We start from the raw sequence: 144179 nt of genomic DNA on the forward strand, positions 1-144179 counted from the left end.
AGACATGTTGGATGTGGTCCTGTAGGCCCTTCACCTGCAAAGCACAGCACTTGGCTTAAAAAATCCTTTATTCCACACATGAGTTTACTAGTTATCTTGGGACAAACTTCTATAGAGTTGCTGAGCTTAAAAAGTTATATATTCAAAAAAAAATAAGGAATGTACCAACTTTGCTGTATTTTTATGTGATAGGTATTTTTAACATCCATCTAGTTGTATTTTTTTAAAGAGAAGCCAAAATATACCCTTTGAAGGTAAAGAAGATGTAAAATTACAAGTAAAACTAACTTTTCAACATAGAAAACATAAAAGTGATTGGGAATATTCTCTGTTTTGTGATTTTTATCTCTGAAAATTACACACACACACACACACACACACACACACACACACACCCTAACTATAAATTTTTTCAAACTTGCCCTCTCAAAGAACTTGGGAGTAGAATTTTCAACCTGTGTCAAAATAAAAAATGGGTCAGGGACCGGGGTGCAGAACCTGGGTGGCTCAGTTGGTTAAGCATCTGATTTTTGGTTTTGGCTCAGGTCATGATCTCATAATTCATGAGATTGAGCCCCACATTAAGCTCCATACTGACAGCATGAAGCCTGCTTGGGATCCTCTCTCGCTCTGTCTCTGTCCCTCCCCTTGCTTACATGCTCTTTCTCTCTCTCTTTCTCAAAAAATAAATAAATAAAACTTAAAAAAGAGTATATAAAAAATAAAAGATCGAAGCTTTTGGGGTACCTGGGTGGCTCAGTTGGTTGGGTGTCCAACTCTTGATTCTGGCTCAGGTCATAATCTATTGGTTTGTGAGACTGAGCCCCTCCTTGGTCTCTGCACTGACAGTGAAGAGCCTGAGAAGAGCCTCTCTCTCTCCCTCTCTCTTTCTCTGCTCCCTTTCCCTCTCTCATGTACATATGTGTGCATGTGTGTGCACTCTCTCAAAATACATAAATAAGCATTAAAAAATAAAAGATGGAAGCTTTTCATTTTTTTTCAAGAACAACTCAGTATTATAAGGTTTACATATTGAATTTCAAAAGCAATTACAAGCCTTTGTATAGTTGGTGGACAAGTTTGTAAAATGTGGTTCATAATATGAACCAATGAACAAATTTTTCTATTTGATTCTTCATTTTCATCATGAGGCATATTTTCAGGTACATAGCCATCAAGATCAAGTATCACAATACTTTGGGCTTAGAACCATATGTTCATTTTGAAGTAATTTAACAAGTTAGATGAATTTTTTCAAAACTTATTATTCAAAATAATAAACCATTTTTAATCATATAGTTTTACCTTCATATGTATTTATGTAATTTATGCCTGGGTGCCTGTGTGGCTCAGTAGTTAAGCATCTTACACTTGATTTCGGCTCAGGTCATCATCTCACAGTTTCATGGGTTCAAGCCCCATGTTGGGCTCTGCACTGACCCTACAGAGCCTGCTTGGGACTCTCTCTCTCTCTCTCTCTCTCTTTCTCTGCCCCTCCCTGGCTCATGCTCTGTCTCTCTCAGAATAAATAAACTCAAAAAATTGTATATAATTTATGCACTGTTTCTAACACATTTTTAGTATCAAGAATATTTAATATACTTATCTTTTAATTCTTTTAAAGTATCTATTTTGAAGTATATATAATATATAAAATACTAAAGTGAGATAATTTTATAGCACATAAATAATTCTAATATACAAATTATTTAAAATTTATAAATCGATAGGTGTAAGAATATGTATATAAGTTTTAAGGTTATCATGTGTATGAATTTTGAGTGGGCATGGAAATAATATTTCATAAATAGGCCTATATAAATAAACATTTGGATTCTGTTGCTTTGGAGAACATGAGTCCTTTATTTTCTACAAAGGACCTTGAATTGACTTGGATAAATCATAATCTTTGATAAATGACAAGTTCTATCCATTGGTCCGTGAGTAACCTCCTCCCTTTAAGTTTTTAAGATAGATAGTTATATATTAAAATACATAATATTTACCTATGAACCCACTATCCCAAACAGAAAACCAAGGACCTAAACAGTTACCTGCATTGAATCACATCACTTCTACCAATATATCCTCTGGCTCTCCACAGTCACAGGGCTCACATCTTAAATCCTGTGTTCATCGTGCTTTTGTTTTTAAATGTAATTATTTATGTATTTATTTTTATTTTTTTAAAGTTTATTTATTTTTGACAGAGAGAGAGAGAGAGAGAGAGAGAGAGAGAGAGAGAGAGAGAATGAGTGGGGGAGGGGCAGAGAGAGAGAGACACAGAATCTGAAGCAGGCTCCAGGCTCTGAGCTGTCAGCACAGAGCCCGATGCAGGGCTCAAACTCATGGGCTGCGAGATCATGACCTGGGCCGAAGTCAGACGCTCAACTGAATGAGCCACCCAGGCACCTCTAAATGTGATTTTTTAAATTATATTTTCACTTCAGTATTCAGAAGCTTACTTATCTGTTTATAACTTTAGAAGAAAAGTATCACACTTATGGGTTATTTTGGGATTTACTTTTCTCCCTTAACACTGTACTACTAAGTCTACATCATTGCATGCTGTTGTAGTTTATTGGTTTTGACTGCTAGAAATTATTATATTGTTTGACATGCCATATTTTTTCATCCACTCACACTAACAGGCATTTATGCAACTTCAGGTTTTTGCTATTGTGATCAGAGGCTCTAAAAACATTTGTGTACCTGCTTTCTGAATAAGTAAGCATTTCTCTAGAATATACAAGGCTGGATCACAGGATATATGAAAAATTCATTTTATGAGATGTTTACCAAAATGTTTTCCATGGTAGTTTTCCCACAAGTGATTTCATACAGGCTTTCTGTGTTTGGGGCAAATTACTCTGGTAGTGATGTTGGGGGTGATATGAAGTGAGGAGAGACAATTTGGGAGCCTCTGATGGGACCAAGCCTCATATCATTTCAGTTGTCTTATATGCTTCTTAGAAACTTGTGCTATTTTTATTAATTATAAAATATATTTCAAAAACCATATTGAGTTTCAAAAACATTTCAAGAAAAGTCCTTTTGTCATCACATCCAATAAGACCACAAACACCCCCCCCCCCCCCCCAAAAACAAAAACAGTTTCTGGAGACACCACTCTACTGAAGTGAGGCAAAACAAAGGATGACATAGCCTTATGATCTCTGTTCCCGTCTCCACACTTCCTCCTCAAGGCATATACAGCCACACCTATATGAGCATAGATGCCTTAATATTTAACATTTCTCCAATGATCCACTTCCATATGGATATTGCATGGCAACATGTAGAAGAATTTCCAAATGTTCTCTGTTCCCAAACTTGCCTTGCAATAATCCTGTAGAAAATGAGCTGTGACTTTTCCACCACCACTGCTTGGTTCTCTTTTGTACAGGCTTTAAATTCTGGAGATATCCTTGAGCTCAAATCCAATCCGTCTGCAAATCTGTTGGTTCTTCCTTCAAAATAGGTCTCACATCATGTCACTCCATAGCTCTCCATTGTGATCACACTGATCCAAATCAACTCCTGTCTTCTATACTCCTGCTTCTATTTTGTGTTCTAAAGACTCTTCTCAAACAGGCCAGTAATCCTCCAAAAGCATGAGTCTGATCATACCACTTCTCACTTCCCTCAATGGGGTTTTATCTCATTCAGCATAAAATTTTAACCCCTTACTATAACTTATAGAGACCCTACCTGGTATAGCCTTTAGCTCTGATTGCATTTCATGTCACTTATCCCTGGCTTCCTTCTCTCCTGCCACATTAGTGTCCTTGCTTTTTCTCGAATAGGTCAACAATAATTCTGCCTTAGCACAGGTGATTTGTCCTTTTATTTTGAATATTCTTTCTCCATATATTGACAGTGTTCTTCTTTCACATATGAACATAAATCCCTCAAGTTAAGGATGTTTCTGTTCAAATGTTACCTCCTTTCTGAGGTACTTTACCTTACCATCCTTTCAGAAATAAATCTCTTCATTCTCTAGCACATCACTTCATTTTTATTCCCATCAAAGAACCTACTATTCCCAGATAGGTATCATAAATTCATTTATCTGTCAATTGCCATTTGCCCTACTAGAGTGTAAAATCCCTGGGGGGGGGATGAATTTTTCTGCCCCATTTATCACTGTACCCCCAGCATACATTACCATGTCAAACAAAAGGTGTGGCATTCATCAGAAGTATCTTGAGTGAATAGAGTCTGGCTCATCTAGAAACTTCCACAATTTCCAAATAAATGTACCCTGTGTTCTCTTTCTTAAATATTTTAATAAATGATTCAACAACGTTAAATTTTTGCTAAATACTTAATTTTTTAATATCTGTTTTTAATGTTAGGCTTCTACATATAAGTTCTATGCATAATTTCATTTTTAGAGAGTATTCTGCTGAGAAGAAAAATTTTAAAACCACTCATATATAATCTTCTTAACACAAGTAGGATTGTACTATATTCCTATTTTATGGATGATATTAGACTTCAGAAGGTTTAAGTAATTTGTTCAGAGTCACATGGATCTTAAGTGCTATGATATGGCTCAGATGGGAGCCATTCCTGCTTCACTGTAAAGCTTGTGATCTTACCAATTATCCTGGTATCTTTAGGTCCTCAAAGTATCGAAATGACTGCATTGAATATAAGATGTGATGACTCAGGACCAAAAAATAAATTAAGTATGTTAATAAACAGAGATGATATAATCACTATTTTCTGTGAGTTCCTTGAAGAGCTGTCGTTAATTTGTCTGTTGCGGTGGAGGGTCATGCGATGTGCATTGGTGAATGTCCTGTGATAGGCTGTTGTACATCAACCAACATCATGTAGGATAGACCAGGAATGAGTATAGAGTGGTCAGTGGGTATGTGGAATCCTCTTCTGAAATGGCAGCACTATGGATACATTGTGCTGCATTCCAAATCAAGAACAAATTCCAAATCAAGTGCCCGGGAGAATGGGATATCCATGTCCATCTTCTGGAGACATTCTACCCGCACCCAGTGATGTTGGCTACTCATCACTCAAACCTACTCTATGGCAGAAAAGATGGGGGAAGGGAAGAATGATACATGATAAGAGGAGCTCTGTCATATTAAACTAGGTGTTGCCATATGTTACCTTAAACAATAAATGTGGGGAGACTTGTAGTCAGTGAAAAACAGTAGCAAAAACAAATACCCATAAAACAAAATTCAAATCCCTTAATGTAAAAGTCATGTATAAAATTAAACTGTAGGCAACAGATAAAAGCCAACAATACTACTGTGTATTATTACAAACTACTTAACTGCAGGAAAATAAAATCAGGGAAAAAAAATTTGAGAAAGTGCAATTAAGACTAACTTTGAACAAATGGAATTTTATTTCTTTGTTCTAATTAAAAACAAACAAATAAAAAATAGACAGCTGCTGAGATTACTTGGCTTCGATTAAAAACAATATTTGGGGCTCTTCTCACTCATGTACACCTGACATATTTACCTTACAAGGGAACCTGACCAAATGTGGAGAGTTGGCTTCCTTCTGGAGAGGCTCAGCAAAATGCACTAATAATTAAGACACCAATGCAAATTAGTAAACCTCTTGAAACTCAGCCAAGACTTGAATAAGAGATAAAATGCAATTAAAAAATAAAACTATGAAACTTTATTGTGAAATATAAATGTTTTAACTCCCATTAAGAGTCTTAAGAATAAAAAGAAGTCTCCAAAGAAGCTGTTCTGAAATTCTTTTGAGATTCCTAAAGTATTATTTCTGTTTTTCATATATATATATGTATATATATATTATTGATATATTGATATATATATATATATTTGTGTGTATATATATACATATAAATTCATATATATATGTATATATATATGAATTTTCCTTCTGTGTGATAGGATATGAGAGCTTTACACAACTTAAATTATAGTAGTGAGTGTCCCAATATAATCTTGCAGGAATAGGTTGATAGTAAGGACTTGGTCCTCCCTGAATTGTGCCAGACTGGGAACTTAAGATTAGACCCACTTGCAGGTGAATGACTATGTTGGCAGAAACATCCAGCAACAGGCAGTTAAAGGAAATGAAGTAAAGCAGATTAAGTACAATATCTGAAGATATTGTAGCAATATGTTCTTAGCGATAGCTTTTGGTCTAATAGGCATACCAGTAAGACGGCACAAATGGGCACTTAATATAAGTGGTCACTGTCAAGTATATATGGTGGTGGTAGTCTAATCCTTGACAGAATCATCCTAGAGATTCAATATAGCAGTCACCATATGGCATTAGAGAAATGGTTTAACCTATGAAGAGAAGAGATGTGGGCCAGGATAAGCCCTAGTATTAACCGGGAATCAGAAATAGAACGGGGAATAACCCTATTAAATATTTAGCAGTAGGTATGCTATAATGGTTCAATAATTAACTCTGGGAGGTTTTAGTCATGAAGAGATAAATATCAATAGAAAAATAAAGTCCAAACAGGGGTCTCTCTATATATGGAAATTTAGCATCTAATATAGGAGGTATCACAAATCAGTGCTACAATGAGAATATTCCTGAAATGGGGTTGGGACTATCAAGCCATTAGGGAGGGTCACAGTTTCAGTGACTAGAAGAGCCTCGACTTCCAGTAAAGCCCAGAGTGTAGCCAGCTACAACTGCTAATGGCATACAGCATGGGGTTGAGGTGGGAAGAGTCTTGTATCTGAAGCCTATGGTAAATGCATGGCAACCATGGGTCATCTAGAGATTCCAGGACATACGAAAAGAAATTGGTATGTCTTCTAAAGTGAAGGAGCTTATAGGAGGCAACAATGGGAATGCATACTGTATTGCAATTTGGACAGATTCTAGAGCCTTCTGTTGGAGGAGCCCCCTTCGAGGTAGTACAATTTGCAAATAACATACTAAACAGATTTGTAAAGTCCATTTTAAAATTTTTGAATTTTACTTACAACCCCCCAAAAGTTGAAAAGACGTTGATCTTGTTTTAACAATATGGAAGCTGAAAGAGTTGATAGCTGTACCTTAACATTACCAGGAATTGAGTGGCCCTGGTTTACCAAGTAATTTTCCAAAATTAAACTGAGGTGGCAGAACCTTTCACTCTGTTATGGGGCAATAGCTTATCCACCCCTCCCCCCTTTTTTGTAAGATCCTTATTTGTATGTTCTGAATCAGTGTGTCAAATGGATATCCTCAGAGGAGGCTATCATTAGTGTGATGTCATACTTGTGCTCCTAAAGAAAGCTGCATGTGGGTTCAGATCTTATCTGGAAAGACTGTATCTGATGGCAGAGCTGATGAGGTACCTCATGGGAAGGGGCACTGTATCACATTGAAAGGTAAATTGCTTGAGATGCTGTTGAAATTGGCATTGAACAGAACATTTTGGCGAAATCTACAGCCGCAAAATATTTACCCATTGCTGTTTGGATGAACTGAATCATTATAATAATATCGATGGGACCACAGCATTAAGGTTGCAATAATCCACCATTCATTCTTTTCAAGTTTAAGAACAGACCAAATTGGTAGTTAAATGGAAAAATAGTGGAGATAATCATCCCTTCACCAAATAGTTATTGTATAAATGGGTTTCAATCAAGAAAATCTGCTTTGATTTATATTGATCTATGTCAACTATTTTACTTGAGGAAGGGGGGTTGGTCTTCCAGTTATGTGGTCAAGCTAATGCCTAAACTCCAAAATCTTCATTTAATTTTAAAAATTTTTTTTTTTTCAACGTTTATTTATTTTTGGGACAGAGAGAGACAGAGCATGAACGGGGGAGGGGCAGAGAGAGAGGGAGACACAGAATCAGAAACAGGCTCCAGGCTCCGAGCCATCAGCCCAGAGCCTGACGCGGGGCTCGAACTCACGGACCGCGAGATCGTGACCTGGCTGAAGTCGGACGCTTAACCGACTGCGCCACCCAGGCGCCCCTAATTTTAAAATTTTTAATGTTTATTTATTTTTGAGACAGAAGCAGAGCATGAGTGGGGGAGGGGCAGAGAGAGAGGGAGACACAGAATCCGAAACAGGCTCCAGGCTCTGAGCTGTCAACAAAGGGCCCGACGCCGGGCTGGAACTCACAAACCGTGAGATCATGACCTGAGCCAAAGTAGGTCGCTCAAACAACTGAGCCACCCAGGTGCCCCTTCATTTAATTTTAAATTAAAATATATCTTATTACTCATTGGGTCAGAGCCACCATGCTTACTCTGAGATATTTTAGGGTACTGGGTTCTATGACCATGGGAAATTTAGGCAAGGCAATCGTTCTGATGGTTAAGGTAAAGCATAACTATTTGTCCTTTATTTTATATTCAGTAACTCCCCTAAGATGTCTTGTTTAAATTTAGTGGGATACCCAGGTGTAACTCTAATTCGAGCTCCACTATTGATTAAGGCCATGAATGTTTGCCAATTGATGCATTTTTTAGGAAATGTTAAAGTTAATTCAAATTCTACAATGTGGAGGCATAAAAACCAATGATAATTTTTTATCTTTTTGGTGTATAAAAATTTTTGGTAAATTTTGGGATTTCTAATTAGGTCAATTATGAACATTTGTTTCAGCTTTTTTTTCTTAATCTGTATCCAGGTTTCCTTCCTTCCTTCTTTTTTGTGGTTACTAGATATATTTGGGGGGATCCTTTCTACCCTGATCATATTTATTGGATTATTCCTCCAGAGAGTCTCAAATCAGTTTCATCAGAGTTAGAGCCTCCCCCCAACACAACTGGTGATTAACCCCTTGGCTCTGCCCGAGGCATATCATACATATTTCCCCAGAGTTCTGGGGATGGGGATTTTTTGTGTGTGTTAGAAGCATAGGCAACAGCAGCAACAACAGCAAACAATAGAGTCCTAGTGAATCATCTGCTTTGAGGAGTGTAGACCTCAGCATGTTACATAGTAACAACTTTTTCTCTAAGCAAGTGGGTCTACATATGGTGCAGGTTATGAGACTTGCCTCTGAGTCCTGTATCTAACAGAGGCCAATGCTGGGTTGAGACATGCAACCAAGGGTCATAGGGTGAAAGTCATCCTAGTGAACCTAGCATCTGTCACGGCTTATGCTGGAATCAAAATACAGAGTCATTCAGCTGAGACACACAATTCAGGGGCATTTTAAGGAGGGCTTCATTCCCATAGTACTGTGTAACAGAGGCTTTGTAGAACTCAGTAAATGCAGCACAAAGCCACCCAGCTCAAAGCACACATTTACCAGCAGGCAGCAATACAGCTCAAAGAGCATGCTAGCTAGCAAGCAGCAGCTCAAAATTATTGCTCACCTGCAGGCAGCAGAGCTGATTAGTAAACCAAAGCAAAAGAAAGATCCCTGCTTGTGGTGGTCATTGGCTAGACATCCTGCCCACAGCACCAAAGTTCTAAACATTCCACAATAAGAAGATAGAGCCCCACCCCAAATTTGGTTTGTATGCCAGGACCAATGACACTACACACCAAGAGGTTATGAAAAGACTTTTTACTTACAGAAGGGACTCCTCGAGAGTGTAGGAAGGCATAAACAGGTTCTAGCTGACTTGAGCAAGGCAGAAGGAAAGGATTGGGCTTTTATAGTGGCTAGCACATGTGCATTGGCTGGGATTTAATCAGGTTTGAATTTTTCACAGGCACCAAAGGAGGGGAAATGAGCAAACTTTCTCCATATCCTATCCAGATATGGAAATGGGAAGAAAGGATAAGGCTTAAAAGCCATAATCATACATCAAAAAAAAGGGGGGGGGGAAGACCCTTAATTATACACCTTTTAATAAATTTTGAATTTACCTTGTGAAATATTATACATCCAAAACTAAATAAAACCTCACCCCATCCTCTTTCCAACTGCAAAGCAATAAAGAATCACTATAGATGCTTGAAGCCATTATTTTCTATTTATAATTCCCTTTATATCTCAATTATTTCCCTATGAATTATTTCCCTAGGAGTCTCTTCTCTTTTTAAAAATAGAATTCGGAGGAACATAAACAGAATCATTCATAGCAGGAGGAAATCTTAGAGATTGTTTCTTGCAGTACGTTTTCTGAAACAGGTGTTGGAACTAAATCCAGAGATTTAGCTCAAATGCCCCAAACGGGAATTTGAATTAATCTTGTCATAAATAATTATTTTGTTTGTTAGTTCATTTGTTTTGGGAATATCTGGAATTAGTCTTTGACATATGCATCCCCATGAAGGCATAACCTTCTTTTAACCCCTCCTTGCTTTCCTAACATGGGCTTCTTTCTCTAATACTCTTTTCTTCTGGGAAAGAAGTACTTCTGTGAATTTCAGTTCATTTGGATAGAGCTTTGATTCCTTATCTAAATCTTGATAGCAAAATAAGAGCTTAACTTCTGTCTCTATCAAGTCATGCGTGGCTGGGACCTGCTCCAAAGATACCACAGACACTACCTCACACCGCACTTCAATGATCACTGTTGTTGGGAGATGTTTATTGTCTATAACCTGTGTTGGCTTAGACAGCGAGACTCATTTTGCCACACCTCTTTGATGCTAGTTCTGTACCCCAGATTAAGTACTGCTTTTCTCATTGGTTTCATCTAGATTGTCAACATTCCTCAGAGTCAAAGCCTATCTGAATTATAACAAATCTTAGTAAGTGATTTTCTCCAATTTATCCTTCTTTGGCAAGAGAGGTAATTTAGATATAGAGAAGTACCTGAGAAAAAGGGAACACAAACTAGAGAATATATGACCTCTTATCTTCTCTGTCTCTAATGATATAACTGAATAATGCTCAACCCTAATTATTCTATATTTTTAGAAAAAGCTAGTTCAATGTAGTATAATTTTTGAGTACCTATGATACACACAAACTTCCATGTAAAGATGGTCTTTTAGCTCCCTTTCCCCATCACTTTCTACAGTGCATGTAGCTGCACCACAGTGAATGGTGTGAAACAGCCAAAAAATTAGTATAGTGGGTTAAAAGGTGGTCCTGACCAGTAACAACTTGTTTATCCCCTAGTTTTATATGCTCAATGGTTCTCACATCTAGTGTGTATAGGAACCAGTTGGGAAGCTTGAAAGAAAACAGGTTTCTATGCCTCTAAGAGATTCCTATTCAGTAGGTGGAAATGGGGACTATGCATTTGCATTTCTAACAAGCTCAAGGTTAATCCTGTTGCTGTGGTTCCAAGGACTGCTTTTTGAATATCCCTTTGTTATATACTAGTATTTCTTCATTGTGTTCTTGGATCACTCACATCCAAATCACCTGTAATGCTCCACACCAGACTCAAATGCTCCCAAATCAGACTATTTGGGAGAGGAGGCCAGAAATTTAATTATAACATATGAGATGATTTCTACCTATCTGTACTCTATGATAATTCTAAAACAGTGGTTCTTAAACTTTGCTGTACATTATATTCACCTAGGTATCTTTAACTATTTCTGATGATTTGCTCCCACTTACAGATTCTCTGATTTAATTGGTATGAGGTACAATCAGGGCATCAGGAGTTACAAAATCTCCCCAGGTGATACTAATGTACAGCACAATTGGGAACCACTGTTCTAAACAATATTTAAATCAATGTCTGAGAAAATTAGAACTTTGCTAAAGGGACTTGTTAGTTATAATAGCAAGTTAAGAAATATAGCAAGTTAAGAAATTCTTCTCAGGATTCAGGTTTGGAATGAGTTAAGTCTATTCCATGCCTAAAATTGCCTTGTTTATTCAGTTTAAAAAAAAAAAGTTCTCTTCATGGAGTCCAAAAGCCTTGTTCTTAAAAGAAATACATATTTAATGCTGGCATTTAATGAAGTCAGCCTTTTGTACAGAACTTTATTACACTTCGTTTTAATTGGAATTTTAGTTGATCTTGTGCCTTTCTGACACAAATCTAAAAGTCACCAGGGACAATTACAACATTGTCATGATAGCCCCAGGATTTTATATTAATTCTCTTAATTTACTGATAGGGACATTCAAATCGTCCACTGATTCAGAGCATTGCCAAAAGGGTAAAATGCTAGGTGATATATTTTTTAAAGTGTGTGTGTGTGTGTGTGTGTGTGTGTGTGTGTGTGTGGTGAGAGAGTAATACTTAGATTTGGGGAGGAATTTTCTGTCTCCAAACATTAAGAAACATTTAAACCAGTTACCGAAGTATATGCCAAATCTTTTTGTGTGGAATTCCTTTTAAATTATTATTTCATTTAACTATCTTTTAAAGAGAGATTTTCATGTTTTCTGTTTGGAAGTAGAATGGAACAAATAACTTTTGGATCCAGGTGATTCTAAAAATTCCATATTTCTGTAAATGCTACCTTCTCCCTTTTGGGTATACCAAAGTTCTTTTTACCTCTTTCTACATTCACCCAAGCAGTTGCATTGCTTTTAGAAATGCTGCTTATTTCTATGTTTCAGTAATTCCTTATACTTCAGAGTTCAGAAATTTTTGCTCATATAGATGTAGGATAATATTGATAGATAAGGAAACATACAGATACATTTTTCTCTGTTTCTTTGTCTTTAGTTGCTTAATGATTTAAAGTGATATAATGGAATCCTAATGATTGTCACAAACTATATCTAGCATCTTAGAGAAAAACTAATTTCTGAACTAAAATCAGGAAAATCAAGAGACATAATGTGTAGCATTAAAATAGCTAAGGAAATATAGATTCTCATTATAAATTGCCTTTTGGTGGTAGGCTCATGCAAAATCTTCCACTTTTCTAATAAGATAGTTTTGAACACACAGGAAAAGGAACCAGCTCTTAAAATTGGAAAGAAAAAGACTGAAAGAGAAATTTAACAATGCACTCTTCAAAAATTTTTTTACTAACTATAATGAGAATATATTTGCAGTAAGAGAAATCTACCTTGTTAAAAAACAAGGACTGGTCCTATATATGGCACAAACATAAGAGAAGGGCTTAGGAAATAACTAATGAGTGGTCTTATGTGGAATCTATGAGTCATTATACGTAGCAGAAGGGAGAAATATGAGAGTGGAAAAGTTTGAAGATGAAATACATAATATTTGAATGAAAACCCACTAAAAGGAGTAAATACAAGATTGAAAGTAAAAGGGAAAAAAAGTCATTATTTAGCTTGAGCAAATCTCCTAGAACTCAGAAAAAAAGGTTTAAAAAAGAGATTAATATGAAGAGCAAAAACTGATGTGTGAAAAATGACCATCACCTAAAATAGGCAAATTAGATAACTCTAGGAGGCTTGTCCTCTCACAGAAACTTGGATTAATCAAGGAAAAATGATTGTAGTCAACTCAGAACTCAGGAAAACAGTCACACAAAGGTTTAATGTAACCCACTGAATGCTGAATAAAGAAAAAACTGAAAATGGTAGGGAAACTTTGTGGCTTTTTTATTTGCCTGACCCTACCCCTTCCCTGGTTCAGTGGGTTGTTTTGATGACTATTGCCCACAATCCCTGTGTGGACCTCTGGTCCCTCCTTCCAGAGAGAGGAGAACAGACCTTATTTATAAAAAAAAGAAATTGTGTTTGTGTGTTCTAACTGCCTGAAGGGGGCTACCTCAAGAGAGCTGAGACAAGTGCATGCTTCTTTGTTTTTCCTCAAATTACAGACATGACTCCTGGCAGAAAAGCAGAAGACACTCTTCCAAAATATTGTAAGTCAAACACCCAACCCACAACCACCTGGGGGAAAAGGATTATAATTGAGGCAAACAGTAGAGTGTCTAATACCTGGGAGAAAGTGTTGGGGTGGAGTCTTTGGTAAATTAGGACATTCAAAGGGTTCATGTACACAGGAGGATTTAGAAAGTCACATGCATGCCTGTGGCAGGATGTGTGCTTTAAAAAAAATCCTGAGAAGACCCCAAACCTTCACTCCTAGTGATCCTGATCCTTAGACTCAGTGCAAACAAGAAGGGAAGATTAAGAGAGAGTTACAAACTGCCTGGCCAAGTTGAAGAGTGCTCTAGTCCAGTGCCGATGTGTGAAGAATTGGGAAGCTCTTTGTCTTTCTCTCTCTCTAAACACTAGCCGAGCATAACCTAAGGGAAAAGAGACTACAGAGACTATACATGGCAAAGTATAGAGATTTAACAAAACAAGTTTAGAAAAATTATGAAACAACAAAGAGCTACAACCCACAGCAAGCAACAAAAACAAACCCTGAGTGGGGCGGGGGGGGGGGGAGCAAGAATCTGATTTTCAGAGTTACTACATTATAATACGCAAAATGTCCAATTTTCAACAATAATAAAATACAAAGCATATATAAAAATAAGAAAGCATGGACTAGTTACAGTAGAAATCAACAAAACTTGTTCCTGAGGAAGTCTAGACACTGCAATTTTTAGATACCTTAAATCTACTATCTTAAATATGCTCAAAGAACTAAAGAAAACCACAAGAATGGTGTATGAACAAATAAAGAATATCAATAAAATGTCCATTTATAAAAAGGACCCAAGGGGTGCCTGGGTGGCGCAGTCGGTTAAGCGTCCGACTTCAGCCAGGTCACGATCTCGCGGTCCGTGAGTTCGAGCCCCGCGTCAGGCTCTGGGCTGATGGCTCGGAGCCTGGAGCCTGTTTCCGATTCTGTGTCTCCCTCTCTCTCTGCCCCTCCCCCGTTCATGCTCTGTCTCTCTCTGTCTCAAAAATAAATAAACGTAAAAAAATAATAATTAAAAAAAAAAGAAATAAAACTTCCTGATATTGACAAACAAAAAACAAAAAACAAAACATGACTGTTCACATTCAGGAAACTCAGTGTATTCCAAGAAGGATAAACTCAGAGAGCCACATGCAAACACATTATAATTAAATTGTTGAAGGCTAAAGACAAAGTGAATTTTGAAATCAGCAAAAGAGAAGTGATAATTATGTAGAAATGATCCTCAATTAAATTAACAGCAATATTCTAGAAATCAAGGAGGCTAGAAAGGAAAAGGATAGTATTTTTTAAATGCTAAGTGAAAACACTGTCAACCAAAAAGTCCATGTCTGGCAAAACTCTGCTTATTTTAAAAGTTAGGGAGTGGCATCTGTGTAGCTCAGTTGGTTAAGTGACCTATTTTGGCTCAGACTCAGGTCATGACCTCCTGGCTTGTGAGTTCGACACCTCTGCTGAGGGCTTGGAGCCTGCTTCAGATTCTGTGTCTCGCTCTCTCTCTGCCCCTCCCCTGTTCATGCTCTGTCTCTCTCTCTCAAAAATAAATAATAAAAACATTTAAAAATTAAAAAAAAAGTAGGGGAGAAATTAAGACATTCTCAGATACACAAAAGTTGAAGGAGCTGGTCACTAGCAGACATACCTTATGAAACATGCTGAAGGGAATTTACAAGCTGAGATGAAATGTCACAAGATAGCAATCTGAAGGCATGCAAAACAAACCACTCATAAAATGAACTACATAGGTCAATTAAAAACAGTGTTATTGTATTTTTTTATTTATAACTCCTTTTTATCATATGTGATAAAAGACAAATACATAAAACAATTATATATCTATACTAATAGGCATATAATGTATAAATATGTAATTTGTGACAATAACAACATCAAGGGAGAAATAATAGAGCTGTATAAAAGCAGGGTTTTTGCATGTTATTAAAACAGTTAATATAAATTCAAACCAGATTTTTATAAATTTAAGATGTTATCTTTGATCATCATGATAATGACTATGAATATATCTAAAAATGTACATTAAAGAATTAGAAGCGAATCAAAATAGCACACTAAAAACAATCAGTTAAACACAGAAGATTACAGTAGTGGAAGAAATGAGGAACAAAAAATCTATGAGACAGAAAATATATAGCAAAGGGCAGGAGTATGTCCTTACTTAATCAAAAAAATACTTTAAAAGTAAATGGAATAAACTCTTCAAACAAAGGGCAAAAATAGAATGAATTTAAAAACATAATTCGGCTATACACTTTCTACAAGGAACTCATGTTAGATCAAAAGACAAAATGGGTTGAGAGTAAAAAAAAGTGGAAAATGATATTTCATGCAAATAGTAACCAAAAAGGAACTGGGGTGGTTATGCTAACATTGCTCAAAGCAGGTTTTAAGTCAAAAGCTATATTACTAGAGACAAAAGAGGATTCCTGTTTTCTGGTTCATCATGTAAGGTGCTTAGAAGTTACCACTCTGCCTTTAAAAAAAAAATAAAAAGCTGAACAAATTGAAAAATCAACAACTCTTCTAAGATCCATCAGAGAAGTGAGCTCCCAAGACAAACCTCTGCCTCCAAAGTTGGAGAGATAGGTGAATACAGAGTTTCAAAAGTTACTGGAACAGAAACCCTGAGCAGAAACCTCTGGAAGAACCAGTACTGGGGTAGTAAAACCTGAACTGTAACTGATTAATTGTTAGAGGCTCAGAGTGGACAAAACTAAGTTATTAAAATGCAAGGGGAACCCAGTCATAAAGAGACTCTTACACTTTTGTGAGTTTTATGTCCGGAAGCTCACTCAACCAGGTTTTCACAAAGAATATTAGAAAAAATCCCCTTGGGCTTCCAGCAGGAGTGGGGGAGAAGGAGCCATTTTGAAATGTGCTTGAGTATTCTAATCTTACAAAAGATTGCCTCAGAGAGCCTAAACTATTTTTTACCAGAGCCTTAACTATTTGGCTTTTATCAGAGCCTAGCTGACCTGGAAAAAGGGAAATGCTCAACTCCAACCACTCTAGCCATTCTGCCCTACCTACAGCGGGGGGAAAAAACTGAGAGGCACTTCTGAAGTTTATAGTATAGATGCATAGTTTCTCTAAATGACTAAGACCTAACCATAGGACTACAGAACAATACCTCACCTTATGATCACATTACTAACATTACTAAATGCCTGTTTACTGCAGTTAATTTTACCTGGTGCCTGATGTCTGGCTATCAAGAAAAAATTTGTAAACCACACTCAGAAGTAAAAAGCACAGTTTTAAGAGACAGAACAAGCATCAGAACCAGTCTCAACCATGGTAGGGATGTTAGAATTAGACTGGGGACTTGAAACAACTATCATTAATAAGTTAAGGACTCTAATTAATAAAGGAGACAACGTACACATGCAACATTATCCAGGATATATCATATATCAACAAAAAAGTATCTATGGTTAAAAAGATTGAAATCATACAAAGTATCTTCTCTGAGCACAAAGGAATGAAGCTGGAAATCAATAACAGAAATAAAACTGTAAAATTCACCAATATGTGGAAATTAACACATTTTAAAACTATCAACAGGTCAAAGAAAAAATCCTAAGTGAAACTGGAAATACTTTGAAACAAACAAACAAACAAAAAACCCCCACAACATATCAAAACAATGGGATGCAGTGAAAGCAGTATGCATAGGGAAATTAATGCCTACATTAAAAAAGGAAAAAGTTCTTAAATCAATAACTAACTTAACATTTAAAGAACTAGAAAAAAAGGAAACTAAACCAAAGCTAGCAAAAGGAAGGAAATAAAAATTAGACCAGACATTTATGAAATAGAAAAACAGGGATAATTAATGAAATCAGTTTGGTTCTTTTAAAATGTCAAGAGAATTGAAAAACCTTTAGCTGATAGCTAAAGATTAAAATCAAAATGCAGAAGACACAAATAACTACAATCAGAAATAGAAGTGGAGACATTACTATTGATCTTATAGAAATAGAAATAGACATTACTATTGATCTTATAGGATTATAAGAGAATGTTATGAATGATTGCATAACAATAAATTAGATAATCTAGATGAAATAGATAAATTCTTAGGAGCACACAAATTACCTAAAATAGCCAAATTAAAAAAAAGAAAAGAAAATCTCAACAGACCTATTTCAAGTAAAGGGATTAAATCAGTAATTACAACAGAGAAAAGTCCAGGACCAGATGGCTTCAACAATGAATTCTACCCAACTTTTAAAGAAGGATTAATCCTTCTAAACCTTTTCCAAATAATCAAAGGGGAAACACTTTCTGACACATTCTGTTAGACCAGAAGTACCCTGATACCTAAGACTCCTCCACAAGAAAAAAAAAACAAAAACCAAAAACCAAAAAACATTGTTAAAGACCAAAATCCTTTAAAAATATAGATGTGTCCTAGGAATGCAGGGGTCATTCAACATAAACCAATCAGTGTAGTACCTCACCTAGATCATAGAATAAAGAAAAAAAATCCACATAACCATCTCTCTTAACTCAAAAAGCATTTGACAAAATCTAACACCCTCTTATGATTAAACACTCAGAAAATTGTTAATAAATGGCAACTTCAACATTAAAAAAGGCTTTTATTAAAAACCCATAGCTACCATCATTGTCAATGGTGAAATACTAAAACTTTTCTCCTAAGATTGGGAACAAGGTAAGGATGTACTTTTTTTTTCTTTTCTCTTTCTTTTCTTTCTTTCTTTCTTTCTTTCTTTCTTTCTTTCTTTCTTTTTTTCTTTCTTTCTTTTTTACCACTGCTATTCAATATTTTATCAGAAATACTAGCAAGAGCAATTAGGTAAGAAAAATAAATAAAAAGCATGCAAACTGGAAAGAATTAGCAAAACTTTCTCTATTTGAAGATGGTATAATTCTATATACAAAAAATCCGTAAGAATCCACAAGAAAGCTACTAGAGCTAATGAACAAATTCAGCAAAAATTCAGTATACAACATCAACACACAAAAATCAGTTGTGTTTGTATACATCAGCAATATACAATCCTAAAGGGAAATTAAGAAAATTATTCTACTGAAAATAACATACAAAGAGAAAAAAATACTTAAATGTAACTTAACTGAGAAGGTAAAAACATGTATATTAGAACTTAAAAATATTGCTAAAAAAATTAAAGAAGACCTAAATAAATGAAAAGATAGCCCATGCTCATGGATTGGAAGACTTTATATTGTTAAAATATCAATACTACTCCAAAGAAATCTACAGAATCAATGAAACTCCTATCAATATTCCAATGGCCCTTTTTATAGAAATGGAAAAATCAATCTTCAAATTCATATGGAATTGCCAAAACTATATTGAAACACACACACACACACACACACACACACACACAAACTTTACTTTCTAATTTCAAAATATACTAAAAAGATACATTAAAAAAGAGGGTGTCACTAGTATAAGGTTAAACATATATAGACTAATGGAATGGAAATAAGAGTCTATAAATAAAATGATACATCTATAGTCAATTGATATTCAACAAGGGTGCCAAGACAATTCAACAAGGAAAGCATAATCTCCTTAACACATGGTGCTGGGATGACTACATATCCATCTACCAAAAAAAAAAAAAGTTTTATCCCTACTTCACAAAATATAAAAATATGAAATCTAAATGGATCACTGACATAAATTTAAAGACTAAAACCACAATTGTCTAAAAGAAAACATAGGAGTAAATCTTCATCACTTTGGATTTGGCAATGAATTTTTAAATGTAACATCAAAAATATTGGTAATGAGAAAAAATAGAGAAATTGGACTTCACCAAAATTGAAATTTTTGTATATCAGGGATACCATTAAGAAAGTAAAAAAGAGTATGTATGGAATGGGAAAAAAATATTTACAAATCATGTACCGATAATTGTGTACCATTAAGCATATATAAGGAACACTTGGAATTCAACAAAAAATACAAACAAGGTTATTTAAAAATGAGGAAAGGAATTCAATAGATATTTCTCTAAAGAAGATATACAAATGGCCAATATGTACATGAAAAGATGCTCAACATCATTATTCCCTAGGGAAAAGCAAATCAAAACCACAATGAGACACCATTTCACACTCACTGGGACTGCTACATTAATAATGATTTTTTTTAAGTGGGAATTAAAATATTACCAAGAGTGTGGCAAAACTGGAACACGTGTACATTGCTGGCAGGAATATAAAATCATGTAGCCATGGAGGAAAATATTTTGTCAGCTCCTCAAAAATTAAATATAGAATAATCATATGACCCAGCAATTCTACTGCTAGGTATTTACTCAAAAGATTTAGACAGGCACTCAAACAAATACCTCTATCTGAATGTTCATAGCAGCATTATTCACAATCAAAAGATGAAAACACTCAAAATTTCAAGTGATGAATGGAAGAGAAATTATGTTATATACATACAAATAAAAGTTAGCCTTAAAACAGAAATGAAATATTGATACATGTTACAACTTGGATGAACTTCAAGAAAATTATGCTAAGCGAAAGAAATCCGGCACAAAAGATCACATATTATATGATTCCATTTATATGAAATATTCAAACAGGTAAATCCATAAGGAAAACAGATTGGTGGTTGCTAGGGACTAGGGAAATGGAGTGGGAAATAGCTGCTTAATGTGTATGAGGTTTTCTTTGGGATGATTAAAATATTTTGGAACTAGATAGAGATGATGATTTCACAATATTGTGAATATACTAAATGCCATTGAATTGTTCACTTGAAAATTGTTAATTTTATGTTATGTGTATTTTACCTCAATAAAAAAATTAAAGAGTGATGTGGCAGATAAATCTAGTGGAAATAATATACTAATACAATAAAAATTTCAGAATGGAAGGAAAATGAAAAGAAGATACAATTATCAAATTAATAATATAAAGTAATATTCCCTGTGCTAAATGCTCACTATGCGCCAGCCAATATTAACTTACATGTATCTTGGTTAAATTCTATAATAGAAAGGATAAGGGTTAAATCATAAAAGCACTAAATGCCAGAAGTCATGCAGCAATGTAAAGAGGTGTTAAAAGGGATGGTAGATAAAGATAATGACTCAAGAATTTCAGGTTCATTTGAATTATCATTGCTATAGGAGGACAAACTCATTCATTCAACTACCTTCCCTTTCCACTTCCCTCGCCTCCCTTTCCCCTTCACTCCCCTCCCTTTCCTTTCCCCTCCTCTCAGCTTCCCACCCCTTATCCTCTCCTCCCTTCCCCTTACCTTCCTTTTATGCTGTAATACTTGCTTCCCCCAAAAACAACCCTTCCTCTCACTCCTCATTCCCTTCCTTGTTGTTCTCAAGTACAATGACCACTCCTATCTAAGGGCCTTTTGGGTTTTTTGGTTTTTGTTTTAAAGTTCTCCCTTGTATTTGTATATGCTCATCCTCTGTTTCATTCATGTCTGTCAATTTACCCTTATCAAGGAAATTTGACCTTTCTACCTAAAATAGCACTCTCGTCCTTTTTCCCCTTCTTCATCCTGTTAGAATTTTCTTTATAGCACTTATTGACATCCAACACATTATAAACTTGTTTTTAATTGTCTCTCTTCCCTGGATATATTTTTCTTGAGGTAAGGACTTTGTTTGGTTAACTGCTGTATTCTTGTAACTAACACATAATGAATGTTAAATATATATTTCATTTAATTAACGAATACATTGAACATAGGTGTAAACCAACAAGTATTTCTTGAGTGACTAATGGAGATATTCAGCTACCCATAGTAAAACGTATTCAAGAAAAAGGAACAGTCCAAAGAAATAAAGAAAATTATAATTTAGCCTTGAAGCTGATTCATTTAGCCTGGCTAGAGAAAAACTTCATCTTCATACATCTTGTGAAATAAGACTTTAAATAAGTCGTTGGGGCCAAATTATATGTTGAATGTCATACTAGAAATGCAGTGTATCATGTTGGCAGGAGGAAGTAAGGAGAAAATGAAGTGAAAACATGGTAGAAATATGAAGGGCTTGGATTCCCCCCCAAACCTATGTTCATCACCAAAGTTTAACTCTAGAATTCACAAACTTACTCAGTAACAAAAACTGGGGATATAATGGATAAGATCCTAGACCCCGGGTTAGAAATGAGGCTGAAATTGATGATAGATTCCTACAGACACAGTTATAACTGGAACAAAAGCACTCTTGAGTTCACAAATTGTGGGACGTGGGTGAGGAGTTACATCAGAGAACTGAGCTGTTATGAACTAGGAAAAGTCAGGGCACAGAAAACAGGGCAGTGAGCAATAGAGAGGCAAATGTGTGTCAGCAAGACCAAGGTAACCTGAGATGAAACTCTATTTACTGTCTCAGAAAGCCAGATACCATTAGTGCAATCACTTTATAGCAATGAAAGAAAACATAGGTTAAAGAAGAAACAGGGAAACAAAAACCTAAAGAAATAATCTAGTTAGATTGAAAAGCACCTGATCCGGCAGATACTTGAAATGCCATTAGCTATGACCTTTTAGAATCAGCTAGAGAGTATTTGATGTTAGAGTCTAGCTTAAATTCTGCTCAACACATTGTTAGCTTGGATGTGAGGGTCACTTCTATTTAGTGTGTTATTATCTCAGGTCACAGAATTAAATCGACTGTAATGCTTAATTCATGACACACTCTGATCATGGTCTTTTATTTATGTTTTTTTATTTGTTCAGTTAATCTGTTATTGGAACTCATTACTCAAAACAAAAGTTTAGAACTTTATAGTAATCTTTATTTATGTAACTATATGATACTCCTTCAGCAATTTATCCTCCCCATCCTTCTCCACTTATCCAAGAGAATGATCACTCTCAAATCCATGTTTATCTTTCCCTTACATTTCTTTGTATAAGTTTCTCATTGCATATATAGGTATCCCTAAATTTATTCACTTTTTTTAAACCTTATAAAAAGGATATTAGGGTATATGTAATATTTTCAAATTTATCTTTTTTGTATGATATTGTTAATATTTATCCATATTGTCATGTGCATCTATGGCTTATTTGTTCTTAGTTCTGTATAATATTCCATTGTGTGAATATAGTGCAGTTTATGTATCCACTCTTCCGTTAAGAGGTGTTCAGATTGTTTTTCTCACTTTTTAAATGTTTGCTCTTAGGAACAGTGTTGTTATAAATATTCTTGTATGTGCCACCTATTAAACCTGCCATTTATTTATTCATAATATTCGTATTTGTGGGGTGTCTACTTAAATGCAGGCACCATGAAAGATGCTAGAGGCAAAAATGGAGAGGGAAAAAAAGTTTTTGGCCTGTCATGGGACCTACAATGGAGAGAGGATTCTCTCTGATCATAAATGTTAGGTGAACAAATAAGTTTATTTAACTTCACTCATATGTGAACCTGAAGAAACAAAACAGATGAACATAGGGAGAAAAAGAGAGAGAGGCAAACCAGGAAACAGACTTTTAACTCTAGAGAACAAACTGATGGTTACCAGAGGGGAAGTGGATGGGGAAATGGGTGAAATGTGTGATGGGGATTAAGTAGGGCCCTTGTGATGAGCGCTGGGTATTGTATGGAAGGGTTGAATATAGTAATATTGTATACCTGAAACTATGTTGTATGTTAACTAACTGGAATTTAAATAACTTTTGTTTTAAAAAATAATTGAAAATGAATTCTCATTGACAATTATTTCCTGTTTTCAAAATTTTAGACATAAAAATTTTTGTGGGTGGGTTCTCCTTAACTAATCTCCCAATACATTTGCATAAACATCCAGACTATGACCTTGTAAAGCTTATTGGTGTCTAAAGTTTATACTTTTAAAATGTATTCCTTTCAAGGCTGAAAAAGATAATGTAGACATTTTTTTCTCTTTCAAGCCATGTGGTAGATTTAAAAATTTTTATTACAGGCTGTCAGCAAATCAATGGACAGTTAAGCACACTGATCACAACTGATAGACTGGAAGCAGTGATGCTGTCCCTGTGGGATTTCTTTTAAGTAATAGGAATAACTTGCTAAGAATACATACATCCTCAAGGACAGACTAGGTAGCTGATCTGGGACTTCTTTTTTCCAACATACAAGAAAAGTATTTCCTTGTAAACTTACTATTCCAAATGCTACCATGCAAAATCTTGACTGGTCTTTGTTCTTTTCCTTTCCTGTCTGGAGAGAAAGAGTATGAGGGTATCTGGGGAAGCTGCAGTCAGCCTTTTAAGGTCATTAGGTGACCCAGAGCTGGTCCAAGGAATAACTATGACCGTTGGTGAACACTTATCTAACTTCAGCAGGGAGAACCAATCAGTTCTTCTTTTCTGCTCCCATAATATTTGCCACATTTCTCTTACTGAATTACATCATACAGATTTACACAAAAGTATCATAGAATTGTACATCTTGTGTTTCCATGTGTTAGTTGTCCTGACTGTACTTAGACCTTCCCAATGACAGAATCCATGACCTGATCGTCTTTTTATCTAGCTTACTGCTTAGTACTCTTCAAATGCCTATTTTAGGTCTGACACTGGGCTAGGTTTTGGTGGATTAAGTCTGTGGACTTGACTTTGATGTAGTTAGATTGCCATTTCTTATATTTTTATCATAAATCCCTTCTTCTTATAGATGGGCTCTCATTACCCTAACTGTTAAGAACTTGCTTGATGACAGTGCTTTCTAGACCAAAGTTAAAGGAAAACTACCCCTTGGAGGCATAAATGCCCTTCTTTGTCTGTATAAGATTGTTCAAACCTTAACAGAAATGGCCTTTTTAAAAAATGAGAACTGTAAATCTTCAATGACTAAAACATCTCAAACTACTCATGGTTGGAAAAATCTCTCTAAATGAAAAAAGAAAAAAAATCCACCTCTGTTTATGGAACACTTCTATGCTTACAAAGCATCCATTAAGTCAAGAGCATAGGGAAATTCCCATTCCTGAGAAGAAAAATTCAGTTTCACAATTGGCAACAGACCAACTCTTGGCTAGAAAACAGGTCTTCTCACTTGAAATTCAAGACAGCTTTTAGGATAGAATTTTACCCTAGTGAATTTTGACTAATTTGCTAATTATTAGTAGTAAATTATAATTAATATTAATTAGTATATTAGTCAAACTATTCTCTTCCCCAAGAAAATGCGTTCCTTTGTCCTTAAGCCTAAGTTCTGCATACTGAGGCAACAGAGAGAGAACTGTGCTGTCATGTGTTCAACATACTTGTTATCTATGTGGAAGACAGTTTAGACTTAAAAACCATACAAATTACTGAGCAGACAAAACATTCTGAGATCCAAGAACAGATCAAGTGATTTCACATTATTTTGTGAATTTTAATAACATTTTATATAATAAAGTACTACCAAGATGGTATTTGATGGCAAGGGCTATATTGTAAAACAACTGAAGGCAGAATGAGCTGGACAAAGTCGAGGCACAGTTAGTCCAGGAGAGCTAAGAACCAGTTTACTTGTTATTTCCAACAGGAAGTGTGCTTGCAGCCCAGTTCTCCTGGAGTTTTTTCAACATCACTATCAGATACAATTAAAAGTAGCTGGGGAGGGGCGCCTGGGTGGCGCAGTTGGTTAAGCGTCCGACTTCAGCCAGGTCACGATCTCGCGGTCCGTGAGTTCGAGCCCCGCATCGGGCTCTGGGCTGATGGCTCGGAGCCTGGAGCCTGTTTCCAATTCTGTGTCTCCCTCTCTCTCTGCCCCTCCCCCGTTCATGCTCTGTCTCTCTCTGTCCCAAAAATAAATAAACGTTGAAAAAAAAAAAAAAGTAGCTGGGGAAACCATTAAGGTGAAATCGACTAATTCAAAAAGTGACATGCTAGGACCACTTAGTATAGCTGACCAAAGGACTTTGTGCATATTTAGCTATATCGTACACGTACACACACACTCACAGAACAACACATAGAGATAGATCTCACATGTGGTATCCAAGTGTGTCAAAATGAATTTATGTGAGCTTCAAGGATTGATTCTTCTTCCTACTATCCTGATATGGCTGGTTCCAAAAGTTCTATTATTAGGTCACTTTGATGCTTCCAGGTTCTGATCACATCTAATGACAGAATGTATTGTTACTTAAGATTGGAAAAGTCTTCATCCAAATTGGGAAGAATGGTAAATGGAGACTTTAAACAAAATGTTACAAAACCAAATAAGCAGACAACTGTGGAATAATAATTGTACTAAGACTCCTTATAGATGAACACCTTTCAGAAAAGCATTGGAATTTCATTGATACAGCCTTGCCCTTATCCATTTAAACATGAAAATAAAATATGGCGTGTTATAATGCAGTTCTCTAACTTTTATTTATTGTAATTGTGTTGTTATGTATTACATATTTTTTAATATGCAAAAACTTTTTTTTTAAATCAACTAGCTATATTTATGGAAACCCAATGTGTACAACAGGTAAAAATGGTGCTCCTTTGACTAAAGCTGGGGGCAGGCAAGAAACAAGACCCACCTACTTGGTCCCTTATCCAATCATGATAGTGTTGCATAACCCTTTACAAGTATATTTTCAAGGAGCTTATTTGCAGCCATGTTTGTAATTAGCAAAATTTTAGGGGGGAAAAAGCCCTTAGTTACTAAATTGTTAAAGAAGTATTATATATCACATAGAATGCTATATCGTCATCACAATAAGTTAGTATAAATCTAACATGGAAAGATATTCATAATATATCATTCAACCACAAAATCCAAGTCCAACCCTAAACATTTACACATGGTATGAATATACTGATTACATTAAAAATTTTTTACACACATGTACAACATAAATTCATGTATGTTCAAAGAAATGAATATCATGATGTATGTGTGTTTGTTCTGGACTATGGGAGAATTAATATTAATACTGCCCATTCTTCTTTGAGAGAAAAGTAGAAGGAAGGATCCCTGCATAAAACTTTGATTATATTTCATAAAATATGTCATATTAAATTAGCAAATTATTAAAGCTTCTTGGGCAGAGGTTTGATTTGGGTGGGGGTGGGGGTCCTCTGTTTGGTAAAGCACTGAATGAATGACATTATTTTCTCACCATATGCAAAAGCAGCTCTGGGCAGAGGCAGTGATCATTTCCCACTGGAGGAAATGGCAGATGGATTTTTTATAGTAATTATATTTATTAATCAATTCTAAGTGATTTCTTCCACAGTAGTCCTCCTTTGTTAAGCTAAATCTTTGAAAGTCTTATCATGCAACTGCTTTATGTCAGTGGCACTTAGAATAAAGAAATCAGGATAAGCCTATAAAGGACAAAGCACCCCAGAAAAAGAACAATAGCCATTAAGGCTGCTACACTGCATAATTCCAAAGGTGCAATTTATTGCAACCTGCCATTTGCAGAGAAATAATACAATTCTAAGATTGAAAATTCATTGGAAGAAGGAAACTGGAGCAAAAGATAACTAGAAGAAATGAAGACTTCATAATTTTCAGATGTGTAAGGGGGGGAATCCTTGTATGTTTGAGCATATATTACCTTATATTGAGCATATATTACCTTAATAATTAAATATACAGAGAAACAACTTACATTATAAATATAAGGGTTATGTTATACTTAAAATTCAATGTAATTTTGCACTTTTGCGTCATGGTTGGTATGTAACCATTTAATGTTCCCAAATGAGGTAAACTAGTGGCCGTTGCTCTGTTGCTCAGCCCAGAGAAATGTATGATCTAGTTTCTCCCTCTTACTCCTTCACCTCAACACCTTCCTTAACGGTGGGGCTCATCAGCAACATTGCAACTCTACCCTAACACCTCAGCTAGTTCTCTATCCCCTCATATCTGAGTACTGCTGGGAGAAAGCATCAACCAAGCCGATCTGTGTGGCTACGAATTCATGCGACTTGAACTTTGACCATTCAAAGTCTCCTATCCAGCCTTCCACATCTCTCAGAGGGCCGTGATGCCTACCGGATGGGCAATAGGACTTTACTAGAAATGATCTAACCACTTTTCTATACTTCCACCTATTCTGTTTCTTTTTTCCTTTTGTCTTCAACTCAAGAAAAATACTTCCACACATGTGCCCACAACCCCATTTTATTCACTTCCAATTTTTTTGAGATTAGAAACTAAACATTTCAGGTATTTGAACTCCCCTGTACACTCCTCTCAATCCTATTTCCCCTTGCTATTCCCAAAGTTAACAATTATCTATTTGAACTCATAGAGTCCCCATTAACTCGTGTTAAAATGAATGTCATCTTCTCGTGGCTACACGACAACTTCCTTGTGGTTTGCTCTAGTTTCTTTTGTATCTCTTGTTCCCCTGCCCCATCCCCAGGATTATTTCCTACATCATATAACTCTCATCTTTAAACAATACAAAACACATATTCCCTCTAGCTGCTTCCATAATTTATTTCTCTTTACCACAACACTCCTTGAGAAAACAAAACAAAGCAAAAAACTCACTATATTCTTGCCTTTCTTGATCTATTTTTTCCCACCATTCCACATAAATTAATCTTATCCAAGATACCAATCATGCGCACAATACCAAATCAAACGTTCGTTGTTTATACCTCATTCACTTGACTGACCGGCATTAGATTCTGTTGATCATTCTCTTTATGAAACACTTGGCCTGGATTTCTGAACATTGCAAATTCCTTCCTAGCTTGATGTATGTAGATTCTGCTAGATTTTCAATGTAGATGATTTTATTGCTTGAAAATATTGACAGTTTTATTTCTTCCCTCCTAAAGCTCATACCTCATATTTCCCCTTGAATTATTATAATCTAAAGGAAATTTGAACCATACAGTGATTTTAAAAAAAGCACCCCAAGTTTTGTTTCTGATATATGGCAAATGTACTGTTCTTCACTGAATAGATTTGGGGTTTTGTTACTTGGCATTTATTAAGTTAAAAGGATTTTTTATGTAACTCATGGTTTTTGAGAGTTTGAAAAAAAATGCTGGACTTCAGACAATACATTTTTTGCATCTGTTGAGACTACCACATATATATATATTTTTTTTTTTCTAAAAAAAACTTGTATAAAATTGAGATTATATGTATTGCTTGAGCATTTGCTAGATCCTACCCGTGAAATCACCCGGGCCTATAGGAAGGTCGATAATGTATTATGACATTATTTTCTTTACTGCTTATTGGTTTTGCTTGAGCCAAATCTCTGTTCTCTTTAGAGTAAAATTCCTTGATATAATTGTCCCATCCTGACTCAACGTAGAGACAAAGAAATTTTATTCGTCAGAATACTTTTGTTTTGTTTTGTTATTGTCCCTCTTATTCAGACTTTCACTGAGACAGAGCTTTTGGAGAGTTCCGACTTGATGCAAGATTCTCGATTCCACCACACCTTCTTCTATCGGTTCAATGACTTCTCTGCTGTCCCTGTGGCAACCATTGTAATCTGCACTGCTGTTAGTAGTACTGTAGTTCTGGCTCTGTTGTGCTTACCACTCGAGATTTCAGAGTTGCAGCTTTGTTTTAGGCCTCCATGAATTCTTCTTGACTTCTTTTGCAAGCTCAGCTGTACGTGTAAAATAATGTTGTTGTATTTGCATTTCCAACTGCTTTATAGCAGGAGTGATTTCATTCCAAAATATCTGATTGCAAAATATAGAAGTCCCATTTACTGTGACTTCTCTAAAAATAATTTCTTTTAATAATAGCAAGATGTTGCAAAGCAATGACCTCCTTCTAACATCCTATTTATTTTCATTTGGAATTTTTCTTGAAATTAGGAAATATATATTTTAAAGAAAAATAACCTGTGTACCTAGACCAATGAACATATGTCACTTGTTCGCCCAGAAGCCTTCTATGCCTGTCGACCATCATAGCCTGATCCAAACCGCTCCTTCCATCAGGTGACCACCCTTTTAACTCTTGAGTGAATAATTCCCTGCCATTTCTTTATAGTTGTACCACCTGTGGATGTATTCCTAAATAATGCATTGTTTACTTTTGCCTAGCTTTTAACTTAATGTTTTGTCTAACTGTGCTTGTTCTTGATTTTTTAAAATTACCAAGATGTTTAATTTCTTTCTTAAAAATGTTTATTTATTTTGAGAGAAAGAGCACATGGTCATTCAGAGGGAAGGGCAGAGAGAGAGGGATAGAATATCAAGCAGGCTCCCCACACTGTCAGCACAGAGCCCGATGTGGGTCTCGATCTCAGGAACTGAGATCATGATCTCAGCTGAAATCAAGAGTAGGACGCTTAACTGACTGAGCCACCCAGGTCCCCCTAAGATGTTTAATTTCATGTTGACCTGTGCAGTTATGATTTTTATGTGAGGTGTCATATATCATTTTTATCAATTCATTAAGATGTTATGATTATATATACAGTTTTACATTATTAAAAATGTTAATATAAGCTTTCTAAACATATCTTCTTGCACAAGATTTGTTCTAGATACTGACATACCTGTGAGTTGACATGCTGGATCACAGGACTTGTGCATATTCAGCTTTGCTAGAAAGCCCAAAATGTTTCTAAAAGGATTTTATCAATCTACACTCCTGTCAGCAGGGTATGAGAGTTATTAATTTGCTAAGTATCTCAGTCAACATTTAATTTTATCAGTCATTGAATTTTTTTTTGTTTTTTGTTTTGTATTTTAACTTGCATTGCCCTGACTACTAGTGAGTTTTACCATCTTTTCATGTTTATCCCTTATTCATGTTTTCTCTTCTATAGTTAAATGCTCACATTTTCTTTTCCATGAATCATGCTTTTTGTTGTTGATGAAGATAGAAATTCTATATATATCAGATACTAAGTCTTTATTAGCTATAGATGTTGCAATTTTTTTTTCTTTTTGTCAGAGTGTGGTGTGTCTTCACTTTATTTATGGCATCTTTTAATGAACAAAAGTACTTTTTTAAAATTGAGGTGTAACCAACATATAACATTATATTAATTTCAGGTATACAAAATAATGATTCGATATTTGTAATGCTGAGAAATGATCATCACAATAAATTCAGTTACCATCCATCTTAGGATGGATTTACTCTGTTAGCGACTTTCAAACATGCAAGAGAGTATTACTAACTATAGTCACCATGCTGTATGTTATATCTCCATGACTTATTTATTTTATCACTGGAAGTTTATACCTCTTGACTCTCTTCATACATTTCACCCATCCCACACCTCCCTCTCCTCTGGCAACCACCAATCTCTTCTCTGTTATCTATGAGCTGGCTTTTCTGTTTGTTTTGTTTTGTTTGAATCAATAAATAAGTGTTCTTAATTTTAATATAATTGAATTTATTTTTCATTATAGTTTTCATTCTTTTGGAGTCTGGTCATGTCATCCTTAATCAGAGATTAAAAGTACTCTCAAATACCATTAGTGAGGTACTGATTATTACGTTCAATTAGTTTTTCAATACTTTTGTTGGTGAACATTACTTTTGTTAATATAACTTTTGATACATTTGGTTATCCCTTTTTTCTTAAAAATACTACTCCTTTTACTTAAGTGAGTACCTTTTGGCTTTCCCTCTTCTGTAGATCTTTGTCTATTAAGGGGGTCATATTTTATCACATGTCATACAAATGTTGTTTTGTCCATTGTCTGTTCTTATTCATTGTTCCTCTCATATCCTATAGTACTTCTGAGTAACTTCCCTCACTCACATGATTTCACTTACCACCTCCCAACCAAATCACCTCCTATGGGTTCTTGGGCTCATATATCCAACCTCAACCAGATATTTCCACTTGGATATCATCACTATTTTTCTTCCCTACCTATGTTAGAACAAATTAGTTAGAGATCAAAACGTTAGCTTTATTATAGAATAGCTGATTAATGAACGTGGCTTCACACCCAGAGTGAAGGGGCAGGCTGACACTCTCCTCTCAATTAGGCAGACAACTCTGCCGAGTCAGAGGCACAGTGGGGTGAATGGTTCTCCTCCACAGTGTCAAAACTTCTCCCTCTAAGCTAAACCACTCACCAGAGGAGCATATCATAAGACACTTTATTAGAAGGCATGCATATCCAAAAGATAACCTCAGAACAGATGTTTTCCCTCAGAATCATCAATAGATAACTCCCATTTACATTCAGTGGAAAGTTGTGAGTAAAGGATGAAGAAAGAGGCAAGGGGAATTTATTTAGAGAAAGTCCTAGATCCAAGAAAAATATTTATCTCCTAACAAAACCTTTCAAATTTTTCAGTGGGTACCTGTCACCTACAGAATTTTATTTAATTTTCCAGACATCACCTTCTTCTACCCACATCCTCTGGCCTCCACCATGTCTAGCATCAACTCTTGCTATATATTCTTTTGCATTTCAGTCTAGCAGCACTTACCTACCCACAGTTTCTAGCATTCTTTGTGCTGTCTTGACTTTGTTCTAGGTATCCTAACTGTCCATGCTGGAGTATCCCTAAATTGATCATACAGATATCAGTTATTGATCTAACTCCCATATGTATTCTTTAAGTCTGAGCTTGAGTACCTGAAAGCTTTTGGTTTCCTCCACTCCAGCTGCCTTAAATGACCCTTGTGCAATACTATGTTCCATTTTCTAAGATTAAATTTCCTTGGTTGTGTTCTAATGACCTATTTACGTGTATGTCTCTCCCATGAGGCTGTAAATTCTTCGGAGTAGTTATCCCCAGATACCAAGAACACTGCAGACATTCAGAATGTTTGATAAGAGGAACTCACCTTCCCTTAAACTTTTGACCTGTTTGTCTAATCTGAGTTGCTTTCCACTTGGATTTGACAATAGGTTTGACTTCGTAGCTTTGATCCCTTTCATTTTTTCTTTTTTAGATATGAGTCTACACTGAATATTTCCTGGTCTAGGTCAACTCCCACCTGATTACCTGTAGGGCTGCATCCCAAATACACCTACACCTGGGCCTGCACTGGACCCATGAGATATGAAACCTCCCTTATGTCTCCTCCCTCCTCATCTGCTCCAGAGCTTTCAGAGTAGAACTCTACATAGGATTTTTTTTTTTATTTTTTTTTTAACGTTTATTTATTTTTGGGACAGAGAGAGACAGAGCATGAACGGGGGAGGGGCAGAGAGAGAGGGAGACACACAGAATCGGAAGCAGGCTCCAGGCTCTGAGCCATCACAGAGCCTGACGCGGGGCTCGAACTCACGGACCGCGAGATCGTGACCTGGCTGAAGTCGGACGCTTAACCGACTGAGCCACCCAGGCGCACCTCTACATAGGATTTTAAAAATGAAAACTGTCCCTGATGCCTATGTTAAGGAGTGGGAGGCACAGTTCTTTCAGCAAACATTTAAAAAATGTTACATTCAGTATTCTTTTCTATTTTTTACAGTGTGATCAGGTGATCATGCCAGCCTAGCAACAGAAAACTGAACACAGGAGCAGTGTTCAGAATTATAATCAAATAAAAATTTTCAAATTAATCTGGCACATACTTATATTACACATAACCATTATTGTGCATATGCTAGTATGCACTAGCATATTACTATATGCTAGTAATAGTAAATAGTCCTCACAAATAACTCAGCAAATATTACTTCCTCATAGTGAAACTAAGTATTATTATTTGTTCATTCTCCAATACCTAGAAGCAGCAATATATGTTGACAATCCCCTGATCTTATGTATGTGCACTTTAATTTTTTTCTTTTGCACATAACTATACTTATTTTTAGTGAAATCTAGGATCTAATTATTTTCCCTCTATATCCTAGAATTCTATGGCTTTTAAGGCTAATGATGCCCTTCTTACCTGATAATTCTGTAGTGGAAGAGACCTCTCCTCGCTTTATACCCTTTGGAACAAGATCCTATAAATAGCTAATTTATCAAATGGCCACCTGGAAATCACCAAATGAGAATGCGAAAGTATCTTTTCAGCCAAAAGTGGTGCATAGAGTGACTATGTCAAATATGGTTCATTGATTGTAAGCAACAAACACTAACTTCATTTAAGACATAGTGTCTGTGAACTTACATGGGCCCTTGGAATTACATTGAGTGTTATAGCTGAAGTTGTTTTAGATGAGTAAATTAAGTAAAGCCTTTACAAGCTGTTGGTTTTCTTCCTCAGTCATTTATGATATGTTAACTTCAGCTAGGGATCTCTATGGATCAACCTATTTCCAAAAATATGTTTACATGATCATATCAGTACTTAAACAGTTACATTCCATCATCAGCTAGGACTATAATGCTGATAAGGTCCATTTTGCTTCTAAGTTTAATTGCTTCCATTTCCATTCCACAGTCTTAAACTTCCCTCAGTTCTACTGAGAAGAGTATTCAATTTTAACTATAAACCTTCCTACCAATAATTTTGGTCAATAGAAAATAGCTATAAGTTGTGTTCTAAACATTTTGGTGTTTGCCATATAAATTTATTCCTGATGATAAGAAAAATAAGAGTCTTGTGAAACACTATCAGATAACACAGTGAAGTAAAGTATAGGAAGGCAGGAAACACAATATTCCTATTTCACAAACATTTACAAATCTTTGCCTACATTATGCCAATTTTTCTCTGACCTCATAAGTCATTTTTGTAGGTTAGCTATAAACTGAAGTTTCATTGGCCAATCTAGCAAACTGTTAAAAAAATAATAAAGCAGCCAATGCATCAACACCTTATTTAATATGGAATGTGCTATAAGTGTAGATATCTCAACAAATTGACCCTGATTAAAAATAATGACCTTACTTCCTTAATTAAGCATCCACTAAATCAATCCATTATTTTTAATAATATAAATTAATAAACTACGTATTTCTTCTTGGATATAACTTTGATTCTGCTTTTCACTCTGTACACAATTTTGAATGCAAATTCCTGTTTCCAAGTGAACAGTAATGAAAAGAGGGTCATGACCTCCTCAAGCAAGGCAGCTCTTTTGGACAACATTTCAGAAGTCCTCTGGGCCCTCCAAGAAATTCTGATTACAATTATTAGGTTATAACTTAAAAAAAATCAGGATCTTGACTTTCATGTAAGAGATTTGACAATGTTGTGCATTCAACTAGAGTTGTAATTCATTAACCCACAGAATGACTCTGTGACCTTGGTTTTTGGGAGTTCCAGCCTGCAGTTATAAGGAATAAGAAATTATTTCAGTGTATCTCATACTTTCCCAGTTTCAGTTCCTGACCTGAGGCAAGGATTTTAAGGTTAAAGTTTGTTTTTTCTTGCCCAGTTATTTAATGCCATTTAGAAACAACCATTCTATCTTTTTTTTTTTTTTTTAACTCCTCATTTACTTTAAATAGGTGGAATGGGAACACCTATCTTACTTCCTCAAAGTTTCAATGGTGACTTTATCTTAGGTTCATACAAATAAGAATCATTCAACATGCACTGTCAGTTTCCTAGCCTCACTATGTACATAGGATTTTCACTGTATTTCACCTATTTTTAAATTCCAAACTATGAAAAATAGGATCTTTGAGGATCGATTGACTATATCAATTGTTTACTTACAGTTGTTAAGTTAGCCAGAATTCTTAGGTTAAAAAGCAATAGAAATGGGCTCTTACTAAATTAGAGAAAGTGGGAATATTATCTGACATATATTGGGGTATTGCCAATAAATGAAAGGAAAGTTGACTATGAGAACATTAGTGAGGATTTGGACCAGGACATTTCTGGGTTCAATTTTAGGAGCTCAGGGACACCTGGGTGGCTCAGTAGGTTGGGCGTCTGACTTCGGCTCAGGTCATGATCTCGAGGTTCGTGGGTTGAAGCCCCGTGTCGGACTCTGTGCTGACAGCTCAGAGCCTGGAGCTTGCTTTGGATTCTGTATCTCCCTCTCTCTCTGTCCCTCCTCCGCTTGTGCTCTGCCTCTCTCTCTCAAAAGTAAATAAACATTAAAAAAATAATAATAGTAAATTTTAGGAGTTCCTATATTGTTGTAAAGTAAGTCAGCTCCACTGGCTATCTATTACAATGCCCAAAGTAGACCCTTTGATCATTTCTTAATAGGTGAAATTGTATATGAAAGAAGGAGAGAAAAAAATAATGTGAATAAAGTTTAAATTTCAGCATCTGGAAATTATGACTCAGAACAGAGTGGAGAAAGCATAAGAACATACGTTTTTGGACTTCCTCAATTTTAATTAACAAAATATTATATAAGCAGAAATGTCCATTAAGTAGTTTAGAAAATTGGACATTAGAGTATATCTGGAATAGGATAAATATTTGGAAATTATTTTATAAATAATATATTTGAAACCCTATAGTAAATGAGGGCTTTTCAAGAAAATCTATGTAGGAAAAAGGCCAAGAAAGAAACCAAGTAGATACCAAAGTTTAGTGAAATATAAGGATGACTAAGATAAATTAAGTAGTTAGATCTAGAAACAGTAGTCATAGAAGGAAAAAGAGAACAGTAATAGAATTATAAAATATCAGGGAGATATTTTGAGAAACAATATTTTATCCTATAACCAATATCATACACACCAGTAAAAATTAAAATTATTATTATTAAAGTAAAAATGAAGAAAATGGTATTTGCTATCATTTTTATTATTGAACATTTTATTATTTTATTATTGCTCTAAAAGTATGGCCTGTGGCCAAAACAAACAAACAAAAATGGCCACAAGTTGAACTCATCCTTTTATGCATGTCTCTTTGCCACATGACATTTTAGTGCCTTTCATTAAGAGATGGAGTGTAATCTACTTCACCATCACTTGAATTGGATATGAGCTTTTCTTTAGCAAATGGCTAAAAGTGTTCTTTAGCAAATGGCATAAGCTCGAAAGTGTTAGCGCAGTGAGGACTGTCCTCTTATCCTCTCTTGAGAACACTACAATCCACCATCATGGAAATGATCCTGGGCTTGCCTGCTAAATAAAAAGAGACACATGGCCAAGTTACCCCACCATTGCCATAGCTAACATGGAGCCAACAGCCAGACATTTGAGTGATTTTTATTCTCTATTGGTTCACTCTTGACTTTTGCAGTATTAACTCCCTTACATTTCTATATTTATAAATTGTGGTTGATTACAATGGAGAAAGATTTTATAGTGACAGAAAGAGCACTTAGGTAGAGAAGGGAGAGACAGGGGCATAAGGTGACATGCTGTCAGCCTCTTGAAGATGCTACATAATTGTTGGTAAATTCAGTAGTTTAGAAGGCTACATGTATATGAAGAAGGGAATCAACCTCTGCTAGAATATGTGCATTTTCTCTAACAAGTGTCTGATAAACTTTAAGTAGTCAGTTTGGTTTTCTACACCTTTATAGTTTTCTAAAAATTATGGAGAGATAGGATTTGCATCTTCCTTTTATATATGTAAAGATATTCACCGAGTAGGATATTATTAATGGTGACCATAATATAAGCAGTGAGAAGAAAAGACTGACAAGCACTCAGTAGAGGTGGCACTCAGCCACCTCATATTTATTACTCTGTGCTCCTAATATATATCCTCCTAATATATCACCTCCTAAGGGTCTGAAATAATACAGAAAGGATCAGTAAAGTTCTGCCTCAAAAGACCATACATAATTTATTGACCATATGATGCTAATAACATCATGAGAACAGACCAGTGGCTCAAGCCTGGCTCAAAGGAACATCTTTTAACTGAAGTAAGGATAACTTTTCACCTTGGATAACCTTTGACAATAACTTCCCAGTTCCGTCTTTTCTCTCTCCCTAACAATACACATTTCATGATAAAATGGCAACAAAGTGTGGAAATATGAGTCTTTTAATTTGCTCTTCAGTGCCACTTCAGAGGAAAAAAAATGTTTTCAGAGGTATCATCAAAAATGTTTAATTTTTTTTATACATTCTTCGCACATTGTGCTCTGTGGTATCAGGCAATGCATATGAAGACTTTCCAGGTGGATTAAATTTCTATCATCACCAAGGTACCAAAACTTAACGTGGGTTAGAGGCCATGTTCAGAGCAAATAGGTAATATAAACCTGGAAAGGAAGAAAGCCTTCATATTAATCATGAGAAATATGGCCTAAAAATATTGGAAGGCAAGAAAATATGCAGGCACTTACCAAATTGTTCCAGTTGGATCTGACAATACTATGAGCCTGTATTCATAATAGCTAATATCCACCCTCCTTGCTGTGGTCCTCTATGAGCTGGTCCAGCTTTCTCTCTAACCTTATGTTATGTGATCTTCCTTTCACCACTGCTCATCATGCTCCCCTCTTATGTTGTTCTCTACACAGCCTGGACCAAAGTATTACATTATCCTATTTTACTTTCACGTTCTTTCTCTATGTAAAATTGCATTAATTACTCCATAACTTAATGCCTTTACTCCCATAGTATAAATTCCACAAGAGCAGAAAACTTGTCTGTTTCATTCAGTATCCCCAGTGCTCAAAATTTTGTCTGACTGTGGGTGAAGTAACTCTCTAATATCCTAGATATAATAAGGGAATTCAGATCCTAACCATCACACTTGTTCTGGTGGAGCATTATGGTAAGAAGTTCAGTAGAGCTATAATGATGCCAAATATTTCAAGTCAAAGACAGGAGGTGAAATGGTCTTCATGCAGATTCACCTTCTTAGACAGCAAACCCAGCAGTGTTTCCCCAAATTTCTTTTATATGTTCTTCTACACATAGGATAGCTACTCTTTTGATTACCATCAAGTGAAAGGGGAAAATTCCAGATGGAAAAGAAAGTATGTGACATGAGCAATAATCATGCCTGAAGCAACTAAATCTGGATGGATTTTGATAGGAAAGAGATCATTTTGGCTAAATTTGATCTAAATACTTGTCTGTGCAAGTATTCTGAAACTGTCCTCTTCCCCTGCTTAAAAAGCATCTAGAAATGTATCACCTCACTAATGACAGTTTCTTTCCTAGTGATATTATTTTCTCATGCCTATGTGACAAGTAAATGAATTGACAGGATTAACTTGAGATGCCACAAATGAGTAGGTGTGAGCAGTACCTGTGTGTGGATGTGTTAAGGGGGAGTGGGTAAGAAGGGGTAGTGTCCAAGTAGCACTAGGCCAACACCTTAGACTGCTTGGAGGTGGTTTTCTCAAACAGAGGTGTGAATCAGTAGGTAGGCCACACACCTTCTTGACATTTGTGCCTGCAAAACTGTGAGTGTAGGTGCTTACAAAAATTAAAAAAAAAATTCCAAACAACAACAACAACAACAACAACAAAACAGCAGCTGCTTTCATAAGAAAAATATACTTGGGGCTAAATTTAGCCCTTGGAGATAAAGACCTAAGCAGAAAACATCCACTTCATCTCTTCACAGTGCAGAAAGAATTGACTTGGATCAAGGCTTTGTAGGGTTGGGGAGTGTAGGTGTTTTGAGATGGGTAATCTTGACCTTAAGTAACATTATTCAGAACTTTTAGACCGCATCTGCAATGTTTCACTACTTAGAAAGAAATCCTGACTCTCACATATCATTGCTGGGTGTATAAATGGATACAATCATTTGGAGTACCATTTGGCAATAGCTATCAAACTGAAAATGCATTATCTCTTTGCCCAAGGATTCATCTGCTGGGAATTTAGTCTGTGGATTACATTAACATAAATACATGTATGGGCATGGCCATTGCAGCATTGTTTGTATTCACAAAGAACTGAAAACAATTTAAATGACAATCAGGATTTTTAAAAGTAATTCATGATACTTTTGCACAATGTGAAGATTATGCAGCAATTGAGAATAAAGAAGTACGGATGTGCATGTGCTGATGTGAGAAGATATGGGAGGCATTTGAAGTGAGAAAAGAAACTTGTAATGATCTGAGGATAGTATGATCCCAAATTTGCTACACAAGCATGAACAGAACTTTTAACTTTTAACTGTTAAACCAGCTAAAATGTATGTCATTTGTTCAGAGAATTAGCAATAGGTCAGAATAAACAGATCCCTGTTGTTACTTACATTCTTGACAGATGAGTTGCCCATTAAGAGAGAAGGTGAAATCTTATTTGTGTTAGTTAATTATGCAACCCTTCACATGCCCTATTATCATGAATTCTAAGATTTACCTTTGGAATGCCTGTGATCCTCTCCAGTGAAAACATGTGTTCATGTACTTCACCATTATCTTACTTTAAGTCTGGACATGCATGATTCAACAGATGAAGCTTGCCTCTGACCACTGTGAGCACATGCCAATCTCTCTTCCACAAAAGTGATAAGCCTGACTTCCCCAAGTTGAGTTATTATAATCTATCTTTTCTCTTAAATTCACTGCAAGCCCCCCAAGTATAAGGTGGATCTCAGAGGGCTGTACTGATATAGGTTCCAGAATTTGCCACCTCATAGACCTAGAAAACCCATCTGGTTCCACAGCTACTAAGGTAGTAGGACAGCTTCAAAGTATAGAAATTTATTATACCTCACTTCCTTAGACAATCAGTCAATTCACTGTACATCTACTCACTGTTTGTGATTATAAGGTGATTATCTGTTTATGTTAATATGGTGAAATAGCTTGTACATCTCTTGGCAAGTAAGAATAAAAAATACAAATTGAAATTCTGGCATGCATTTCTTCTGGTGAGGCATCCTACTATATATGTAAAGGAAAGGTTTATAAATATCAGTAGATATGTAAATATATGTGCTTGCTTTGCAAGGAAAGTTACAAGAAGGATATACAAGAAACACTTTAGAGTGGTACTTCTGGGAGATGGGAACAGTGAATTTGGAATACTTCTACTTTTCATTTTTAGATTCTGTAGTGGTTTACTTTTTAATGTCGTTATATTGTTTATGTCATCATAATTAAAAACGCAGTGTTCTGTTTGCTTTCTCATTTTAACCAAAAATAGGAGGACAAGAAAGAAATAGTAGTACTTCCCTTAGAGAAATTTCCAGGCATCTACTCTTAATTCCTGGCAGGGTTGACTCTGAGCTTCCTGCCTGCAAGTCAACTTGCTCAGAGCTCTAAGGAAGTTCCCTTAGATTTGATTTTATGTCAAAACCAATCATAGTAAACCTTGTATTTAAAAGGCACTTTTAGTTTATGAAAATATGTCTAAAGATCTCTCTCTCTCTCTCTCTCTCTCTCTCTCTCTCTTTCTCTCTCTCTCTCTCACACACACACACCTAAACAATAACACACACAGCTTTCATTTTTCCCTTATTTCTCAGACAAGGCAATGGATCTAGAGGATTTAACACTGTATTATAGGCGGGCTTTAAACATCTATTGTTCATTATGATGAAGTGAGACATGAATATATCAGGTAATGAGAATAATAAGTTAACAAATACACTATTGATATCACCTGGGGCCATATATAATCCAGGAGGATTTGCTGAGTCTCACAACATTTGGAGAGCTATCTCTATGAGGAATCACATTCAGAGTCTAACACACTTTTTTAATATGCTAAATTGAATTAAATCTCTATCTTTGAGTGGCAATAGTAAGTCATTCCAGCAATGTCTATTGCACAAATTGGCCAGACATAGTAAAACAAAAAATAATTTGACTATAAAGTATATGCGTGCATGAGTGACCTCTGCTCTTTTATAAATCAGCCACAATGATTCCAAAGTCCATGTAAGGAATTAAATGTTTCCAGTTTTAGGCTTCAGGTGTGATATGCCTCCAGGAGTATTCCAAGTCAATCTGAAATGCTTCTATTTAAGGATAACTAGCTGAGTATCTTTTTCTTTACTCTAACACATACCGATGTGGGATTCTGGTGAAGGAGAGCCCTCTCTTTTGATGCATAAATCAGGAAACTGCAAGAAATTTGCATTGCCAGAAACTTTTCAACCTAAGTCAGAACTTTCATATCATTAAATTGATCCACTGATACTTGTTTTGATTAAAGCACCAGCTAACTCATAACAGCATCTGTACTCAGTGATATAACTCAAACAAGCATAATGAATGCCTATCTTTTAATTTTTTATGAAAAGACTTCATAATATATAATTAAGATGTTTTTTACATGTTCTACTGATGAACCATCTGCAGGTATGACATTTAGCATCTGTATTTAAAAGTAGCCACCTGTTACAGTCTGGTAATCCTGACTATGAATCATTTCAGATAAATGGAATGTGGTACCATTTGGATTCAGGGCTCTTCATGCATCCATCATCTTCTCGACATTTATTATTTTATTTCAGGCTATCTTTCAGGGTTTTTTAAGTTGCATCCATTGAAAAGTCTAACTGCATTTGTTTTTAAGCAAGGGAATTCTTGGTAAAGGTAAAGCAAGAGAAAAGAGTTTTTAGAGATCTCAAATTTATTCTTTCTTTCCTTTTCCTCCTTTATCAAAGTCAGTTCACACCTGCATCCAAGTACTCATGTCTTCAACTCTTGTTTTTGTCCATCAATTGTCAGGTTCTTCCTTCACTCTGAGGTGTAAATAACTATGACACTCAAGGTGATTTACATCAGATCAGTAAAAGGATCAAAGGTCTATAATAAAAGGAAAAATCACTAATGTTAGAGGATTTTGAGAATGAATTGAGATCATATTTGTGGAGATACCTGGGGTCTTTTAGAGGATATAAATATCATTCTAGGTGTAAGCTACATGTCATAGTCGGCTATTCTGCCTCTATCTATGCATAATGTCACTTCTAAATTGACAGGGCCAGAGGCGAGTTTTTGTAGAATCTAGCCATTCCACACGTACTGTGAGAATAAAAAAAAATAAAGGATAATAATAATAATAATAACAAATAATAATAATAATAATAATAATAATTTGCCTACTAATGTTTATTTGCTATCTACAAAGAAACTAGTACAACACATGATACATGGTAGCCTCTAAAACATTTTAAGTTCAGATTAAAACATAAAACATTTATTATTATTTTTTTTTTATTTTTGGGACAGAGAGAGACAGAGCATGAACGGGGGAGGGGCAGAGAGAGAGGGAGACACAGAATCGGAAACAGGCTCCAGGCTCCGAGCCATCAGCCCAGAGCCCGACGAGGGGCTCGAACTCACGGACTGTGAGATCGTGACCTGGCTGAAGTCGGACGCTTAACCGACGGCGCCACCCAGGCTCCCCAAAAACATAAAACAAATTAACATATAAGTTGCATATTAAACAGAAGAGATAAAGCAACACCTGTTTATATGCTAGATTCCTCCATAATGGCCTTTGCTGATTAGTACAGCAATAGCAACTCTATCATCTGAAATTCAGTAGGGCGCTCTGACCACATTTCCCATTATGGAGCATATTAACACTTCTGTTGTTATTTAAATATTTTATGTGCTGGTTCCTTGCAACTAGATAGGAAGTCCTTGGAATTTAGGGACCTTGTGAGACATGTGTGTTCACACACATACATTGATGAATCTTCCTTTAGAGTTAAGTTTCTATGGTCATTATATAAGGAAACAATAGCATCAAGATAAAATCAACCCTGAAAGAATGCCTTTGATTAAGTACCTGTTAAAGTAGCTGGTTTATGATTAGGGGCCATGATTTAAATGAAAATTGTAAAATGATATTCAGCAGGATGAGATGCTTACACTGTAAAAGGCTGATTCAGTACAGAGAACAAGTTGGAAAGAGCAGATTCATGTCTTCATCTCCCCTACCTACACTGTGTAAGGCAAATTTTCATTGAATACAAAGATGTGTGCAACCTCTACTGTTTAAATGTATCTCTCTGATTGTTATGTACAATTCAGGGTACACAAAATGAAATCCCATAGGGTACACATGCTACCTCTGGATAGAAAAGAGTTTACACCAAGCGGACATACATTCACCAGGCTGTAGAACATAACAGAGCTCCTAATGTGACTTCCAACTGTGGAGCTTCCTGCCCTCATGTTCCTAGTTTAGTATGAATAACTTGACTTAATTTGTCGTTTGAGAACAACCTCCCCAAATGCACTCAATTGAAAATAGTTCTGATTGTTCATGACATCAGTTCAACTTTATGAGAAGGTGTGGATGAGACCCACAGCTGTTCTGCCTGGTGCTCTGTGCTGAAAATACAGGGGTTGAGGCCACACCCTGCTCCTTTATAGTCAGAGCTAGCAGGCATGAGAAGCTCTGCAGTCAGGTTAAACTCAAACCATCAAAACAGCTTGGAAAAGAAGAGGTGCCTGGGTGGCTCAGTCAGTTAAGCATCTGACTCTTGGTTTTGGTTCAGGTCATGATCTCACAGTTCATGGGTTCCAAGCTCCACATTGGATAAGCCTGCCTGGGGTTCTCTCTCTGCCCATCCCTGGCTCACACTGCCTCTGTCTCTCTCAAAATAAATAAATAAACTTTAAAAAGAAACAAAAAGAAACTTGGAAAACAGTTTTATACAACAGGACAGGGACTTTTTTTTTTTTTTACCAGGAGGGGGATGTCTTCCAGTAGTTCTATCTTAATCTTGACATAAAATATCATACTTGGTTAAAGACTTTGTATTAGTTTTTTATTGTTGTAACAAATTGCCATGAACTTATTGGCTTGAATAATACAAATTTATTATTTTAAAATTCTGGATGTCAGAAGTCTGACATGGTTCTAAGCGGACTAAAATCATGGTGCTGGCCAGGCTGTATTCCTTTTTAGAGGATCTTGGTGAGATTCCATTTCCCTGCCTTTTCCAGCTTGTAGAGGTTGCCTATATTCCTTGACTCCTGGTCCCTACATTTATTTTCAAAGCCAGCAACCTTGCATTTCTCTGACCTTTATCCTAACCACCTCTCTCTAACTGTAGCAGGGAAAGGTCTTCTTCTGTTTTTAAGCACTCGTGTGATTAGATTCAGCCCACCTGCATAATGAGGATCACATCTGCAAAATCCCTGTTGACATGTAAACTAGCATATCCATAGGTTCTGGGATACACGTGTAGTTATCTCTGAGGCACCATTATTCCACCTACCATAGGCCCTGTTTAAATAATATGTTGATTTCAATGCATTGCCTCTGCAACTTTACTGTCCCAGATTCTCCAGTCCTTACTGAGCCTCTTCCTCAAGTTTTACTCAAGGTCCCTGAAGCTATCTCATAACTGGTCCAGAACACTTCTACTATTGCCATAGATCTACTAGTCCCCCCAATTCTGCTAAACAGAAAGAGTAATCATCAAAGTATCCATGCAAACCTATTGCTTATAATCCCATAACACCAGATTCTCTGAAACAGAGAGTCATGTCTGAATCCCGGTAGGGATACAGTTCTGTCACTGAATCCTTGTAACAGAAGGTAGAGATCATTGACTATTAAGTTGGCTGCTAGGAAAGTGTCTATACTTAACCTCTTGTAGGAGAACATAAAGAAAGAAAGAAATTCATCTTGAGGGCAGAGAAAACATGGTAGGGGTTTGATAAAATGCTAGCATGTTGAGGCTTTAGGGATACAACATTTCCTCAGCAAGGACTACATATGAATCCCATGAATTTTCCACTGGAGCCAGTCATATGTGCAGTAGAGGTAGTGACCTGATCTGTTGTATATTTGAAAGGTATTTGAAAGATCTATCAGACTTAAACCAAACTACTAGACCCAGGGACCAGGAATATATATTTTGAAAAAGCCCCTAGACTTTTATACACTTGTGGATAATATACACTTTTATACACTTGTGGATATACACTTGTGGATAATACTAAATGGATTTGATACTAAATTTCATTCAGAAAGCCAGGCCCTGAGGAATTAGAACTCATGGTTGGATGAAGATAAAAAACATCACCCTTGGTCCATAATACAGGCTTTGTCAAAGAGGCAAGTTCCATGTGAGCACTAAAGAAGTGAAATCTGTGAGGTAAGGAGTTCTGTGCCCACAGAGACTATAATACTGAAAACAATTTTTTCCTACGTTTCCGTGGAACAGATACTAGCCTGGAAACAGAAAACCTGCTTTCCAATCTCTTGTGTCATTGGCCAAATTACATTATCTACCTTGGCCTCATTAGTAAAACAAGGTTCTAAGCCATATGATTTCTATGATAGTTAATTTTGTGTATGAATGTGACCTGCGTCACAGGGTGCCCAGGTATTTGGCTAAACAATATGTCTGTGTGTGTCTATAATGGTGTTTCTAGATGAGATTAACATTCAAATCAGCAGACTAAGTAAAATAGATTGCCCCCCCCCAATATAGGTGGGCTTCATCCAATCCACTGAAAGCCTGAATACATAAAAGGCTGAATAAGAAAAATTCTTTCTCTCTGCCTGTCTTTGAACTGAAACGTTAGTCTTCTACTGCCTTTGGACTTGGATTAGAAGTTATACCACGGGTTCTCCTAGTTCTCAGGCCTATCGACTCAGGATAGAACTATACTATCAGCTCTCCAAGGTCTTCAGCTTGCCAATTGCAGATCTTGGCCTCCATAATTGTGTGAGGATATGTGTGTGTGTGTGTATGTGTGTGTGTGTGTGTGTGCACGCATGTGTGTAAGGGAATATATACCTATTCTATTGGTTTTGTTTTTCTGAAGAATCCAGACTAATACAATAATTAAAATCCCTTCAATCCCAAATATTATTTTCTGCTTCTAAAGACTAGTCTGATAGAATCTTAAATTTGGTGTCCCTCCTATGAGCTCGAAGACACATTCTATATTTTGCATATAAGCACACTTTCCACATCTTATTATAACTGCTTATCCAAAGCCTGTCTCCCACTAGACATTAGGCACATTAAGATTAGGAACCATGTTAATCATATTTCTTGTTGTATCTTTAGTATCTAGCACAAGCCAAGAAAACAGTAAACACAGATGGAGAATTTATTAAAAGAATAAATGTAACTGAAAGCTTAAAAAAACAACAATACATTTCTCCTTCTAACTAAACAGAATGTCAACCCTAAGAAAAACTTATGCTCTCTCTTGTCACCTTATTTGCACCTGGCATTTCACCCTTCAAAGAAGCAGCCAAAGACATAATTGTAGATTTTGGGCTTTCTGGGGACTACATTCATGTCAAAGCATTTTATAGGTGAAGAAATTGGAAGGAAGTGGATATTTACTAAAAGCCACTTTTGCAAAATGTATTATTTCTACTTGGCAGGACATTTTTCTTCTTTCTTTCTATTATTACCAATGGTCCATGGGGTCATTCTAGCTCCGAGCCATACATAGGGACACACGTAAACAGCAATTTTATAAGCGTATCTTCCAGGGCACTCACTTTCCAAATCTTTGATTTACTTTTGAAATTCTAGAGGAAAGTAAGACACACAAATTTTGCTGTGCTGCAAACTGATGCAGAGTAGGTTATGATATCTATATTATAAAACAGTGAGAAAAGGAATAGAGATGGTGTCCAAAGAAGAAGATGTATTTAATTTTTTAAAATGTCTTTCTGAAAATATATCATTACTATCATCTTTGACATGATGCTTTTGGAGATGAAGGTATAAGGAGTAGGGTCTGGTAAAGAATGACAACTTTTTTCTGCCAAAACCAAGGAAGTCCCATGCAAACTAGAACCAGTTGGTCACCGTCAGGTAATTAATTCATTTCAAGAGTCTCTTGCCCAGAACTCTATATGGAGCTTGTATCGAGGAAAGGATCAAAAGTGGAAAAGTCACTATGAACATAACTTTCAAACAAGGGTGAGACACATAACACAAGCTGAAGTTTATGACCCAAGCAAAAGCAGTCTGAGCATCAGAGAACCAAGAGGAGAGAGCAGTGGGAGTGCTCAGAGATGCTGGGTTTATTTTGTTTCTTAATTACACAAAGGATATGTGAATAGATTTTTATTGTGTTGAAAGGTACAAAACATGGTATTAAACAGCCATTTCACCCCTTCTCCTTTGTTTACAGATAACTAGTGTTTATAGTTTGAGGCATACCATTCCTGATAGTTCTTTATGCACTACATACATGTTATGTATGAATACAAATAATTTTTCACATAAATATCCTTTGTATACTACACATTTTGTTTTGTGACTTGACGTTTTCACATAAAAACTCACTTTGGTATTTTATGAAACATTTCAGATATGTGGTCATTTATTTAGCTATTAACCTATTGATGGTCACATAGTTTGTTAACATTTTTCAAATAATCAGCAATGACTCAAAAAGCATCTTTACACATATATATTTATGTACAGAATGAATCATTACTGTAGGATATTAAGTATAATAATGATAAGTAACATGTATTTAGTGCTCATTATGTGTCAAGCTCTATGTTAAGTATTTTGTGTCTCATTTAATCTTTACAATAAAAGTAAGGTAGAATGATTATCTCCAATTATAGATAAAAATACTGCAATTGAGGCATGATAAGTGACATGGTAAAAAGAGATGGGGATGTAAGCCCAGGTAGTAGTTTCCAGAGCTGGACCAGAAGTGCAAATGTTGGATACCGTTTGTATCTATAAATCATTCAGTAACTGAAATCCTGTATGCTCTAAGTTTGATTTCTGATTATTTTTCCTTCTAACTAAACAAGATGTTGGTCATTCTTCATTTATAAGCTTCTTTATAGTTTGTGTCACCTCATTTGCACCTGACATTTTCCCTCTGGACAAAGCATCCAGAGAACAAAGAATTCAATTTTTCTTTTGGCTTTATAATGCCAAATTTCCCTTAAAAGAGCCATAACAAACTATTTTCTAAACCACAATGAGTGAAGATAACCATTTTCCATATGTTTGATAATATTCTGTCTCTTTAAAAATTTGTTGATCTAATAATGAGGGAAAACTCATTTATTATTAGTTACTATTAGTTACTATTTTAGTTACCACTTTAATTTGCATTTTTTGATCACCATTATAAATTTACGTCATTTACATTTTTCTATTGTAAAACTTCTGTTTTTATCCTTTGTTCAATTTCTATGGTTTTTTCAAACTTTTTTTTATTTCTATAAATTCTTCACATATTCTGTATATTGGTCCTTTGAAATATCTTTCAAATATTTTAGAGAATTGATTTAATTTATTTAATGTTGTTGGGGCACTTGAGTGGCTCAGTCAGTTAAGTGTCTGACACTTGATTTCGGCTCACGTCATGATCTCCTGGTGTGTGAGATTGAGCCTATGTCTGGCTCTGTGCTAACAGCGTGGAGCCTGCTTGGGATTCTCTCTCTCTCCCTCTCTCTCTGCCTTTCCCCCACTGACTCATGCACTCACTCTCCCTCTGTGTGTGTCAAAAATAAATAAATAAACTTAAAAGAATTTATGTAGTGTTGGCATAGAAATAAACTTATTGCTATTAGCCTCAATTATTAACAGCCTTTCTACATTGGGTGACTCTACAGGAAGTAAACAAATCAAAGCTCCTAACGGTAATGGTAGCATATTCAAAGATTCCTGCCCTGAATGTCTTTTTGCACAGTAATTTAAAGGATATAGCTAAGAACTCACTGAACAGGATGCCACAAAATGTGTGTACTTGACACTGAGCTATGGCATTGTTAGGAATTCTCAATAGATCTATGTGCCCAACACAACTATTAAATGAAGCAGTCATTATTTTGCCTACTGAGAACTTCTGCCATTATCATCATGCAGTGTTCAGTTTTACATAGTTCGAAACCAAAACTCTTCCTTCAGTTAGAAGTAAATAACAGTCAATAAACAGGATGTTTTTCCTACCTTTAAACACCTTTGCTCATTCCTTAATGTAGTTGAATGCTATGGCAGGTTAACAGAATTAAAATAGATGAGCTTTTTTTCTTTAGAAAATTTAGGAAACATCAACTAAAGTAGAACATATGCAAGGTGTATGTCTTTATATCCCTTTGGGGATATCAAGTTCATATCTCCAAATTCTCAATGCCAGTAGAACATGTGATTTCTAGAATAATGTGAAAATACAATGGTTACAGAAAACTAAAATCTCCACTACTTGGGAGATGCCCTCACTATCATTTTAAACATGATATTTAATGGATCTTATTATTTAAAACTTTCATATATCTGGAAATATATTAATGATAACTTCTTGAAATGAGAGCTTACAGATTCACTTGGTTTGGAGAGTATAAAGTAGTACTCTCTGAAACAATGGAATAATGGCTAAAACATTAAAATAAATGATAGGGAACATTACAAAATTAATTTGTGCTTGTGAACAAGGAACCATAATAAAGAGAAAAAAACACCTGCTTCTTCCAATAGGGAAGTAACTTCTATGAGACTTAGTTCTTCACTAACAAAAAAAATAACCGGTTACTGACCGGGAGGAATGAAAGTATACTGTTATAAAGTTTTATGTATGTAATGTGGTATATTATTTAAAGGTAGACTTTCATAAGTTAAAGATGCATAATGTAAACCATAGGGTAACCACTAAATTAAAATAAATAGCAAATAAACTAATAGTAATGATTAAAATGATAGAGAGCAAACTGAAGGTTGCTGGAGGGAGGTGGGGGGAGGAATGACTAAATAGGTGATGGGCATTAAGGAGGACACTTGTTATGGTGAGTACTGGGTATTATATGTAAGTGATAAATCACTAAATTCTCCTCAAACCAATGTTATACTCTATATTAACGAGCATATAAATAAAAAATTGAAAAAGAAAAAGTGTAATCTTGAAAAAGTATGCAATTACTCCAAAAGAAGTCAGGATAAGGTAGATAAAGGAACAAAGCCAGATGACATAAATAAAAAACAAAAAGCATTTTGGTGATTTAAAAACAATTAATATAATTTGACCTTTAAAAACCAACAACATTAATAATTTCCTTAAATATAAAATAGTCCAAATACAAAGAAGAAATTCTCACTGTGAATAAAAAACTAAAATAGAACTTTAGCCTGTCTACAAAAACTTGTAAATATGAAGATAAAAATAAGTTCAAGGTAAAAGAATGGAAAAAGAAAGAGATATAGAGGTTAAATTAATATCTGGCAAAATAGATTTCATAAAAAGAAATATTACCAGGGATACAAAGACAATTACACGATGATAAGAGTCATAACAATTCTGAATGTGCAAGCATGCAATAATGGAGCTTCAAAATACATAAAACAAAAACCAACAGAATTAAAACCAGAGATAGACAAGTCTCCAATTATAGCTGTGGTTTAATCTCTATTCCCTTAGTAAGTGATTAAAAAAAAAGCCAGAAAATCAGTACGGATATACAAAAGTGGAACAAATCTATCAAATTACCTGACCTAATTGACATTTATAGAACACTTCACCCACCCAAAAGAATATACATTTTTTTCAGTCCAAATTTATGAAGATTGAAATCATAGAGAGTATGTCTCTGATAATACAGAAATCATACATAGTTTGTCTCTGAACAGACTTTGCTAGAACTCAACCGACAATAAGATATTTAGAATATCCCCAAATATTTGGAAATTAGATAACATGCTTTTTAATAATCTGTTGGCCAAAAAACTATCAAAAGAGAAATTAGAAAATATTTTGGATTTATTAAAAATATGTGAGATGCTATAGAAGTGCTTACAGGGAAATACGTGGCTTTAAAGGTTAATATTAGAAAAGGAAAGATTTAAAATCAGTTATCAAAGCTTCCATCATAAAAGGTAGAGAAAGAAAGGCAAATTTAACTTCAAGTAGAAGAAATAAAATGATAAAAACAAGAATGGAATTCAATGAAATAGAAAACAAACAACAATTAAATTCAATGAAACCAAAAGCTTGTACAATTGATGAATTTTGGCTAGATTGATAAAAATGCATAAAATTAACAAGCTAATCATATCAGGAATCCAAGAGGGAATATCACGTCAGACCCCATTCTTAACTTTGGCTTTTGCTATTTTGGACCAGAAAATTATTTGTTGTGGCAATGCTGTTGTGCACATTTTAAGACGTTTAGCAGCATCTCTGGCCTCTACTTACTAGATGCCAGTAGCAACCCAAGTCCTGACCATCAAAAACATTTCCAAACACTGCCAAATGTCTCCTGGGGGAGGGGGGCTAAGTCACTCCCAGTTGAAAATCAATGCTATAAATATTAAATAGATAAAAGGGAAGTGTTTTCAACAACACTTTAATAATAACTTTAGATAAAATGAAAAAAATCCCTGAAAAACCAGAAACTATCAAAAGTGAATTTTCGAGAAGAAAAAGGAAACCAATATAGCCTTATATGAATTAAAATCCTCAATCCTTGCAATTTAAAAATCCTCTCTATACCTGGTATAAAAGTATGACATTTTAGTAAGCCAATATTCCCACAAATAATATTTTAAAATTCCAGAAGCAACTTCAGAGTCTGGCAACTGAAGAAAAAATAGCAGTTTTAAGGGGCAGTCAAAACTTGGAACAAGTGACAAGCGTGGAGTAAGTTTTCCCTTTTCTGCAACTTTATCACAAGGACAGAGATAATCCCAAAGGCTTCAGTGTCAGACAGCTAGAAATCTCATAGAAAGACCAGTTCTGCATGAAAGAACCAGAGGAAGTACACTGGGTACAGAAGTGTGTATGCATAGGAAACACCAGAAATAAGAAAGCAAGAGAATGGTTACTTCTATTTCTGTATTTAAACCCAGCCCAAATTTCTAGTTCATCTACGAATCATAGTTACATAAGGCAAAACAAAACTCATTGGAAATAAGACTTAAGAAATTGAGATTTTAGCTGTCATACACCAGAGGCATGAGATTTTTAAATTTGTGTTTAGTCAAATTAATTGCCTACTAAAGCAACCATCCACACTTTTCAGAACAATATAACAGAACCCAGAGTGTACATAAATAATCACATCATGTCAAGGATAAAAGTGCCCAAATACATAAACATAAACATAAATTGACCATATGGCCCAGAAATTCTATTTCTAGATGGAGTATTCAAGAGAAAAGACAATGTGTTTCCACATAATGCCTTATACCCAGATGTACATGGTGCCTTCATTCATAAAAGTCATTACCTCAGAACAGCTTAAATGCCCACCAGCAGGTGAAGAGAGAAATTTGTGGAATACCTAAGTATATGAATTACCACTTAGAAATAAAAAAGAATGAACTACTAATAAAGCCAAATATGAATGAATCTCAAAGACATGCTGAGTGAACAAAGCTAGACACAAGAGTACACACTATATAGTTCTATTTTCATTTAACTCTAAAGAAGGTAAAACTAATCTATATGACAAAAAACAAAACAGTAGTTGCCCAAGGTATGGGTGGGTAGAGGGAGTCATTTGACCTGAAAGAGGCATTAGACAATTTTTTGTAAGTCAGAAATGTTCTGTAACTTGATTATGGTAGTGCATAGTTGTGCACATTTATCAAAACTCAAATGGATACACATTATAATATGTCAATAATCTCAATTAAATTGTAAAATAAGGTGAGAGATTTGTAGTAAAGGGGTCAAATACCTATGAGAAAATCTGCTTACCACAACTTCCTCTTAGATATTCAAAATGAATGTTAACTAATTAAAATCCTGATGGGTATGCAAAACAAAAAAACCAAAAACCAAAACAACATGAACAACAATTTTAAAAACCCTGTCTTTAATCAATGCATCTTTAATTCATCTCTCTTTTATAGATTGCTACTTTCTAAATTTCCCTAATAATCTCATATTTGAGTTGAACTTATTGAATTTTAGCTTTGCTTCTCACACACCTGGAATCTATGGAATTCACCTTTCTTTCTCTTTCTGCCTAACCTAGAGAGACAAATGAGAAACTCTTTGTGACTAGCTATTGTGGGAATATCAGCAGTGAACATGTGGTCCTCGACATGAACATATGTCAGCAAGAATTCTAATTAATTAGTTTAAAGAATAGATCAGAAAGTTGAATTTACACAGCTGCCAATCCTATTGTGATACAATGCCATTAACAGATTTTTGGATATTTTGCATACTTCTCAAGGATGTTGCATTTTGTGCTTACATGAATATATTTTGTCTTTTCTGTTCAATTACACCTGCGGATGTATTTAAAGTATGTGCTAGCACTAACTGAGTACCTGTGAATGAAGAGTGAAAGTGATGTGTAAGTTTAGCAAATAAGGCTGCGGAAACAACAAAGAATTAGATTTCTGATGCCTTTTTCAAGCTCCATGCTGTGGGTAAGTTGTATTCTTTTAAAATAGTGGTACTTAGGGGCACCTGGGTGTCTCAGTCAGTTAAGCATCTGACTTCAGCCCAGGTCATGATCTCACGGTTTGTGAATTTGAGCCCCGTATCAGGCTTTATGTTTAAAGCTCAGAGCCTGGAGCCTGCTTCTGATTCTGTGTCTCTCTCTGCCCCTCCCCCAGTCATGCTCTGTCTCACTCTCAAAAATGAATAAATGTTAAAAAAAATTAAAATTATACTTTATGTATTTTTATGTTTTATTAATGCACATTCATTGAGTAACATAATTTGGAAAATAAAAATAGTATTTAAGAATAAAGAAATTGCTCACAAAGTTATAACCTGGATGGAATCACTACTAATGTTATTTTACTTTCTAGACTTTAAAAACATTGATATGGGTTAAAGAGTTTTGTACTCCATCTTTTGTCTTGGCTCCATATTTTGAGCTTTTGCCCATATTGTTATAAAGCCAGTAGATATGTGATTTTTAATGGCTGCATAATTATAGAACAATAATAATATAATTTAATTATAATTATAATGTAAAAATTATATTACTACATTGAATGATTATACCATAATTAATAGAACAATTTCTCTATAGCTGAGCAGGTACATCTTTCTGATTAGTTTTGCTATTTTGAGAGATAATACAACCTAAAATACCATTCCACTTGGTGCCAAGTGATAAAATTATGGCAGTGATATCTATTCAAGGCACTATACTCACAAAAGCTTTATACCAGTCACTTAACCCTCAAACAAGATAGTATACAGATAGAATAATATTATTACTATCAACTATCAATTCATACTATCAACCATCAATAATATTACTGTTAATATTATTACTATCAACATTTAGGAGAATGATAAAGTCATTTTTACTCATTTTTATGGTTGGTAAACATATTTTACTGAGGCTCAGAAACATGAAGTTAATTGCCCAAGATAACTTATCTAGCAAGAAGTTGATTCGAGATTTTAATGCACATTGTCCAACTCCAGGGCTTAAACTCTTTACAACCCAAACATATTACTTTGGGAATACATGGACTGTAGGTGCCTATACTGACATTGTTAGCTTGGTAGGGGAAATAAGCTCCATAAACTGAGCAGTTAGGGAACATTTTAAGTTGAGGGCCAACAGAAATGGACTTGAGGTTTAATGCTATAGGAGCTTAAGGGAAATAGAGAGTTTAGGGGGCTGGACTGATTCTTGTTTCTTACATCCTGGTAATCTTGCATCTTCCATTTTTCTGGTGAGTTATTTTTCCACTCTTTTTTCACCTATCATTTACCCTTTTTTTTATTCCTCTACCTGAAAGACTTTTCTTATACAAATCTCACATTAGGCTTGGATAAAATAATATCTTCTCGTTCATGAAATCTGTACTAACAATTCCAGCCCATCAAGTATATTCCCCCAGCACCATTTATTCCTACCTCTCAGTTGGACCTAGTTGATACTGCTTTAAAATGCTTCTATCTCTGCATTATTTATGCCCCTCTTTGCTGGTCTTGATTTAAGCCCTTTGAAGTAGTTCTCTCTATCTTGCACATCATAAGCATCAATAATTCTTGAATAAAATTGATGAGGACACATTTGTATCCCAGAGCACACCTTGCCAAGTGCTAAAGATGCAGCTGTCATTCACTTACTAGTTCTTGATTGATTAATCTCATGTATATTTTTACTCCGTGTCTCTGCTTTAATCAGATATATATTTCTTTTTGCCATTTCCAAACTCTGTAACTATTTTTGGTTTTGTAATTCCAAATAATTATTTGTGAGTTCTAACTTCCATTTCCTGAATACCCTTCCTGATGCTCTCTGTCAAAATCTCCTCTTAATTAACCCTATACCAAATCAGCTTCCCATTGAAGCTCAAATGGATTAAGCTTATAAAACTCCAGCCATTATATTTGAGATAAAACCCTTCATTTTATATATGTGCCTACGACGATGCATTTATTTATACATTTATTTGCACAATTTCTATTCCAAAATATTTGATATAATATTACACCAATTTCTGACCCCAAATAACCCAAATTCCTTCTCTGATACTTTTTTGCTTATGGCTTCTTATCTACCCACGTCTTCTATTATTTATCTATTTTCTTGGTCAATTCAACTATAATAGCATTTCTTTTCTTTGAAAGCTAGCATTTTGCTTCCTCCTCACCTAAAAAACCTTTTATATAGCTATTATCTATTTCAACTAAGTTTCTAGAGAACAGTGACCTTATTTATCCTCTTTATGTTACTCAAAAGCACTTCATTGAAAGGTATTTGATTCATATTTGTTAAATAAATCAGAAAATAGGTCATACCATTTTGGCTACTCTCTGCATCTTCTCCATAATATTAGAAGTTCTGTACTGATATGGATTTCATAGCTTATTTTTCTATGCCTACACTGTGTCTCAATCTTTTAAAAATTAAGTATGTATATTAATATAGAATGTACATGGTAAAATTTTTTTAAGTCAACAAATGTTGATTTCTTTATATGGTATGAGGTATGAGTAAGATTAACTAATATAATATTATTTATTTAAAAGACTGACCAATTTCCCCAATCCTTTATACTGCTGTACTGATATTGCTGAAAGGACTTTCATTGCTTTCCAAGATGGAGCAGCATGGATAAGATTTATCCTATTGCAAATAACAATAACAACAACAACAACAACAACAACAACAACAACTTTTTGTACGAAAAATAATTTTCAAGACACTAGACACCAGGTCATTAAAAAGAATTATTCCTGAGGTATGGAGACAAATAGGCAAGCTCTTCAATTGCCACAGATTACTATCTTGAGAGAGTTTACAGACTATGGAAATTCTTTCAGTGGACTTCTTGAATTTAGGAGTTTAACTGAGACTCTGGGTAGCACAAAGCTCATTTAAGACTGATCACTGCACACATATAAGGAAATAACAATGGAAAATATTAGGAAAATATAAGGAAAGAACCATGCCAAATGATTAGAGAGAACATTAATCAGCAGGCAGATGGATAGGAATATTTCCTATTCCTACAAGCCAGGCTGGAAAACATTACAATCAATGGATCACTAGATGGAATACTCAGAAGATACTTGCCTCAGTAATGGGGAATGACTAATGGTATATTAAATACTGTTATGTTCTCACTTACAAATCTAAAAAAGAAATCTGAGAAGATCAAATGGATTCCAAATAACTTAATTGTATCCTAAATCAAAACTTAAACATATCTATAGAAATACAAATTTTTCCACACCTACAAGGTAAAATTCAAGTCTAGCATCCAATAAAAGAAAGTTACAAGGTACACAAAGAGGTAGAAAAATATGACCTAACATAGAAAAATAAATCAATTGAAACCATATCAGAACTAAAAAAATATTATAATTAGCAAAAAAGGAAATTAGAACAATAGTTATAACTATATTCTGTATGTTCAAAAATTAAATAGAGACATGGAAAATATAAAAAAAATATAGTCAATTTGACTTTATGGATATGAAAATTATAACATTAAAGGTGAAAATACACTGGTTGCAATTAATGGTACATTAGATATTGCAGACAAAAGATTGGTATACTTGAACTCCTAGTGATTAAAAACTACCTAAATGAAATTCAAAATGCAAAAGTTTTTTAAAATAAAAATAACATCATTTAGCTGTAGAAAAATTCAAGCAGACTAATGTGTGTGTAATTCAAAGTCCTGAAAGATAAGGGTGTTACAAAATTATCCAAAGAAATAAAGACTAAAAGCATTCCAAATTATATTTAAAAAGCAGCACAGTTCCAGGAATCTCAATGAAACTTAAGCACAAGAAATAGGAAGAAAACTACATCATAATCAAATTTCTCACAATGCATGATAAAGAAAAATATCTTAAAAACATCGAGAGAAACAGACATAACGTGTACAAGAATAATGATGAAGTTTAGAGCATATATCTCCTCAGAAGCAATGCAGATGGAAAGGAAGTGGAGCACTATCTTTGAAGTATTGAATTTAAAAAAAGAGTCAACCTAGAATTCTACATCCAGCAATAATGTTGAAAGAATTTATCACCAAAAGGCCTTAACTCAAGAAATGTTAAGGAACGTCTTTAGGCAGAAGGAAAATGATATCATAAATAAAATAAATATGGACCTACACAAAGAAATGATGACCATGACAAATGCTAACTACATGAGTAAACAGTGAGATGTTTTTCTTATATTTAAAATCTCTTTTAAAATAGTAATCATTTGCTGTGTAGTTTATAAGATATATGTAAACAAAATATATGAAAACAATAGCACAAAGACCAGAAAGAAAGAAATAAAAGTATAATATTGTAGGAAACTATATGTATAAGTTAAAGATACATAATCTGAACCTTAGAGCAACTGCTAAAATGATATACCTATTAAACCATAAAGAAAAATAGAAATACAGAAAGCATTCAATAAAAAGAAGGAATAAAGAAGGGATAAATGGAAAACAAATAGCACGATGACAAACTTAAACCTATGCATATCAATAATCATATTAAATATAAATTATCTAAACACCCTCATTAAAGGGCAGAGATTGTCAGATTAAGTAAAAATAGAAAGATCTACCAGAAATCTCCAACATCTGGAGTTACACTTTTAAATAATCCATTGATGAAAGTAGAAGTCTAGAGCAACATTAAAAATTACACTGAACCAAATATAGATGGCAATAGGATATATAAAAATTTGCAGAATACAGTTAAGGCAGTACTGAGAGGCAAGTCTTTAACACCAAATGTCTACACTAGAAAAAAAGAAGTTTTAATTTAGTTATCTAAGCTCTAACTGTAAGAAACTAGGAATAAAGGGGTAATATAAACCCAAATCAGTCAAAAAATATAAAAAGAAATATAACCAGGGGCACCTGGGTGCGTCAGTCAGTTAAGTGTCCAACTCTTGATTTCAGCTCAGGTCATGATCTCACAGTTCATGGGATTGAGCCGAACATTGCGCTCCATGCTGACAGTGCAGGGCCTGCTTGGAATTCTTTCTCTCCCTCTCTTTCTTCCTCTCTTTCCCTCCCTTTCTTTCTCTCTCTCTCTCTCAACATAAATATTTTTACAAAATGAAATATAAGCAGAATTTAATGAAATTGACAGCTCAATAATGGAGAAAGTCAATGAAAGAAAAAGCTGGTTATTTGGAAACCTTAATAAAATTGACATGAGTAACAAACATGAGTAACAAAACATGAGTAATATGAGTAACATGCCTCTAACATGAGTAACATGTCTCTAACATGAGTAACAAAACAAAACAAAAAAAAGAACAAGAAGATACAAATAACCAGTATCAAAAATGAAGTTCAAGATGTCACTATTAACCTTGTAGACATCAAAAAGATAAGGGAACACTGTAAATGCATAAACCAGCTCAGTCAATATGTAATATACAATTTAAATGCCCCTATAGCTATTAAAACTTTTAATTCACTAGTAAAACAAAAGAAAAAAACTCCTGAAAAAGAACTCCAGGCCGAGATGATTTCAAAGAATTCTACCAAATGTTTAAAGAAGAATTAACACCAATTCTAAATAATCTCTTGCAGAAATTAGCAGAAGAGGAACATTTATCACACTTCTCAAATCATTTTATGAGACCAGTAATACATCAGTCACAAAACCAGACTGTACAAAAACAAACAAAAGCGATTATAGAACAAGATCACTTGTGAGTATAGTTAAAAAATCTTCAACAGGGACACGTGGGTGACTCAGTCAGTTAAACACCCAACTCTTGATCTCAGCTCAGGTCATGATCTCACAGTTTGTGGGATCAAGCCTTACCTCAGGTTCTGCGCTGACAGCACAGAGCCTGCTTGGGATTCTCTCTCTTGTTCTCTCTCTCTCTCTCTGCCCTTACCCCACATTCTCTCTCTCTCTAGCTCTCTCTCAAAAATAAACAAACAAACTTAAAAAAATCTTCAACAAAATATTAACAAATAGAAGACAGAAATATATAGGGGACCCTAGGTCACTCAGTTAGCTAAGCATCCAGCTCTTGATTTTGGGTCAGGTCATGATCTTGAGATCAAGTCATGAGATCAAGCCCCATGTCAGGCTCCATGTTGGGTCTAACTGAAAGCTTAAGATTCTCTCTCTCTCCCTCTCCCTGTCCTCCCCTCCCCAACTCATGCACACATGTGCACTCTTTCTAAAAAAGAAGAAGGAGAAGGAGAAGAAGAAAAAGAAGATGATGACAAATACATAAAAAATTATACACCATAAACAAGTGGAGTTCATTATAGGGATTAAAGATTAGATCATTAGTCAAAAATCAATCAATTGCAAATCATCACATCAACGCAATAAAGACAAAAAATCACATGGTCCAGTTAATTAATACAGAAGAAAGCATTTGGCTAAATTCAAGTCATGATAAAATTGTCAGAAACTAGAAATAGAACTTCCTCAACATGATATGTAGCATCTATAAAGTATCTACATCTATGGCCATTGTTAATTGTGAAAAACTAAGTTCTATAACCCTAAGATCAAGAAGGTCAGGGGGGCTCCGGGGGGCCGCTGGGTGGCGCAGTCGGTTAAGCGTCCGACTTCAGCCAGGTCACGATCTCGCGGTCCGTGAGTTCGAGCCCCGCGTCGGGCTCTGGGCTGATGGCTCAGAGCCTGGAGCCTGTTTCCGATTCTGTGTCTCCCTCTCTCTCTGCCCCTCCCCCGTTCATGCTCTGTCTCTCTCTGTCCCAAAAATAAATAAAAAACGTTGAAAAAAAATTTTTTAAAGAAGAAGGTCAGGATATCTTTTCTCATCATTTTTAGTCTGGAAAAGTGGAAAATACTGGAAATCCTAGCCACCATAATAAGGTCTTTTGTAGTTTTCAGCATACATCTTGTTAGATTTCTTAGATTTATTTTATTTATTTATTATTTATTTATTTTAATATTAGGGGGTGGGGGGGAGGGAGAGAGAATCTTAAGCAGGTTCTGTGCTCACCTACATTGCAGGGCTGTATCTCATGACTGTGAGATAATGACCTGAGCCAAAATCGAGTCAGACACTTAACCAATTGAGCCACTCAGGCACCCTGGATTTTATTTTTAGAATGTTTGCAAATCATACTTTATTTTTAATTTTTGTTTCCAGCGTTCATTGATAGTATGTAGAAACATGAGTGATTTTTTTTATGATGATTTGGTATACCACAAACTTGCTGAACTTATTTTTTCTAGGAGTTTTTGTAGTTTCCTTGGGATTTTTCTATATACACCATCATGCCACTGAAATAACGGTTTGATTTTTTTTCTTTCTAATTATGCTTTAATATCTTTTTCTTGCTTTATTATGGTAGCTAGGACTTCCAATACTATATAGACTAAAAGCAGTGAGACCAGATATCCTGATGATCTAGTCATTCCATTCCTATTTATCCAAGTGAATGAAAGCTTTTACCTTATGAATATTTGTCCATAGATATTCATAGAAGCTTTATTTATAATAGCCAAACTCTGGACACAACCAAATGCCTCTCATCAGTTTAATACATAAACAAGTATGGTACGTAAATACATGTACAAATCTATAAACAAATGTGGAACATTAAACCGATCAACAAAAGAGATGGACTTACACTTAGTGGTATCGATAAGTCTCAAAATAATGATACTGAATAAAAGCAGTCAAATGAAAAAGAGTATATACTACATAATTCCATTGACATAAAACTCTAGAAAATGAGATTTATCTATAGGAGTGGAATTATCGAGTTCTATAGAGTTCTATTGACATAAAACTCTAGAAAATGAGATTCACCTATAGCAGTGGAATGATCGAGTTCTAGGTATACTTTTAACTTTTTAAGAGTATTGCACACCCTGGTCTGCTTATTTTGTATTGTTTCTTTTACATTTGGTTATTTCTTTTCTTTTGTTAGGCCTGGTTGTTGTGATTAAATTTTGGACTTTTTTTTTTAATTGTAAATAAAATGTATATGAGTTTATTCTTCACTGAGAATTAAATGTTGCTTCTAGGACAGATCACCTATACTTTCCAAGAGTTAAAATTATACAGAGAGGTGCTCATTCTTGCCAGGTTGTTTATGTCGTTTCACCCTAAGTCCTTGAAGACACCACGTCTGGGTCTAACTGAAAGCTTAAGGTGTTTACTAGGATCTCTCCTTAAGTACAATTTAGCTTCTCTAGTACTGGGATTACTGAAAGTTAATTCAGCACTTCAGCTTCTCAACCACCACTTTTGCTTACCTAATAACCAGTTACCCAGAACAAAAAGAGCCCAGATTCCAAGATCAAGTTACTTGACTTCTCTATTCTTTGGGATCTTTATCTTAGTAAGTCTCCAGTGACTTTATTTTATTTTTCTTATTAAGCTTTTTTGATTGTTCTTGGAATGTGAGTTTTTCTTGGTCCACTTGCCTAAAATGGAACTTGATGGATTTTTTTTAGCTCTTTTGGATTTAGAATATGTAGATTAATAAGGAAAAATATACAATCATCAATATTTGCATTCTTCTCCCTCCACTCTCATTTCCTTCCATGTATTTTCACAACTAGAATTTCCTTTTATCCTTTTATTTTGTTTCTTTTCCTCTTCCCACTCCTCTTTTCTCTACTTTATCTGTTTGCACATTCCTTCCCTATCCAGAATCCTCACAGTTTTCTTTCATTTCCTCTCTTAATAAAACCTGTACTTAGGTGAGGATATGATAAGCTCATTCTCATTGAGCTCCAAATATCAATTACACCCTTTTCTCTTGACATAGAACAGTCAATGAAATGGAGCTACTTTTAAACTATCTTGGACATGAATTTATTATGAGACAGGGGTTATGGGCATGCCTCTACCTCTTTCTGAAACTTCTTTTGTTATAGTAGCAAAACTTAAAGTGATTTTCTGGAATTCTTTCATAAGTAAGTTTAGTTCCTTGCAGGCAGAATGAAACACAGTGAAGCAAAATGGAACAACAAATATGCATTTATGTATGGTAATATCTCCATACATATTAAAAATATTTTTCCACGAGGTGCCTAATGTGCAATTCTTCCTTACTTTTCCTTGGCTTGTTGTTTAAAATGACCAGCTAAAATTACTGGAAAAACACTAGTAGGAAAAAAAAAAAAAGAAGTAGAAGGTATGTCATTTGTTTGTGGTGCTAGGCAGCTAATGTACTCCAATTCTGTGTTCTTGACCTTCTTCTGGGGGATGGGAAATAATAAATTCTGGCAAAAGAAGTTCAATATAACCTATTTGTGGAGACAAACACTGGGTGATATGCCTGCTACTTTTTCTTTTTTAACATACAAAGAGTGAATAAATTGGGAGAGTAACAGATTGATGTGTAAATTCTAGGAAAGCCATAGGAAGAAGGATGGATTGCATTTGATCTTTAAAAAATTAATAGGAACTGATAGAAATGGGAGGAAGTAGTATAAAATAAATTCAATGAATAGGCATTACAGTGAGAAAAGATTTAGAAGTTTAGGAATTGAGTACACAAAGGGACTAGTTAGAATCTGGTATAACTGAAGAAGAATAACACAAAGGGTGTGACAGGCAAGAAACACTGGCTGGCCTTATCTAAAGTAAATGTTGGCTGACAAAAGACTGCTTTTTTTCTGTATGTGTACAATAGGAGCCACTGAAAATTTCTGACCAATAAACTGGATATTGAATAGACACTTAACACACCAGGCAGTTCAGACCCTACAGGCATGGTCACCAAGTGAGAAGCCTTCAATCTCTCCTCTGTATTCCAAACCACACAAAATTTGACATTTTCTTTAAGGGAATGATTTTTATTGCATGGGTCCACTTGCCAGTTTTAAAACATGGCTCCATGAAACCCTGAAAATGCATATCAATTTTAATTTTTATGTATGGTTTTCTATTATAGATGGCCTATAGCTTTCATAAAACTCTCTGTGAGGACTATTGTCCAAAAAAGTTTAGGGATAAGCAATCCCAGAGCTGGCTTATTGAAGAATACTACATAGCAGACCTTGGAATAATTTATGAAGGAAGAACTAATGGCACCAGACATAAGGCACAGACACTTTTTAAAATAGTTTGTGTGTCTTAGTTGGGCCTATTATAAAACACGTGTTGAGATGAAGCTGAGAGTGGAGAGGTTTATTGGAGATTAATGCCTGTGAAAGATAACAAAAGGGAGGAAGAAGGGTTGGGCAGGAGTAATACAGTACTGACAAAGTCTTGGTCAACTCAACTGGGGGCCTCCAGAGGAGAGATTGCCCATTAGAAGAATCTCAATGTATAGAGAAATATCCAAGATATACTAGCCTACTATCTAACTCCTTGTCTGGGAGCTGCCCCAGAAATATATGGCAATCACCCAAAAGCTGAGGTGGATCCTAAATGCACTCACAGCTCCAAGCTGTTGGCTAACTACACTTCTTGCAGTTGAATAATAAATCATTTCTTGAAAGGAGAGCCAGGGATGGCAACCCTTCCAGGGATGCCACAGTTGACCCAGTGTATATATACCATCATGTCTGCTGTTAAGGAACTTAAGATAATATTCGTCTTCCACATTCCACTGTATTTACAGCATAGAGCCATAGGAGTAAAGTAACTTTTCAGTATGTGAAAAGGACTTTTTGATCATTTGAATGTAAAAAAATGATTTCATGTGGACTCAGTTCTGAGAGATAATATGAATGATGTAATTCAGACCAAAGCTTCAATTTATGAGCAGCTACAGTGTTCTTTATGTTCTTTGTTTTACTGTAGTACATGAATAGTCAGTTATAAACTTCGGCTGCTTATTTATAGTCAAGGAAAGGATTAAATGTTCACATGATGAGCAAAAAATATTATTCATAGAGGAAAGATTTTGTGTGACCCCTGAGTCCTATTACTGACTTAAGTGAGTTAATATTTAAGTTGATAGAAAACATATGAGGGTAAGCTTAAAAAGACGTAAGTATAAAAGAATATTGTAAAGTCTGGTGGAATTCAGGTGACAGACATTTTGGTGGGTTGAAATTATCATAAAAGATGCTTTTTATTAAAGCTGGTGACTTAATTCTCTTAGACTTAGATCTAAGTCTCCAGTAACTTAGATCACACTGGATCTCCCAATTGTGGATAAGTTTAGGTCAGTCTGAAGACTTCTTACCCCTATTCTTTGAGAATAAAAATAGTAAGTAAATAAATTTTAACCCTATTGAAATTGCTGGTAGGCTGTTTTTTGGTGTCTCACCACTGAATATATATCTAATAAAATAAGATAGAATAAGAATAAAATATCTAATCACTCATGTGCTGTCCTTTCATTCTCTCATAGAGTAAGTCACATGTATTGGATGCTTCATGAAAGTGATATTAACAATTCAGATGAGTTTAACTTCTCTCCATACTTTCAGGAGGATACTAGTTAAGCACCAACACCTATGCCTGACCTTCTCCTTTAGGGTGAATCTGCCAAACCTGAGAGATGTGGATACAGAGCAGAGTGCATATGACATTTTATAGAAAAAGATACATTCCAGGGAATTTGGTTTCAGATAGATGATTAAATATCCTAGATTGTCTGGTCAGTCCCAGTGAATGCCCTTTGATTCAGAATAACAATTAATGGCTCATCTTTTCATTCTCAAAAGTGTCTTGGTCTAAATAATATATTGTCACTTTGGTAGGCAATCACATATCTCCTTTGTTGTAGTTGTAGAACTATTTGCTTTTTAACAGGGAACTATACTCCATGATGTATTTAATCATATTAGATCTCAGAGTTCAGAAACTATATCTTGTTCATTTTGTTGCTGTTGATATCCACAAGGCTTCATACCTGACTGGTGCTTAATAAAGTGAACTAAAGAATACAGTAACAAAATTGAAAATAAACTTGAAGGAAAAAAATGTATTCCTGATGAAGCATTAAGAATAGCAGTAATAATGGGTCTAAAGGTAATTGGAGTCTACTGAAACATGACATTAGTTATCTGATATGTTTTAATACTAGGGTATGTTCATAGTGCATTGCCTGGTATTTTCTCTTGGTTCTAAGATGCCATCTCAATTCCAAATAAACCCTCCTTAAAATAAGCTGTTTTTCTCCCCCAAATCATTAGATAAGTATCTGGTCTCACTCTAGTTACTATAATATACATTAATCATCACAATTAATGCTGTTAATATGTTTGTTCATTTACTGTGTAAACTCTTTTTTATAGTGTCTGACTTACTGTTTACTGAAGTATCAAGAAATATTATAATGTTTACTGCTAGGATTTATTATTTGTAGTTTCAGACTTCTGGGTTCAACATACTTTTAATTACATGTAGGAAACAGAGTACCTTTCCTTGCCAGTTATCCCAGCATAGTATTTAAATGAATTTTAACCACTAAGAAGAACAAAAGGAATTGGCCTTACAAAAAAGCAATTAATAAGAAGATGTTCTTGAAAATATCTACAACAATCACTAACTCACTTGTACAAAATAAAGAAAAAAAATAATATTCTAATGCCTATGTTTAAGTAGAATGAAGGAAAAACAGGTTGAAAATACAATCAATCATCATTGACTTGTTCCAAATTAATTTGTTTCACATTTCAGAATCCCTCTGTAGATAATCCAGGCTATTACAAGGAAAATGGCTATATCCACTTATATGGATGTGAGCTATAGTGTCTCCTTTCTTCTAAGAAAGACCAAGGAAGTTTTTGAAGACCTCTCTGGATCAATGTGGTTACTGTGGATTGCTTCGCCCGCCTCTTTGTAGTGGTGTCATGACCTCTAGAAGATTTTGGATATGGAGTAAAGATGTATCCATTAGTTAAACACAGTTTCTCAGATATGTTTTCACTATTTTGATAAATGAGTTAATGTGTCAGTTTGGGTCTCCCAAAAGGTAAGACGTCAAGACAGATTTAAAAGTTCAGAAGATTTACTGGGGGAAACATTTCTGACAGTAATGAAAGAAGGAGCAGGAGCAGTCAAGCAGAGCCTTTGGATGATAATGCAGTCTGAACTTGGAAAAGAAGGGAAGGAAAGAGGGAGGATGATGGATGGAGACAAAGTCTTGTCCAGGCTTATTGAGAGCCCCCAAAGCAAAGCTTTTCATCAGGGGAGACCTGCTCTAGGCAGCGATTGCCCATCTCTAGCCTTATCCTTGTGTGCAGTCATTGGTTGGAAGCAGTAAAGGATACGGTAGCTTCATCAAAAATGCTCGGTTGGATCCTGAAATTGTGGCAGCTGCAGTCTGTCAGCAACAATTCTCCTCACAGCAGATTCTCTCTTGATGGAACATCTTAATGATCTACAGCCATTGCTGTCACAGGGAAGTTTCAAACCTCAAAATTATTTCAACTCTAGTTCTTGGTTAAAATTCTAAGGAAATCCTGATCTAGGTATCCTTAACTCTTGCCCTATCCCATATATTCTCTTAGAAACAAGAGGAGAAGAACAGAAAGAAAACCTGTCTCCAGATTTAAAACTATTCTCAAGCTATCAAAATTTGAAAAATATTCTTTGTGTATTGTGAATGATCCTTAAGGACCATAAGCTCTTCACTGTGAACCTGTAAAACCTAAGCCTCCATCCTTATTCCTCAAATTCCCTCTTCATTAATCCCAACTATAGATCCAAATGCTGTGACCCTAGCTTTGCTGCCTCTATCTCCTTCTGATTATTGTCATACAGCATTGGAGAATTCGAACAGTGAATAATTCATGGGACAAAACTGAACTTTGACTTACCTTCCTCAATCTACTCTATAAAATCTTTAGTCTTTTTACTCCTCAAATGATCATATGAAAGTTATTTTCACATTACAACATTTGAATACATTTGGCTTTGGCCATTGGTTTTCAGTTATTTTTCTCTCCTTCCACAATCCATTATTATGCTCTCTATGTCTGTGTCTTAGTTCATTTCTTTTTGTGTCCAATCTCAAAATACTCCCTATTGCCCTAGTTGCAATGCTGGTGGATAAAATGTTCCTTCTTGAAAACTTCCTGGGATCTTACTATTTAAGAACTTAGTCTCCACAACATAAAGATTATATTCCTACATTGTGAAGTTCCCTTAAATTGTATAGATCATAATTTGGGATTTGGCTAGAGTTTGAGAAGACCCAGCATACATTGAAAAGACTTTTTGTTGTTATAATGTTATTATAATGCCACCTTATTATTCTCTTAGCATTACCAGCCCATAATACTTTGTTTCCTGCTATGTATGATTTATGTTTTTTTTTCTTATTTTTGGCACAGTTTTTTAATTGAAGTATAATTAACAAGCAAAAGAATGAAAGTAGACTATTTTTTTTTAACACAACACACAACAATAAACTCTAAATGGATTAAAGACATAAATGTGAGGCATGAAATCATAAAACTATTAAAAGAAAACATAGGCAGTAATCTTTGGGACATCACTCCTAGCAACATATTTATGGATAGGTCTCACACAAGGGAAACAAAAGCAAAAAGTAAACTATTGGGGCTATATATAACAAAAGAAAAAAGCTTTTGCACAGAAAAAAAATTTCATCAAAAAACAAAGAAACAACCTACTGAATGGGAGATTTTTGCAAATGATATATCTGATAAGCAATTAATATCCAAAATATATAAAGAACTTATACTACTCAACACCAAAAAAGAAAGAAAGAAAGAAAGAAAGAAAGAAAGAAAGAGAGAGGGAAAGAGAGAAAAGAAAGAAAGAAAAAGAGAAAAGAAGGAAAGAAAGAGAACAATCTGATTAAAAAATAGGCAGAGGACCTAAATAGACATTTTTCCAAAAAGGCATAGAAATGGCCAACAGATACAGGAAGATATGATCAACATCACTGATCATTAGGGAAATTCAAATTTAAACCACAATGACATGTTACCTCATAACAATTAGAATGGCTAGAATCAGAAAGACAAGGAATAACAACTTTTGGCAAGGATGTGGAGAAAATGATACCTTTGTGCACTGTTGGTGAGAATACAAATGCAAAAATGCAACCACTGTGGAAAACACTATGGTGGTTCCTCAAAAAATTAAAAACAGAAATGCTATATGATCCAGTAATACTACTATTGGGTATTTATCCCCCAATAGGAAAACATTAATGAAAAAAGATATATGCATTTCTATGTTTACCACAGCAACATTTACAATAACCAGGATATGGAAGCAACCTGAGGAGTCTTTTGTGACAAATCACTCCTCATGCTCACTTAAAGCCAACAGAACTGAGAAATCACGTGCTGATTTCATAGCTGGGTGACTAAATGGAGAAAGTGTTTTTGCTGTTTTTCTTTTTTCTAGAGATGCCTAGATAGTTTTGTTTTTTAATAATTTTTCAATTTAGTTTTGTATGAGAAAAATCAAGTACAAAATATACAATGGCATAGTTGAGATGATAGAATAATTTAAAGAATCTTCTCTTATCTAATAAATGTGTATGTTCCTGTTGTCTAATATTCTGTTGAGGGATAGTCTAAAACCCACAGAATTCTAATATACTTGTTTGGATATATAAACATGTGTGTAGGAAAATTAGATTTGGTATTTTAGATTATTTTAACCACTGACTCAGACAGCAGCTTGGAGGTAGAACCCCTGGGTTTTTGCTGTAGCTTCATTAATAGCATCTTGAGCTTGCATATTTTATTACAGAACAGAGCTTGGACCAGTTTCAGAACTCTATTTACCAAGTGGAACACAAAGTCCCAGGGGCAGGGCTCCAGAAATTGGGAAGGGCCTGGCAAGATTAATTCATGGATGCAGGTGTTGCTGGGGGTATTAGACAGGTTGTTGGATGACGAATTTAGAAAGCAGACCAAAATGAAATAGAAATCCAGTTATAGGAGCTAGAAGCAGATGGAGAGAGACTCAGGTTCCACAATTGGCTCAGGAAATGCCAATGAAGGAGTCTTGAATTTTAACAAGAGCATTGTTTTGGGGATGTTGTAAATGGGGCAAAGGAGACTATACCGAAAAACAAAAAAAGAAAAAGAAACTAAAAAAGAAACCCACTGGGACTTCAAAGTTCTAAGTTACATAATAACTCGACTATATTGACAACTTACCTGTCAGGAGCTATGCTAAGAACTTTACATAAGGGATGTAAGGACTATCTGGCTGTGACATCTGTCACCCCACTGACAGCCAGGTTGATATAGCTAAATCGTCTATCTAGGCAAATGTTCCCTTCTCTCTCACTATTGATAAAGGAAATTTTCAACTTTTACTGGTTGTGGGCCCTGTTCCTAGGCTCCTAGGGAAGCTATACTTTAACATTTTTACCAAGGTCAAAATGACTCTGCGAAACCCCAAAGCATGGACTCTATTTCTGCCCCAAGCACACATTGTACACCTGCTTCGTTAAAGAAAATGACCAAAAGGGTACATTCTGAACACAAAAGATAAGAAAAAGTAAGAAACTTCTCTGACTTCCATAAGATTCAAGTCATATATCCCTGCATACACTAGAACTTAAGGTCTGCAACTTTCTGAAATGTCCTTTGTCTAATAATTTGTAACTTTCAACATAAAAAAAAAGTATATAACACCACACCTCCAAACCTTCCCTTATGGAGCATTCTCTTCTTTGTGAAGACTATATATCTCAGGCAGGGAAGCTGTCCTAACTTGGGCTTGAATTAAACTCTCTTCCTTTTTACAGGAGTTCTAAAAGGTTTGTTCATTTCATGTTGACACCACTCCACGTGCTTCCCTTCTGAAGCTGAGCACTGGGTCAAACAGGAGGAGACCTTCTCCATAGAGGAAGACCATTCTTCCCTCAGGGTATAAGAGTAGCTGCACTTCTCTGCCACAACCTCCAAACTCTCAAAGTTCATTTGTAGAAGAATAAAGGGTAATCAGGTTGGTAAAATAATCTTTTTTAATTTAAAAAGAACTTTACATACATTAGTGGGTTTTATGAAGACAATGCTCTGGCATGTGATGGCAAAATGTTCTCTAATGCTGGAATATCTGGGTTTAAATCCTGGCTCACATTTCCTAGCTTTAGGTCTTGACCTAGTTAATTAACTGCTTATTGGGTCATTGCAAAGATAAAATAAGTTAATATGTATAAAGTATCTAGAATCATGTATATTGAGTTCTCAGTAAGCAACAGTGATTATTTCACAGATGTGGCATCTGAGACAGAGTTTTACTTGACCAAATTGAGAAGTCTGAAATTTCCCTTACTGCCTATTTTGTCATTTTAACCGCCTCCATGTCCTCTTCTTTCACTGCTCTATACAAGTCACTGGACTAATCATAGCTAAAGACTGTAGGTTAGCATTTCAAGAACGGTATGCTAACTCTATTCAGGGTTGAGAGTTTGGGCGTGTAAACTTGAAAGAAGGGCTCAATGAGGGAAGAATGCGATGGCACAGATGTGTTGCAGAAGTGTTGATAGTGTCTGACAGATTCCACTCGCGTGATCACTGCCAAACAAGCCCGGTCCCCCAACTCTCTGCTTTAGTGTTGTTTTGTGAGTTGTGTATTAAAGGTCTGTTGGTGACCATTAATAACTCTAGTTGTGATGATTCACCTTTTCTGTGATTAGTCATTAATTCCCCTAAGTGGTTAGACAAAGCACTCAGCAGTTCATTTAGCAAACTTTGTAACTTTAAATGCTTTCAGTAGCCAAGCAAATAACATAACTAGAAGCGGCCAGATTAAAGAAACCGTAAGAGGTCTGCAGGTTGTGATGGTCAACAGAGCATACAACTGATGTATGTGAATGAGCCACTGTTTGGCTCCAACCATAGAGAGTAGGATTCAGATATTCAAAGTAATCCAGAAATCCTTATTTTTATGTGAACTTTATTTTCCTAAATGTTTGATAAAAGTAAGGAAATATGCTTTTTAAATTCATCATAAGGTATCAGAAGGATTTGGCTTCTAATTTAAAGTCTGGGGATCTGGTGGAGAGTCTTATAACAGATCTAAATTACTAAATATTCTTCTTCAGTTCTGATTGATTTCTTTAAAAATACAACTTTAATTTGACTTGATAATTGATGATCTAGTTGACTTCTTCAACAAATATGTAGTAAGTGCCTATGATGTGTCAGTCCCTCTTCCAGGTGCCATTAATACAACAGAAAACAAAACAAAGCCCTTGCTCTCATGGCACCTACACTCTATTAGAAGACACAAGAAAACAAGCAAATAATACAATGTATTTTTTTTTGAGAAAAATAAAACAGAATAAGGAGATAGGAAATGCCAGAAATGGCATGATGTTATATTACATGCAGTAGACAGAGAAGGCTTCAGGGATATAATGAAGTTTGAACAGAAAATAAGGGAGCCATCAATGCAGATTCTAGGGAAAGAGAATCCCAAGCAAAGAAAGCAGCAAGAACAAAGGTTGAATTCTTAAATTTTTTTTTTCAACGTTTATTTATTTTTGGGACAGAGAGAGACAGAGCATGAATGGGGGAGGGGCAGAGAGAGAGGGAGACACAGAATCGGAAACGGGCTCCAGGCTCTGAGCCATCAGCCCAGAGCCCGACGCGGGGCTCGAACTCACGGACCGCGAGATCATGACCTGGCTGAAGTCGGACGCTTAACCGACTGTGCCACCCAGGCGCCCCCAAAGGTTGAATTCTTATTCAAGGAATAGCAGAAGACCAGTTGACTGGATTTATAGTATCCATTTATATAGAATATTAGGAATGACTTGTATTGTAATAATGTCCTTTGGCTCATAAAGGAAATTAGGAAAGATTTTGAATGATTAAGAGACATTAATCAAACAGTCAAAATTCTACACTGTGATTGTCATCAATCTTTTTGCCAAATTTAGGTGAAATTTACTTTAAATTTTTGAAAAAAAACCCAGTATATTGCTGGACAGATGGTTTATGGGTCATTTTCCTGCATTAAATACTCCTTGACTATAAAAAAATGATTGCATTAGATAACCCACAAGTTATATTTCAATAATACTATGTTTTCATGCTTCAAACCACTAACACAACCCAAATAACATTGATGAGGATGATTCTCTAAGTAGGAACACTCAGTTGAGGTATTCACTGTAAACAAGGTCTTCAACAGTGCAGAGGCAGTCATCTCAAAGGTAATCTTTCCCCCACTGACTTTGCACCATAACATAGGAGGCAAAGGTCCTGGCCAAGCAAGTCTAGCCTATGCAGTAATTGTTTTTCTCATATGCATCTAAGCATTGATCTCATTTTCCTTAGCATTATTCTCAGTCAAGTTGAGTTCATCTTCCTGCTCCTAGGAAGAGAGCCCATTCATTTTGTTTGTTATCTATGGCTTTTTACATAATTGAGAAGCACTAATTGTTTATTCATGGGTACCTAAGTATCCAAATTCTAAGACCTTCAGAGTAGGAATATAACCATTCAACTTTGAAACTTATTGGAGCTTGAAATGATAAAACCATAGGATCTTAAGTCAACTTCAAGGCATACAGTTTAAACCTATATTTGATGCTTGTAAAGGAAAGGTTTATATATTTTTTAATTTTTTTATGTTCATTTGTTTTTGAGAGACAGAGACAGAGACAGAGACAGAGAGAAAGCGGGGAAGGGGCAGAGAGAGACACAGAATCTGAAGTAGGCTCAGGCTCTGAGCTGTCAGCACAGAGCCCAACATGGAGCTCCAACTCAGGAACAGTGAGAACATGACCTAAGCCAAATTCAGACACTTAATTGACTGAACCACCCGGGTACCCCAAGGAAAGGTTTGTTTGTTTGTTTGTTTGTTTGTTTGTTTGTTTTTAATGTTTATTCATTTTTGAGAGACACAGCACGAGTCAGGGAAGGGCAGAGAGGGAGGGAGACATAATCCGAAGCAGGCTCAGAGCCTGATGCGGTGCTTGAACCCACAGTCTGGGATATCATGACCTGAACTGAAGTCAGATGCTTAATCGACTGAGCCACCCAGGCACCCTGGAAAAATTTATTTATTAAACTATGGATTCACTAAAAATGTGTGATTTTTTTAGCTTAAAAAAAAAAAGCTGTGGTTATATTTACATAAAAGCTCAGGAAGTTGTACAGGCAGGACAGGCAATTTTGGCCATCTGGAAATGAGGCTTTCCTCTAGAGATAAAAAGCCCCAATGGAAACAATTGCTTCTTTATAACTTCTTCAGAAATGTATTTTGTTGGGAAAGATTTAACCCAGGGGACAGGGGAAGGAGAAGAATCAAGATATATAAGGCTGGCCAGGGGTAATAATTTAATGAATTAGAAGTGGCATTTTCTTTTTTTTCTTTTAATGTTTATTTATTTTTGAGAAAGTGCAAGTGGGGGAGGGACAGAGAGAGAGGGAAAAACAGAATCCTAGATAGCTTCCACATTCTGAGCTGTCAGCACAGATGTAGGGCTCAAACCCACCATGAGATTATGACCTAAAGTCCAGCACTTAACTGACTGAGCCACCCAGGTGCCCCAGAAGTGGCACTTTCTAAATAACCCTTCCAGTGTTTTCACTAGTAAGTTTTTAACAAGATTTTTTTTCCTTTTTGTTATTATTTGGTCCAGCTTCCTTATTATATAATCCAGGGGTAGTAACCTGGGGAAGCAGAGGCCATATACAATGGAGATTGAAAGTGAGATGAGAGTTGTTTGGTTAGCAATAAGGTTGCCTTGATATTTGGAAAAACTGATGTGATGATTTAAAAATCTTTTCATTCAGTCAATCTCTAGATATAAGCAGAAGAAACTGATGAAAAATTGCTTTTAGAAGGTGCGCAGTACTTTTGTCATGTGAAGGTAACTCAAGCCATTAAAATTATTAATACATTCTTTCATTGATTCAGCAATTAATTCAACATTTCATAATTTCATTCATTCATTTATTATCCAAAACTCAGTGTCTCTGGAATACATATTACTGAAATGTTGAGTGAAGCTGGCAGAACTATGTTAGTGAAAAAAGCAGATTTAACTTTGGCTACAATGCAGGTAGAGTGTGTAAAGTATATACATATATAATGTAGAGGTGTTAAAGGAAATATGAACTGGGCCCACTGGTAAGCTTAAGCCCTGAGCAGGAGAATGGGTTTAAAGAATGAAGAGGGATGCCATGTAGAAAATTCTGCAACTACTAAAGTGTTAAAACTGTTGCCCATAGAGGTGGAGTTACATGGTGATGATTATACAGCTGATTACAGCAGAGTTGGAAAAATTATATCCAGGGTTAGATTAGTAATTATCAACCAGGAGAGATTTAACCCCCAGGGGAAATTTGGCAACATCTGGAAACATAGTTTGGTTGGTTGTCACAACTTTGGGGAGTGCAGCTAGCTCCTGGTGCTAGCTCCTGGGATGTTGCTAAACACCTTATATTGAACAGGATAGTCCCCTATAGTGAAGAATTATCTGGTTCTGTCAATAGTCCCAAGGTTGAGAAACTCTGGCATGGAGAAAGAGCATAAAAATTAGGATGAGAATGCCTGGGTGCCTCAGTCGGTTAAGCATCTGACTCTTGATTTCGGCTCAGGTCATGATCTCACTGTGAGTTTGAGGTTCACATGGGGCTCTGTGCTGACAGCGTGGAGCCTGCTTGGGATTCTCTCTCTCCCTCTCTCTCAGACTCTCCCCTGCTTGCTCTCTCTCTCTCTCTCTCTCTGTCTCAAAATAAATTTTTAAAAAGAAGGATGAATACAGAATGACAGTAAACAGAAGGAGAAGACAGAATAGAGACATGTGGAGCATAATGGCATGTTCTTTACTCACTTGTTTTGGAGGACTTAAACGAGATACACCAATTATGCATGTTTCACTTTGGGGCAGTATTTCCATGGAAAATGATCTTGTGAAAAAAATGGCTTAATTCTATTACCCTAGTTTCAAACATGAAACCTAAAGCAAGTTTTTTTTTTTTTTTCTTAAAATTGTCTCCTTCCACGGAGAAACAGAATTGCCAGGAATGAATAATATCAAAGTAAACCTACTCCCTTCCTAGGTCTAATGGCTAGCCCAGAGATGAAGCATAACTGTCTCACTCCAGTAAAAATCAGCTGAGGCCCACGACAGGAGACAAGCATAATGGAGAAGGGAGGGTGGGCATCATTTGAGAAGCCTGAGTTCTCCAGAGACCACCAGATCCATCTTGTCTGCACAAAAGGGGGACTCTAGTTGTGCCAGCAGTTTCCAGCATCAGCATGAACTGAATTTACCTTGTTATACTAGGAACCCCCGGAGGAGGAGCCACAGAGCCTGCTGTTTTTTTGAAATAATTGGAAATTCTCATCAAGAATCAGTAGGCTTTCATAAGCATGACTGCCAGCACGCAAGTAATCCAATGATCCTAATTATAGTACTAGAAGCCATACACTCTTATAATTCAAAGATAGGATTTTCATAGAAGATGCAAAATTCCACCCTTTTTCAAAGCTACACCATCCTGCTTAGGTACAAAAGTCTGTCTATGAAGTGTCATTTCTTGGAAAGTTAAGATCTTACGTAAAGGAATTCTTTGTCAAGAATATCTGCCATCACACAGATTTTGTTATTCTTCACATTATGGGTCAAATTATCACCAAACCTGAGAGTTTGAAGGCACTTGGAAGGTTTTAAAAAACACCAATATAGCCTTAGTGAATATAAATTTTGAAGCTAAAAAATGGACATCTTCACGTTCAGGTAATTAAACAAAATTACCAGGACAGAATGTATTCCTTTCTGAACATGGAGGAAGAGGGAAGAGAAAGTCTGCTTTTTCCTGGCTCTTTCCTCTCTTTCCTTTGGCATCTAGGGTTCTTCCCCACTGCGATGTGGCAGACTTGGATAGAGAGAACTTTTACCGCTCTAAATTGTATTTACTTCTCTGAATTCCTGAGCCCTGATACTAGGTTCTCTGTGGGAGCTCGATAAATATTCATTGATGGGGATGGTAATGAATACTAGATTTTTTTGGCTCCCTGCTTTCTGACTTTAATCCAGCCATTTCCTTCTCTCTTCCCTGGGGGAACTGGCAATCTGTTTAAAGCATGTTTGCACTTTGGAATCAGGAGGGGAAGCCAGCATAATTATTAGCTCCCAGTGATTCCCAGACTGTCAGTTAATTCTCAGGTCTTGCCATTTACTCTACTATACACGCAGAGCTAAGTTTACATATAAGTGAATTAGGTATCATCTTGAAAGATTTATTTCAGACATGAAAAGATGGCCAGAAAGGTTCCTTTCTCTCTCAAAATCCTGTACTCCCAAACACACCAGTGTACAGTTGCCTGAAATTTTATTATGATCCATCCATTCTCTGGGCTATATACCTCTCTCTCTTTAAAAAGCTAACTAAAAAGTGAATTCAAGAAGCCAATATGAAAAGGCTGCATACTGTGTGATTGCAATTGTACAACATTCTGGAGAAGGCAAAACTGGAGACAGTTAAAAGATCAGTGGTTGCCAGGGGTTGTGTGTATGTGAGTAGGGATGACTAGGCAAGGCACAGAAATTTTTTAGGATAATGAAAATACCCTATCATGATACCCTCATGATAGTTACATGTCATTATATATTTGACCAAACCCACAAAATGTACAACACCAAGAGTGAACCCAAATGATTGTATGTCAATACAGGCTCATCAATTTTAACAAATGTACCATCTGGTGGGGGATGTTGATAATGGAGGAGGCTATTCACATGTGGAGTCAGGGAGTATATGGGACATCTCTCTGCCTTTCCCTCAGTTTTGCTGTGAACCTAAAACTGCTTTAAAATGCAAAGGCTTTGGGGGGGTGGGGGTTACTGGGTGGCTCAGTTGGTTAAGCGTCTGACTTCAGCTCAGGTCATGATCTCATGATTCATTGAGTTCAAGCCCCATGTGGGGCGCTGTGCTGACAGCTCAGAGCCTGGAGCTTGCCTCGGATTCTGTGCCTCCCTCTCTCTATGCCCCTCCCCCACTTGTACTCTGTCTCTCAAAAATGAATAAACGTTAAATTTTTTTTTTTTTTAATGCAAAGGCTTGGGGTTCCTGGGTGGCTCAGTAGGCTGAGCATATGACTCTCAATTTTAGCTCTGGTCATGGTGCTGGGGTCATAAGATCAAGCCCCATGTGGGGCTCCACGCTGACTGTGGAACCTGCTTGAGATTCTCTCTCCCTCTCTGCTGCTCTCCCCCACTTGCACTCTCTCTAAAATTTAAAAAAAAAAATCAAAAATTATATTTAAAAAGTAAAGTCTTAATAATAAATAAAAAGGCTAATTCATGTGGCTTTGGGTGTGGTTGGGAAAGGATTAGGTTCTAGTTTTAGCTCTGCAGTAAGTGGACAACTTCACAAAAGTCATTTTATCACATTGAGACTCAGTTTGTTTACCTACAGAATGATGGGATTAAAAAAGAGTATGTGTAAATTTCCTTTCATCTCAGTCTAATTCTAAAAAAAAAAAAAAAAAGACTCCCAAGTACATAAAACATAAGTATGTGTTAAATATATTATTTAACTCATCATTTCAATAAGGAAATAGGTGAGATGTTACAACCATTTTATAGGAGAATACAAAGAAGAGAAATATTTATAAACCTAGAATCATGAACATACAAACGGAGGTCCAACTAGCTATTTCCACCTTAGGGAAGTCAGTTGAACCTCTGATACAAAAAATTTACATGTCTGTAGGCATGTTTTTCATTGCTATCAGTTATCTACAATTTAGAGAGTTGTAAAATGGCCCCCCATAAAACCAGAACCAGAAAACTCTAAAGGGAATGTTCTAGACAATGCATAGATTTTCATCCAAGTACAAATTGTTTTCTCTGCATCACAAATCAAGTGCCAAGGACAATGTATGGTCACAGTGGGTACTCAAGATTTTTTAACCATTAATAATTCTCCAAAAATGATGATTTCTCCATGGTCTCAGTATTCAGCTCTATTGCTCAATATTTGAGATACCTGGAGAGCAATTTGCTCTTTGTGTTCTGGCCTGATGTCAACTGATTGATGCCCAACAGTTAATATGTGAACTTTCTGTCAGATTGCATTTCTCTGATCCTGTGAGGAATAGTATATTTGCCTATTTTTTCCCCCTCTCCTCATTTAAAGAGGCCTGTCAAGCTATTGCAAGATAACAGGGGTACTATTTATGGGAGTCCTTATCTTTGTCTGGCACCAGTGATAAATCAAAACTTGGATCCATTCCTGCTTGTGACTATCTTTTTATGAGGGATATGCCCAGATACTGCCAGTTAAATTGACATGTCCCTGTCCTTTACTAACACTTACCTTCTGCCGTTTGACAATTCATTTTGGCCTATTTTCTTTTCTATGCTACCATCTACTCTAATGACTGTTCTTTCCTCTTCCTTCCTTTCTTCTCTCCTGCTTGATTTTCACTGAGTCCAACAGTCAACACTTGGAAACAGATCAAACGCTAAATCTGAGCTATTCTTTCCATTATTTGTTAATAAAAATTGTAAAGCAAACAGATAAGATTTTATGATAAAAATGTTGTATGACTTTGGCAAAATCAGGGGTACATGTGGGGATTGTTAGTGCTCTCTTGGAAAGCATCCCTATAATTGAATGCTATCACTGCTTCCAATGATAATTTTCAAGACATCAAGGATGAAATTGGCCTTTAGGTTGAAAGTGTTAGCATTACCTTTTAAACTCAGATGAATGAATAGTTTTAATAGTACCCGCTTTAATGGATACAAGGCCCTTATCAATGTTTGATTTCTAGGTTTAATTCATTTTTAAGATCTTATTTTTCTCTAGAAGTGAGGGATTTTTTTTCTTCAAAGTTCATTTCTAATTTAGTTTTCAGACCAGAGTTGGCTGGTATACTCATTTTTCATCATATGAGAGAACATTGGCAACACAGTTATGCTTCAAGCAGAATTTTACTGGAGTGGAACCCAAAATCATTTAACCTGAATGGATAACACATTGGCAAATCCTCATCTCTTGGGTGTGTTTGTGTGTTAAGTCACAATATAACTTCAATAATTGGGGTTTCTGTCTGCAGTCAAGAGTCTATCAAATTATAGAAAAGTGTCAAACAAGGCTAATTTGAGTAAATTCGGACTAACGCAGATTTTGAATTCTTTTGAAGCTTGAATAATGAAATATTTTAAAATAAAACAGGTTTTATTACATTTGTATTGTGATAAAATTAGAATGCTAATATATTCATTGCCATCAATAGTTTTTCAAAAGATGCCAGCTTATCAATGAGGTTTTTTTCAAGGTATCAAAAGTACTTTAAAGCAGCCTATACTCATAAGAAATTTGTACATTATCTTCAAAATCATTTTGACATGACTAATTAGTTAAGTAAATCTGCCTTTTCCATATTGCCCCAAATCTCAGGGTAGGTCTTTACATATTGTGAATGTTTAACAATAACAACAACACATAATTTATTGGCTAATTAATCGGTGTTAGGTACTTTTGAAAGTTTTCTAAATGTATACATTGATTTAATTGTCATAACAACTATATGAAGTAGATACTTTTCCATCCCTGTTCTGCAGGTAAAGAAACTAAGGCACAGGGAAGTTAAATAATTTGACCACAGTCCCATGGCAAGCATATATTGAAGCCATATTTGAACCAAAGCAGGCTGCCCATATGCCTACTTCTCCTGAGCACTGTTCTACTCTGCCTTTGAATAAATGGTCTGATATATTTATTATTTGATAAATTCAAAGGTAAACTTCAAGAGGAGGGATTTGGTATTTGTGAGTTGTCTATTGTGTTCAAGGAACCCTGCTGGATGATCTGTGTAATTCATATATGTGCTAGGGTATTATTCTCCTCACTTTTTAGATGAAGAAAATGATTCTGAAAAATCTTAATTAACAATTCAGATGGCCACTCAGATCTGTTCATTCTAAAGCCCTGGTTCTTTCTATTTAATTACATTGCCTCTGAATGTTTTCTGAAATTTGGTCATAGGTCAGAAGAAAAAGAATAATTAAGCTTTCTTTTACTTGAAACTACAAGGATGAAGTAGAGTACTTATTAAAAAAAGAAAGCTCTTTTATCTAACAATCATGGTTGTAAATAGCCTGGTTTTGATGTATCCGTGGAAGGTGAAAAGAGAAAAAAAAATAAAAAGCAAAATGGGTTTGCTGTCTGTTATTGAATTAAATATTATTTGGATAATACTAAACAGTGTTTAAGAAAATTAAGTTTAAGTCTAAGTTATAAAATTTACTCTGTTTAAGCAGTGCTTCACTTTTTTAAGCTTTTTAAACCAGTAAATAAGAGGGTTGACCTATCAAGAATTTTCATTGTGTTGTCAAGGTTTCCCCCCACTGTAAAATCATCTACTCAGATTATATTTTAAGCAGATGATATATATATGAACACAAATGAAAATGTTTTGTGTGAAGTAGAAAAGGTGGGTTTGACATTTGCCCAATAAGAACTTAATTTTGCCTGCTCTATGGCCTTCACATGACTACAAAAAACAATATAAAATCAGTAAGTAGATTGTACAAGGTCTGTTCCACCTCTGGTATTCTACAACCAGTGACAGAGAACTGCAACACTTGTTTTCATCATGAAACTCACAAGATGGCAGTCCTGAGTGCAGTGTGGTCCAATGGGTATAGCCAGGTTTGCTCTATGAACTAACTTTATTTTTACACGTTTCACCTCAATTCAATATTAGAATGCAAGAAGTAAAATTTCCATTATATAATAAATTTGAACCCACTTCAATTTGGAAAATGTTATTCCACTCATGAACTTATGTATTTAATAATAATTAGTAAATAGATCACTTGAGACATACCTCAAAATAATTGCACACTTTCATTAAGACACCATTGACAAGAATTGATCTGTGCCTTAGATAATGCTAATGGTTTGATGTTTGAGGAGCGGGAGGATTAAGCACATGTAGTGATGCTCCCTGCAAATAAAAATAATTCTCAAACAAGTTTTACAAATGCTGAGGAAAGAAGTCTGTTAAAGTCTAAGATAGGATAAGTGTATCATACAACTACTTTGTGACATCTCTAAAAACAATGTGAATGCAGGTGATGGCATTAATTAGGATTTGTTTGGTAACAATCTCAAAATATTAGTGGTTTTAAACAACCAAGATTGATTTCTTGCTTACATAAAGTATGTTGAGAGTCCACGCATTTTTCCAGGTTACCTGTCCTTCATCTGAAGAACCAAGATTGCGCTTTTATAAAAATATTTACTTTCTGGATCATGGAAACAGGTAAGGAAAGCAACCGGAAATATTGGTGAACAGCACTAATATCTACTACAGTGGTAAATGAGTAAAGGTCTGAGCATGTCCCAACTTCATGCTGCTTTTTTTGCCCAGCAAATTTCTAATTTGACCCATTTAGTCACTATATTTGTTACCTGTTTTCTCACTTTTCATTTAAATACCAAATATTTTAAAAGACATTTTAATTTGCCACAATGCTTAGAATCTAGCTATTAATGACTCGTTCCATTCTTACTGGCCTTGACTGTTGGAAGAAAACTGATATGCTATATGATTCTGAGCATAAGCATCAGCAATTCATTCAATAGTCTTTTCCTGTTAGTTAAGGAAGAAAACCAGAGGCTAAAGCAGAAGCCTTTAAGCCTGCCTATTTACTTAGTTCCTGCATCTAGTGACTCACCATTGTGCTGTATTCTTCTATTGTATGGTCTCTCTTTGCTTCATCCACCCATCTCTAGCATCAAATATTACAACACATAATATTGCATGGCAGGTAGTCATTGAAGGTTTGGGGTAGCAGGGGTTGGGAAATTATATACTAGTGCATGATGAAGAAAAACTCTAAATTTAATACTAGATCTATCTCTTCATTACAGTACCTCAGACATCTTCATGTATTTACTCTCCAGGCCCAGTCTCTCACCATATTATTAGATTTCCTCTATCCCTTTCCCACAGGTGTTAGTCAAAAACCTAAACATTTTCATTAACCTGTTAAGAAGAAGAGTTCTCTATCTCCGGACAAGGCCATTATTTACATATCTTGAAACTAACTGAGGTGTTTTACTAAATTAAAAAAAAAAATCTCTTAAAGTGCAGAATATTTAGCCACATAAAGAACCACTCAGAAAAGACAAGTAAATAAGAGATATATTTTTCTTTAATACATGCTGGACTGTGGACAGAGTAACCTATAGGAACAATGAATGTCAGATGGGGTCCTTCCTGTTACATTTGTGAGATATGCTGCATACAATGGGCTTTACAAGATCTCACAATTGTCCTAGTATTTTCATCTGATACTGGCCACAAACCTTGTTCTTTTCTTACTGGGTAAATTTCAAAAGCCGAAAAGTTGCATGTGAATCAAGAAAGCTCCATGGAGTTCAGACAAACTTTGAACTCCAACTGGCAGGGAACAGAATGGAAAACTTTACAAAAACACCTTTATTCTCAGGGTCAGCTCAGCAGGGACCAGGTAGTATAGAACAGGTGAGAATGAAAGCTAATCAAGAAAGGAAACCCTTTCAAACAACAACATCAGTCACAAAAGCTGTGTTTCACAATCAGGGTACTAGTAGGGTCGGTTCTTATTGTAACCAAAGCGTCCCTTATGGTTTTCTCCTTGATGCTCAAATCCAGTTCAGAGGAAATGTTCCACTACCGACGTCTTTCTTATGTCTCATAAATAAATCAGCAAGATAAAAATAGCTGCTTCTCTCAAAGCTAAAGCAAAATGAAAGTCAAGGTTTCAGCAATCTTCCTTCACCCTTTTGCTTGTCTGGTTTGGTTTTTGTTGTTGTTGTTGTTGTTTTGTAATAATTTCTAGAATACTCTGAGGGCAAGAATTTTTCAAGGATAAGTACAGGTTGATTTTGAAAGAAAATATTTATAATATTGATCGTTACTTAAAATTTAGGATTGACTAGTTTTATTGGAAATGTAATCCATGTTATCCTCCTTCAAAAAAATCCACTTGTTTATAGAAATATTTGAGGGTGTAATTGTATTATACCTCTTGCAAGAATCGAAACAGTACTTCCTTTAGAAGTCCTAAAACACATGGGGCTATGAAAATAAACCAAAGGTGGTTTTTCTACTTGTGTCTATGGATAAAATTATCCCGGAAGTTTAGGGAAGCATGTTGTGACAGAGATTTGTAAATTGAAGTTCCCCAAGTAGAGACGGTTCTGGGAAGTAAGTTTCATCATTTATTGTTGTATGTAAAAAAAAAAAAAATCATACACACACACACACACACACACACACACACACACATATATATATATATATATATACTTAATTTCAGGAATTTAGCTAGCACTTAGAGTCAGCTTATTTTTCTAATGGCTACAAACACCTCCTTGATCCCTCTTTCTCTGTTCTTCAGAAAGACATGGGAGAGCTTTAGATACCATGAGTAGTATAAGTTTCCTTCTTGGAGACTGTTCTTAGAGCTTTGATATATGGAGCCTCATTTAATACAGAAAGAGTAATGTGGTCACTCTGGATAAACTAAAACATAATGTTTCATATTCATTAACTTCATATAACATTTCAGAAACTAAGGGCTGTATTATCTTTATCCTCATATTTAGTTACTTAGTCATTTCCAAATTTTGGCAAAAGTGTATCTTTTATCTTGGAGTTACAAATCCCATTGCACAATTTACTTTAAAATGTCATCGTAACTTTCAACTTTGTCTTGGGATATGGAAAGTTGAAAAGACCATCACTCCCACCCACACTTACAATAACAACAAAAACCAGTAATCTACAAAATTACAACCTTCTTGAAAGTATCAGAGCTGAACTCACAAGAAAATCAACTAGCCCAAAATATAAGATACTCTTCCAAGGAGAGAGTAAAGGAGTTGCTTGCTTATCTATGGAAGACACAAATCATCATATAACTCATTGTGAATTTTTAATAAATATAAATCAATATCTGAATGCTGATTATAGACTAGTATGAAAGTATAGAAATTTTGGAAACTGCAAACCCAAGAGTTCCAGTTCATTGGCTCTTCTCCACTGGCATCACTAAGTTATCATGAGAAATACTGGGAGCAGGGCAAGAGACTAGAAAGAGTATCTCTTATTATAAAGACCTGGATAAGGGGAACAGCAGCTGCCATGGGAACAAAACTTGAAACCTTGGCCGGATACTTCTTCTCTACTCCCCAAGGAAGAAAATTCAACATCAGCTGGGGAAAGAACAATAAACTCTGTCATATTCTCAGTACAGATAAATACCTATCAAAACTGGCAAAAGGAGGGGTGCCTGGGTGACTCAGTAGATTAAGCATTAAACATCCGACTTCGGCTCAGGTCATGATCTCTTGGTTGTGAGTTCAAGCCTGCAAAGGGCTCTGTGCTGACAGCTCAGCCTGGAGCCTGTTTCAGATTCTGTGTCTCCCTCTGTCTCGGCCCCTCCTCCGACCCACCCCCATCCCTCCACTCTCACTCTGTCTCTCTCTCAAAAATAATAAACATTAAAAATAATAATAATAATAATATAATAATAATAACTGTTTAAAGGAAACAAAAGAAATCCCTCTTTCCTTGGGGAAGGGACAGGAAAACATCCTAGGGCCAGATCATCAAGGATCCCTTTCCACTGGGGACAGGGCCAGATCTCTGAGAAAGACTATCCCTGAGACTCAGGGATGTACCATCTGCATAAGACTAAGGCTGAACCAGAAAAACAGAGAAGACTTTCTCCTTCATGTGACCCCTCTCCTCCACCTCCCCTGGCTCTGCCACAAAGCTAGCAAGTGTAAAAGAACAAGTAAGAGCAGTCCAAAATACTGCAGGGGAAGGAGCAAAAGCAAGAAGCAAAATGCTCTTTGTGATACAGGAACAGAGAGGAAATTTAAATGCAGAATTCAGCAAATATTATAAACAATTCTCTAGCTCCACTCTAAACAGAAGGCAATGCTAGAAAAATTTAAAGACTAGTGATGTACTGAGTAAAACCTTAGTAGCAAAAACTCTAATCTCAGCTCAATTCACTCAATCCTCCATGCAAAGGACTAGAAAAAGAAGAGGAAAGCCCATTTCCAAGAATAAATAAGATTTAACTCAATCTCTACTACCTTACAAATGTATATCTCTTTTGACCAAAAATGATGAAACATACAAATAAAAATATTGTCAAGGGACAAAACTGTCAACAGAATAAGATTCAAATATTATAGTGATATTAGGACAGGAGATATAAATAATTATGATTAAAATATTAAATGATCTACTGGAAAAGTTCTATTATATGAATGAACAGGTGATGAATTTTAGCAGAAACTATAATAAAGGATCAAATATAAATGGTAGACATAAAAATACAGTAACATGAAAACTAGTTTCAATAGCTCATCAATAGACTGGCAGCTGAGAAAAGAATCAGTGAATATGATTGTAGATCAATAGCTACAATGTAAATTGGAGTACAAAGAGAAAAGCAAATGAAGACAATTGAAGTTTCCAAGATAGACGAGGCAATTTCATTTGGTCTAACACATATGTAATTGTAATCCCAGAAGGAAGAGCAAGACAGAGAAAAGAAGAAAGATGTTTGAGCAGATAAGAGCAGATAATTTTGTAAAATTAATGAAAGATACCAAACAACAGATCCAAGGATCTTCTATAAGACTAAACAACATAAATCTCCCCTCCCATCCACATCCCTCCCCGCCACACACACGATATATCCTAATAAAACTCTTGAAAACTAAAAATAAAGAAAAAATCTGGAAGGTAATGAGGAATAAAAGACACATTATATATAGAGGAACAAAGATAAGTATTACAACAGGCTTTTTGTTAGAAGTTATTATGCAAATCAGAAGAAAATGGAATGATGTCTTTAAAGTGCAAAAAAGAAAAAAAAATCCTAACAGCAAATATATCTTCAAAATATAAAGGAGGAATAATGATTTTTTTCCAGATAAAGACTAACAAAAAATTCATTGCCAGCATCCCTTCTAAGAAATGTCAAGAGGAATTTCTCCAGGCAGAAAGACTATGACACCAAAAAGCAAATTTCACCTACACAAAGAAATGGAAGAGTGCTCTGAGTGACATACTTGAAAGTAAATACAATATTATTTTGGTATTTTAATTACTTCAAAAAAATGACTGCTTAAACAAAAAGATTATCAATGGTCAGTATATTTATAGCATATGTAAAAGGTAAAATATATTAAAATAATGATGGCAAAAAAGGATAGAGGAAACTGGGAGTCCATTTTTTTTTTAATTTTTTTTTCAACGTTTATTTATTTTTGGGACAGAGAGAGACAAAGCATGAATGGGGGAGGGGCAGAGAGAGAGGGAGACACAGAATCGGAAGCAGGCTCCAGGCTCCTAGCCATCAGCCCAGAGCCCGACGCGGGGCTTGAACTCACGGACCGCGAGATCATGACCTGGCTGAAGTCGGACGCTTAACCGACTGCGCCACCCAGGCGCCCCTGGGAGTCCATTTTTAACAAAGCTTTAATTCTATACATGAAGTAGTATAATATTATTTGAAGGTAAACTGTTATTATTAAAGATGTATACTGCAAATCTATGGTAAACTACAAAATTATTTTAAAAGAGATATAAATAATAATCCAGTATTGGAAATGCAATATAATTATATACAACATTCAATCTGGAACTTATACTTTCAGGAAAATGGAGTAGGTATGTTTCCCTATTTTCCTAGATACAACTAAATACTCTCAATATTACACATGAAACCCAAAAAGGAGACTCTGGAAAGTGTGGAGAAGAAGGCAGGAGTCCTACTGAACTTGGAACTTCAGGAATGACATGGTGGTGAGTTCTCTGAAATTTCCTTTTATGGGGGCATCTAGGTGGCTCAGTTGGTTAAGTAAGCATCCAACTTTGGCTCAAGTCATGATGTCACAGTTTGTGAGTTTGAGCCCCACATCCAGCTCTGTGCTGATAGCTCAGAGCCTGGAGCCTGCTTCAGATTCTGTGTCTCCCTCTCTCTCTGCCCTCCACTGTTTGTACTCCATCTCTGTCTCTGTCCCTGTCTCTCTCTCTCTCTCTCTATCTCTCTCAAAAAAATAATATTAAAAAAAATAATTTCCTTTTATGTCACATATTCCAGTCTTGGAGGCAAAGAAGCTAGGACACTGAAACACTAAGGGGCACAGACCCAAGAGAAAAAACAATAATGACAATAAACACAACAACAAAAACCTGAATTCCCTAGTCAAAGACCAGGAAGTGGTAGCCCGGCAAGGAAGCAAACCCTTTGACAGTATTCTCTACTCCAGCCAAGCACTACAGAAAAAAACTGTGGTTCCACCTGTACTCATGACAACAAAGATAAAATGGGAATCCTAGACATCTTTTCTTGGAAGACTGTAATGATATATGCCCTAACTGTGCTGGGTGGTGTCAGAAGGATGAACAGGAAGCCAGGACCTTCATTCCTACTGGACACTAACATTGGACACTTATTCCAGTGGCAATAGAAACCATGTGCAAAGCCAAGATTTCTAGCCACAGCAGTAACAAGAACCATAGTCCTCCCCAAAAAAGTGGTATCAGAAGAGGTCTAGTGGACAGTCAGCATTTTCCTCATTTCCCAGCAATTATGAGATAAATGCAATTACAGTGTCAGTGGAGACCACATAGGGAGCCAGAATTCTCACCCCTACTCAACAGTAATGAGGAGCCCCCTTCCCTCAGGTATCCACAGTATCCAAGTAGAGAATCTAGGCTTCTATCTCCTACTATCAGTAACTATGTAGCAATCCCCTTCTTCTGCCAGAGTGGTGTCAGAAAAAGTCAGCTAGAATATATGGTATAATTAAGATCCTTTGACATAATACAAAAATGATCAGGATACAATTGAAAAAGCACTCATGCTAAGGACCAGAAAGATCTCAAACTGACTAAACAAATTAATAAACATTAAGATGTTAGATTTTAGAATCATCTGACAAAAAAAGATAACTAATCAGTATGATATAAGTGAAAAACTACAAACAGGCTTGAAACAAAATTTAAAAGAATAAAAAGTTCCATCCAAGAAATTTAAAAATCAACAAAGAAATAGAAGATAAAAAGAAGAACTATATGGAAATTATAAAACAGGAAAATACAGTAACTCAAATAAAAATCTTAGTAGATGAACACAGCAGCAGAGAGGAGAGACAGAGGAAAAAAATCAGCTAACAGGAGATAGAGTAATAGAAATTAGCAAATGTAGATAGTGAGAGAAAGTAGCCAGATAAAACTGATGGCCTAAGGGAACTGTGGGACTATAACAAAAACTCGTGCATGGATGTATTTTTGAAATCAAAGAAAAAAAGGAGAAAGATGTTGGGCTGTAAATATACTCAAAGAGACCATCACTGAAACTCCAAATTTGGTAAGATATATAAGTCTACAGATTTTAAAAAATGAGTAAACCCCAAACAGTATATATACAAAGAAATCCACAGTACGAGCCACCTGAAAGCTAGAGACAAAAGTTCTTTAAAGCAATAAGAGAGAAATGACAATTTGCCTGTAAAGGAAAAACATTTGTAGGACAGTAGATTTCTCATTAGAAACCATGGAAACCAAAAGGAAATTGCAGAATATTTTTCAGGTGCTAAACGTAAATATTGTCAACCTGGAAACCTATACACCCAGAAAAAATATCCTTCAAGAATGAAGAGGTAATTAAGAACTTCTCAGTTGAAGGCGTGCCTGGGTGGCTCAGTTGGCTAAGCATCCGCCTTCGGCTCAGGTCATGATCTCACGGTCTTTGGGTTCAAGCCCCACATTGGTCTCTGTGCTGACAGCTCAGAGCCTTGAAACTGCTTCGGATTCTGTGTCTCCCTCTTTCTCTGTCCCTCCCTTGCTCTCTCTCTCTCTCTCTCTCTCTCTCAAAAAATTCTGAGATGAAGAAAAATGAAGATTTGCCACCATCAGACTCACTCTAAATGAATGGCTAAAGGATGTTCTCTAAACAGAAAGTAAATAACAAGGAAGGACCTTCAGCATATCTAGAATGAAGAAAGAACACAGTAAACAAAAATATGGGTTAAATGTAGTAGGCTTACCTTCTCTTGGGTGTTATAAATTGTGTTTGATGCTTGAAGCAAAAAATTATAACACCATCTGATTTTGCTTAAATATATGTAAACAAAATATTGAAGAAGCTATATTGTAAATGCAGGAGGGTATGGAGACATGAAGAAGGCAGGGTTTCTGTACTTCACTCAAACCGTAAGATTATGACACCAGTGGTCTGGAATATGTTATGTATATATAATATAAAACCTATATCAACCCCAATAAAAGTTGGAAAAAGATACATCCAAAAACACTATATGGAAATATAAATGAAATTCAAAAAAAATGTTTAGGTAATTGAAAGGAAGACATAAAAAAGAAAACACTGAAACAAAAATGGAGAATAGAAAATAAAAATGTCAGGCTTGTGTCCTAAACTATCAATAATTAAACATAATTACTCTACTTAATAGCACATTCAAGTGATGACAATACATACACCAAAATAGACAATGTTCTGGGCCATTAAAAAAAAAACTGAATAATTAAAAAGAAAAAGAAGTCATATAGAGTGTGTTCCTAGCAACAATGAATTCAACTAGAAACCAATAAAGATAACAGAAAAATGTGCATATATTTCCAAACTAAAAACAAACAAACAAACAAACAACACCTCCCCCTCTTCTAAGTAATCATGATGCCAGGTGGAAGTCTAAATAGATATTCTAAAGTACATGGAACTGAATGAAAACAAAAACACAACATATCACAACGTATGGTATGCAGGTCAGCAGTGCTGAGAAGAAAGTTCATACTGCTAAATGCATATCTTTGAAAAGAGGAAACGTTCAAATCCATACTGTACACTTCCATCTCAAGAACTTAGAAGAGAAAGGGTAAACAAACCAGAAGAAAGTAAATAAGAAAAATCAGGAGAAATTAATAAAAATAGATAAAATACAGAAAGTCAATGAAACATAGATTGGTTCTCTGAAAATATCAATGAAAATTGGCAAACATTTAGCATGATTGAGGAAAAAAAAGAAAAAGCCATAAATAATATAAAACTAGTATTAGAGACCTCACTATAGACTACAGACATAAAAAGGATAATAAAGAAATTCAATTAATTATTCTACAAACATAAATTTAACAATGTAGATGAACTAGATCAATTCCTCTAAAGGTGCAAACTAGCACAACTCAGCCAATATGATACAGGTAATTTAAATAGTCATATAACATTTAAGGACAGAAAATAGGTAAGGATATAGAACAACATGGCCAACAAACTTAATCTAATTGACATTTTACAGATAATTCCACCTAACAACAGTGATTTTTTTTTTTCCAGGTGCATATTTAGGTGAGACATTCATCAAGAGAGACTATATTCATGGCAAACAAGTGAAAAAGTATTTTGAGAGTAAAACCATTTTGATATGTCAAAAATAACATATGGTGGAGTTGTATTAACATGATTAAACACTGTTAAAAGAGCAGGAACACTAATACAGTGAAAAATTTTCATATTCAATTTTTTTTCTTTTGCAGGCTATGTAGGTGTTATCTTTGTTTTGACTAAATAGACATTAATATACAGTATTTCATATATTTTTATAAGAAGAATGAATCCTATTTTTAAGTAGAAGTCAAAATCTTCAATTTTATAAAATAAAGCTAATTCTAGGGACAGAGATGAAAATATTACCAAGCTGAATTTGAGATTGTTATAATAGTACTATTCGTGAAAAATCCCATTGTAAATTAAACAAAAGCAAAACTAAAAGAAATAAGCAACAGCAGCAACCACTCCCCATAATCATCTCCCCGTTTATATGGGAGACATTTTATCGTTAATAATCTTAAGTTAAGTGCACTGAAAGATGCGGTTAGAATTGGGCTGAGCAATTTGGGGGTGGTAGTATGCCATTAGAGCAGCCAGAGCACTTAAACTGCCATGAACTCTCATCACTTAGCAGGAGGCTAAGAAAAGGAAAGCTCATCATAAGTGGTGGAGGCAGGAGGTTAAACGAAAGCATTCAGTGGATAGGTTGGGCATCAAAATGAACACATTCAGAGAATAAATGAGTAAGTCAGTGGATCAATGTAAAGAACTTTACCCAGCACTTAGAAGGAAAGGATAAAGCGATGAAATGAGGGAGGCAGAAGTTAAAGTGTCAACATCAGTGTAATAAGAGCACCAGGAACACTAATAATTACACAGTGGGGAGGAAATATCTGAACCTGAGCATTTCCTGAAATTGAAGAAAAATAAGTAATCCTTTAATTTGTAAGAGTTTATTTAATGCCAAATAAGATTAAATGTTGTGTATCATGAATTGCCATATATACAAACTACTGAAAACTTTAAATCATCAAAGACAAAAAGAAGCAGATCTGATTTACTGAGGAACAAGATTCATGAACATCAGAGAACGACCTCAGCAGAAGGGGGGATACGGTGTTAGAAAATCACATTTGTAAATACTTCACGTGCATAGCCCTCCTTTGTTTGATTTCATTTAAATTTTTTTTTAAAAGTTTATTTATTTAAAGAGACAGCAAGTGAATGGGGTAGGGACAGAGAGAGAGGAGAGAGCGAGAAAATCTCAGGCAGGTTCTGGAGCCCAACGTGGGGCTTGAACTCACAAACTGTGAGATCATGACTTGAGCCGAAATCAAGAGTCAGTCACTTAACCAACTAAGACACCCAGGCATCCCTGTTTGTCTTCACTTTTAATTAAGGCCCCCAATTTTAGATTTGAGGAAACCACCAGCACTGTAGTCAGTTAATAAACAACAATTTTTATTTGATACTAATCCTAATATCAGCTCTGTGTAGTGTCAGGTCACATGGCAGAGTGAAATCCATTTGATGTTATAACTGCCAAGGTACTTAGACTGGGAAGAGTGATTAACAAAGGATGGATATGGTGGGGGCCAGTAAAGAGAGGGGAAGATACCAGGTTCAGAATAAATATATACAATATATAATATGTATTTCATATATGCGCACACACAAAATATAGATAATTATACAACAGAGTAGTAATTTTAGGTAACAGAAATTCTATGTACAATAGAATCACACCAACTCTTTTTACTTCTGTTTCAGGCAGGATGAAATAATAGGAAACTGTATGACACTCATGTGCTAAACATATGAAAAAAATCGCTTTAAAAATAATTTCTTGAAATGTATCAATGACCTGATGGTCTAATAATAAATATCTGAAGGTCAAAGATGGCTTAAGGAAGTAGGAATTCCGACAGGTAAATTGGGCATTAAAGCAGTTTTTCCTTTGAGAACATTCGCTGAAACTGAAGACCACAGAGTTTTGATTTTAGCAGCCCCTCAGTGTGTAGAGAAGAGGAAGAAAGTCTAGGACTTATCCAATTGGAGAGTCCAAGAGAAACAAGCCTACCCTTGGCACAACGTTGACCCTGAAATACAGCACCTTCCATGTAAAGATGAATTAGAAATAAACCCAATATTCCTTTGTTACTAACAGTGTATAATTCAAGTCAAAACAGGCCCTACAGTGAAAAATCTATGTTAGAAATAATTCATGATCACTAAACTGCATGTGATCACCTGTATGTGAAGTCCCAGTTTGCATGTTCTCAGTGTTCTAAGGGGATTTTGAGTTAAAAAGTGGCTTTTCAGTGTTCTCATGTTCTTGATTAAAGGAAACATTTCTCTTTTGGAGGAAGTTATCTTCAATCAGGCAGTAAAGCTTCCTGATAGACTAATTTTAAAAACTACAATATTTCCATTCAAAAATCTCTCTTTCTCTCTCTCGATCACACACACACATGAACCACTAAAAAAAACACTAGCAGAAAATATAAAATCAAATCCCTAAATCTTCAGATACTGTGATTTATCAAGTGAAGAACATAACAATTTGTTAAGTATACTTAAATAAAAAAGAAGGAATTGCAAACTTAACAACTGAAACTTAAAAACAAGTTAATTATACTCACAAAATAATCAAACATAACTCTAAAACTGAAAACTAACACAAAATTTATTTTATTTTATTTTTTTTTTAATTTTTTTCAACGTTTATTTATTTTTGGGACAGAGAGAGAGCATGAACGGGGGAGTGGCAGAGAGAGAGGGAGACACAGAATCGGAAACAGGCTCCAGGCTCTGAGCCATCAGCCCAGAGCCCGACGCGGGGCTCGAACTCCCGGACGGCGAGATCGTGACCTGAGCTGAAGTCGGACGCTTAACCGACTGCGCCGCCCAGGCGCCCCTAACACAAAATTTCTTAAAAGAACACACTGAACAGGATTAGAGACTAAAGAATTACTTGTAAGATAGATTCGGGGAAAAAAAATGTCTAGAAAGTAGGAAAGTGAACCAGATGAAAAGTGTAAACGAAAAGAGTAGAGAAAAAATTAGGCAAAAAAATATTTGAAGTAATAATGATTTAGAACTGTCTTGGTCAGTTTGGGCTGCCATAACAAAATACCATAGACTAGATAGTGTAAACCACTAAAATTTATTTTTCACAGTTTTAAAGCTGGGAAGTCCAAGTTTCAAGGTGCCAGCAAATTTGATTTCTGGTGAAAACTCCTTCCTGGCTTTCAGGCAGCTATTTTCTTTCTGTGTCCTCACATGACAAAGAGATTAAAAAAAACAACCTGAGGTCTTTTCTTAGAGGGGCACTAATCCCAACATTAGGGCCCAAACCTCATGACCTGATGTAAGTCTGTTACCTCTCAAAGGCATCTCCAAATACTATAGCACTGGAGATTAGGACTTCAACATATTAATTTGGTTAGACACAATTCAGACCATAACAAACATTTTCAAGAATTTATAAAAGACATCAATATCAGGGATTCAAGATGCCAAAAATCCCAATCATGACAAATAAAAATGAATCCCCATCAAGATACATCAGAATGAGTCTAACACTGCAAAGGAAAAATATTTCAACCAGGGAGAAAAGACAGATATTCTAAAAAGGAGTAAACATTGGACTGACAGCTGCCTTCTAACAAAAATAATAGAAACCAGATGACCAAAAATGACGCTGTCAATATATTAATATTCTTGTTCAATCTAGGATTGTATAGCTTACAAAACATTCTTTTGGCAATAGGGGAAAAATAAAGATTTGTTCAAACAAAAAGATAATTTTCTATCAACCAACACTTACTCATGAAAAGTTTAAGGTTATAGTTCAGACAGAAGGAAAGTATCCAAGGTAGAATATCTGAGAAACATAAACTAATGATGAACAATGAAAATGGTGAATATATGGGTAAATGTGAACAAGTAATTTTGAATTACTTGTAGTTGGAACACCTGGGTGGCCTAGTTGGTTAAGCATCTGACTCTTGATTTCAGCTAACAGTTCATGAGTTCAAGCCCTGCATCTGGCTCTGTGCTGACAGTGCTGACCCTTCTTGAGATTCTCTCTCTCCCTCTCTCTCTGCCCCTCCCCCACTTACACTCACTCACTCTCAAAGTAAATGAATAAATTTTAAAAATATATCAATGCATATCCAAAAGAACAAAAACAATACCATGTACTTTTACCAATTATAGTTGAAGTGCTTTATAATCTTTGTTAATATTTTAAGGTAAGAAAAGTATGATGACTATGTTGCAATTATAACTTAAATGTGCACATCAAAATATCTAAAATAATAAAATAGAAATAAAGTATATAACCTCCAAACTACTGGATAGTTAACTAAGAAAAATTACTCAAATTAAGGTAGGAAAGAAGAGAAATTTTTAAAAGGGGTGCAAGTAGCACAAAATAAGGTAACAGAGGGAACTCTAAATGGGGTAATACAGCTACAATAAAAGTAAATGGAGCAAATGTTACATTTTGAAAGACTGTCAGAATAGAAATTTTTAATTCAGATACTTGTTATAAGAAAAAGATATGACTTGGGGCGCCTGGGTGGCTTGGTCGGTTAAGCGTCCAACTTCGGCTCAGGTCATGATCTCACGGTACGTGAGTTCGAGCCCCGCGTCAGGCTCTGTGCTGACAGCTCAGAGCCTGGAGCCTGTTTCAGATTCTGTGTCTCCCTCTCTCTGACCCTCCCCGTTCATGCTCTGTCTCTCTCTGTCTCAAAAATAAATAAACGTTAAAAAAAATTAAAAAAAAAAAGAAAAAGATGACTTAACTATGCATAAAATTTAGAAATTGGAAGAATATATGCTAGGGAAGTTATAATCAAATTAAAGCTGGTATAACTATACTATACATAATCAAAATCCCCATCAAATCAAATCAAGTCCCCAAGATAGTCTCAAAACATATAAAACAAAAATTGACAGAACTAAAAAAAAAAAAAAAACCTCTATCATCAAACTGAGATTTAACAAATTTCTATGATTAACTGATAGATACAATAGATGAAAAATCAGCAAACATAGAAGAGATTAATGATGCATTTAAAAATAATGTTTAATCAGTTCTAGAACAGTGAAATGAGGAATAGGTGAACTTGCTCTTGTATAAATAATAAAAATAAAAGCAAAACAACTAAAATCAACCAGTGCAGACATTTGGCAATTAAATGAAGTCACGGAATCAACGGAAAATTCTCTATCCCAGGGAAACTACAGACACTTTAGTATCAGCAGTCTGGGGCATTTTCATGTATGGCTTTTCCCATATCTCCTCCCATCCCAGTGCTACTGTTACCAGGATCTGGCAGCATTGTGGACAACAGTAATATATGACCACTTGGAGATCTGTTAAAAGCACCATCTCTAGGGTATAGTCAGTATTCGTGTGAACTTGCAGTTACCCGGTAAACTTCTATTGTCAAACATATGGTGGCTATTTCATTTGATTTAAGCTCAACTCACAAAGGAGTTGCAGCCTACCTCCAAGGCATTTCCAAAACAACAGCTAACTGCTGGCAATGTCTCATCGCCTCAGGTTGTGATTTCAGCTGGGGAAACAAGAACTTGTCTAGGAATTAAAAAGGAAATCCTGGAAAACATATGTGGTTCTTTTGCCTGACTTCTTTCACTTCGAGTAATGTTTTTATGGTTCTTTAAATCATTTTGGTACTTTTTTGGCATGTTTGTCAAATTACTGAAGCATTTGCTTCTTTGGCCTTTACCCCTGAATGTGGTTGGGGAAGGGAGAAAAAGAGAAGAAGATGGTGAGAATGCTGATACATAAACTTTGCTGTGAATCTATCTTTTTTTTTTTTATTTTTTTTCAACGTTTATTTATTTTTGGGACAGAGAGAGACAGAGCATGAACGGGGGAGGGGCAGAGAGAGAGGGAGACACAGAATCGGAAGCAGGCTCCAGGCTCTGAGCCATCAGCCCAGAGCCTGACGCGGGGCTCGAACTCACGGACCGCGAGATCATGACCTGGCTGAAGTCGGACCCTTAACCGACTGCGCCACCCAGGCGCCCCTGCTGTGAATCTTTTAAGTGAAAGATGAGAATAGAGAGCCAGTAAAAGGGAAAGGAGAAACTCAGTGGGACAAGAATAATCCCAAAGTTAATTATAACAGTAAACAGTAGCTACTATATTATGTTACTGAATATCAGGCACTCTACCAAGCAAAGGCATATACTAACACATTTTATTCACTTCATGCTCACAGCAACCTGGTAAGGCAACTTTATTAATTTCATAGATGAGGAAATACATGTTTAGAGATATTAGAGTTTCACAGAAATAGGTTGAACATCACTCTGAAGCCTATATTCTTAATTCTGTCTCACCAATAAATAAAAATGTTACAACAGGACAGAGTTGCAGCAGAATTGCTAATGAGGGGGAAGGGAAGAAAGTGCCATCAAGTACTCCAATAAACCTATGGCCTCCTTTTCAGGACAGTTAAGTAAATTGTGAGGGTTGGAATATATGACAGCCATTGTATAACCTTGGTGTAACCTCATGTATTAGTTTTCTATCCCTGTGTTCTACCCACATTAGTTCAGGTGAGGTATAATGAGACCAGATACAGCTGAAGAAAGAGACACTGGTAAGGGTTTTATGTTTACTCACAGTTGCCTGAGAAGAAGACGGCCATGACACTCTGGGGGGAGCGCTGGGGTCAGTCAGGGGGCAAAGAGAAGGAAACCACTGGCAGGCGCATTTGTTGTGGTTTCCATGGAAAGGAATGGGTGAGGTGAGCAGGTTCTAGAGCACAGGGCCTGTCCCTGAGAGTCTGGTAACTGAACCTGGGAGTATTAGGGTGGGTGTGTGGTGGCCCAGAGGGTAAGAGCCAGATAGGGGAATTCATTGGGACCTGGATTCAGCTGCTTAAGAAAGAGAACTGACCTGCCTCTACTGAGGGCATCAAAACTGGGTCAAAATAGCATTAAGAAACAAAACAAAACAAACAAACAAAAAACATTGGGGCACCTGGGTGGCTCAGTTGGTTAAGCGTCCGACTTCGGCTCAGGTCGCGATCTCCCGGTTTGTGGGTTCGAGCCCCACGTCGGGCTTTGTGCTGTCAGCTCAGAGCCTGGAGCCGGCTTCAGATTCTGTGTCTCCCCCTCTCTCTGCCCCTCCCATGCTCATGCTTTGTCTCTGTCTCTGTCTCTCAATAATAAATAAACGTTAAAAAAAATTAAAAGAAAAAAACACAAACAACAAAAACCTATATGCATACTGTTGTGATGAAATTATAAAGCTAGTATCTAAAAATGAGTCAAATTTGTATCTTGCATTTCTTCAGATCAGAAGCCGAGTGGGTCCAGCTGATTTGTCTGCTTAGAAATCAGAGTGTCAGCTCAAGGGAAAATCCTGCTTCCACATTCATACAACTTGTTGATACAATTCAGTTCCGTGTTATTATAGGACTGCAGGCCCTATTCCCTTGCTGGCTCTTGGCCCAGGGGGACTTTCTCAGCTTCTAGAGCATGTCTGCCTTCTTTGGCTAGTGGATCCCTTCCTCCATCTTGAAAGGCAACAATGGCATAAATACTTCTTATGCTTGAAATCTCTTTGACCTCTTTCTGCCTCATCTCTCCTTGTGGCCAGAGAAAATTCTCCACTGCTAATGACTCAGATACTTAGACTGGGCACACCTGGATAATCCAGGCTCCTCTCCCATCTCAACTTGAAGCATATCTGCAAAATCCCTTTACCATATAAAGTAATGTATTCGGAGATACCATGGATCAGGGTGTAGACATCTTTGACAGGTCATTATTCTACCTAATATACTTAGATAAGGTAAAATTATCAACATCCAGGTCCATAGCTAGAATAAAATCTCAGGCTGCCACACCTTCACTGACTCACCACAGATCCATCACCACAAGTGCTTGGCAACCTGCAGGACTCCAGAAAATATCAGAGGACACCTGGGAGCAGTTGAGGCAGAAAAATTGACCAATGGAAGGATTTTAATTATAAGTTCTTTTACATCTTTTAAGAGAATAAATACTTAAGTATGTAAATGCATAAATAAGAGGTCATTTGTGGTTTCTGAATTCTACTTCTGCCTTATTTCAAAGAACCCATCTTTCAATTTGCTTTGGTTTTTTCAATTTATTTCTTTAATTTTTTTTAATGTTTATTCATTTTTGAGATACAGAGAGACCAAGGGCAAGCAGGGGAGGGGCAGAGAGAGAGGGAGCAGACTCCAGGCTCTGAGCTCTTGTTAGCACAGAGCCCGATGTGAAGTCCGAACTCATGAACTGCAAAATCTAAAGTCTTAACTGACTGAGCCACCCAGGCACCCTCTGTTTTTCTTTTTTCTTTTTCTTTTTTTTTTTGCTTCAATTTGAATAAAATTGGATTTGAAAGTAATATTACAAATTCAAATGCAACAGTTTGAATGAAGATGGGTATCTCATGTAGAAAATACTTGGAGAAGTTAAAGCTAAACTGGCAAATTGAGTGCAGCATTAGCTAACTGGACTTTGTTATTTTTCCTTGATGAAATCCTGACTTGCTACTGCTGCTTGCCTCTATATATTTGTGTCATTTTTTTTTTATTAGACTATAAGGGAAGTTCATGGTTGAAGAGGCCAGATAGGTCCTGATCATATTGGAACATGAAATCATCAAAGCTCAGAGATGAGCTTTTTTAGGGGATGTGATGTAGTAGAAAAAACCCTGGAAGGGAGATTGGAGATCTAATTTGAAACTCAATTCTGCCACCAACCATTGACCTTACAAATCATCAGTTCTCTGGGCCTCAGTTCATATATTCTGCTACTTCTAGTACTACCACTGAAAATATTTTTTGAGTACTCAAAAATGTTACAGCACTTTGACGTTAACATACATAATCCTTTATGTGGAATAACTCATTTAATACTCACAATTCCATGAAGGCAGGGAATATTATTCCTGGGTTAAAAAAAAAAAGTGAGTAAACTAAGAACCAAAGAAGTTAAATGGTATTATCAAGATCATACAACTGGGGGGGCACCTGGGTGGCTCAGTTGGTTAAGCTTCTGACTCTTAATTTTGGCTTAGGTCAGGATCTCATGGTCATGAGATCAAGCCCCAGGTCAGGCTCTCAGCATGAAGCCTGTTTAAGATTCTCTCTCTCCCTCTCCTCCTGCCCCTACCCCATTCACAGGTACACACACTCTCTCTCTCTAAAAAAAAAAAAAAAAAAAAAAAAAAAAAAAAAGATGAAATGACACAACTGGAGTCAAATCCTGCTCTGTTTAATTCCAAAGCAGTGAATATTGTCTCTATGATTACTTTTTTATGTTTTCATTAAGTTATTTTGACTGTATGCATCTGGAAAATGATACCAGAATGCAAAACAATTAATGGCTTATTATGTCATGTAGTTTCCTTGTCTACATAGAACATGACAACAATTATTTCCTGATTCAGATCAAACTTCCTTCCAACCAGATTGAAGTGGATCTTGCTTGAGGTAGTTCTCTTCATATAAGAATGAGCATCTGGCTCTCACAGGATCCTTTGCTCACTTTCTTTTTGTGCTACATTCCCCAAAGATTTTTATATGGGTGGGTCCATATAGCTTTTCCCCATTGCCATAGCCTATTTGTAATTTTTCAAACGCCTTAGTGCCCTTTAGTATCTCACCTTCAGGTTCCCTAAGTTAAACTTTGTTTTCCAAGAAAGCTGCACATAGTGTCTTACCACATTTATTTATCCAAAGATCATAAATTTAGGGGATGGAAATCCTGAGCTCTAAATCATAAATACTTTTTAACCTGAATTTTTTTCTCATTTGAAACGAGGTCTTTGTACCATGATAAACATTCTCCTCAAACAAGGTACACACCTAGTTTATTGCACCAAGCAGCACTGAGTGATTTCCACTCCAGATACATTCTTCATGTCAAGCAATACTCACAGAACAATAGCAATTTGGTCTTCCCTAATCGGACTCTCAGACAACCAAAGTGAGAACATGCTTAACACAACTTGAATGATCATTCTTTTATTGGCAGATATTGTGATGCTTGAAAGTTATTGCCAAGAGATTTGGAATTTTTATTGAGAATTCCAGGAAGCCAGAGAGTTCTGGGTAATATGTTAATCACTGAAAAGAAATCTTCTCCTTTGGGGCCAAAATCTGACTTCTGATCCCATAAAAATGTCAGTAAGTCATAAGGGTTCCATTTTCTTATTTATATGATCTCTTTCCTTCATAAACCATAAGAAAATGAAGGGAATTCAAGAACTGCTGAAGGATGAGTGTGTTTCTTCTTGTTGTTTGTATACTTTTTGGAAAATCACACAATATTCCTCATTTTCTGGGGAGAAAGTCAGTTTCCTCAAAAAGCCCCTTGACCTTCTATATACACTACTTGGGACTTTTGGGAGTATATTGTATATCTTGTGAATCAAAATCATAAATTTAGGGGATTTGCATACACAACACAAACATAAGATGTGTTGTCCTGTGCATTGTAAACAGTGTTGGATCTTCTGTAAAGTAATGTTTTCTCAGAAATAAATATAAAGTACTATGAATTTTAGAATATTTCTTAGATAATAATTTTCTCTTTCTATCTTCTTGATAGATTTAAAGACTGGGATCCTGATCTTGGCACTCAGGGTATTGCACAATCTTGAAGAAAGGTAACTTTATCCTATTTGCCATTATGGTACAGACACATGCCTGTGGTCCTTCCCATGGCTCTGATTAGCCACAGCAATGGAATCAGATTTGGGGATCAGCTTTGATAGGGAGTTTTGTAGGCCACTGAGGCCTAATTTGTAAGATTCCATCTCCTTATTAATCAGTGTTTCTGACTTTCTGCCTTTATATTTGCCTGTCTAGCCACTCCCAGAAATTTGTCTATTGTTATTGCATTGGCTCTCTGTGTATGAAAACACCAAGGAAAGCAATTATTCTACTCATAAGGGGAATTATTGTCTTAACTGTGCTCTTTTTTTAAAATAGATCACCTGAGGGGCACCTGGATGGCTCAGTCAGTTGAGCATCCGACTTCAGCTCAGTTCATGATCTCACAACTCATGAGTTCGAGCCCTGTGTTGGGCTCTGTGCTGATGGCTGGGAGCCTGGAGCCTGCTTTGGATTCTGTGTCTCCCTCTCTCTCTGTCTCTTCCCCACTTGCTCATGTGCTATCTCTCTTTCTCTCTCTCAAAAAAAATAAACATTAAAAAAATTAAAATAGATCACCTGAGGTTTTATTACACATACACACTAAAATATTTGGGTTCTCTGTATGTGAGAAGTATATAGAATGAAGTTACTCCTAGACTACATTAGGATACATAACACCATATGTGCTTAAGAAGGAGCATCAAAAAGGCCTCAAGCTATCAGAACAGTTATTTTAGTCAGGCAGAGTCATTGAAAGTCCCATAACCAAGAATGGGGTTACTTTAGAGTATATTTTCATGAGCTACAAAAAACTCAGAATGTAAATTCCAGAGGAATGCCCTTGGGGCCTTAAAGTACTGTTTTGCTCAAGATTTTCATTAGGTCTTTTGGAGAGGGGAGAGTATTACAAATGCAGATTTACATTTTAAATAACACTAGGAATGCTAGCCTTATGAACATGTATCTGTCCCTCTTCCTCTTAAACCCTCCTCCACTACCTTAGCTAGTTATGGAGACTGAAACATGACTAAAACTTAATTTTATTGTAATTGAGTACATGTATGTTATCATTAATTCTCAACTTTTTGTGATCACCCACCTGAAGGAAATTGCAATTCTTTCCTATTAACAGACATGGCTAGCTGTGGTAGTCTATCTTGACTTTGTCCCAATGGAATCAGCTCCCACAGGACGGGCTGATAAGCAATGGCGTTAGAGTGAAGCAAAAGGTCCAAGAAGTTTCCTGTGTATTTATGAGGATTCTCCACTCTCTTTCCAAACCCTTTGAAAAATCACTATATTATTTCAAATGAATTCATCAAATATTTGCCATGCTGTAAACAACTGGATGCTAAGAAGATGATGTCTTTTTTGCCTAGAATATCACAGCTGACATGGAGAACTGAGATTTTCAAATTGGTGCATATGTCTCTTTTTCAACTAAAGATCTTTCTCTTTGTCTTCTTCTTCCTTCCTTCCTTCCCTTTTCTTTTCTTTTCTTTTCCTTTGTACCATATTAATAACAACTATTTTCCTATTCAATGATATGAGTATTTCCCATGTATTAATTCATTTCATCCTCATTTAATCAGCAAAACGACCTTGCACATGCTGTCCCCATGTATACATAAGAGAAGTGATGTCGATCCTTTAGAGATTATAGAATTTACCTAAGGACACATATCTGGTAAATGGTAGAATTGGGATTTGAACACTGGTAGTTTCCTTTCCTTTCCTTTCTTTTATTTTCCTCTCCTCGCCTCTCCTCTCCTGTCCTTTCCTTTCCTTCTTTCCTTGTATTGGCTTCTTTTCCTTGGTTTAACAATAGCACTATGCCATTAGATAGCAAATTATTATTTACTCTTTTTCCCTCCCATTATTTTGTGTTCCCCTGCAAATTTATATAATTTTAGTCTCTCAATCTCCAGTATTAATTAAAGATGAATCATATAATATGTGATTAATCAATGTTTCAAGAAGGAAAAGACAAGAAAGTTTGATGATGGAGACAACACAGGGAAAATCTCTACAAGGGCACTGTTGGCTGAGTTCAGGCTCTTGAAGAAAACCACAGAAGGGATATTGGGCAAGGTGGAAATGAGAATCTTCAGGGAGTCAGATGTTAATGTAGTAAAAGGAAACTTTTTCCATCTTGACAATTTTCCTCAGAGCTTGTATGCAAGTAGGAAGGGTTTCATGGGTGCACAACTATGTAGTCACACAAGGCCATGTGTTTAGGAGGGCCCTGAACTCAGTTTAATGTTTTGCTGTTTGTGTGAAATTCTTAATAATTTTTAAAGAAGAGGTCTCTCATTTTAATTTTACATCAGGCCCTGCAAATTATACAATTATTACCTCTTTTAGCTCCATACAGCCCCTCAGAGACTCATGTAATCATAAGGGTAATGATCACATAGTCATCATTACATAACCTCAAGGGTTAATACCTTAATCATGCCTTCCATTAGAGTGTGTGCAAAGGCATATGTCTCTAGTCCACCGGCACTACCCATCAGTGCTACCGCCAGCTTCCCCCATACATTTATGCAATATCTAAAGCTAAAATGGGGGAGGGGTTGTGGAGAGTGGTTTGAATTTTTACTCCCTATGGAAAGGGTCTAAGAAAAACATTTATTTCTTTTGCATTTGACATAAAATGCATTCTGGTAGGCTTTTTGCAAGGAGTGAAAGGAGTTAAACTTGGTTAAAGAAAAGTTACATATTCTGGATGGGCTTGTAGATGTCCTGCTCTGTAGGGGGCAGAATTGTTGCTTTTGATCATACTGCACTGAGAAACAATCAATTAAGCAGGTGCAAACCACCAGTGTTCAAATCCCAATTCTATCACTTGCCAGATATATGATCTTAGGTAAATTCTATAAGCTCTAAAGAATTAACATCACTTTTCTTATGTGTACACGGGGACAACCTGTCATTTTGTTGATTAAATGAGGATGAAATGAATTAATGCATGGGAAGTACTCATTGCAGTGGATTGTATAGAAAAATAGTTGTTATTAATATGGTACAAGAGGTGATTGAATTCTTCAAAGCTCATGGGGAAGTGTTTAGAATGTATTTGTAATAGGTAAGGAGGAGAAAGAGGAAGGCAAGATAGATATCGTAGCATGTAGAGGTCTGGTCTTAAGTACATTCCTAACTTTATATATATCCTTAAGTACGTCTCTGATGCTCCTGCAATATGTCAAGGGCTTTAGTGCTACACGTGAACAGTTCTGGGAGACATGTGACTGGAGCAATGCTAGGCTAAAACAATTTTTTTCTAAATTTCTATTCCTTTTGATATTTCCCCTTGACTCAGAGCTGGGAATAAGGTGAGATTTTAAAGGCTCAGAGGGAACAAATGGAAGCTTAGCAGCCATCTGTTGTTCCCAAGGGCATCTGGGAAGCTTTTCTCTGAAGGATGCATCATCTGAGCTCTCTCTATAGCTCTCTCCTTTACCCACACACTGGCTCAATACACAAAAGCAATACACACAGAATCAGACTTCAGCAAAACGGTGAGTTTTGTGGACTTTGTTTTCTTAATTCTCCACCTCCCAGTTTTATTCCCCATTTGCTTTTCAGAAGCTATTCTTTTCCTTATTGTTCATCCATTAATTATTTTATTCAACAAGTGTATGAAATATATATTTGAAATGAGTACTCTACTAGTTTCTGAGGATACATTAAGCAGGTCAGATAAAGTCTCTACCCTTCTATCTGGGGGAAGTATAGAGTAACAAACAATTTATAAAAATATACTAGATCACTGATAATTGTGAAAAATCTATGAAGGACATTAACAAGGTTATAAGAAAGTAAACAGCAAGGGGAAATCAGTTTATATATGAACATTGGAGATACTCCTCTGAGGAGGTAGAATTTGAACCAATCTACAGGATGAAATGAGCCCACTGTGAAAAGAATTGGAAAAAGAGCAAGCCAGAAAGAAGGAACAGCAAGTTCAGTGATCCACAACCAGGAAAGGGTATTGGTGTTTTAAAGAAGAGAAGTGAATTCTCTTGATATAGAAAGACACGGGGAAAACAGAGAGCAAGGGGAATGAGATCATGATGAACATTATGGATTAGAGTAAAAGTGTTAGAATTAAATTCAAGAGAAAATGTAAGCCATTGAGGACCTTTGATCAGAGGAGTGAAATACACTGACTTACATTCTAAAAAAATCATCCATTGTTGTAAAAGTGGCAAAAAATGGAAGCCAAGAGATCCACAGCCATCCTTGAAACAGATGATAAGAATTTGAAAGGGTGGTGACAAGGAGATGAAGATAAACAGGTGGATTCAGAAATATTTGGGAAGTGGAATTCACCCAGCTGGTGATAGATTGTATGTGGGCAGGAGAGAGAGGGACAAAACCAAGGATAAGATCGATACAGTTAGCTTGAGCTAGTGAAAGGATAATGGTGTTATCAATATCCTGTCAAAATCTGTTCTCAGAAAACTATCAGATTAAAATTGCTTTCCATTAATGACATTTTTTGAACTTCCTGCCTCTAGACATTTTGTAAGTGCTGGATGTGTTTTGTGAATATGACCAAGAGAGTACAGTTCATTCAAAGCATTCTGTTTCCCAGAGAGCTCTGTGTTTTAACAGGCAGTGGAGACCTAAGCTATAAGAGTAATATTCTACAAGCAGGAACTTTGACTTACTTGCCCTATATTCACATAATCTGGGCTCCCACCTATCCTGCTCCCACTTTTAGTAAAGCTCCATTCACCACTCCTTTTCTTGTCTCTGTTGATTAGTAGTGCACACCAACTGACCCCAAACTCCAGAGCATGTTTGAAATAGATGTCAGAGAATGAAAGATGAAAACCAGTTGGAAGGGAGGTGGAGGGTAGCTGTGGTATTGAACTTCCTCTTCTCCAAAGGAAGGATTTGGCTTGTTTTTATTGGACAGCATTTTTCCACAGGATAGTCAGCATACATCATGAAATTTCAAGATTCCAGCTATGATCAAAACTCAATTCTGTAGAAAATGTAGAGATTTAAGTTGATTAAATTGATTTTTGATCCTGTTTTTCTGATTTTCTATAGCTGTCATTTTCTTTTAGAGTATACCTTGTTAGATTCCTTACCTCTTATTTCTACTTAAATTGTGTTATTCTCTCATGTGCCATCTACAGCCACTTCACTTTTTACTCTAGATTTTTCTCCCAGGAGAATTCCATACACTTATTGTATTTTAATGATGAGTTATATGCTGACTAATCACAAACCCCTATTTCAAAAGCTCACTCCTATTTTAAAAGCTCACAAACCCCTATTTCAAGCACACACCTAACCACTGGACAATTTATCTAAAAGTATCTCATGAAATACATTTAGAGTAAGCTTTTTATAATTTTTTCTTGCCCTATCTTTTGAATTACTCATAATTTTTGAAACATTAAATCAACTTTAATTTCTCTTAGATTACTTACACTCATTGTCATTTTATTTTTTGTAATTTTTTTTAACGTTTATTTATTTTTGAGACAGAGAGAGACAGAGCATGAACGGGGGAGGGTCAGAGAGAGGGAGACACAGAATCTGAAACAGGCTCCAGGCTCTGAGCTGTCAGCACAGAGCCCGACGCGGGGCTCGAACTCATGGACCGTGAAATCATGACCTGAGCCAAAATCGGCCGCTTAACTGACTGAGCCACCCAGGCGCCCCCTCATTGTCATTTTAAAACGTAGATATTCTTTTAAATGATTCTAAATCATATTTTAATTCATGATACCACGCCATTAATAATAAGATGCATTTATTTCAATAAATTGTACTGTTGTTCAAGATATTTACTGCTCCTCTCTTCAGGATATTAACGTAACTAAAGGATTATGTATTTTCATCCTCTTAATGTCAGACTTGGCCATCAAATTTGATATATGCCATTTTTAAGCCAAAGTTTTGACAGTTACTCTGTAGATAGCCATCTTCTGTCTTCCCCCTGACATGAGGCAGGTGTACTACAACTAGAGTGCACACATGTGGAATGAAGAGAGTAGGGAGCTAAGTCCTAAATGAACTATGATGGTCAAAAATGAGCAAAAGCAAAACTTGGATTTTGTAAGATACTGAGATTTTGTTGTACTTGTCGCACATAGCATTTAAGAGTTCATTCTTAAAGTTAAGAAGAAAGAATTTAGAAAGTTGTGGGAACTTGGTCAAAGTATGACTGTACCCTGATTTGCATGAAATAAAAAATGAAAATAATCACAGTACCCACACAAAAGGTAACTGCGACAACTGAATGAAATTAATTATATAAAGTACTTATCACAATTCCTGACACACAGTAAATGCCAAGTACATTTTAGCTAAGGAAAGAAATCCTGGATAGCTGTAAGGTGTGAGGTCAATAATACATTCCTCATTCTCAGAATCATCAAGGGCTGAGACTTAGATCCACTATCCACACTTTGTCATAACTCTAAAAATCAGATGTCATTCTTTTATTTAAAACTTGAGCCATCAGAATTAGAATCTGAATCCTAGTTGGAGTAAGTGTCTCACAGTGGCTTCAAAGATAACTGTACCTCTCTTGGGTCCTCAGATGTTACCAGGCAGAATGATGGCACTGGAGGGATTCAGGATCACAACTTTCCACTTGCATTAATGATACATTTTACCAAAAATAAAGTTTTTTTTTTTTAATTCACGTTTGAAACTTGCCTCAGTGAGGGCTCAGTCTTTCTAAGTCATTATAAATATGAACAGATTTTGAATAACATTGCTATTTGCTTAAGAATAATGTTTAGGTTAGGAACTAACATTATTGGTTTCATACTTTGGAATTTAGAGTATTATTGTACTAAGTAATTGATGGAATTTCAGAAGGTAGAAAAGAGAATTCCTCTTCACTTATTGCTACTGACCTCTGTTTTGAATTTTCTGGTCCAATGCTAATTCTTCATTTGATTCATAGTATATTCTGGAGATGCTTCAGAGAGAGGCAGCAGGGGCCATTAATATCTTGTCTTGCCACAGTGAGGACGACTCAGCAACACCACAGTTTCTCATGAAGGATGGGTTTTAAATATGTATAGAGTGAGCTACTATTTGATGGATCACAGCAATGGTTCTTTCAATGAGAAAACAAGCCTATCCCAGAGTTAGACATTCCCCTACAGATGACACTCCAGAACTCTGCTGCCAATACACTTCTACTTAAAATAAAAATTGACTGATGACCAGAACACTCTAGTGTGAAAAATGGAGTTATGCCCTCTGCTAAACTGTGATGCTGGTGGAGTTGGCTTAAGAAAATACTCTTTGCTTTCTGCTCAATCCTGCCTGATGCAAGAAGCCAAATTTGTACTACATGGTAAATGACTAAGGCTAGTGAAATTTATTCCTCCATATAATCACACACACACACACACACACACACACACGCACACATGTTAAACTTGACTAAGGATAGATAGGAGTATCTTAACAAAAAAGAATATATCAATCTCCATCTCTGGTGTAGTTGGGAATGTTTATTTTCCTCACTTCAGCAGCAATGGGGGACACTGTTTCTTGCCTTTCTTCACAGATTAAAGCTTTCTAACATAGAGAAAATAGGAGAGAAGGATGTGGGTGGAGTTCTGCCACCTCCCAAGGGGCTGAGGTTCTACTTCCCTAGGTCTTAGGAGAATTTTTTGGGCCCTGTGATGGATTGAATTGTATCCCTTCAAAAGACATGTTGAAGCCTTAACTCCCAGTACCTCAAACTGTGAACTTATTTGGAGACAGGGTCATTGCAGATGTAATCAGTTAAGATAATGTCACTCTGGAGTACAATGGGTACTTGATCCAATAGCATAGGTGCCCATAAAGAAGGAGAGAGACGAGCGAGAAGATGGCTGCGTGAAGACAGAAACAGTGGCTGGAGTTCTTATGTTGCCACAAGCCACAAAATGCTGGGACTAACAGAAGCTGAAGCAGTAAGGATCATCCCTTAGAGGCTTCAGAGAGAGCATGGCTCAGCAGGCACTTTGATTTTAGAATTTCAGCCACCAGAACTGTGATAGAAAATTTTCTATTGTTTTAAGCCACCTAATTTGTGGTACTTTGTTATGGCCACCCTGGGACACTAAGAAAAGCCCCAGTGTACAGACTGAGGCTCCATCAGTCTGCCAACCACTCCTAGCTTAATTCTGCCAGCTTAATTCTTACTCTTCTTTCTCATGCTTGCTTGTATCTGTATAAGCCGATGTTCATGTCACATCCTTCCCTGTAATTGCTTGTCTCTTCCTTAGATTTTGGACTGGTTGCTTGCATTGTGACCAAAGTGCTCTTACAGGTTCAAGAAAACTAATGACTCTGCCATTTGTTTGGTGTGCTGTTATTTTCAGTGTAGAAGCTTTACTCTTCCAGATCTCTAAATCCTGAAGCAGAAGCCAGAAGCAATGCATTTGATCTGTTTTATTTTGTTTTCATTTTTGTTCAGTTCAAAATATTTCAATATATTTTCTAATTTCCTTTGCAGTTTTCCGATGGCTATTTAGAAATACATTTTAAAATTTTCATATATTTGGGGATTTGGAAAATATATATATATTTATTTTATTGGTAACCAGTTTAATTCTGAAATATTTTATATGATTTAATTTATGTAAATGTATTGAGATTTGCTTTACAATTCAGAACATGTTCTATCTTAGCAAGGGTTCTATGTATACCTGAAACAAATGGTTATTCTGCTGTTACTTATTGAAATGTTCTTAGAACTGTGATTTTATAGTTTTTATCAAGTGTGGTGTTTTTTTCTGTTGTCGTTCTTAGCTAGTAGTTCTTTAAATATGTGTTTCTAAAATTTTTAGTATAGTAGTTGCTATTTGGCCACAGTCACTGAGGTTCTCTTTATTTAATTTTTACCTTACCTTGCAAATTTTCATTTTTTTTCTATGTTTCAACTATGTTGTCAGGATCATTGATCATTTCTGAAGTATCTAATTGCTATTAATATAAAATCTAGTAAATTTTTATTATTTTTTTCTCAATGTTTTTTATTTATTTTTGGGACAGAGAGAGACAAAGCATGAACGGGGGAGGGGCAGAGAGAGAGGGAGACACAGAATCGGAAACAGGCTTCAGGCTCTGAGCCATCAGCCCAGAGCCTGACGCGGGGCTCGAACTCATGGACCGCGAGATCGTGACCTGGCTGAAGTCGGACGCTTAACCGACTGCGCCACCCAGGCTCCCCTAGTAAATTTTTAAAATTAAAGTCCCATTTGGTTCTTTTAATACCTTGATGACTAACCTAATTATGTTAATCTTTTTCTTTAAATTCTTAAGTATATTTTAAAAAGCTGTTTAAAGTTCTTATTAAAGTCTGCTTAAAGTCTTTATTAAAGTCATTCCATCGTCTCTGTCATTTCTGGTTTGTTTCTTCCACCTGATCTTTCTCCTGGGAATAGATCACATTTCTTGCTCCCTGGAATCTTGCTCCCTGGATTTTTTTTTTTTTTAATTGACTTCTGGATATTGTGAATCCTATTTTGTTTGAATGCTGGATTTTGATGCCTTCATTTAAGAGTGTTTTGGAAAGCAAGGCTATTAAGTTTCTTGCCAATCAGCTTGATCCCTTTAAGACTTTTAAGTGTTGCTAGGGAAAATCTAGAGTAGCCTTTAGCATAGGACAATATTTCTCATCCTCAACACCATTAATATTTGGCTCCACATAATTCTTTGTTTCAGTGGCCTGTTCAGGGAATTGTAGGACATTTAGTAGCATCTCAGGTCCCTACTCACCAGATAAGAGTAGTACCCCTCGCCCCCATGGTTGAAACACCAAAAATACCTCTAGACATTTCTAAATGTCTACTTGTAGACAATATTGCCCTTTTTTGAAACCCATTGATTTAGGGGAACTTCAGCCCTACTACCATGATTTGATGATTCTAGGTTCTTACTGAATGTCCTGGTTGTTCAAATAGAGTCTTTATTATGTCCATTGAGACCTCAATGTCTTCCATCCTTTTATGAGCTATGGGAATATTCGGCATCTAGATCCTGGTTACTCTCTACCTTCATGAAGTGTTAACATTTCTCTAGACAATGATATTTTAAGAACAGGAGGAACTGTGCGAAAATTACATTGAATAGTTTTTCTATTTCGCTGCAGAAAAGAAAATAGAATATTTCAATGAAGTCATTATTTTCTGAAGAATACTAAAACACTGGAATAACATGGAAGAAACCATAGTTTTTAGTTGCATTCATTGGTTCACTTAACAAGTATTTACTAAAAAGATACACACACATACACATGCACACAGATATATTTTGAATTCACTACATGTTTTAGGAAAATAATGATAAATAAGACATATTCCTCAAGGTATTTGTGTCTCTTATAGTAGACAGAAAAAAATCAATTATTACAACACAGTGGTAATGTGCTATAACAAAATTCACTTTTTTTTTTCAAATGGGATGTTATAGAATGAGCACAGAAAAGCAATATTTAACTAAGGCTGGCACTATTAATAAACATTTAGAAGATAAAAAGACCATTAGACAGAGTCGTAAAATGGACAAATATGGAAAATACTCAATTCATAAAGAATAATAGGAGCAAAATAAAAAAGAGTGAGAGAAAATGATTAGTCTAGGGAAATGCAAGTAGACTTGTACAGCTAAAAATTAAGGAATTATAAGAGGGAGGTGGTGAGGCTGAAAATGCAGTAGGGATCAAGTGTGTAGGTCCTTCTAGATCATTTTTAAGTTTTCTTCTGAAGGTAATGAGCAACCCCTGAATACCAGTACCTTGGATTAGGGAGAACAACATGATTAGATTTGAATTTTAGTAACAACTGTTTCAGACCAATTGCCTAGGATAGATAAGAAGGAAGCCTTTGTGGTATATTCAAGTTCTTACCCAAAAGACCCACGACTTTTTATTTTCATCAGCTCTAAATGATCTCTAGGCCTGCTGTACAGCTGTCATTCTGGGCCTCACTATTGCTTTTATGGATGGGGCTTATTATTTTGTGAATCACACAATCTGCTCTTGCTCAAGATTAAATCCATTAGCTTCTGGTATTTAGGGAGGCTAAGGAAAAATCTAAACTGGTCTGATTTTTGTTTCTTTTCAAAAGATAACCATTTTTCCCCTGTTAACTCTGAATTCTTGTCAGATAGAATTTTTATAGTATAGTGATTCATTTTATTATCTTTTCTCATTATTCTGTTATTCTATTAAATTGCTTGATCTGAATTTAAACCTTTTTTTGGCCAATAAGTGATTTCTTCTCATTTAAGTTTAGGTATTACTTCCATTTCTTTTACTTTCTTCTCACTTTCCAAGCTCCACTCTTTGCTTTTCTGAGTAGATTATATTCTCCTCAGCATTATTTTTTTTTATTGTGGTAAAAAAAATACATAACATGAAATCGATCAATTGTTTAAGAGTACAGTACAATATTGTTAACTATGTGTACTTTATTTTACAGCAGTCCTATGAAAATCTTTTATGACTGAAATTATAAACCCATTAAACAGCAGCTCCCCATTTCCTTCTCCCCTAACCTTTGATAACCACCATTCTGTATTCTGCTTCTATGAGTTTGTACTTTAGATACTTCATATAAATTAAATTATACAGTATTTGTCCTTCTGTGATAGGTTTATTTCAATTAGCATAATATCATTAAGATTAATTCATAGTGTAGCATATAATGTTATTTCCTTCTCTTTTCAGGCTGCATAACATGTCATTGTATATATATACCACATTTCTGCTACCCATTCACTGTTGTTGAACACTGGGTGTGTTCACCTCGTGGCTGTTGTGAATAATGCTATAATGAACATAAGAGTGCAAATATCTCTTTGATATCTTGTTTTTGTATTCTTCTAGATAAATACCCAGAAGTGGGATTGCTGATTACTTTGTTTTTATTTTTTATTTTTTGAGAAACATCTATACTGTTTGCGAGTGGCAGCACCAATTTATATTCCCATCAACAGTGCACAAAGATTCTCATTTCCCCACATCCTTGCCAACACATATTATTTTCTGTTTTTTGGCAATAGCCATCTTAACAATGTGAGGTGATGTATTTTTGTGGTTTATATTTGCATTTCCGTGGTGCCTTAGTCCACTTGGGATGGTATAACAAAATGCCATAGACTGACTGGGCTTATAAACAACATCTTCTATAGGTATTTTTTGTGGTTACTATGGGGCTACCTAAAGCATAATTATAACAATCTACTTTAAGCTGATATAACTTCAATTGAGTATAAAAACTCTATTATTTTACTTACCTTCCCACACACTTTGTTTTTGATGTCACAAACTGTATCTTTTTATATTGTTTATCCATTAATATATTTTATAGTTATAGTTTAAAAAACTTGTTTTAAAATTAATTACCACTGTTACAGTACTACAGCTTCTGTATTTGTCTATATGTTTTCCTTTACCAGTGAGCAACATACTTTTATGTTTCTATGTCAATATCTAGAATTCTTTTGCTCCAAATTGAAGGAGTCTCTGTATCATTTCTTGTAAGCCAGTTCTGTTGGTGATGAACTCTCCTAGCTTTTTTTTAAGACTTTGTTTCTCTTTCATTTTTGAGGGACAATTTTGCTGGTTATATTATTCTTGGTTGGCATTTTTTTTTTTCATTTCTCACTTTGCTTTTTATCATCCCATGCCCTCTGGCCTGCAAGGTTTCTTCTGAGAAATCCACTGATGGTCTTTTGGTAGCCATCTTGTATGTCATTTTTTCTCTTACTGCTTTCAAATATCTTTGTTTTGAATTTTGACAATTTAAATATATTGTATCTCAGTTTGAACTTCCTTCATTCCATCATAGTTATTCCGCTAGTCTTCTTGAATCTGAATGTACATTTTCTTCCTCCAGATTTGGGAAGTTTTTGATAATTATTTTTTCAAATAAGTTTTCTGCCCCATCCTGTCTCTCTTCTTCCTGGATTTGGATAATATAAGTAATGTGGGCATGTTTAATGTTCTATACGTCCCTTAGTCTCTTTTAACTCTTTTCTTTTTACTGCTCTGACAGGATAATTTCAAAGGATCTGTAGTCAAGTTTGCTGATTCTTTCTTCTGCTTGATCAACTTTATTGTTGAACCCTTCTAGTGAATTTTTCAGTTCAGTTATCACATTGTCCAGCTTCAAAATTTCTGTTTCATTATTGTTTTTATCATTTCCATTTATGTTGCTATTCTCATTTTGTTCATTTTTTTCCTTGTTAATATTCTCTATTTGTTCAGTTGTTTTACTGAACATTTCATCATCTTTATGACGCTTATTTTGAATTATCTTCAGGGAATTCATATTCCTCCATTTCTTTAAGGTTAGTTTCCGAAGAATTATTTTGTTCCTTTGTGTCATGTTTTTCTTTTCTTTCATGTACCTGGTAACTTTGTGTTAGGATCTGCCTACTTGAAAAAAAAACCAAAAACAAAAACATAAACAAAACAAAACAAAACCCCAGCTATCTCTACCAGTCTTTACAGACTGGCATCAAATAGGGAAAGAACTTCCCCAATCAGCCCAGCTAGAGACTCTGGGAGCTTTTCAGACATTTCCAGTGTATGAATCTCCACTGGACTTGGGCTTGTAAATTCACAATTAGAAAGGTTTGAAAGTTTCTTTTTTCAGGATCTTATGATCTCTTGCTCCCTCTGGTGTCTACAGGCAGTACTGCAGGTTCTCTGGACTTCCACAAACCCCACAACCCTTTTGTTCTAAGCAGCCCTTTTAGCATATGCTGGGTTCTGTCTGTGCCCTGACTCAGATGAGACAGAAACCAGACCTTCAGGCAGGCCACTTAAAAACCCTGAATATTGGACACATTCATTCAATCTTTCTTCCCAAGGAGAATGCAGGTGGTTTTCCTCCCACGTGTTCCATACTGAGCTGGAAGGAAGGATGATAGCATGTGTGTACCAGTCCAAACCATGCTTTTGTCCTCAGCAAGCCTTCATCCTAGAGCCTTTTCCTGTGAACATGAGATTCAGGGTAGACAGAAACCAGTCCCTAGAGCAGTCCCTCAAAACTTCTGAACATTGAACATTGGTTTTTGATCAAGATTGTCTTAAAGTTTAGTACTTTACTAAACTCTACTTTTAGTACTTTAGAGTTTCAAGTACTTTATAGATTTTACTTTTGATTCCACCTTTGACTCATTATTTAGAATCGTGTTATTTTGTTTCCAAGTATTTGGAGATTCTCAGTATTTTTATTTTCTGTTATTGATTTCTACTTTAATTCCATTGTGATAAAAGAACATATCTTGTATGGCTTGAATCCTTTTAAATTTATTTATTGAAAACATCTTACAATACAGAATACGGTCTGTTTTGTGAATGTTCCATGTGCACTTGGAAAAGATGTATATTCTGCTGCTGTTTTTGTTTGGATTACTCTATAAACATGAATTAGGCAACATTGGTTGATAGTGTTGTTCAAGTTTCTATATTTCTATATACTTCTTTATATTTGATTTTTTCTCCTTACTTGTACTATTCATTATGAGATAGAAGTATTGAAATCTCTAACTATATTTGAGGATTTCTCTACAATAAGATTTCTCCTTTAAGTTCCATCAGTTCTGGTTTAGACACTTAAAAACTAATGTTATGTGTTAGGCGCATACACAGAATTGTTATATTATCTTTATGAATTGACCCCTTTACCACTATGAAATGATCTTCTTTATCCCTGGTTAGAAAGTTATGCCATGAAGTCTCCTTCATCTGATATTAATATTTTTACTCCAGCTTTCTTTGATCAGTGTTAGTGTTCTATTTTTTTCTAACCTTTTACCTTTATTTGTGTTTTTGTACTTAAATGACTCTTTTTTTAGGCAGTGTATACAGTTCTTGGGTTTTTTAATTCATTCTGATGATCTCACAGAGAATTCTATTGTCATTCAGTAATGACCACTACCTGCATCTGAGGAAATACCCAAGAGTAAAGAACCACCCAAAAGGATTAGCAGGAACAATACCCAGAAATCAGACAACAGCAAGAGTAGCAGCTATAATCACTACCCAGACTTAAACCACCATATTGGAGGGAGCAACATGTTGAAATAAACCTCATCAGCAGGAAAAAAAATTAAACCTAGATCAATATAGTTCTTGTCTCTTCTAGCAAACCTAAAAGCAAGACCTGAAAAGCTCAAAGGGTTTCTACAAAGTTTACTGTATAAAAAAAACAAAGTTCAACAATTTTTACAGGAATATAAGAATATCCAGCATCCAACAAAGTAAAAATCATGTCTGACATAAAATCAGAAATTACCAGAAAGATTCAGAAAAAGACAACTCATAATAATAAGTAAAAAAAATAAACAAATTAAAACTAACCTATAAGTGGTAACAGCAGAATCAATAAATAAGAACATTAAAAGTTATTACTATATTCCATATATTCAGGAAGCTATAAGAGCTATGCAGATATATGAAATTCCCTCTTTGTGGAGCTTTTTCCTGCTATTTTGCCCTGTGTACTCTAGCCTCCTTAGCTTCTCCAGACTCCAAACTTCTGTCTCCTCAACTGATGAAGACTGTGTTTCCCATCCTGAACTCAACTGGAAATTGCTCCAGACAAGAAGCTACAATCAATGCAGGATTCAATTCATTTTCCCTATCTCTTAGGGATCACAGTTCTCCATTGCTTGATGTCCAATGTCTTGGGTTTCATTGTTTCATATATCTCGTTTAGATTTTTAGTTATTTGTCTTCTTTTATAAATATCTTTTACCTCATAAATCTATTTGAATTCTGTGGAATTGTGATTCTTAAAGTATTCTTTTATGTATATAGTAAATCATCTTGAAACTATTCTTTTTCTTTGCACTTTGAATTAATGTTTTTGTCTTTCCATTAGTAAGTATTTTCATGAGCCATTTTTTCCTGATGCACTCTCCCTTAAAAAGAAAAAAAGAGGGGCGCCTGGGTGGCGCAGTCGGTTGAGCGTCCGACTTCAGCCAGGTCATGATCTCGCGGTCCCGGAGTTCGAGCCCCGCGTCGGGCTCTGGGCTGATGGCTCGGAGCCTGGAGCCTGTTTCTGATTCTGTGTCTCCCTCTCTCTCTGCCCCTCCCCCGTTCATGCTCTGTCTCTCTCTGTCCCAAAAATAAATAAACGTTGAAAAAAAAAATTTAAAAAAAAAAAAAAGAAAAAAAGGATGTCTAATAAGGATTGGTACCTGTACATATATGTGGTCAGTTTATTTCCTTTTGGTTTTCTCCTGGTGTAAATGATTGCTGTTAGAATCCTAATCCTGGACGAAGAATGATGTACAAAGTCAGAACTACAGGCCACCTCAGTCAGGTTTTGCTCTGCACCATGTTTTGCTCTGTTAGGTGAGGTCCCTTCACCAAAGCAAACTGTACATATTTGTCTTTGTACTTAAACCACCTATGTGCCAACAGTTTCCTATAAATAAACACAGTGCTATTGTTCACTGCTTCAAGGAAAAGCCTATGCTTCCCTGATGGGTTTAGATGCTATTAAGGTACAGCACCCAAATATATAGTTTGATTAGGTTCTTTATATATCTCCATGAGTTTTTTTTTATCCCACTTATTTTAGGAGGCACTATGTCTTTCATGGAAAGATATTGTGTGATGATATGGGAGAGTATAGTCTCTTCATTTTTATATCTAGAAGAGATTTGCACTGCACCTATCACAGTCTTCACAGCTGATACAGACATTTCTAAGTTATTGGGACTTAAATCTGAATTTTAATTGAAGCTTGACTAACTGAGTACACATCCCCCATTTCCTAGTAACTGTTTAACAAAGATTTAAATGGTTAATTATATTGACACTTCATTAGGAAACAGGCACAGATTTTTTTTTTTGATTCTTTAAGCCAAGATGGTAAAGCAAAAGGCCTCTGGAAAATAAAAGAGAGTAGCATAATTAAACATCAAGCTTCAATAACAAAATAGTAAAATTATTATGGGAAAAAACGATATTTTGAGCAATATGATAAGAAAATAAAGAATATTAACTTCCAGGCAAATCAGAACTAAGAAATTCTATTTTCATCTGCACACAACAAGAATGGTTCTAAGCAGAGGTGGGAAAATTGAGGAGACATGTGAACCAAGAGCATGTTTGCTTGGCCAAGAGATGGTAGGTAAAGGATACTGAGCAAAACATTACTTTTTTGGCCAATGTCTGTTTCAAGGGCATTACACACAATGAACACTTAGCCCATTAATCTAAACTATCTCAGTTCATCAACTTCATAAAGTACAAAGTGATAATAATTTTTTCTCCAAACGGGAATTTCTTGAGAGTGAAAGGTAGCACTATTAAAAGTTACACCAGATATATGCAAAAACCAGATCTTTTCTGAGCAAATCAGTGTATGATCACTATACTAAAACTCTACTTTCACTTGGATTTCTCCTACTCAAGAAACAACTTATCAGGTATATTGCAAACTCTTATTCCTGGTATTCAAAGCTCTCCATAATATGTCTCCACATCAACTATTACTCTATTGTTGTCAGGCTCTCCTGGAAGAGAATTAACATGAGATTTGCAGTATGACTATCCTAGTAATGAATCATGGAAGTCTTCTCTTCAGCCAATGTCTCAGTGACTATGAATGTCAGGTCATTATCTTCTGTGAAAGGATAATGATAGATGACTTTCTGAATTCCCATCAGCATGTAATTTAAGACACTTTTTTTTCCTACTAAGTCAGAGGAGTAGAAAGGTGGGATCTTCTTTTCCTAGGTTGAGACAGTTGATATAATGTAGGTATGATCTTGAGCAATGACTGAGAGAGGAATGTGTTGCTTATGGGAAATAAGTTTCAGGTCACTTCATTAGCAAAAGCTCAGCAAAATTTTAGGGGAACTCCCATTGGTTTAGGGGCTCAGGCTGATTGAAAATATGTGAGTTACAGGTAGTGAGATCCAAATCTAAACACAATCAGTTCGTATAGAGTGTTTGTGTAATGGAGTAGGTGACAGCAGATTACATGGGAAAGCTTTAGCTAGGATACTACAGGTGCCTTGGGAGCACTCACTGTGGCAGAACAGGTTTACAATCAGTGGACTAATTCTAGTGATGAGCACACCTGAGGCTATTGACAACCACACCGATCTGGCTTTGACATTCAAACTAGAATAGATTTGAAACATGTACATTGCTGGGGATAAGGGTGAATGTATAGATCTGAGCAATTAGTGAAGAGGAAACAGAACAGAAGCTAACAGCAGCACAATTTTGAACAGATGGTAGATAGTCAAAACCTAGTTACTCATGCACTAATAGAAATAATTTAGAAAGCTATTTGGACTTTTATTTGAGTACTTGCAAATTCTATTGACGATAGACATTTTAAACCTAGCTGCTGATTCACTGACCTGTTATTATTAGCGCTGGTAGCACTTATGTATGATGAAAGACACATAGATTTAGTCAGACTCTCCTTGTCAGAAATCTTAATGTTGGAATCTCCTAACTCACAACTGGACTGTGAACATTGATTACTCTCACATCCTGCACAGATACAGGAAATCAGCTTGAATTTTTATTGACTGTGTGAAATGGAGAGTTATGCTAATTAACACGACACAAACTTGACTTTGTGGTTTCCCATTCTTGTGTGTTATAGATCACCTAAATTGATATATCTGCAGTTTTCCAGTATTGCAATTGTGTTTTAGTACAATTACTTACAGACCCGTTAATGTAAGAGGAAATGTGTCTACAATTATGAGGATGAGTCTGCTATTCTCAATGTATAGCCTTACACATTTCCTAGTGTAATTCTCACATTGACTGTGGTTTACAGTTTTGTTCTGTTCTTCTTTGTCCTCTATACTGAATATTTTCTAGACATTGCTTTAAAATCGAAGGATCCTGGGGTGCCTAGGTGGCTCAGTCGGTTAAGCGTCCACCTTTGGCTCAGGTCATGATCTCATGGTTTGAGAGTTCAAGCCCTGCGTCGGGCTCTGTGCTGACAGCTCAGAGCCTGGAGCCTGCTTCAGAGTCTCTCTCCCTCTCTCTCTCTGCTTCTCTCCCACTCACACTCTGTCTCTTTCTCTCTCTCTCAAAAATAAATAAACATAAAAATAAATAAAATAAATAAAATAAAGGTGAAGGATCCTGTCCATCATGGCCTTAGGCTACCCAAATTTTTACTTACACATCAATTAGAAAGTTGTCATGATTTTTACAATCCAGGAAACTGAGGTGGAGTTGGTGGAGTACACTCACTGTACTAATGAAAACAGAATACTTAGCTATTTTCTTCAAAGTATTAACAGTAAGGCATTGGGCACCTAACAATGAAATTAGTTGGGACTTGGAGATGGTTAATTTTTTTTTTTCCTTCTCTGGCCATTTGAAGTTGAATTTGTCTTAGAAATGCTTTTTGTCTCACACTAATATTTTGTCTTATTATAATCCAACATTATCAGATAAGTTTCCAAATGCTTCTCTTTTGGAGGCTTTATACATGCTTGGTAGTTCCAGAATTACCTTACAAACATTGCTTTTATAGGCTAATCCTTACCTTTTGAATATTTCATTGTTTCCTTGTGGAATGTCAAACATCTTCTGGTAAAATTTATTAAGTGTCCTCTATACAGTAGCTAGTTTGCTAGCCAAAATAATTGGCAAGGCAATTATTGAATCTCCATTTTATCTCCATTATATAGATGAGGAAATAGAGACCCAGAAAAAATTAATGACCTGTTCATGTTAAAATGGCTATTATAAGATGAAGTCAGAACACAAACTTAGGGCACAATGGAGCCTCTAATTCACTCATGAATGATGAAATTTGAGTATATGAAAATGTGCCATATTTGCAAATTAATACCAAATAAGTTGAAAACAGCAAATAAAGAACAGTGGAGTGGTTAGGAGCATGCAGTTGGAGTGAGAAATATCTAAACATGAGTTCTTTCTTTGACACTCACCAGTTCAGTCACTAAGCTACCTTAAACATCACACATCTTTAAAATGAGCTTAAATTTTCTTCTGACCTCATAAAATAATTATGAGAATTAAATAAAACTGCACATTAAGTGTAGAAGAAACCAACATCGGTAAACAATGTGTTTTAACTGTTATTAAAGCTTAGATCTAATATAAATGGATCTGTTGTTATAATTTGTTATTGGTTGTGGGTAGACTAAGATTTGAGTTTTTTTCTTTTCTCTACTGAAATCTCCCTAACTTGGAGGGCTAGCTATGTTGCTCAGCAAATTTTCCAGCATTCTATATTGATAATAATTTTTTTGATACTTGCTGTGAATTCTGTGTTATCTTTTCATATATTACTGTCTTGCCTCCTCTGTTAACTTCTACTTTTGGGGCTATGTTTTATTTCCTCCCATTGATTTTAGTATAAGAGAGGAAAGTTGGCTTCCTGCTACTATATCTATCATCTTTACATCTTATGAGAACCACCTTATAGACCTGAATAAACAACCAGACCTTAGGAACCAAGCGGTAAATGACACATATCCTTGATTATCTTTCTCTGCAGATGGTAAAAATGCTAATTTGGCTCAGTTTAAATCTATATTGACTAAGAATGACTAAGAAAACCTGAAAGTGACTGAATTTTCCTGCAATTAATAGGTTAATTTTTTTTTTGCCAGTATGCAAAATGAGAACTTGAGAGAGATAATGTACTTCTGTAACAGAAAGTTACATTTCCCATATGCAGAATTTTTGGCAACATGTTCTCAACAGATCTAACGCATGTGTATTCAGTGCTAACTGGTAGTTCCTAAATATTTGTGGCTCTGTCTTCTGGAATCAGGACAACATTGTACTTCCTTGTCATTTAGTAGCTGAGTGGAACTAAAAGTCACACTTGGAAGTGACATGGGTATCTTCTGAGATACCCATGGTATCTTGGTTCCTTGTATAAGCGTCACCCGAATTCGTTTTCAAAACTGAGTAATGATTTCTCCATTAGCCTGAATCTCTGAGTGTCCCAATCCAGTATAATCTGGTCAACTCTGACTAATCTAAAAACATAGAGCAGTTAAAATTAAATTTTACTTCAGAGCAAAGCATTAATGTTTACAGTGAAGTGCATTCTGCCTACACTTCCTGACAAAGGGCACAAAGACACTGAAAATGAGTTCTTCTAAGATATGCATGACTGACACATTCTTCCCTGAGGAAAAGTGAAAGCAGAAGTTCTCTGCCTGAATTAAGAGGAGGAAGGTGCACTACTGAGATTTGAAATTAATCTTTTTCCTTCAACAATTACAAGTGTTATCCCTGGTAAAATACATACATACATACATACATACATACATACATAGACCACACCTAGTATTTGAAGATTACCTTGTTTGGCTATTCATGTTATTCTGTCATTTTATTTTTACCACAAACTTAGAAAGTATGTGTTATTATTGTCATTTTACAAATCACATTCTTCCCCCTTAATGATGCTCAAAAAATTTGCTCTCAATCAAATGCCTAGCAAAATGTTAAGCAATAATTCAACCTAAACTCAACTAAATTCAATAGATGAACACTTTATATCATTCTGTGTGGTCTCTCAAAGAATTGAGAAACCTTTGGAAACAAGGTCTCCAAAATGAGATCAGATCATTCCTTAAAATATGAATCGCCATTGGAAAAAAATATTTCAAAGATTATTTATAGTCACCTGTAAACAACATCCACATCTGAAGGCAAATTAACATAATGGAAAGGGATGTGGTTAAAAATCTAATAGAGTGGTTTATCTCTGACTTCTATAAGTCCCAGGTCTTATGATATTTTCTTAATTTATTGCCTCAGATTTTTCATTTACTGAACCTTGTTCATTAAATTTTCCACTGCACTATGATAATGACAGAGATAATATAAAGTTCTCTGTTTTAACTTAGGAGTTATCTCTGATCAATCTGTTTCTGTTTAGACAAAACATTGATATTGCTGTTATTTTTGTTTCCAGATGCTAACTAAACTTATTCTATTGCTGGCATGTGATTTCATCTTTTGGGGGAAAAATATACATTCTTTAGAATAGCAGACCTCTTCTATGTCCTTTCTGAAAATCTAGTGCTCAAAAACGTCTTGACTTTCCTGGATTTATAAATAAACTATGTTATAAAAATTGAGCAATCATGTTTTATTACTTCAAATTATTCACATCTGTTACTCAAGTTCTCCGTGTTTATCCTAATTTATAAAATCCAAAACTCCTACGTTCTCCAAAGCATGATTCAAGGAAAATAAATTAACTTTGGAAAATAATTAATGGGAAGTCATTAAAAGGTTTTAAAGACTTAAATGACTGACACTCAAATCTCAATACCCATCCCTTAAAAATGAATATTTCCACTTGGATGTTCCACAGCCCTCTCAGATTCACTGTCTTCAAACAGAACTTCATAATCTTTCCATCCTAACTAAGGGCTACTCCTGTGTTCTCTATGTCAGAGAGTGACATCACCATATCCTAATCTATTCCCTCTGTTTAACTTCCTTCATATCCAATCCATCACTAAGCTCTGTTTTTATTTTTTTATTATATTTGTTAAATTTCTCCTTTTATTTCTATAGTTATGTTCAGGGATAGATCTTAAGTCCTGCCATGAATACTGGAGCTGCCTTCTAACTGGTCCTCCTGTCTCCTTAACTATCCATAATGTCAAACAAGATGCATTCACAGGTTGGATAAAAGTGGACAGGATACTGAAACTTGGGCTTGTTATTCATTTTTAGTGTTTCTCTAAACTTAAATGTGATAAACTTTCAGGTGTTTTATTGAGCAAGGGTCTTTCTTCTCCCTTGGAAGAACAGAAGTAACCTGTTTCAAAAGTCCTGTCAATATCATTAGAAGTCCACTTTTGCCAATCCAATAAACTACTCTTATATAAGAGTGATAATAGTTTCAATTCCTCAACACAATTATAAATGTCTCTTTGGCTTGTTCCCGGAAGATTTCAATATGGACCCACAGAAGCTAAACTTACATTAACTTGATACTGTGTTTACATTTTATGCATGTAAAGGATACATTATTCTATTCACGATCTCAAATTATCTTCAACTTAATACACTCACCAGACAATAATATGCAATGAGTATGAATTGACAGTATTGACTAGAAAAACAATCATGACTTCAATGGCATTTAAAATATTCCATTATGTCATTTCTTTTTATGCAGCAGAAAGCCTGGCAATATTTTTATCTAATGACCTATTATCATTTCTCTGAGTGACTATCTTACACTTCCATGAAGATTTAGCTAGTTGTTTTTAAACTCTAACCTATTTCTTAAGTCGATTTTGCTTCCTTTCTTTCCTTGTATAGTTAGATGGGTGCCCTCATCTCCCCACCCTACCCACCCCCCTTTTTTCCCCACTTTTCCCATGCTTTCTATCTTAAGAGTCTAAACTGGTATCTGTTTGTGAGCATATATTTTATTAGAAGTAGATCTCATTCCAGTTTGGGGAACTTCTCTCTCCTTTCTAATGCATGAGCAACATGTTATTCATCACATACAAAATTCTAAGGGCCACCTTGCTCTTTGTCTGACTCTACAATTTTCAGTGTTAGAGAACATTTCAGACACAGAAAAATTATTTCTGTCATGATCCTGAAATTTGTAAGCCTGTGATTTTTTTCTTTACATACCAAGGAAAGGACACTACATATACACTGTAAGATTTCAATATTTACTCAAAATATGACAATGGGTCAATTATTTAATTATTCTACAATTCACTTTCCTTATCTGAAAAACAAGACTAATATTGTCTACTTATACATTGTGTGTGTGTGTGTGTGTGTGTGTGTGTGTGTGTGTGTGTGTAATGTGATCATTTTTTCCTTCTTGGAGGCAAGAGAGGAGTATGAGAAGGGAGAGACAAGGGAGGGGAAGAAGTACTTAAATGTACATTCCAAAAGAGAGCTGTATTTCTCATTTCCAAAATATATCATTAGGCTATCATACTTATAATATACCCATACCGGGTAATTTTTTTTATTTCAACATCACTTCTCTTTCTATGCATGTTTCCATATACTATTTATAAATATTTTCAAAATTTATATTTCTATATATTAACTTCTGGGTCAAGTAGTTAAATGCCACCTTGGCAGAAATGTGCTTTATTTTTAATAATAACAACTTTTTATATCTTATATAACTACCTTTGATTTTTAGATTAAGCTAAATTAACTTCATTATGTTCAATAGATAGTAACACTGCATTGACATTTAATAGGCTTTGTTTTGTCAGATTTTCTCCCCTAAACATGACATTCATGCCACAGATAATGCTGCAATCTTAAGGAAGTTATCCTATTGATTCCAAAGCAATCTTTCACATCATCCATCACTGACACTTTTGCAGTATCTCTTTTTTGTTCTTCATTTAGTATCTATGATGGCAAAATCATAACATTCAAGAAATTGCCCTGTATTGAACCCAGTAATTCAGTGAACTTTGGCTTCAAAAACATGCTTATTTATACCTGAAAGAAGTAAATACTTGGAAACAATTGTGTGCTCATAAAAACATAGTATTCAGAGGAAGATAGGGGTGTCAAGATCACAAAAGTAATTTAGGAGACCACTCAGAACAACATCATATTTCAAATAATCTAGAAAACCAGTCTGAAATATATCGGGCGACAATTATGTTGAGAGCAACCCTAAGCTTTATTGTGTTAAAAACTGTGCTTCGTTTTTGTTTTTCTATTTCTTTAATATACAGTAAAGTTTAATCCATAAATATAGTATAAAAATAGATTATAAATGAAGGAGCACCTGGGTGACTCAGTCGGTTGAGTGTCTTAATTCGGCTCAGGTCATGATCTCACAGTTCATGGGTTTCAGCCCCACATTGTGTTCTGTGTTGACAGCTGGGAGCCTGGAGCCTGCATCGGATTCTGTGCCTCTTTCTCTCTCTGTCCCTCCCCCACTTATGTGCTCTCTCTCTCTCAAAAATTAATAAACTTAAAAAAATTAAATAGATTATAAATGAATTTATTTAATTGCCACTTATATAAGTGGAAAGGCAAGTGGCTGTTATTCAAAATTAAGTTCCAGTTCAAGTTCTATATATAATTAGTTGAATCCTTGGGAAACAATTCAGTTAAAGATTCCTTTATATAGAGGATTACAGACCCTCTCACAGGTCTGTAGGGAGACTGAAACAACAAAAGTGAAAATGGCATGTAAATTACTGAATTTAACTCTTTTAAAGAAATGGTATGAGCCTCTTTTACTCCTAAATTCAATTTTGATTATATGACTAGGCCAAATCCCTGTATGTAGGGTTTAGATGCTAAGCTAATGGGTAACAAAGACAAAGCTTACCAAATCTTTTCCTTTTTATTTTTTTTAATGTTTATTCATTTTTGAGAGAGAGAGAGAGAGAGAGAGAGAGAGAGAGAGAGAGAGAGAGAAGGAGGGGCACAGAGTGAGGGAGAGAGAATCTGAAGCAGGCTTAGCACACTGTCAGAGCAAAGCCCTGACTGGACCTGGAAGTCACAAACCAAACCCTGCGATCATGAGCTGAGCTGGAGACTGATGCTCAACCTATTGAACCACCCAGGTGACCCTTACCAAACCTTTCTGATCAATCCTACATCCTTGATCCCATGTATATGTCAGGGGGTGGGGAAAAGGGGGTGGAATGTTGGATCTTTTGCTTATTGAAGAGTAAACTGAATCAGGTTCTAGCTTACACCCGTCCACAGAAGGACTTAGTGTAGACATGAATTCAAAGGTTATCTTTACTATTTACAAGTCATATGACATTGAGAAAGTAACATAACTTAAAAAAAATTTAGTGTTTATTCATTTTTGAGAGACAGAGAGTGACAGAATGAGTGGGGGATGGACAGAGAGAGAGGGAGACACAGAATCTGAAACAAGGTCCAGGTTCTGAGCTGTCAGCACAGAGCCCAACGCAGGGCTTGAACCCACGGACTGTGAGATCATGAGCTGGGTCGGAGTCAGATGCTTAACTGACTGAGCCACCCAGGAACCCTGAGAAAGTAACATAACTTTTTAAATTTTCTTTCAGTTTCTTAATCAGAAAAAAAATTGAATAATTTTGAGGTATAAATAACCAAAGTGCATATTAAAACACTTAAAAAACCTGCACTATAGTAGTTACTCATCAACTATTAGATGTCTTCTCTATTCTTTTTGTCTTACTTATCAATACAAGAAATCAACTCTTCTCCTATATAATACTTCTAGTAATATCCATTCACATCTTTAAAAACACCTCAAGTCATTTCCAGATATTTGCCTCATTTTTCAAGTGTGCTTTTGACTAACAGAAAGTATTTGTGCAATTTATATGATGAGCTTCACCAAATTTATATTTTTTAAATATTTGACTCCTTGATTTCAGTTTGATGACTAAATATAAGAGGAATAGATTTGGTCCTGAAACACATTTACCATGCATTCCTCATACTTAGACACTTATTTATCCTTTCTTCTTTAAATTCCATCATGTTTTATTTTGTCCATTTCTGAAATCTGTTGATGCTCATCTGTGTGTTGTCCTCATTTCATTAATTTGAAATATGTTGATAGGAAGTAAAACACGTATCTTTCATAAAGGGCTTCTACTTTATAAATGTCTTCTATTTTTACTCAAACAGCTTACTCCTTTATTCTCTTACCAGGGAGATATTTTCCACCCATCTATGACTTTTTGTTAGAAAAATAATTACTACTTTGTACCCTTCCCTCTATTTTTAGCATGTGCATTATGGGATATCATTATTCAGTTGAATGGTATGGTCATGTTATATGATTTTTTGTTCTAGCACCATTCCAAATACACTACTCAAAACATGTACCGATTTAAATATTAAATTTGCTATATGTTATCCATAAATTGGACAAACATGACATCTCTATTGCTAACAACATGTTATAAAAGTAGATTAGGCAGAATAATCTCTATGTAAGATCCTGAGGTAACCACAAGAAATCACCCAGCCAGTTGATCAAAATCCAACTCACATTTATGTAAGATTGTGAACTGATTTCTTATCCAATAAATTACTGTTGCATATCATCTTTACTTTCTTTTGCAGTTTCAAGTGTCTTATAAGAAATACTACCAAATGCCTTACTGATCTCTACGTCTACTTGATTTTTCTACTATCTACTCATCTCATATTTCCCAAGGAAGTGAGTGGGTTTAATGTGATCCTAAGTGAGCTGAAACTTATGTTAATGGTCCTTGGTTACAGCATCTTGCCTGGGTTCAATATGAAGTGAGCCAGCCCACAGTTTGTTTACTCCATTTTGATAAAAGTCAAATGTTTATAAAAGTCAGTATGATATTTGCCCATTTACAAACATTAATCTTCTATCTACAATAATGACTCCATGATGATCACCAATGGCCATTCAGAGATCTTGCTTACTAGTTCTTCACTTCAGTGCCAAATTTGTCTCCTGGGGAAATAGCTAGTTGTTCACATAAAATATCCTGATCCATCATGAACATCACCTTGGGAAACTGCCTCCAGTATTTATGTTTGTGCTCCTATTTGAGTCTAATGGTCATTTTACTTGACAGAGAAGACAAAAGTCAAATATTGATTAAATGTTCTGGTTTTATACCTAATCCATCATTCAGCAGTTTCAATACCTCCTTGGAAAAAGCTCAGATATTAATAAAATAAGAAAATAATAGCTACACGCTTGGCCCCAGAATGAAGAACTATCTTTCCTTGATCTTTTGTGCTAAAAATAAGAAAAATCAGCATTTATAATTAACTTAGCAATTTTCCTGCCTCAGCTCATTTGGGGGCATTTTTATTAATATTATATTTATTTACCTTTGCTTTTCTTTTTATCTGTTTATATACCCTTTTGAAATATAAACACATTAGTATGCAAAAGCTCCTTGCAGATTCTACATCCCATTAGCTCTGAAGAATACATTCAAATTTCATTGATACAAATTCATTTTTTGATCTTGGAAAAGTCAGTAATTCTCTCAGAGCCTTAGTTTTATCATCTGTGAAATGAGTGTAATAAAAACACCTACCTTATCTTTTGATTTTAAGTGGCATTTAGGTCTCCCTTTCAAAGGTGGACAGAGACCATTTAGAAAGACCCTTTCTCTATTCTGAATAAAAAAGGATAATTTTTTACATATATGGCTAAACATTAAATCTAGAATGGCAAGTCTTCAAATACCAGAAATTAAGATTTCAAAAGCATAAAAAGAGAGTTTATTGAAGCCCATAAAATTCACAATGGTATTGAAACTGAATATATAACTTAGGGAATTTGGTTTTATACCAGTGAGGGAAGGGGAAGGGAGTGGAAATAAAATAATCATCCTTGCCTTTTCTTTATTAAACATGGAGAAGAGAGTAGGGAGAGTATTTTATTAGGTTAAATATAAGAGTTTAGACTTATGTATTGGGTAATATTTTTTCCCATATACTACTTTGAAACTGACCCTTATCTTATACCATATACAAAAATCAACTCAAACTGAATTAAAGACTTAAATGTAAGTCCTGAAACCATTAAATTCCTAGAGGAAAGCATAGGGGAAAAGTCTCCTTGACTTGGGTCTTGGAAATTTTTTTATACAACACCAAAAGCAAGGCAACAAAAGCAGAAATAAACAAGTGGAACTACATCAAATTAAAAGCTTCTCCACAGTGAAGAAAAAAAATCAATAAAATGAAAAGTCAATCTATAAATAGGAGAATATATTTCCAAACCATACATCTGATAAAGGATTAACATACAAACACAGAAGGAAGTCATACAACTCAGCAGCAAAAACCCAAATAACCCAATTAGAAAATGGGCAAATTATAAAGCTACAGTAATCAAGATAGTGTGGTACTGATGAAAATGTATACAAATAGGACAATGGTGCAGAATAGAAAGCCCAGAACTGGATCCATGTAAATACATTCAACTGATCTTTGACAGGGGAGCAAAGGTAATACAATAGAGCAAACAAAGTCTTTCCAACAAATGGTGCTGGAACAACTGGATATCTATATGCAAAAAAAAAAAAAAAAAAAAAAAAGGAATCTAGACAAAAACCTTATAGCCTTCACAGAAATTTGCTCAAAATAGACCACAGACCTAAATGTAAAACACAAAACTACAACATTCCTAGAAAACAGCAGAAGAGAAAACCTAGATAAAGTTGGGTCTGGCAATGACTTCTTATACACAACAGAAAAGAAACAATCTATGAAAGAAATAATTGACAAGTTGGACTTTATTACCCTTAAAACCTCTACTCCCTGAAATATTGTGTCAATAGAATGATAAGACAAGCCACAGACTGGGAGAAAATGTTTGCAAAAGATAACTGATAAGAGATTGTCACTCAAAATATACAAACTCTTAAAACTCTACAATAAGAAAATAAGCAACATAATTAAAAAAATGGGCCAAAGACGTTGAGAGATACCTCACCAAATAAGACATACAGATGGTAAGTAATTATATGAAAAGATGTGCAAATCATATGTCATCAGGGAAATGCAAATTAAAACAACAAAGAGATACTACTATATAGCTACTAGAATGTCCAAAATCCGGAATACGGACAACACCAAACACTGGCAAAGATGTGAAACAACAGGAACTCTCATTCATTGCTGTTGGGAATACAAAATGGTTCAGTCACTTTGGAAGACAGTTTCGCAGTTTCTTACAAAACGTTTTACCTTATCATTCAGCAATGATACCCCTTGGTATATTATCAAGGAGTTGAAAACCTATGTCCACACAAAATCCTGCATACAGAAAGAAGTTTATAAGACCTTTATTCATAGTTGTCAAATCTTAGAAGCAACTGAGATGCCTTTCAGTAGGTGAATAAATGAACTACGATATGAAATATTATTCAGTGCTAGAAAGAAATGAGCTAACAAACCATGAAAAGGCACAGAGAAATCTTAAATGCATATTACTAATAAAAGAAACCAATCTGAAAAGGCTACATACTATATGATTCCAAGTATATGACATTCTAGAAAAGACAAAACTATGGATACAATGAAAAGATCAGTGGTTTCCAGGATGGAAGATGGGGGAGAGATGAATAGACACAGCACAGTCAATTTTTAGGACAATAACGATAGACTATGTGATATTCTAATGATGGATATGTCATTATGCATTTGTCTAAATCCATAGAAGGGGCAACATTAACAGTGAACCTTAATGTAAATAATAGAGTTTGGGTGATTATGATTGTCAATGTTGGTTCATCAATTGTAACAAATAAACCTCTCTGAAGGGAGATGTTGATAATGGAGGAAGCTTTGCATGCATGGGCGAAGGACTGTATGAAAATTCTTTGTACCTTCCTCTCAATTTTGCTTTGAATGAAAACTGCTTTAAAAATTAAGTTTTATTCCATTTTATATATAAACCACATCTTCTTTATCCATTCATCAGTTGATGGACATTTAGGCTCTTTCCATAATTTGGCTATTGTTGAAAGTGCTGCTATAAACATAGGGGTACAAGTGTCCCTATGCATCAGCACTCCTGTATCCGTTGGGTAAATTCCTAGCAGTGCTATTGCTGGGTCATAGGGTAGATCTATTTTTAAATTTTTGAGGAACCTCCACACTGTTTTACAGAGTGGCTGCTTTTGGCTCAGGTCACGATCTCATGGTTCATGAGTTTGAGCCCCACATTGGACTCTGTGCTGACAGCATCGAGCCTGCCTAGGATTCTCTCTCTCCCTCTCTCTCCCTCTCCCCCACTCATTCTCTCTCTCTCTCTCTCTCTCTCTCTCTCTCTCTCTTTCTGTCTCAAAGATAAATACATAAACTTACATTTTTAATTAAGTTTTAATTTGAAAATCCAAAGCAAAATATGTATTTAAAAAAACTTGTATTTCTAATGGGAAATATTAAAAAGCCTATTAAGTGGGCATTTCATACACAATGAAAAGCAGTAGAGCATTATGCTTTTATTTTTGAAAAATTAATCTTTTGGGAGGAAGGAGAGATGAATAGGCAAACAATGCTACCTCTCTGTCCACATTTGCCTACTTTGCTCAGGCATAATCATGACCCCTGGCTGGGGAATACACGGTCAATGAAACCATGAAGACAGTTGCCTGGAACTTCTTTTAAAAAGTAATCACAACTTGCCACCTTTGCCTAGGAGCTGGAAATGGGAGAGGAATGAGAAATCTTCCCACTTATAATTAATCACTCCTTTTAGAATAGATTCAAGAATAGAAAACTTCAGAAGCAAGCCTAGGGCACTTTAGATCATGGCCTGTGTGGAATAGGTATTTGGAAACTACATGAAATCTTTGACCTTGGTCACCCTACATTTTGCCTATTTGCAAACCTAATAGAATATTATTTCCTTAGACCCACAACAATCCAAATTCTGATGCATTCACATAACAAAATGTGGTTGAGTTCACCCAATGGGTAGTCATTGTATTTTACTGAGCAATATTCTGTCTCAGTAATAGCCCTCCCCCCCCCTCCCCCCGTCCATGACAGAAACTGCTGGCAACTTCAGCAGCACTGAAAACTAAAGTGCTTCATTGGGAAATTCCATTGAATTGAGGAAGTGTGGCAATGACAAGCACTGTGGCAAAATGCAGTCAGGGTTAGGTGAAGGTGCAGTTGATTTCTCAGTTTTTTCAGAAAACTGTATGAGTTTTCAATTCAACTCTATTGGTGTGGGCAGAACCAATATATTTAATGCAATTATTGGTGATACACTGATCACCATCACTTAAACTACACAGTTGATGAATGAAATCTGTATAAACATTCCAATCACTGAATTAAATATGTACATATTTATTGGTTACTACTTATGTGCTAACAACCGTGATGGGTGATTTCACATCCTATATCTTAATTACTCAAGATAGTATTTCCCATTTGTATCGCTGAGCATTCTAAGACAGTTAAGTCATTTTTTCCATAGGTGTTATGTGCCAGAGCCAGATGAAGCATTATTTAACACTACCAAATCACAGTTGCATGAAAATATAATTCTACAGGTGGAAGATTCCTGAGAGATGACAGAGTCACACCTTCTGTAAGTATAGCAATGTTACTGCATAAACTTCTGAATCTTCCTAAGATTAGTATTCACTGCTTCACAATGTAGTCATTTCTATTGCTGTGTAGCTTTGTTAGCATGTCTTCTTTACACTACGCTGAAATGGCTCCCTGAAATTTTTACCAAATCAGTCTCAGTTTTGTCTTCCAGAATTATACACCAACTTCAAAATCTTCTTCCACAGGGTCTCCATGCTTCTTGTAACTGAAGATGAAATCATAATCTCTCGAAGACTCATCTCCCCTATGGCCTCAGCTGTATTAATTGTTCCTCATTTAAAGAATTTTACTATCTTGTAAAGATATTATTGCTCGTATTTGAATACACTTACCTTGCAACATCCAATATTAATTATATAATTGATTATATATAAAATATACATATAGAAACATATAACATACAGAAACATACATATAAATAATTATGCTGTGATTTGAATTTATTAGTAGTCTATCACTCCCTTATTCTGGATTACATAACCTAATATAGCAGGTTACATTTGTTTTTCTTCCCCAAGTCTTTCGACATGATCTTTTGACTAGTTTATGTCATCCAGAAACTAGTTCTCAGCCTTATTGTTTGAACACACTAGTGTGTCATAATCCATGAAGTACATACTGTCTCAGGCATTTTTTTTGCAACTCATAACTTCTATAAAATGTGGGTTATTTGCTTCGACATTATTTCAGTGACTCAAGGTTTTCCTTAAGGTAACTAATTTACATTCCAGTGTTCTTTATTAAATAACAAAGAAAATATTAAATGGTCTAAATTTTTGAACAGTGAAGGATGGCTATATTGTGACTATCAAATATCATGTGTGACTTGATTAAAAATATAGACAAATAGATATAAAACCACAAATAACATGTGGCATTAGTTTGTAAGTTCTTTTCTATTTTCCCCTAAAATGTTAGAAATTGTTTTATGTGCTTATTTTTGCAAATATGTGTGAGAATTCCTAAATTATGTAACCAGGATAAAAACTCCTGAGTCATAGTGTGTGGCTTTTTTTTTTCAAATTTACTGAATATTGACAAAATGTTTTCCATATTGGTTATAGAAATATGCACATTTTTAGCAGTGTATTAAAATTCTTATAGGTCCATATTCTTTTTTGTCTTGTTCCTTACCTATTTTTCCCAGTCTTATTGAAACATAAAATTGATACATAACATTGCATTCATTACTTTAAGGTATACAACACAATGATTTGATGTAGTAATTTCACAATATATATTGTGAAATATATATTGTGAAATTATTAACACAGTAAATTCAGTTAACATCTATCACTTAATGTAGTTACATTTCTTCCCCTTGTGGTGACAACTTTTAAGATCTACTATCTTAACAACTTTCAAATATATGAAAAAGCATTGTTACCTACAGTCACCATGCTGTACCTTATATTACTAAGACTTACTTATAACTGGAAATTTGTACATTTTGACTCTTTCCTTCCAACTCCCCAATTCCCAATTCTGGCAACCGTCAAACTGTTCTCTACTTCTATGTGTTAGATTTTTTGAGATTCCAAACCTAAGTGAGATCATGTATCTTTCACTGTCTGACTTATTTCACTTACATAATTCCCTCATTCCATACATGTCACAAATAGCAGGATCTCCCTTTTCCTGGCAGAATAATATTCCATAGTATATTTATGCCACATTTTCTTATCCATTAATCCATTGATGGGCATGTAAGTTGTTTCCATTCTTTGTGTGCTTTAAATAATGCTTCAATGAACATGAGGAAGCAGATACTTCTTTAAGATAATGATTTCATTTCCTTCAAATATATACACAGAAGTGGGACTGCTAGATCATATAGGTAGTTTTTATATTTTCTAATATAAAAACTTCTTAATTTTTTGAGAAACCTCTGAACTGTTTTTCATAGTGACTGAACCAATTTACATTCCCACCACCAGTGTACAATTATAGTTCCCTTTTCTCCACATCCTTGCCAATACCTGGTATTTGGTCTGGCCCAACTAATTAGGAGCTCATAAGAGAGGAAGAATCAACTGATTCTTTCCTATGGGTTATTTTCTCAGTAGATCTTCACGTTTATCCCCCCTGTTACTATTATATGCATCATGTTTCTTTTGGTCTGCTTGTCTATTCCTATTCCACCATGTTATTTTTTCTTGACTTAAATTAAGACTGTGATAGAGAACTCTCATCTGACATGACTCTCTTTCTTTTCATGTTTCTTTACCAATTTCTAATAGATCACATCAAATCTTTTTTTGTATTGTATTGCAATAGACTTGTAGAATATAGTTGTAGAACAAATAAATAAATATTTTCCCTTTGAAAATTAAGAAGGGAATGGGACTCAGCGACATCAGACTATTTCCCATAGTATCTAGCAAAGTGTTTACACATTGTCAGTACTTAATTAAAGCTTTATTGTTACAGAAAGAGATAATGCCAGTGAATGCATTAACAAATACATAACATATAAGCCTTTTAAATAGAAGCTTCTTAAACAGAAACTTCTTGTGGGTGAGGGCCATTCTACTGTTGTTTTTTCTCCCTGTGTAGGTAATAGTACAACTAATCTGGAAGATATTTGATTAAAGCTAATGATTTCATTTGGGGTTCACAAGATATGTTTTTGCTGCAGGTATCAGAATACTGGTCTAAAAGTGTTTTTAAAAATAAGAGTTAATAATCTTGCATAATGACATTTCTGGAAGTAGATGTTTTTAGATTTGCTTAATTGAACAGATCAGCAAATGCTAAGGTGCATAAGGATCACCTGTCATTTTTATTTTTATGTTGGTTCTTTTCTTATAGACACATCGCACCTATCAGATCTCCAAGTTTGTATCCTCATAACAACAATGCCCAAAAGTAATAAGAAAAAGCAGGGTTTCTCCTCATGTCATCTCTTTGATCGTGCAGTAAATCATGCCTATAAGCTCCCATCTACCTCCTTTCCATGTTTAATGGCTACATGAAGACTCCTATCATTCATTAGCCATGACTAGTTATGATTTATCATCAGGCAGAATCCACTGTACCTGAACATAATGCTGAAGGGATATTGGAATAAAACCAAGTTCCTTTTACCAGTGAAAGAGGATGAAATTTCTTCCTGATAGAAAGTCAACAATTTCTGTCACATGAAGTTTCATGTTTTCAAGTCAATAATAGGGGCAACACAGCACACATACTGAAAAGAGTGGTTATTTAATTTTTTTCTTAAAACAGTTTGTCTATAGAACTTTTTAAAAGAAATGGTTGATAATTACTTACCAATATCTTTAAATCTTGATAAAATAAAGTGATTTTTAAAGGCATTTGCTCCTGATTAGTACTAACAGTTTGTTTTTATCCCCCAGCTATCTTGTCAACATAAGATTGTGCTATTTCTTAATCACTTGATATAAATTTTAGAGAAAAAAACCCACTACCACAGAAAAGTGATGGATTCCCCTAGAACAACCTGCAATGCAGGAATCCCAACAAGTAAATACACACACACACATTCGCACAAAACATTAGTGAGATTTAATTTTCCACAGATAAAGCAGAATTTATATTTCAAAAAAATTATTTTTCCATCAAAACTAATACGTAATTTATAGTTTATTATAATGATGTTATGCAAATATCTCCTGGGATTTCTATTGAGAGATTGTCTTTTGATTCTATATCACCTTTTTTTTTTTCTCTTGATTTTTCTTTTCTTTTTTTCTTTTCTTTTCTTTTTTTGTGGGAGGAGAGGAAAGAGAGTCCTTGGAACTATGGTTTAATTGATTATCATTATCAAAAATAATTTCTATACCCAGGAGGTTTTTATGGACTAATCTTGTTACAAAGATTTGGGAGTCAAAAATACGGTTTGATTAAAAAAACAGGACCTCTGTCTTTGTTTTCTAAACTACTCCAAATACAGTCTTATAAAAGTAATTCCAGTAAACTTTCAAGCAATAGTATCATTGCTATAACAGATACATAAGTTTAACTAGTATAAATTAAAAATATTTATTAAGATCTATTTGTTTTGTTCTCATTGTTATTTTTTAATCTGTCTAGTTTCTTTTATTCATCTAGCAATGTATATGTATTTTAAATATCTTATTTCCTGGAATCAATGTTCAATAATTTGAATTAGACATTGATAAGTGATCCTCAAGTGTCTACTCGTCTTTTACATGACTATCATTTTCCCTGATAATTGGAATCAATCCAGTATTGTCTTTCTGATGAGCTTGGCAATCCTAGGATATGAAATATGTGATGGAAAATTTCTCTGAATATCCTTGCTGGCTTCATAAAATAGGCATCTTGGGAAATGCTGAGCTTGTGAAACAGGTAACTAAAGTAGGAAATGGATAAGATTTCTAACTTAAATTGGCCATTATATGAAATGAACAAACTTGCTTCCATTTCCTGAATAAGGAATGCTTTCTTCCCTTCTGTGAATTGGATGGCGATCGATACGGCGGGTGGTAGGGAGAAACTAATAGTAATCCTTTGCCTATGAAAATCAGAGCTTCTAAGAATTGGCATGAGATGTTGCAGCTGTGGAGTTGGGGAAAGATCTAAGTTACTTTGTCACAGTATTGAAAATTCACCTCCACAGGATTAAGCTTACGTGCCCTTATTTCTAGGAGGTAACTTGTATACGCGAGGTGAGGTCTACATTGTATAAACCAAAATGGAAAAAAACAGTTAAATAGAGAATTAGGACACAGTAATCAGTTATATGGATTTTCTGTTTCCTACCTGCATAGTGCATGGTGGCAAAGTACTTAACACACATGCAGACACACACATGCACACACACACACACACAGACAAATGCATACTTGTTTTCTAGTTTGGAGTTCCCCACATGATTTACCTGGCTGAGGTGAATTCATTTCCTTTCTTTTTCTTTGGGTCATACCATTCCTTTTGTTGTTTTAATAATGTTTCCTATGAACCCTGTATTTGTCTCCTTGTACTTCTGCCATTAACTACTATTGAAATTTTAATTGCATCTTGTTTTATATAATTTGCTACTTTGCTTATAAAGATTATGCTTCTCATCTGTTTCATACCAGAAGCTCACTGGGGACATGGAATACATTTTTAATTTCTCTGAATTTTCCACACTGTTTGGCACACAGGGGGCATTCGAGAATAATTGTGTGTTGAGTGTGTTGTGTGTGCTCAGGGCTGAGCACATTGAAAATGTGTAAATGATTATATCCTGACTGATCTATTATCATCATAGACTAACCATTTTTCCCGAGAATGACCAAAAATGTATATTAAAAAGTATATACAGTTATGTACACAGTGGAAATGAAGGCACGATTTAAGAGTCTGGTTATTAAAGTTGGTTTAAAGCTTTATGTCATATATATTCAATATTTCCCTCGTAAAGTCTTCAAATTACTTCAAAAGTACAAAGAAAAGTGAGTTTTATTATATCTCACTAAACAAAAAGTCCTTCGTTCTCTCTCTCTTTTTCAACATGTGTACCACACAGACAACTCACTCACGTTTCTTGGCATTTTTAACCATTTTGAATTTAAAATAGTTAACACATGCCTAGGAGAATAGAAATAGAATTATCATTGGCCATTTTAAACCATTTAGAAATGTTTGTGCTTATCTACAATGTTTAGTAATTCTGTGTTCATATTAAGCCTCAAACTCTGAATATGAATAATAATGGATTTTTTCTTCATAAGGAACAAATGAGATCATATGGTTGTATCTAGTCTCTGAATTTTATGTATTCATTTACAGATTCATTCACATGTTCAACAGATATTGACACAGTGCCTACTACGTGTGGGTGGTATTCTAGACAATGGAAACAAGAAGGTTAACACTGATCAAGCAGACAATGTCCCTCCTCCCTTAAAGCTTCAATGTACTAGAGAGACAAAAAATAAATAAATAAATAAATAAATAAATAAATAAATAAATAAACAAAGCAAAAAATGTCAAATAGTGTAAATGCTAAGAATTACATTCAATTGGGGGTTGTTCGGACTATGAGTACTATAATGAGTCAGTATTATAAGGACCCTAAGGCAGGAAACAGCCAGGGATGTTATCTGAGGAGGAAGAAAACTATATGCTGGCACTTGGGAAGTGGAGAGTGGTTCTTGGTGGAATCAAAGTGGTAGGCAAGAATCAGGTCATGTGAGGCCCTACAGGCTGAAATAAAGAGTTTGCATGTTATTTAAAATAAGAAAGAAAGTGCTACGGTTTCCAATAGGGAAGGAACATGATCAGATTTACATTTTCCCAAAGATGACTCAGGCTGCTATGTGGAAAATACATTGCAAAAGAGTAAGAGGAGAGTCAGGGCAACTAGTTAGAAGTTCCTACAGAATTTCAGTCAAGAGATGATCTGGAATAGTCTAGCAAGTTGGAAGCAGAATTGGTGAGAAGCAGACAGATTCAGAATATATTTCAGGTACCAATTCTAAAGTGAGCAAGAGGGTTGAATGTAAACATGGCATGAATATACAGTTTGTATCATGCGTTTTGTTAATTACCTCATCACCATTGGAGGATAACACCAGAATGACTATGGCTTATCATACAGCAGCTTAGCAGAGCAGTATAAACAGATGGTCTGGATATTAGAGAAGTTGTTTAACCTTCTGTGTTTCAGTGTTCTTATCTATGAAATGGGAAATCATAATATTATATAACACAGAGAGTTGGTGACAGAATAAATACATGCAAAGTACTAACAACAGCGTCCAGTATTAGTAATGCTACATAATATAATAAAAATAATGGTTATTTTTGAATGTCCACTATGCAGCATCAGTATGACTTAATGGAAAGAAGACGGCTTGGGAACCTATCCTTGAACTCCTGCTCCATAATGCATCATTTCTTCTTGGCCTTGAACATGTCACTAAACCTATCTGAACCTCAGTTTCCCCACCTACAAAGTGGAGATATTCAATGCTACATCATAAGACTGATATAAGGATTAAATGGGATATTTGTAAATCATTCAAATCTGTGATCGCCAAGAAACTTAAATATTAGTTACTGTGGAAAGTCAACTGTTTCCAATTCTTTTTTAATTTTTTTTAACGTTTATTTATTTTTGAGACAGAGAGAGACAGAGCGTGAACAGGGGAGGGGCAGAGAGAGAGGGAGACACAGAATCTGAAACAGGCTCCAGGCTCTGAGCTGTCAGCACAGAGCCCGACGCAGGGCTTGAACTCACAGACCGTGAGATCATGACCTGAGTCAAAGTCGGACGCTTAACCGACTGAGCCACCCAGGCGCCCCTCCAATTCTTTATTCCTTCTCCTCTATAAAATTTAAGACGTTGATCTTAGCCATATGACTTTCTTAGCCAAATAGATGTTGCCAACAAGATTCAAGGACAGTATTTATATGTGCAGATTTTGGCTTGTCTTCTTGTGCTTTTGCAATGTGTTGTGAGAATATGGCCCAGGTAGTTGCTGGCCCAAGGAGAATAAGAAAACAAATGGAACAGATCTGAAGCCAGTCTGACACCTGGAGCCAAGCTCAGGGAATCCACAGCTAACTCAAAGAACTATGAGTAAGCAAAAAGAAATATTTATTGTTGTAAGATACTTGGATTTTGAAGATAATTGTTAGGCAGTTTCACTGCAGTAAAAGTTGACTAATACATTACCTTTTCCGTTTCTTTGTTTTAAATCATGATAATTCCCAATACTTTAAATTATATCCCAAACTTAATTGTTTGACTTAAAGAATTCTCAAGTATAGTTCTCTAAGACTTTGAACTGTAGTTCATATTTATTATCAATAAACTAGGATTGTTCACAGTAATCATGTGATTGGCATTGTAGATTCTCTTGGAAGAAAAAGGTAAATATGTGAAACTTGATAAAACCAGGATCTCTCACTGAGAACATACTAGGAGTCTTCCTGAAGTCCTATGTCCCAGGCATGCTTATGAACTCTGAGATGGAGGGACTGGAGTAGGCAGGCAAGATTTCCTAAATGATGTTGGTATTGAGTTGGACATGAAGGACAGGTGTATTTCAACAGTGCCACCTGAATTCTGAAGCACTTTGGCCCTACAAATACTGGCTATGAAAAACATAGGAGTCATTAGTCAGTCCCTGACTTTTGTTTTATCTGAGGCATAAGGAAAGGCAGTCCTCTCTCCCAGCTCCAGGGTCAGAGCCTCCTGACTGTGTATTTATCTACCTGCCTAATGGTACCTGCTTTCCTCAGAGGCTATTGGCAAGAGAACATTTTGGTTTGATCAAATTCATCTTCTGACTATTGTTTTTGTCTTTAATAAGCCAAAGTGACACTTTACATTGAAAGTTAAAAGGAGAAGAGATAGGGGAAGTCCATTGATTTACTGTTTTATTAGAGGAAACAAAGATGTGCTGTGGCCTCACATGTAAAATCACCCATCTTTCACCTCTGAAGGTTTCAGATTTGAACTAGGTGTATTATTTATCCTAACTCTGTCAGGTGCTGTAATCACAGATACAGAGCATCCAGCGGGAGAGGGAGGCAATTGCTGGAAGAGGAATTTTGAGTAGATGCTATCAAGGTATCATCTTTCCCAATGTGTTAACTATACACCTCAACAGTGAAGGAAAAAGGAATAGAGAATGAAGAAAGGAAGAGTGGGGGAAAGGAGGAAAGAAGAAAGTGGAATAGGTATCTCTTAAGCAAGTAGTATAAACCAAGCACAGATTAGATACTTCATGATATATGAGGTATATATAGTTATATACTTAGTTAATTGTTCATGTTGTCCCCCAAAGCTATACATTAATAGATCCATTTTACAGATGATGAGTTTAAATAAATTGCTTAATATCCTTCAGCTAATAAGAACCTGTATTTAAATGTGAATGGAATAATTTAATTATATAATGATATCAAGAATAATCATCTCATTTAAACTTTATAACAACTGTCTGAACATATTCTATTATTGTTCAGTTTTAGAGAAAACAGGCTAATGAATGTTTAACAACATGCAAAAAGTCATACAGCTTATAAATGGCAGAGCTCAGCTCACACTTGAAGTTACCTAACTACAAAGCTCCTGCTTTTCTTCTTCTAATTAATGAGTATAGTTATTCATTAATGAGATTTAATGAGATGATAACCAAATTCACTTGTTTTCCAAATATGTCTGAAAGAGAAGGGCAGTTGGTGATTACGACAGACCTTGAGTAGTGCAGTTTCTGTGCTGCTTCATGCATCTTGCCTAATTTAAATAATTTCCAAGTCATTTTTCTTCCAGTTGTTACAAAGTAAAATCTCTCTTTCCCACCTCTCAACTCACCACTAATTGCATTTCTCCTATTTAGCAGATATGCACTTCTGTCAACTAAACCGGTTTCCCCCTTCTGCTAAAGAAGCCAAGGATTCAGCAGCAATTAGGAATAATTGTTGTGATTTCTCCACCTACCTAACTCTGGCTTCCAACAGAGCAGCACATCCCATTAGCCTTTGAAGACAAGAATGTTGAAAGAAAAATGTATCTTTTGAAAACCAAACACCGTTGAATTTAGCATCCAGTAATCTTTATTAAGTCCTTCTCTGGGCAAAACAAAATAGATGATGTGTGAAAACACAGAAAAAGTGGAATACAAGGTTGTTTTCTTTAGACAAGTGTCAAACATTAGAAGAATTAGGTGGAGGAGGGCAAGGTAGCAACTATAAATTATAAACTGAGACGTGACCCCAAAGTATTCTTCAGGTTTTACCCAACTTAAAATTCCAAGATTGGGTCATTCTTTTGAGTTATCAATTCATGAAGAATCCCTGTTAAAATGAAAATTCTCTTTGAAGTGATGAAATGTACAGCTGTGTATGTGTGTATAAGTATGTGATGGCAGGGGGGGATGGGTATCTGTATGTATTTGTGGTAGAGAAAGTGTTGACATCTCCCCAACACTAATCCTATTGAGACATTTAATGCCTTTACAACATTAATGCCTGGCTATTTGGAATGCAGAGAGTAGGCCTTGGGGAGATAACTTAAACTGAGATGTTTTTAAGTTCCAGGCAACCTGTCTGTCTGGACAGCTTTCACCTAAGTTTTTTTCTTACCTGTGCTCCCCACTTGTAAAAAATTTCACTAGTTGGCTTGGGATGTATCTAAATTTGTTTGTATCTATTTGCGTGGACTTATAATGTAGTACAAAGTAGAAAAAAAATTTCTAAAAAGTCACTGAAAAACCCAGATTTGCAAGAACTGGTCTGGAACATATGAAAAAAAAATCATTTGGAAATAAAAACAAACACTTCACTTACTCTATCAAAACATTATTCTGATGCTGTTTAAGTAGTCATCCATAAACAAACACATGTACAATTTGCTTACCAAGCTTTTATTTCAGCCCATTTTTAGCTATACATATAGACCTTGGCATTTAATCATAAGGCAAAATGAATAGTTATCCCAGTGGCTAGCAAGAGGTCTTCTCATTCTAAAATACTCCCTACCCT

At 35.4% G+C, this 144179-nt stretch overlaps 1 long non-coding RNA gene across 1 annotated transcript; it reads right to left on the bottom strand.

The window, feature by feature from the left end:
• Nucleotides 1-36408: 36408 nt before the first annotated feature.
• LOC125162650 (uncharacterized) lies at nucleotides 36409-97655 on the bottom strand. Its single transcript, XR_007151120.1, has 3 exons — nucleotides 97615-97655; nucleotides 41993-42123; nucleotides 36409-36559 (listed from the first exon to the last, which is right to left on the bottom strand). It is a non-coding gene; the product is annotated as an uncharacterized LOC125162650 (long non-coding RNA).
• Between the last annotated feature and the right edge of the window lie 46524 nt (nucleotides 97656-144179).

The sequence above is a fragment of the Prionailurus viverrinus genome, chromosome A3 (genome assembly GCF_022837055.1).
Source record: "Prionailurus viverrinus isolate Anna chromosome A3, UM_Priviv_1.0, whole genome shotgun sequence".
NCBI lineage: Eukaryota > Metazoa > Chordata > Mammalia > Carnivora > Felidae > Prionailurus > Prionailurus viverrinus.